At 36.8% G+C, this 122,767-nt stretch overlaps 15 protein-coding genes, 2 long non-coding RNA genes and 4 other non-coding genes across 22 annotated transcripts; 13 read left to right on the top strand and 8 right to left on the bottom strand.

Moving 5' to 3' along the window:
* Window positions 1-1,619: 1,619 nt before the first annotated feature.
* On the top strand, window positions 1,620-3,473 carry LOC132184338 (cytochrome P450 CYP82D47-like). The gene is made up of 2 exons (XM_059597933.1): window positions 1,620-2,594; window positions 2,672-3,473. Exons 1-2 carry the CDS (start codon window positions 1,674-1,676, stop codon window positions 3,302-3,304), a joined length of 1,554 nt encoding a protein of 517 aa, XP_059453916.1. The 5' UTR covers window positions 1,620-1,673; the 3' UTR covers window positions 3,305-3,473.
* Window positions 3,474-5,121: 1,648 nt separating this feature from the next.
* On the top strand, window positions 5,122-10,734 carry LOC132184273 (inactive protein kinase SELMODRAFT_444075-like). The gene is made up of 8 exons (XM_059597839.1): window positions 5,122-5,389; window positions 5,492-5,625; window positions 7,132-7,226; window positions 7,960-8,993; window positions 9,175-9,335; window positions 9,779-9,855; window positions 9,969-10,293; window positions 10,400-10,734. The coding sequence occupies exons 1-8, from the start codon at window positions 5,215-5,217 to the stop codon at window positions 10,547-10,549; spliced, it is 2,151 nt and encodes a 716-aa protein (XP_059453822.1). The 5' UTR covers window positions 5,122-5,214; the 3' UTR covers window positions 10,550-10,734.
* Window positions 10,735-11,031: 297 nt separating this feature from the next.
* On the bottom strand, window positions 11,032-13,117 carry LOC132184535 (protein JINGUBANG). Its single transcript, XM_059598206.1, has one exon. The coding sequence runs from the start codon at window positions 12,718-12,720 to the stop codon at window positions 11,335-11,337; it is 1,386 nt and encodes a 461-aa protein (XP_059454189.1). The 5' UTR covers window positions 12,721-13,117; the 3' UTR covers window positions 11,032-11,334.
* An 11,974-nt stretch (window positions 13,118-25,091) lies between these two features.
* On the top strand, window positions 25,092-30,457 carry LOC132185341 (wall-associated receptor kinase-like 14). Its single transcript, XM_059599127.1, has 3 exons — window positions 25,092-26,065; window positions 28,271-28,348; window positions 28,987-30,457. Exons 1-3 carry the CDS (start codon window positions 25,336-25,338, stop codon window positions 30,270-30,272), a joined length of 2,094 nt encoding a protein of 697 aa, XP_059455110.1. The 5' UTR covers window positions 25,092-25,335; the 3' UTR covers window positions 30,273-30,457.
* Window positions 30,458-32,764: 2,307 nt separating this feature from the next.
* LOC132183934 (uncharacterized) lies at window positions 32,765-33,670 on the top strand. The gene has a single exon (XM_059597405.1). It carries the CDS (start codon window positions 32,765-32,767, stop codon window positions 33,668-33,670), a length of 906 nt encoding a protein of 301 aa, XP_059453388.1.
* A 2,251-nt stretch (window positions 33,671-35,921) lies between these two features.
* On the bottom strand, window positions 35,922-37,725 carry LOC132185891 (allene oxide synthase 1, chloroplastic-like). The gene has a single exon (XM_059599698.1). It carries the CDS (start codon window positions 37,617-37,619, stop codon window positions 36,051-36,053), a length of 1,569 nt encoding a protein of 522 aa, XP_059455681.1. The 5' UTR covers window positions 37,620-37,725; the 3' UTR covers window positions 35,922-36,050.
* A 4,191-nt stretch (window positions 37,726-41,916) lies between these two features.
* Window positions 41,917-43,673, bottom strand: LOC132184717 (allene oxide synthase 1, chloroplastic-like). The gene has a single exon (XM_059598448.1). The coding sequence runs from the start codon at window positions 43,632-43,634 to the stop codon at window positions 42,072-42,074; it is 1,563 nt and encodes a 520-aa protein (XP_059454431.1). The 5' UTR covers window positions 43,635-43,673; the 3' UTR covers window positions 41,917-42,071.
* Window positions 43,674-48,391: 4,718 nt separating this feature from the next.
* LOC132183935 (uncharacterized) lies at window positions 48,392-49,478 on the top strand. The gene is made up of 2 exons (XM_059597406.1): window positions 48,392-49,084; window positions 49,269-49,478. The coding sequence occupies exons 1-2, from the start codon at window positions 48,392-48,394 to the stop codon at window positions 49,476-49,478; spliced, it is 903 nt and encodes a 300-aa protein (XP_059453389.1).
* Window positions 49,479-50,479: 1,001 nt separating this feature from the next.
* LOC132184554 (uncharacterized) lies at window positions 50,480-52,590 on the top strand. The gene is made up of 5 exons (XM_059598234.1): window positions 50,480-50,629; window positions 50,726-50,786; window positions 51,087-51,467; window positions 51,890-52,230; window positions 52,315-52,590. Exons 1-5 carry the CDS (start codon window positions 50,549-50,551, stop codon window positions 52,531-52,533), a joined length of 1,083 nt encoding a protein of 360 aa, XP_059454217.1. The 5' UTR covers window positions 50,480-50,548; the 3' UTR covers window positions 52,534-52,590.
* Window positions 52,591-52,910: 320 nt separating this feature from the next.
* LOC132184256 (pentatricopeptide repeat-containing protein At1g05750, chloroplastic-like) lies at window positions 52,911-54,415 on the bottom strand. Its single transcript, XM_059597817.1, has one exon. It carries the CDS (start codon window positions 54,389-54,391, stop codon window positions 52,997-52,999), a length of 1,395 nt encoding a protein of 464 aa, XP_059453800.1. The 5' UTR covers window positions 54,392-54,415; the 3' UTR covers window positions 52,911-52,996.
* A 965-nt stretch (window positions 54,416-55,380) lies between these two features.
* LOC132183936 (F-box/kelch-repeat protein At3g06240-like) lies at window positions 55,381-56,279 on the top strand. The gene is made up of 2 exons (XM_059597407.1): window positions 55,381-56,197; window positions 56,239-56,279. Exons 1-2 carry the CDS (start codon window positions 55,381-55,383, stop codon window positions 56,277-56,279), a joined length of 858 nt encoding a protein of 285 aa, XP_059453390.1.
* A 59-nt stretch (window positions 56,280-56,338) lies between these two features.
* LOC132184818 (octanoyltransferase LIP2p2, chloroplastic) lies at window positions 56,339-59,970 on the bottom strand. The gene is made up of 5 exons (XM_059598591.1): window positions 59,324-59,970; window positions 58,978-59,242; window positions 58,165-58,315; window positions 57,187-57,494; window positions 56,339-56,463 (listed from the first exon to the last, which is right to left on the bottom strand). The coding sequence occupies exons 1-5, from the start codon at window positions 59,464-59,466 to the stop codon at window positions 56,341-56,343; spliced, it is 990 nt and encodes a 329-aa protein (XP_059454574.1). The 5' UTR covers window positions 59,467-59,970; the 3' UTR covers window positions 56,339-56,340.
* A 561-nt stretch (window positions 59,971-60,531) lies between these two features.
* Window positions 60,532-63,671, top strand: LOC132184283 (uncharacterized). The gene is made up of 2 exons (XR_009440549.1): window positions 60,532-60,687; window positions 61,648-63,671. It is a non-coding gene; the product is annotated as an uncharacterized LOC132184283 (long non-coding RNA).
* LOC132185994 (small nucleolar RNA SNOR75) lies at window positions 60,763-60,852 on the top strand. Its single transcript, XR_009440678.1, has one exon. It is a non-coding gene; the product is annotated as a small nucleolar RNA SNOR75 (small nucleolar RNA).
* On the top strand, window positions 61,258-61,341 carry LOC132185991 (small nucleolar RNA SNOR75). The gene has a single exon (XR_009440675.1). It is a non-coding gene; the product is annotated as a small nucleolar RNA SNOR75 (small nucleolar RNA).
* On the top strand, window positions 61,887-61,970 carry LOC132185992 (small nucleolar RNA SNOR75). Its single transcript, XR_009440676.1, has one exon. It is a non-coding gene; the product is annotated as a small nucleolar RNA SNOR75 (small nucleolar RNA).
* Window positions 62,790-62,872, top strand: LOC132185993 (small nucleolar RNA SNOR75). Its single transcript, XR_009440677.1, has one exon. It is a non-coding gene; the product is annotated as a small nucleolar RNA SNOR75 (small nucleolar RNA).
* Window positions 63,672-65,325: 1,654 nt separating the features above from the next.
* On the top strand, window positions 65,326-67,375 carry LOC132185823 (uncharacterized). The gene is made up of 5 exons (XM_059599616.1): window positions 65,326-65,823; window positions 65,986-66,063; window positions 66,364-66,466; window positions 66,592-66,725; window positions 66,863-67,375. The coding sequence occupies exons 1-5, from the start codon at window positions 65,473-65,475 to the stop codon at window positions 67,067-67,069; spliced, it is 873 nt and encodes a 290-aa protein (XP_059455599.1). The 5' UTR covers window positions 65,326-65,472; the 3' UTR covers window positions 67,070-67,375.
* A 1,129-nt stretch (window positions 67,376-68,504) lies between these two features.
* LOC132183947 (exocyst complex component SEC3A) lies at window positions 68,505-81,579 on the bottom strand. Its single transcript, XM_059597419.1, has 25 exons — window positions 81,233-81,579; window positions 80,790-80,860; window positions 80,284-80,364; window positions 79,972-80,039; window positions 79,751-79,853; window positions 79,513-79,658; window positions 78,124-78,241; window positions 77,904-78,008; window positions 77,302-77,403; window positions 77,060-77,197; window positions 76,291-76,419; window positions 76,115-76,195; window positions 75,937-76,011; window positions 74,310-74,483; window positions 74,095-74,236; window positions 73,908-73,972; window positions 72,887-73,057; window positions 72,715-72,794; window positions 71,753-71,834; window positions 70,321-70,418; window positions 70,103-70,211; window positions 69,938-70,006; window positions 69,275-69,340; window positions 69,106-69,195; window positions 68,505-68,711 (listed from the first exon to the last, which is right to left on the bottom strand). The coding sequence occupies exons 1-25, from the start codon at window positions 81,405-81,407 to the stop codon at window positions 68,601-68,603; spliced, it is 2,649 nt and encodes an 882-aa protein (XP_059453402.1). The 5' UTR covers window positions 81,408-81,579; the 3' UTR covers window positions 68,505-68,600.
* A 1,496-nt stretch (window positions 81,580-83,075) lies between these two features.
* LOC132184450 (dirigent protein 11) lies at window positions 83,076-90,005 on the bottom strand. The gene is made up of 2 exons (XM_059598091.1): window positions 85,950-90,005; window positions 83,076-85,811 (listed from the first exon to the last, which is right to left on the bottom strand). The coding sequence occupies exon 2, from the start codon at window positions 83,842-83,844 to the stop codon at window positions 83,290-83,292; it is 555 nt and encodes a 184-aa protein (XP_059454074.1). The 5' UTR covers window positions 83,845-85,811; window positions 85,950-90,005; the 3' UTR covers window positions 83,076-83,289.
* A 10,365-nt stretch (window positions 90,006-100,370) lies between these two features.
* On the bottom strand, window positions 100,371-110,923 carry LOC132184451 (uncharacterized). 2 transcript variants are annotated; one of them, XR_009440560.1, is made up of 3 exons: window positions 102,077-109,421; window positions 101,894-101,955; window positions 100,371-101,803 (listed from the first exon to the last, which is right to left on the bottom strand). It is a non-coding gene; the product is annotated as an uncharacterized LOC132184451 (long non-coding RNA). The 2 variants fall into 2 exon arrangements; XR_009440559.1 differs by having other exon boundaries at window positions 101,592-101,955; window positions 102,077-110,923.
* Window positions 110,924-122,767: the final 11,844 nt, after the last annotated feature.

Consider the following 122,767-nt stretch of genomic DNA (forward strand, 5'->3'; position numbering starts at 1 on the left):
ATTAAATTTATGTTGTGATCTTAACAATTTTTCGTTTATTTAATATTGTTCCCTTGACAGCATAGCACTTGTGCTGTCATATTGGATATGTCAGATGAATTTTTTTTTTGTTTTAATCATGTGTCTTAATTCCTTCTCAGTACCTGTCTTAATTGGCTCGTCTATCCTAAATTCATAAACCAAGCTTAAACATATGGCTGGGCTTTGTTGTAAATTTACACTGGTTGGCCCAGACAAGACCACGTGATATTAGCAAATCTTGAAATGAAAGAGCGACGTTTAACCAACAACACGCGCGCAACTGAACCACGCCCCTTCTACCTAAACCTATATCCAGAATAAAGTATCTTCTTTCTCGAACGCATCCTCTGGAACTTTCATGGCCACTATCCTCGGCTTTCTTATCTTCCTCTTTTTTCTATTATGGATATTTTATTTTTTTAATTAAAATATCTCACTTTGAATCTTAGAACTTAGAAGGGGGCATTTCAATTCAAATAATAAATTAGGAAAACATTGTAAAAATTAAAATATTAGGAAAACATTACAAAAAGAAGCTCTTTTTTTTTTTTTTTTTTTTTTTTTATATATAAGCGTCGCTTTATACTTTGTTTCTAGTGGAGAAGATTTATTATTTTTGTGGGTTATGTGATGCAGACGTTGAACGTTGAAAAATATGTGTGGAATTATTTAAGAAGACGATCGATGCATTGGATAGAATATGTTACTAGCTATAGGTGACATTGTAAAAGAAAATATTATTGAAAAGTGTAAGAGTCCCAACTCCCAAGCCAAGCTAGTCGAAAGCACATAAAAGAGATGAACCTATCATCTTGAATATATAATTAATAAAATCAAGAAAATATCTTGAATATATAATTAATATTGTAGCTTCTAGGCTCAATCTTTAATGACATGAAGGTAAGATAGAGATATAATATAATGATGTGACATTATTCTTCTTAAAAAAATGCAACTAGACGCAGAGCGTTTGACAGGTGCTCTCCATTCTTATCCACAACATAAACTAGCTAGCTAGGTTCCTAATTACAAAACAAAAACCAAAACCCAAAAAAAAAAAAAAAAACTACAACAACAATAATCTAGAATTAAATTTAAGTTTTTCATGAGAAAAAATATGGTAGTTTTGCTAAATCCTAAATGGAGAAGTACATATTAATTGGATAGATATCTAGAACATCCTTATTTCAGTTTTCATTATCCCCTACATCTTTTTTTTTTTTTTTTAAGATTGTTATTCTTAACTAAACATTAATCTATATCTTAACTTATATGGCCAACTCTCCCAACTGGAAAAGAAGCAGTCAAACACGCCAACACTCAAAATTCCTAGCTGGTCCCACCGTTTTCATGCACCCAACATTAAAAAATATTAAAAAATATATTAAAAAAATTTAAAAAATCTGATTTGTATCATTCGTGCCATGCAAGTATCGTTTCGTCTTTGGTTGGCCCAGTAGTGAAGACCACTGACCACGTCCGCGTGGTTTTAGCAAATCTTGAAATGAAGAGTCACACCGCACAATATTTGATCTTGAATATATATATATATACATACAAGGGACTGCTCGCAACAGAACCACGCCTCTTCTCCCAAACTCAAAGGGCCAAAACCTCTATACACAAGTATCACGCATCCTCTACAACTTTTCATGGCCACTATCTTCGCCTTTTTTCTCTTCCTCTTTTTTCTGTTATGGATACTAAGAAGAGCGAAAACAACTGGTCGTAAAACAACACTTCCACCAGAAGCTGGTGGCGCGTGGCCTTTGATTGGCCACCTCCACCAACTAGGAGGGGCGAAACCAGACCATATCACATTGGGTGACATGGCCGATAAGTACGGATCAATCTTCACTATCCGGCTGGGAGTGCATCGTGCTGTGATAGTGAGCAACTGGGAGATAGCAAAAGAGTGCTTCACCACAAACGACAAAGCCTTTGCCGACCGTCCAAAAGCTATAGCTTCAGAACTCATGGGCTACAACTATGCCATGTTTGGGCTTGGCCCTTACGGTCCTTACTGGCGCGAAGTGCGTAAAATAATCACCCTTGAGGTCCTCTCAAACCACCGCCTTGAAATGCTCAAACACATCCGAGAGTCTGAGGTAAATACATCTGTGAAAGAGATATATGATCTCTGGGTGAAGAACAACAACGTGTTGGTAGATATGAAGAGATGGTTTGGTTCCATAACCTTAAATGTTGTATTTAGGATGGGTGTGGGGAAGCGATTTGATGGGAGTGTAACGTTGAAAGATGAGAATGAAGATAACGATCAGTGCCGGAAGGCATTTAGAAATTTCTTTGAGTTGAGTGGAACGTTTGTGGCAGCAGATACGCTTCCTTATCTAAGGTGGTTGGACTTGGGAGGGCACGAGAGGGCCATGAAGCAAACTGCAAAAGAATTGGATCATGTGGTTCAAGGATGGTTAGAAGAACATAAGCAAAGGAAAGTTTCCGGCGAGGCAAAGGTGCAACAAGACTTTATGGATGTCTTGTTGTCTATTGTTGCTGAAAACAAAGAGATCTCCGATTATGATGCTGATACAATCACTAAAGCTACATGTCTGGTAAGCTATTGAAATATGAGTGACTTTAGAGCTTTTTAACCTGACTATCTAATACTTTGACCTTGGTGGTTTTGTAGGTCCTTATCATAGGGGGCTCAGATACAACAACCATAACAATGATATGGGCTCTCTCTCTGCTTCTTAACAACCGAGAAGCTCTAAAGAAAGCACATCAAGAATTAGATCTCCATATTGGCAGGGAGAGACAAGTAAAGGAATCAGACATGAAAAACTTGGTATATCTCCAAGCTATTCTCAAAGAAACAATGCGTTTGTACCCTGCTGGACCGCTCTCTATCCGACGCGAGTCCAGGGAAGACTGCACTTTGGCTGGTTACCATGTTCCAGCAGGCACGCGACTCCTTGTTAATCTTTCAAAGATCCATCGAGACCAACATGTATGGTCTGATCCAAATGAATTTCGACCAGAAAGATTCCTTACGACCCATTTAGGTGTTGATGTCAAGGGCCAACATTTCGAGTTGATACCATTTGGCACTGGTAGAAGATTTTGCCCTGGAATTTCACTTGCGTTGCAAGTCATGCAACTCACACTTGCCACTTTGTTGCACGCTTTTGAACTTACAACCCCATCGGATGAGCCCGTGGATATGACAGAGAATGTCGCACTCACCAACTTGAAATCCACACCACTTGAAGTCCATCTCACTCCACGCCTTCCTGCTCAAGTATATGCATTTGATCATTAAACTGCGACCTACACCATTTAATAAATGTTAGTGTGCCAAAGGATTTAATCCTTTTTTCTGTATTTTTTTGGTGTACTTATAGTACTTATCATCTATTTCTTACTTTTTATTTGTATTTCTCGCAATGTAATTTTTGTTTTTTGTGTATGTTGTTGGGTAGCCTACTCTATTTTCAGTGTTTTAATCTATGCAACTCTTTCCTTATTTGCTTATAAAAAAAATAATTAAATAAAAAAAATAAAGTATTATCTAAATTGTTTCTGTTAGCTTGGGATTCAGATCCATTGAAATTTTTAGGGAAATTTCAGTTTCTAAAATTTCAAATCTAAGCCATTTATTTTATTTAAGAGTCATTATACTGCCACGTGTCTCACTATTAATAAAATAATAAAATAATAATAATTATTAATATCATTAAAAATTTATTATTATATTATTAGTAGTGAGACACATGGCAGAATAATGACTCTTGGATGAAAACTGATGGCTTGGATCTGAAATTTCAGAAACTAGAATTATCCTAAGAATTTCAAGGAATCCTGATCCGTTAGCCTGTTACAAAGCGCTCGTTTCGTCTTCCTGGGCCAGAGGGCCTAGAGCAAGTCTGGCGGTGCAAAAGACACATTAGGCCTCCTTTTTTTCATGTCCGTGTGACAAGTCGGCCAAAGCCCAAATGTTTGAATGTTTTTGCCATTTATAAGCCCTGATTTATATGGACCTTTTTTAATTCTTGCAACCCACAGCAGGACCATGGGTGAGCATTTGAATATTTTTTGCGTGTTATAATTGGGCAGCGGATGTGAGGGACCTGATAGAGACCGTTTTACCCTGTTAATTAATGGCGGCTCTCTATTTGAATAAGGTGTCCATGGGCCATACTCAAGTAAAGTCAGTGAACTCTTTGTTGTATGGGGAGCCCTCTCTCCTACAAAGAGACTACAATTCCTCTAAGCGTCTTAATTCTATATATGGTGAATTTCTTCTTCTTCTTCTTCTTATTATTATTATTAATGGCTGACCCCATTATTGCAGCAGCCTCACGTTGGTTCTAGGCTGGCCCAAGGCAGCTAGCTTGATGCCAACCACAGAATAACCTCTTAAGCATGACCATGAACCCAGAACATTGATTGACCCAATTCTCACCCACTCTATGCGGTACTTTTACAAGATAAATTGATACATCATTACTACGTACCCTCATATATATATCACCAACAATTCATTCGTACTAACTATGTGGTCCTTGCTTAAGGTACATATAAAGTGCCAGCGGGTACCTATGAATTCCAATTTCAGACATATCAGCAACTAAATTTACTACACAACCGACCAGCTGGGACGACGACACCGTTTTCTTGCTATTAATCTGGTCTGTTCATCATTTGTTGCATGCCCATTGCTATCAAATGCTTAGCTAATTCATCTATACTACCACCCATCATTGATTACATCGCTAATTTAATGAGCTTCTCTTTGATTTAATTTTAAAGAAAACTTGCGCGTTAATTTTTAAAATATATCAATTTAATAGATTGCGAATTTAATTTTTAAAAACACAATTAAACATTTAAAATAACAGTTTAGCCTTTACTCATTCGATTTAAAAACAAAAAAATTTTTACGTTTTAATACCCAAATTTTTTAAGAAAAATAAATCATATATATAAATATCCAACTTTACTGCTATTGGAATAATTCCGAAAAGTGATCAATGATTTAAACGATTATTTCGGTTGGAATAAAGAATGGGCCCCAAGCAGCTACTTTAAGTTCAAAATGCTTATTCTACTACCTTTGGAATTTGTCCGACTAAAATATAACGATCCCAAAGTCAGGCAACCAAAATTCCAAACGTTTCCAAAGTCTCAGGCCCCCAAAACAAAAGCTCCTGACTTCACGTACCAGTGGAAATGGAAGGGGGCGAAAGGCGAAGCAGCGACGCCAACACGTCGTCGTATAAAGTACTAGTCGCCGTGAAAGCAGATAAGGCCGTCTCCAAAACCGCATTGGCGTGGGCTCTCACTCACGTCGCTCATCCCGGCGATTGCATTACCTTGCTCGCCGTCTTTTCCACGGAGAAAACCGGTAATTAAATTTCAGGTTTCAATTTGTTTCTTTCCTATTTCTTCTGAATTGGACTTGATAATATGTTATTTGATTTGTTTGATTTGGCGATGAACGTTGCAGGTAGAAGGTTCTGGAGCTTTCCGATTTTCCCCGGAGACTGTGGGAGCAGTATGCGGGAAGAGTTGCCGGATCGGATTTATCGGATCTCCGAGTCTTGCTCTCAGATGGCTCTTCAGTTTCACAGCCACATGGAGGTGACGTTCTATTTACCATATTACCAACTGCCGCCTTTCTCATTTAACATTGTTTCTCGGTCAAAAAGATCTTTTTTTTCTTTCTCTCTCTCACTCTCTCTCTCTTGAAAACGACGTAGTTTTTGCTTGGTTTTGTTTGGACAAAAACCACGTGGTTTTGGCTTTGCCGAAACGGCTATTTTCGTTACATCCAGTAGTTTTTGCCCTGGCTGAAATTTTATTGTTTCTTTTGATTGACTCTGTCTCTGCCAAATTATCATTGAGCTGTCAGAGTTGGGAAGAGTGGGGTCTCGGTCAGTTTATGGGGACCGACACCAGACTCCCTCCATTGTTATTAGAAGATAATTGATATATAATTTGGCTATTATTACATGAATTGTTAGTAAATTATTCAAAATTCCAACCCAAATAAAAAAGCTCTGCCTATTTAGATATAGCTGCCCTGCTCGAGGAAGAGTATTGGCCCTTTCCAGTTCCTATGAATATCTCTACCCCTCCTCGTCTTTATACTAGAATAAGAGGGATCTGGATCCCTGTTTTTGGTGGCATAAAGATTTAAGTTAATGATGTGAGGGCCAGCTTGGCATGTGCTTTTAGACTGTTAGTCTAAGGTCAATAAATTGGACCGGTCCATATGACAAAGAAGGTCAAAAGAAAAATCAAATTGTAGACCCCAAGAATCTTATCTTTTCGTTATAGGTAGTTTTACCTTCTGATTTTAAGCATATTATATGGTGTCCCACAACCCCATTTGATGTATTATCTTTTTGGGCACAACCCCATTTCACTAGCATCGTTGTGCTATCTTAACAAAAAAGAATGAAAAGTACTAAAAAGCTGTGGCATGATTTCATTACAAAACGTATATTTTGGATTTTTTCTTTTCTTTTCTTTTGGTACGTTAATGTTGAGTATTTCAAATACAAAAGCCATGATTAGAATAAAGAAAGTAAGCGAGTCAAATGGAAAAAGACAGGAAAAAATAAAAAAGAGAAGTACAATGTGCATGTCCCAGAATGTACACATTGTTTTCAATTGCATGTAATTGGGGATATGGATAGTCTACAATTCATTGATTAAAATGCCGATAATTCAGACAGTTTTACAGAGGAGACAGGTACAAGACCCATTTGTCTCAGACAAATGAACTCTAAATTTTGGATTGTAGGGCTCATGAAAATGCCCAAATTACTTACAATTAAGTCAACAAATTACAGGCAATTCCAATCCTTAGGAGGGACCTATGTCAAGAATCGCAAGGTCCCAACGCTTTTATCTCTATTACAACAATAAATGAAAAAATAATTAAAAAATTAGGACTCCATTTGTTTATACTTTTCAAAAGATGCCCTTTTATTTTTAATTTTAAAAAATATTTTAATGTGACACAAATATGACTTTGAATTTTGGATTGTTGATTAATGTTTTTATTTAAATAAAAAAAACAAAAGAGAAAAAAAAAAATGTTATCAAACAAGTAATATTTGTCATGACAATTGATTGCAGGTTAGAGTGAGGATTAAGGTGGCCTCATGCTCATCTGGCGGTGCTGTGGCAGCTGAAGCAAAGAGCCACGGAGTCAGTTGGGTCATACTGGACAAGTAATTAACATTAGAAAAAAAACAAGTATTATTTCTTGTTACTGAGCTATTCATTTTTATGCTAGGCCCACCGTTTATTTTAACGTTTTTGATAGCTGGATAAGCTCCATTTGTTGTACGTGCTTTAGCATTATCCTATTTGATTTGATTAATTATAAGTTGGTAATCTGTCTCTAATAGCTTTTGCCACCTTTTTTGGAATATCTATGCAACATTATTTGGCTAATATATGTCATTTATTATACAATCAAAAAAGAGATAAATATAATAGCTTGCTACTATTTCAAACATTATGTGGCTAATATATATATGTCATTTATTCTAATTTTACTTTCATTAATAGCATTTCATAATAAGTTGTAATTTTATTTTCATCTTTCTCTGACCTCTTTACGTCTTTACTGGTTGGTGTAAATTCAGTGAATCAACTAAATGAAAACCTAAGCAAATATGTTATCTTATATGCTGCATGTATTTCACAGTGACAGCTAAAACTACTTCATGCAAAAATTGCCACTACTGAGACATTCTAATTGGTTCTGGACTAGACGTCTTTACAACTTCAAATATCTTGTTGTTTTGTGAATCAATGTACCATATAAATTCATGATTCATCAACCTGTATTGTTGTTTTCTATCTTACTATTTACCTTGAAGGCATGTCTTTCCAAATTGGTTAGAATGGTTTGAAGTAGTAGTACGTAGTTCATGACCTTCTGGATTGCGATAACAGAAAATTGAAACAAGAGGTGAAGCATTGCATGGAAGAACTACACTGCAACATTGTAGTAATGAAGGGTTCTCAACCGAAAGTCCTTAGGCTTAATTTAGGATGTTCAGATGATCTCCGAACCCCCTTCTTTTCTGCTTCTTCTTCACCGCCAATAGACGCGGGGAAGTTGCAAGGCCACAGAATGAAACCTTCTACTCCTCTGAGCAGCCCTGAAGAACCGCGTGCTTCCTACACAAGAACCACAAGGGAAGGTTCACTATCGAGTGTTGAGACAACGAGTTCTCTTTTCCTTGTTTATGGACAAAATCCTCTCTTTGAAGGACCACAAGGTGGAATTCAGAAGCCAACTGATGAGCAGAGAGACTTGAATGACGCCCTGTCAGCACATGAATTGGACGGGCAAAGGCTTGTCACTCTGTCAAATTCCCCAACATCACCCGTAGCTAGAAATCAGAAGAGCAGATTCCGGATTCCCTGGAACCACGTTGTTGATAATAAGCCCCTCATACCTCGAAACTGTGGAAATACTTCCAAAACTCTAAGTGATAAGTTTGTCGACTCTGATCAAGATATGGGGATTAATAGAGTCAGGATCGACCAAACCAATCAAAGAGACTACACCAATAACCCAAGCATCAGGGATGCTGTTTCTTTAGGTAGAAATTCCTCTACACCTCCTCCTTTATGCTCACTATGTCAACAGAAATCACCAGTTTTTGGAAAACCTCCAAGACAGTTCTCTTACAAAGAGCTTGAGGAAGCTACAGACAGGTTTTCAGATATGAATTTCTTGGCAAAATGTGATTTCAGCGTGGTTCACAGGGGTGTGTTAAGAGATGGTCAGGCTGTTGCAGTAAAGCGGTTAAGGTTTGGTGGCTCTATATCAGATGCTGATTTCTGCAGGGAAGTGCGGGTATTGAGCTGTGCACAACACCGGAATATTGTGTTGCTGATTGGGTTTTGTATTGAGGCAAAGAAGAGGGTATTGGTATATGAGTACATATGCAATGGATCCTTGGACTTCCACTTACATGGTATATATAATCTATTTTTTCTTGTCTATTTTCTTAACTTTTCCGTAGAGCATTGGTCTATGAAATATGAAATGGCTCCCTTGAGTTCCATGGACTTCATAAGCTTTCTCTACTTATAATATATGGCTTTCAATTAAGGTTCAAATCCAGATCGATTACTGATCATTTCTGTGACTGACAGGAAACAACATAAGTCCTCTAGATTGGCACTCACGGCTAAGGATAGCTATAGGGGCAGCACGAGGCTTAAGATATCTTCATGAGGACTGCAGAGTGGGTTGTATAGCACATGAAGACCTGCGAACAAACAATATCCTCCTAACTCACGAATTTGAGCCTCTGGTACTTTGAACTACAACTCTGATTTTTTAGAACCATGAGTTTTTCCACCTTTGAAGTTAAATACGTGGATTGATCAATTGACTTCAATCTGCAAAACTGTGCCTTTTCTGAATGATTGTACCATATTTTCTAAAACTTCAGTTCAAGTAGCCAAAGAAGGAAAATAGATTGTACCGTGAAATCTATCTCCAATCTCCAACAGATTTATGCCTAACACTCTACATCCATGACTTTTTCGAGTAAAGTTTTCCCACAACACACATTATCTTTACCTTTAAGGGCAAAATCAATATTAATTTCAAGTCTGTATAATTATGGGATCAAACGTGAGGGTGATGTTGTGGAACTCCTTTAGAATTGCAAGTGATGCTACAATATCTTTTATTAACTATGTTAACATTTATGGATTATTCATTTTTTTCTAATCAGTTTATTATTGTTAGGTTGCTGATTTTGGGCTTGCTAGGTGGCATTCTGAATGGGATATATGTACTGAGGATCAAGTAATTGGAACTTCAAGGTACTTGTATATTTTTCTTCTAGACATTCAAAAAGTTGTTTGAAAATCAGCACCCTCAACTCAGAAGCGTAATTAATGTGATTATCTAATGATGCTGAATGTGTTTGAACCAGGTACCTTGCACCAGAGTACATGGATGGTGGAGAAATTACACATAAAGTTGATGTGTATGCATTTGGTGTGATATTACTTCAGCTAATTACAGGTAAAAGAATCGATGAGCTGCAGTATATCAACGGAAAGCAGTTTCTCTCTGAATGGTTCCACCCTCTGGCTGCATTAGAACCAAGCCATATCATAGCAAATATCTATCAATTACATGATCCAAGCTTGGCCTGTGATCAATCCCTTGACATCCCTTATCAACTAGAGGCATTGGGCCGTGCTGCTTCCTTGTGTCTACGTCGAGATCCCGAATCCAGACCTCCAATGTCAAAGGTTGCTTAACTCACCCTCCTTCCCTAATGTTTTTTGTACATATCTTCTCCATTGAAAATTTTACCACATTGTCTGAGTTGAAAACATTTCTCTGTTATATATATAGGTCCTAAGAGTGCTAGAAGGAGGAGATCCGGTTGTTTCTCTGGGTTTAGACTTGAACACAATCGGTAGCAGAAGCGGCCATTTGGGTGGTCTCAGCTCATTCAGACAACCTGAAGTGAGAAGAAACCATTCTCGTAAGCTCTCACATTGAAAAACTGATATGCCAATTGGATCAGAGGAGTTATATTGAATGTATAGTTCTATAGCCGTTATTCACTTCAATTTATGGATCACATTTTTTTTTTTTTATAGCTGTTGCTAAATTTTTGTGTCATCTTGATTTTCATCCTCAAAAATGTCAGATGTTTTTACAATCAATTCTACTGTTCTTCACAATTCATGTTCTGTATATTTCACAATCAGTAACGAACCTTGGTACTTAAATGCTTGTGTGTTCCTGCAATGGTTGTACCAAAGCTCAAAATTCCAATCATAGAGAATAATATGCACCTTAATTTCAATCAAACTAAAGTTGACCTTATTGCTTACATTTGTCTAGGACATCATCTAGAACTTCTACTCCCGTGTTGCCTGCTAATCCTGCTGCATGTATCCTCTGTAAATTTGTATTATATATATCCTCCCAAAGAAGAGTCATTCACTAAATACTACTAACATTAATGAATTGAACAATAAGAACAACCCCATAGAAAAGGTAAAAGTATTATTTCACAAATTTAATTAATTCCATTCACAAAATCCAATCATCCATCACAGTCTACATCATTACAGCAATCTTCAAAATCCATTGAAAGTAAACCTCGACCCCTCAGTGTTCTTCCCAACATAGTTGCCTCGAAATCTAGAAACCCTTAAATATTGCCTTAAGTCCACGTTTCAACGAGTTACAAGAGCTCTTTGAAACATCGACAAGATATAACCCGAGGGTGATGCTCAGACACGTGGCAAACACCTCAGGGATCAATCTTGTTGGGATCAGTTCCTCCTCTTCAGGCTACTTCTGCCCACAGAGGAGAAACTCCCATCGGATGGGAACGAGTCCCCATCGCTAGCAAAGTGCTGCTGCTGCTGTTGCTTCATAGCCGTTTGATTCAACTCAGCCGCCAGCTCGGACACGCTCCACACCTTCACAGACTTGTCAAGACTCCCACTGTAGACGACCCACCGTTGATCCCCATTAACGGACGCTTCCCGATCCTCCTCGACCGCCAGGCACTTGACGGGACCGTTATGGCCCGCCAAGACGGAGAGGCACGTGTGGATCACGCCGTCTCTCCTCCACACGCATATGGTCTTGTCCGCTGAGCCCGTGAGCACGAGACTCCCTGCGGCCGCGAGACACAGAACCGCCATCTTGTGGCCCCTGAGCACCCCGCCGTGAGATAACATCCCGTCCCCACGTTCCCAGAAGTTGACCAGCCCATCAGAGGATCCACAGTAAACCACTGCACCGGACGAGTTCACGGCCAGCGCCGTGACGGCGCACTCCTGCTCCAGAAGCGTCTGCGCGAGAGAGTGCCGCGTGACCTTCCCGCTCACCTCTCTCCGCCACGCCTTGACGGTGCCGTCGGCCGAGCCAGTGAAGACGAGGCCGTCTGAGCCGGCCACCACGGAGTTGACGGCGTCGTCGTGGACGTTGATAGACTCGATGCACTTGGAGTCGGAGAGCCTCCACACCTTCAAGGTCCTGTCCCAAGACGCCGAGTACAAGAGGGCTTTGTCTCGGCTCAAGCTCAGGCACGACACCGCGTCGGAGTGTTTTATCCAGAGAGCGGTACGACGTCGTCGCACTTCGACGTAGTTGCTCGGTTTGATGGAGCTCTTGAAGATGTCCATCAAGGTAGGTAATGTCCCTGCGCGTTTGTGCACGCTCGGGTTCTTGGGGGAGACCTTCCACACGCGTATCTTGCCGTCTTGGTGGCCGGTGAAGATCTTCTCGCCGGAGATTATGATTGCCTTGACCAAGCCACTGTTTGATTTGAAGCCAGTGAACTCCTTGAGGTTCTTCCAGACCCGAATGTTCTTACTGTCGGAGCCAGTGTATAGGAGATCAGCGGACGCGGCCAAGGAGTAGATATGGCCCTCTTCGCGTACGAGGGAGCCGATGAGACCGTTCTTGGGGAGCTGCTCCTCGAATTGAGTCCACGGGGATTTGGTGAACGGGGAAACCTGGTTCCACGGAGACATTGTCATCGGAGAGCCCTCGCCGCTCATCCTGCTGGGGTCGAATGAGGCGCTGCTGTTACGCATGGGGAAATCTTCATCGTTGCTAGTCGCCGAAATGTTAGGATCAGAGTGCGCTAAGTTGCCGTATTTCGGCCGCGCTATGCCACTTGTGTCAGCAAACATTGTGCCTCGCATTAATTACAAATCCTCTCGCATCAAACAAAAGGGTGTTAATTAGCTACACCACCATTATTAAAACCAAATTGATGAAGATTTCGCTCGAATGATTGGAATGGTTGGGAGGAAAGTTAGGGGACGAGAAGCTCAGAATATGAAAGAGCCAAAGGCGGGAGAGGAGAGACCGGATATATATAATTATATATAAATAGCGTGGCAACGAACGGTAGAGAGGATAGGCCCCGTGGGACTGTGACACATGTTAGAACGACACGCAATCCTTGCGTGCGAGAGAGAGATTTTTGGCCCCAGACAAGCCGGGTCCCACGGTAAGAATAGCATGTTCGTTAGTGTTCAGTTGTGGGACATTGGCTGTTACAATTGTAAGGTTGTTGGTTTGCATGCTGTTTTGGAATGACCCTTTTGGATGGTTTTCATTTAGGGATTCTGGTTTTTCTTTTTCTTTTTACAAAATAATAATAATAATAATAACAACAAAATAACCAAAAACAAAACAAAATTTTCTTTCAAACCAACTTGGAAGACATGTGTTAATTAAAAATAGATGTGACTTTAGTTTAATAAACTGAATTGAAAAAAAATTCTTCAGCTTAATTTGGAAAAAAACTGTACAAAAGAACCGTGTTTTTTTTTTTAATTATTCAATCTATTGAACTGACACGTGCCTTTAGAGTCATGTGTATTTTACAAAGTTTTATGTGAGGAATTTCTTAGTAAAAATTTGTTTAACAAAAAGCGACAAAAAAATAAAACAATTATGTGCTTTATTCTGGCTATTCATAGGGTGAGCTAGCTTTGCCTTGTGTTAAAGAGGAAGAGCATGACCTGTTGGCTAAACTTAAGGAACAAGTTTCTTCCATATATGGCCATTCTAGCATGGAGCAACCTTTTTTGTCCAACAGTGGGTTGAATTCTATGAACAAATTACGTTGTAGACTTGTAGGTGCGTATGGTGTGAATAAAGACATATATGTGCTATTGACTATTCCACAAAATAATTCATTTCTTTCATTTTAGAAAAACATTAAGCCTTAACTATATATAATTAAAGTAATAAAAACTGGATCTGAAATGGAGAGAACGTCAATTTCATGATCAAAATTATATTTTACGAACATGTTATTATAATTTTTTAAATGACATAACATTATATACACCGTTAAATGCAACAAAATAAAATCTTAACGATGAAATAGTTGGAGAAACACGAAAACTTGTTTATGATCAAAATTAAGCCTACAACTATTTTAACCCTAGAGACAATAACTAGTCCTTCAATAATATTATTATTATGCACCTAATTGCTTATATATAAATGAGTAATTAACCAAATGAAAATCTATAAACCATATCTAATATATATTAAGATAAGAGGGTGCGGTGCACTCAATAGTCTTGCATGAATGAAATTCTAGATATTTTAATTTGACTTCATTTTTTTTTTTTTTGGTCATTGGCACATGATCATATACAACCTACTTGACGCTGATATTACCAGTTCTTCCACCATAATCTGATAAGTAAGAAAAATTTGAAGTTTAATGGAATATGCTCCTTCATATATAGTCCAACCATAGAATAGTCTACATTTAAACGGATAGCCAGATGATTTTGGGCGGTAAATCTGACGGTCCGAGATCAATGAGCAATTTGTGTAGATCCGATTCTTTGAATATAATGGGCTCTTGCAAAAGAACAAACACTAATGACTTTGGATCACACTCCCAAGCTTGTTGAATTCCAACGGCACCAAATATGATTTGCATATATATGAAAATAGGGACCTCTAATTAATGTCGCAACCCATTTGCCTGAGTTCTTGGGTGATGAGCCTCATCACCTTATCCACCTACGTTTCCCAACGTATAGGTTAAAAGAGCATATCATTTTGTCTCATAGGATAGTTTATATATTACTTATTACGTTATTAAAATGTTAACTGTCACATGATAGTTTATCACTAATATAACAACAATTATAGTAAGTGTAGCACTCGATCACTTTTTTTTTTTTTTACATGTCCATACAAAGGAAGGGAGAATTCGAACTAGTGACCTCCACTTCATTAAGCATGGTCCACAGTCGATTAAGCTACCCCTCGAAGACCACTCGATCACTTTCTAAAGCAAAAGAAAAGATTTCTTTTGCTTTAGAAAGTCTAGGAAACAAAGATCACTTTCTAAAGCAAAAGAAATCTTTTGTTTCCAAGACAAAAGATTTGGAAGATAGTGGAGATATTTTCATGCTTGTGGATTCCTAAACAAAGCTTCAAGTTCAAGCTCACTATCTAAAAGTTGGTCCTTACTCTTGATCGATCTTCATAAGCATGGAAACTCTTATTGGGACATCAAAATCTTTTCATTGGTTTTGAATTGAAATTAACAAATATTAAAATTGAAAATCCAGATGAGAGACATTTGTACAATATAAAAAATCATGTATTTTTCCTTCACTCCTATCATGTTTCTTTCTCTTCTTCTTTTTTTCTCAATTTCTTTCCCACTCTTGTTTTTCTTCCCCCCTTTTCCCTTCAAGAATCTCTTGTGTAGCCAAAGGTGGTGCAAATCTTCGCCAAAAATATCCAAAAATCGTCGTCGTTCATAAAACCGCCAACGAAACGGTGCCAGGTGTAAGAACAAGTCCCAAGACATGCTGCTCAGCCGCCACTTACCAGGTCCGATGATTGAGTTTTTTGTCTGGTACTTAGGACCATTCAGCAGTCGGTGTTTCACTGACACGTGCCCCGCACTGCATTAAAGTCTGTCTGCATGACGCTGCCAAGTCATGATAATTTCAATAATTATCAAAGTGCCAAAATTCTAAAATGCATATATAGATCTTTTTCTTGATTTAATATATATTTTAGGTCAGCAAATCTTTGTAGAATTGTAGCTAAATAATTTTATATATTTTCAGCATTGAGGCCACTGGTTAGCTAAATAATTTCATCAATTCATAGGTTTTCTCATAAGGAAACTCATTTGATAACATTTTGAGAGGTTTTTTTGTTAAAAAAAAAACTCAAGAAAAGAGTGCCGGAGCTAGTCTAGCTCCATGGGTGGTGCCCAACACCAACCGCCATATAGATCTGCGACAGGCCACCCAAAATGGTTATGACATCCACCATCGTGGGGTTGTCAAACATATATACAGTGGTCGATGCCACCATTGGCGGACATCCACCACACCAATAACCAATTATCACTTTTTGAAATGTAACAAGCAACATTTTCACTTGAAAAAAAAAAATAAGTTTGTGTTTAGTTATTTTTAAAAGAGTTTTGGGGTTTGTTTTAAAAAAAATGTACTAGTGGTGGGGGCACATCTTGAAATTCATCTCCATAATTGATATTTGAGAAGAATTTTCTGCATTTGATAAGCTAAAAACAATGGGTGTGATTTTATTTTGTTTTATTTTCATTTGGGTACATGACATAAGCATCTACATTGTTCATCACTGAATGACTGAAGCCAGACTACATTATAAGCAAATTACGTGTAGCTATTGTACTACTTTCAAATCTGCTTGTAATACCAACACGATAATTGTCGTGATTATATAATTGTGTGCATCTGTTCTAAGTGCGCGCGCATGCATATATGGATGCACGTTTTGTTGAATCAGGTAACTAAAAATGCTTAATTAATTTCATTAAAATCAGCTTGGGACACTTGGCTTGTTGGCCTTGCATGGTTGCATCATATCTGGGATACCCAGATCTGGAAAACTATCCATTTTTGTTATAATCTTCAATAATTGAGTCATTATTGTTGTAGTAAAAAGAAGAGAGAAAAAGGGGCCTTTCTTTTTCTCGGCAACCAAGCAGAGGATTTGAAAAAATGTCCAGCATTATATTTCCATGAAATGGACGTACGTATGTACTAAGAACTTACGATTGAATTCCCTTTCATTAGGCCACAGCCTAAAAGAAAGAGGAAAAAACAGAAACAAAAGTAATTTTGTCGAGGCAGGCACTCTTGAGTAATGTTCCAAAGCTTTTATTATATATTCTGCTTTCCTTTGAAGTGGCTAATTAATTGGATGACCTTGCAAGGGATTATTGATTATTCTGGTAATTAATTGTAAGAAAACTCTTTACAGGCGTACATATTCGAGCATATTTTAAACTATTCGAATACAGAATATCTGTTCAGACAGATGACTCATATGAGTCCTTTCATGCTTAGGTGCATCAAATCATAATTCCCTCGCAAGCTGCTAGAATTTTGGATTAATTAACGAGCAGATAATGCCCATTATGCATGTGTGATCTACTTTTTATGCTTCCATAATTTTGTCTCTTGGGCTAAAGTTGTTCATTCCCAATGCCCATCTACCCATGCCTTTTGCTAGTCTTAATATAGGCCTTGACGTCCACCAATCAAATAAACACTTGGATTTGGACCTTATATAGGCCTTGGTGCACCCGGACCAACTAAAACATGGGTTTGGAGGTCCGACTTCAAATGATGGGCTGGTGTCGCCTATAGGCCCAAAATGTGGTCCTAATTCAATTTTGCGTTGGAGAAATGTTTTTTTTTTTCTAAAAAATAATTTAAACTATGTTTATTAAACTTATAAATGTTCAAAATGCATATAATTCTTATATTTTAAAACATATATCCGTTTAATACAGTAGCTAGGAGGAAATTTCTCCGACAGTGGAAAACTTTATCCTTCTGCTTTAGACTATCTATATCTTGATTCTTACACAAAGAATCACTAATCAACACTAACGAGATTCCGCCCAAAAGGAAAACTACTTGTAAGATACGGTCAAGCCAATGCCTAAAAAATATGAGAAATATTAGGTATTATCCTAGTGTTTTTCCAACTGCTTTTAAAATTACCGTTGAATCATTACTGATTTTTAATCTATTAGTAATTTTAAAAGGCATATTATAATTGAGAGAACACTAAGAAAACACTAAGCATTTCCACAATATATATATAAGTGATGATTCACATCACGCCGAACGTACATGAACAGTCATACATGCTCGGCCAAATTTTTTTTTAATTAAAATATTAAAATAATATTAAATCAGCCACATGAACAATCACACACACCCGGCGTAATGTTTATCATTACTCTATATATATATATATATATATATATATGTGTGTGTGTGTTTTGCATTCTAATCCTCTCTCCTTTCTATCCTATATTTGTTTAATATTTTTGGTTAGGTTAGATTCAATTAATTGGAATCCAATACTTAGAAGTGGCACATGGCGCATTATTCGGGGAACCAGCATTAACAGACCACTTTAGCTTTTTTAGCGTGCACAATTTACCAGACAAAAGTATTTCAGTGTGATTTAAAAGACCAAAAAAAAAAAATTACAAATACCGACCACGTCAGAAAGTATGGATATTTGCTGCTGATTTTTTTTCATTTCCCAATGTGCTCTCCACCTCGAGTATCACCCCACCGACCTGCCCCTCAAGCCCTTCGAAATGGCCAAAACCTCGAGGGCCAGGGGGAATTGCTGTTTGCAGAGCCCTTCTGACCGGGTTTTTAGCATATCTCAATTCTCAAATGTCCAAATCCTGCGCTAGCTCTATAAATAACCTCACAAGCTCTCATATCTTTTCTTTATAAAGCACCCCACACCCACATAAAACTCTTGACCAGCTTTCAATTCCTTGCAAAAATGTCTTCCATGGTATCCAAAAGCCAACCCAGTAGTGTGGACTCAAAGGACGAGAACATGATCGCCGTCGATCAACAAGACCCGAAAACCCAAAACCCTGTCACAAGCCACCTCTACATAAAACCCATGCACCCCGCCCAAACCCTGGACAAAGAAGTGGTTCTTCGGCGCTTCCGTCAACGTAAGCGCGTGAACAAGGTGAAGGCCACTCTGAAAGCTCTGCTCGGCTCCCCGTTCTCGGAGAAACCTGAACAGGTCTCGGTCCCGGAGAAGAAGTGGGTTGACGACGCCTTTGCCGCACCTTAGCAGCTGCTTGTAGTAGGTACCACTAGATCTGATGTATATCTACAGAGCAGTGTGTATTTAAATAAAACGCTAGATGGTTATTTTGCTGTTTAATTAAGCGTTGAAATTATTCTTTTGTTTTGTTTTCTTAATGTTAATTAGTTTGACCGTTTGCTGCTCTTGAAGGCCCAATTGTGAACTTGTGTAGAGACTAGAGAGACATATGGATTGGGCTTGGGTTGGGCCAGGGTTGGCCTCGGCTTCCCCATCGGCTCGACTGTTTTCAACGTGTAAATTAAGTAGAGTGCATACAGAAAAGAAAACCCAAAAATCTGTGGTGGAAGGGTTAATTCTATCACAAGTTTTAGTTTGAAAGATGGTGACCAAAAAGCCGTGAGAAGTTACTGGATTTGCTTTATAACATTTGAGTTGAAAGAATGAAATCTTTGCCTTAAAGTGAGAATCTTCTCTTTTGACTAAGGAGACCCCTCTTCCGACTGTTTAGTTTCCTGATTTACTTGCCAAAATAATAATAATAATTAGTTATCCATTTATTTCAATTATCTTACCTCCTTTGTGTGGAATAACATCACCTAATGGGGCCCAAACAATATTGAAACTGAGAAGTTTCTACACAATCACGATTCTCCCTGATTGTGTTGTGCAATTAACGAGTTTGTCAAAGCATGTAGTTTGGCACCCGTTATATTTAGGATAATGATAATGCTATTTAGCAGATTATTGTACAACTCTATGAGAAGTTTTTACAGTCTTCCGGATGGTAAATTTAGTCAAAGCACTATATTGTCACCACCTACTCTTTGAGGGAGATTCTTTAACAACACACTTGTATAACTAGAATTTAATCAAAATTATTAAAAACCCCTCACATTATTATTGTTATTATTATTTCAATTCATATTAGAAAATAAAAAATAAAAACCTAAAAAATAGTGGGTGGCCGACCACCCCTGAAAATCAACGAAGCATCTGGGGTGGCCATAGCCATCCCGAGATGCCAGGGGGGTGGTTGGCCACCCACTTTAATTTTTATGTTTTATTTTTTAAAAGTTTAAAATAAAATATGGGTGTTTGTGTAAAATGTATTACCTTCCTTAAAGAATAGTTAGTCCTCTCATTTTTTAAAGGAATAATTATTCATGTGTATAAGGGATTAGTGATTCTCATAGGAATAAACATTCATTGTTCGAGCATCTTTAGCAACTCTGCTCTAATTAAATATTATTTTTGTTGAGGGAGAGGGAGAGAGAAAAAAGAATAAAAAAATCTTACAAGTTGTTACAATGAACTTTCATATAGCAAATTTTAGGAAAACTTTTATTTTAAAGTGTCTGCGAGAACTCCAAAAAGGGTTATACTGACTAAATTTTAACAAAACTTCTGATTTAAAGTGACTATGCTCCAATAAACCCTTACCATACAAAATAATGATTATTTTATAAGAATAGCCATTTCATTCCAAGGATTTATTCCGCGAACCAAAAACCCGCACCTTACCACAAATTGAAGAATCATCCTCATTATTTCTAATGCTTTTGGTCTTCTCAACCCTTTTGATAACTGAAGTACCACAAAAGATCGATATGAGTGCGAATCGGTGTGATCGCAATATAGCTAACTAAGTCACTATTACCAATTCAATTGACAATTTTCCAACACATTTATAGTCATTGCTAGATCTCCCACTTGATAGTGGTGAATATCTTCCTTGGTAGAGTTTGACAATTAAAAACGTGTAATTTCAGTTTTATTGTTGTTTCTAAACTCATCTATATTTTTTCAAATAATAATAATAATAATAATAATAATGTACAATTACCATACAACTACATGGCATGATAATAAAAATTAGTCATTAGATAAGCACTTATAAAAAAAAAAATTGCTGATTAAATGGTTATTTTAACCGCCACGTCATCCAGTTGTATGAGAGTTTACTAAATATAACTAATCTTATATTTAAGGATCATATTTCGATAAGGATAGGGACTGAGTGCAATGAGCTCCCTATATTATGTGAGAAAATTAAGAATTGTATGGCGCACATTTCATAAAATAGTTTTTTATTAAGAGAGATTGTAAGAAATGGCTTTTTCAATCAATATCTAAAAGGGTGACTAGACCACCTCTCAAGGCTTATGAGAGTTGGCTTACCATTCCTCGGCGGTGGTCAACCACTCCAAAAATCTTGAGTGATCCAACTATTTTTTTAAATAAAACTATTTCTTGTAATTCTTTTTGCCTCGTGACAAAATATTAACTGTTCATTTAAATGTGCATTCACACTTTTAAGAATTGCAAGTCACCCTCACCCATATTTTAACTCATAAATAGAGAAATTGGATTGCATCCAAAAAAAACAACCCTATACTTTTTTGTGTTCACACCTAACATTCAAGCCTCGTCTATTTTAGTTTGTTTGGATGTCTCTATAATCGATTGACCATACACCTTCAATAATTGATCATCAAATATATATATATATACCTCAAAGATGAACGTTTCCTATTTGTCCGATTTTTTTTGTTTTTTTGAATGGATAACAGTTGGTAGTATATCTGCATTTTTGGAAAATCCACCATTAAGTTTGTGGGGGTAGTCCTACAGATTCAGTGGTGGATTTGTATATTTTTTTTGTATGGAAATGGATAAAAGATGCATAGAAGAATAAAACCAAACATTTATATACTAAAAAATAGTTATAGATCACATCGCGTTAAGATGCATTTGAAGGAATTTACACTTATGAAACAAGCTTGTAAACACTTCTCATTTTATTGTCCTAGAGTTCTTTCTTTTATTTTTCTCAAATGATACAAGTTTTGCCTAATTTATCCCATACATCTCCACATCAACATAGAGTTAAATTTTAAACATATTATTTTATAATTGAAAATATTACCGAGTTTTAAGACCATTGATTTAAAGTCCATTTAGCCTTACGATTTCGCAGGTCAAACGTGGGCTGGCCTTCAGATAAAATTGTGAAAATTAAGTTTCTCTTTTGAGAGTGCATTTGAAAAACGGATTCGACTAAAATAACAGCATCAGCATGTATGCTGTAGTTTAATCAATGGTCAATATTGAATCTCTCAAAATCTCTCTTTATTTTCTCTCTCATATTAAAAACTTTTAAAAATAAGTCAACTTTAAGATTCAATATTAACCGTTGATTAAACTACAGCATACATGCTATTATTTTAATAACAGCATCTAAGCTGGATCCTTGAAAAACAATGTAAAAGGGGTGTGTTTGAAAAACGTGTGATTATAAAAGTTGAACTGCGATTTTATTAAAACGTTATTTTGAAGATCACATAAACAACTTATGTACCATTAAATACTATAAAATTCTTCACTTTGAAGATCCTGTTCAAAATTCGGCAGGAGGGTCAAAGTGAATACATAAAATTAATGTCCCAATGCCGTATGTCGTATGGCAGCCATCAATAATATCAAGTCCAATTATCACGGGAAATTTGTTATATTGTGCAAAAAGGTTCAGATCAAGCTGCCCCTTGTAATTTCGTAGTAATTGGTACTTGAAAACGAAAGGAATATTTAATATATTGCTTAGGAAATAAATTAAAGAAAATAATATTTGACAGCTTAGAAAAAAAATTAAAGAAAGGAAAAATTATTGACTTACTAAATTTATGGAATCATAAAATCCAAAACATAGACTTTTATTCTTCTGTGTATTTTGGAGTTTTCTTTCAACCATTCCATGTCGTTTAGGATGTGCTTTCGGTGTAAAAGATTGACAAACTTTTCTATCGGAATTTTAAATAATCAACTCTCTTTTTTATTTAATAATTTTTCTTGGGCTTGGGATAAAAATTAATCGTCTTTGACAATGGGTATTTGATTTAATATCAGAGCCTAGATATACATTGGATCCACGATGATGGTGATCTGTGAAATTGAGAGGAGTGGCTCGTTTTTCTTTTAATTCAATCTTACAAAAACCACTTAAGGACCTTCCTTTTCATTTTTATTCTTAATTAGTCAAAAAAATAATGGAACTACGTACATGAGGGAATCTGTCTTATGACAATGAAAAATGTTTGAATACTATAATTTTTACCTTTAGAAATTCTCGTGAGAGTCTACATATTTGAATAATTAAACAACAAAATTTAACAAATAAATTAAATTGTTTACTGATTGATGTGGTAATTAAGTGTTATATATTTTTAAAAGTGATGAGGGATGACCAAATAATAATGTAAGAGAATAAGGGTATGTTTGAGTTTGCGATTTTAAAAAGTACAATTTTAAAATAACGATTTTAAAATGTACAATTTGAAAAAGTAATTTTTAAAAACGCAATTAAGCATTTAGTAAAATCAACGTTTGTCCTTTAAAATTACAGTTTAGCATTTAAAAATTGTGTTTTTAAATCGCAATTTTTAAAAACGCAATCTAAAACAATTCATTTTTTGCAATTTGGTTTAAAATCACACTTTTTGTCTATAAAATCGCAATGTCAAACACACCCTAAATATTAAACGCAATTTTTTTTTTTTTTTCGAATAATTTTTTTTTAAAATGGTGCTCCCAAGCATTATTCAATTAAAATAGAGTCAAAATTGTTGGATGGTCTTGAACCTATTTCAACCCCAAAAGTTAGCTCAAGAGGTGAGGCTTTCCCTCACACTTATAAAGTGACCACTAGCCCCTACCACAACCGATGTAGAATAACTCAAACAATCTCCCCTTCACACATCGGGCCATAGGTCGGAGCAGTGACGGCCCCTTTCACAACCAATGTAGGATAACCCCAACAATCTCCCCCTCACATATTGAGCCCTAGGTCGGAGCAGCGATAATCTATTTCTCCCATGAACTATTGGGCAGAGATTTGTTGGTAAACCTGATATCAGTGTTGGGTGGTCTTGAGCCTATGTCAACCCTAAAAGCTAACTCAAGAGGTGATGCTTTTCCTCACACTAATAAACTGACTACCAGCCCCTTCCACAACCGATAAGAGATAACCCTAACAAAAATTAATGACTAAGTTTGATTTTCTTTCCTAATATTGTTTATCCCAGTTGCCATATTAGAGAGATGGAATAGGACGTCAGGGTCATCATAAACTGGTCGTAGAACTCATGAGTAATGATTACCAAAGGCGAAGCACTATGGTAGTGGGTGAAACTACGACCAAACCATAGAAAAAACCAAAATGATCTAGAAGGCCTTAATTCAGGAGCTCTCAATTGGTCTAAGAGGTATCTGTTTAATTAATTAGTCAATATTAACACCACTAATTTACCATTTTTTTTAGAGAACAAGTAATTTACTCCTAATACTTCATACCGGTAAGTATTTATCACATTATTGCATTGACATTATATTTATATTTATATCTTTTTTAAAGTAATCGACATTATAAACAACTTAAAACACGAGAAACATTTTCAGTAGACTCACCAAATTTTATTAACTAAAATAGTTAAAAATTACATTTTTTCTTTTCATTTTAACTAGAGAAATAATTTACAATATTTTTTTTTCATATTCTCATACAAATTTAATAGATCAACCATTAGATTTGTGCAGTCCACCATTGACTTATGTGAAGTCCAAAAATCTAATAGTTGATTTATAAAATGAGATGAGAAAAATAGGAGAATGCTAGAGAGCCAAACAAATGAACCCAAAAAAATTTTCAAACTAACGTGGCAAACAAGGGAGAGAGAATTGCATTTTTTTTTTAAATTTAAAAATCCTTACCATGTCAGTTTGAAAAATTTTCTGGGTTCATTTGTTTGGCTCTCTAGCATTTCTTATAAAAATATTGACCCCAATCATTTTTTTTGTAATTATAAATTTTTTTTATTGTACTCCAACCTCATCATTTTAGCTATTAACTTTCACTATTTTATTTAAATATTATTTTTCAACAAATCTTTTATTCTTTCTCTAACTTTTATATTTTTGAATGGTTAACTTTTTCTTAATGGCCATATTTTTAAATATTGGTCTTATTTTTAAAAATTTGAATTTGTTAATATTCAACTTATCCTCACAGTTATATTTTTAAATATTTGTCTTTTTGTAATATTCATATTTTTAATTTTTTTTTTTTTCCCCGGACTGTCATCCAAGAGGAAATGAACATTTGGGTTGAATGTGAAAAGAGAAAGATCGATGGAGAGAGAAAAGAAATTTTATTATTTTTATTGTTGGGATGAGTGAACCGGTAAATAGTATTTACTCACCAAATAAAAATGACCATTTTATTAAACTTAGTGGAGATAATTTTTTATTAATTAAATTTTCGGTGATTTAGCTCACCAAAACAGCTGAGGACCATTTTGACAGCATTATTCATAAACAAGGCATATATTTCGTTTCGTGAAACAACAGAAAAGTATGAAAAGGACAAAGAAAAGTGTGAAGAGACCAAACTAAATATGTCTCTCTCTCTCCTCATTGATAGACCCCTTTCATATTTATTCATCTTTCATGTTTATTCTCTTCCAAATCAAAATATCAAACCACCGCCGGTTCATGAAATTTTGCTGTAGAAGTAGAACCCACAAGCGGGGTAACCCTCTTTCTCTGAATTCCACACTCCACAGGGACCAAATCCATCTACTCGATCTCATCCCACAACCCCATTTTCTTTCTCCAATTCCATGACTAGAGAAAACCCAGTTCTGGTATTTCTCCTCGCACTCATCGGTGTCCTTTCGCTACTCGTCGCAGCACGCGCCGAGTCCTGCAACCGATCATGCGGCTCCAAGACCCTCCCGCACCCCTTCGGCTTCTCTTCCGCCTGCGGGATCCGCCTTAACTGCACAAACAGCACCGTCTTCATCAGCGAGTTCCCCGTCCAATTCGTACACCCAGACACCGTAACGCTCACCATCACCGCCAAGTGCAACCGTTCCGTTCAAACGCTCCGCAACCTCTTCACCGACAACTACGCGCCCACGTCCCGGAACGCTATTCTCTTGCAGAATTGCTCCGAGTTCATGCCGCCCTGCACGTTGCCGGCCAATATCGTCGTCCAGACCCACTTCGAGTCGAATGATTGCGAAGAGAATAACACCAACACCAATAACATAAGTTGCTACACGGAGGAGAAAAAGCGTGCTTTCATGGACTATAACAAGGTGACTAAGAGGAACTGCCGGCACTTTGTTTCGTCGATTTCGGCCGAATCGTTCAACGACTCGGCCTTGTCGCTGGAGGTTCAGGTGGTTGAGCTGGGGTGGTGGCTTGCCGGAGGGTGTGATCAGTGTTCTGACAGTGGCAATTGTACCCAACTTGTGTCCCCGACCACTGGACGGCAAAGTTTTCGGTGCCGGTGCGGTGATGGATATGAAGGCGATGGATATCGGGCCGGCACGGGTTGCCGAAAAGGTTAGTCCCGTTACTCGGAATTTTTTTTTTTTTTTTTTTTTTAAATGAATATTATTTTAATTGTTCGTTAGGGGATAAAGATTATGCCAGACCATGATTGTCATTATTGCAATAATTAGCTCCGGGAATTAAGGTACAGCTTGCTTTAGTCAACAAGTGTGTAATCTGGATTTGACTTTTCCCCATGGTCCTCTTTGCACGATCTTCTTCAATTTAATTAATTTCAAGAATTAGAAGCTTAGAATACTGAAAATAATAGAAAAACAAAATGTATTTAAGTCATTTATATTTGGAAGGATTTTTTTTTTCTCTCCAAAATGTCAATTTATTAAATTGACATATATTTTTAAAAAATATAAATCTTAATGTATTTTTAATATACACTAGCATTTATATCCTTAAATCTTGTAATTCTCACATCTATTTTGAAAAAAAAAATGCAAGATCTAAAAACATACATCAATTTAATATATTAAATTAAAATAATTTCCTCCTAACTAATTAAAAAATTGTTATGAATACTACGAATATAGTTCTTTTAGGAAAGTCATAATAAGGTTCATTTGACAAAATGTTTAGTGTTTTTCTTTTGAATAGAAATTTCCTCCAAATTAGTTTGGAATAAATATTCTCCAACCCATATAAAATAGTACCGAGTGTTTATAAATATTTAAAAGGCACATTAAATTTAGTCTAAGTTAATAAATTGCTATTAATGAGATTAAGAATTTAACGTACATTTTAAATATTTATAGACATTTAACACTATTTTACGTGTATCGGAGAAGATTTTCTCTTGATTGGTTTGAATAAAATTTTTGACCATTTTCTTTTTACTTTTTTGGCTGCGAAGTGACATAAAGGAAATAATTAGGAAATAATTATGAGTGTTTTGAATTTTTGAAATGCTCATTAATATTTTTTTGGTCAAAAGCTACCATAAAAAAAAAGGTTATCAAACGAGTCTATACATCTTTTACAACTTGCTCACCTGGCTCAACATTGCATCACTATTTCACTCTACAATCACATATTAATATATTTTTTTGTTGTCTGTATTTTTGTTTTCACATTAAAAGCTTCTAGATATTTTTTTTTAAAAATTAAATGACTATAAGTATGGTTACTGAATAATTAAAGGAAACACGTAAAGTATTGGGACTTCTTAGGGTGCCGTGATAAAATCATGAGATGCCACCTTTAGGCATAAAAAAAGGACGCGTTGCTGACCCCAGCATGACCCGAAAAAGGGTGAGTCGTGATCCATAACTTGTTGGATACTACTCAATTTCATCATTTCGGACAGTCCAGTCAACCTAATCAACTAGTCCCAGCCTCCCAGGGTCCAATTTTCCTTAATCATTTGGTCGAGGACCCAACCTTTTTTTCCTTGTAATTTTTGTCTTGTACGACCAAGGGATAGGCCTACTTATCATACAGAGAAGTGGGTAGTTTTACCTAATGCATCTCCTGATTGACTTTTGGTGTATTATTAAATTCTTCGCAATTTTATAAGATTAACTTGCTCGAATTTTATAAAAATTTAGACAGTCTAAGATAATGAATTAGAGGCTTGAGGGTTCACGTGTTTCAAACAGGTAGATACCACGTCTTATATTGTTCAAAAAAGTAGATTTTGTAACTTTCTTTTTTAAGTTATCTAAATTTCTGTACCATTGTACGTCATAGGCGAGAGAGCCGATAGACAACTCCTTTTGTGGGGTATGGATGTTTGAGACTCCGGGCATTAAGTGAGAGATAGCAAGGAAGGTTCATTTGTCAAACCTGAGATATGTATGGGTTGAAATTGTTGAACAAACAAGGAATTACTCGAGCTGAAAAAGGGTTGTGGTTAGGTAGGTTATTGTCAAACATTACGAAAATCTGGTGCTTCTTCCAATAAGCAAAACCAGTGTGTTCAACAAATAATTCATTGAACGAAAGATAAAAAATAAAAAAAAATCAATGAGATATTCTGGTTTGGTCCACCATAGCTCTCTCAAGAGTACTGTTTACAACTTTCACCAAGCGGGCAAAAATGAGAAGGTCCTATTTGTTGAACCAAGACCAAGTGGGAATAAGTTTCTCATTCAATTTAATAAAGAAATGTTGTACGTATAAGAATGTTATTATCTATCAATATATATACACAGCAAGAATTGTTAGCTCTACTAATTGAATCTATGATTTTTGCTACATAAACAGTTTCTTCGGTGTGCAACGCGGAAAGGTACATGTCTGGCAAATGTGGAGGAACGACTAGAGTGGCTACTTTAATTGGAGGTAATTGCTCTTTTCTTTAATTGAGGAACGGTTGCATAAGTTTTGTTGTTGAACTGTGTGATTTAGTGGGAAGTTAAAAGAAAATGAGAGAAAACAATACACAAAGAATTTACTTGATCTAGCGGTATTCTTACCTTCATAGGAGCCATTGGCAAATTGTTCACTATGTCCAAAAAAAAATAAAAATATTACAACTTATATATCGTGTCTCTACTCTGCTTCGTCCAGGTAACCTTTATACTAGAGATCAATGTTACTTTCTCATTCACAATATAAACTACCATCTCTAACATTTTCAAAGTTATAACACTAGAGTGATTAATCTAGCATTAGAATTACCGGGCAGAAAATGTTGCAAATTAAATAAATCTCACTTATTAAATGAAATCCAACACGTGAAATCACCTTTATATGGGAGGTGAACAACAAAGAAAATGTTCAAACACAAGACTTTTATTATAATATTATATTAAATTGTCACTTGTCTCAAAAACTTAAAAGTAATAAAAATAATTAATTTAATAATTTAATTTATATTTTTTACCATTGGGAGCATTCTTTTGCAATATAGCCTGAGATTGGCCTTCAAACGAAGAAAAAAAAAAAAGTATAATGCATTTTGAAATCTCGTTTCTCAGGCGTTGTAACGGGAGCTGTTATAATGATCGCCGTGGGTCTAGTGTGCTGTTGCATACGGCGACGCTCCAAATCGAAAGCCAGACACAGTGCAAAACGGCGTCTAACTGAAGCTACTGGCAACTGCAGCATTCCAATCTACGGCTACAAAGAAATCGAGAAAGCCACAAATAGCTTCTCTGATAAACAAAGGCTGGGAACTGGAGCTTATGGAACTGTTTATGCAGGAAAACTCCACGGTAGTGAAGATTGGGTTGCCATCAAAAGGATCAAACATAGAGATACTGAGAGCATTGAGCAAGTGATGAATGAGATCAAGCTCCTTTCATCCGTCAGCCATCCGAATCTCGTCCGCCTCTTGGGTTGCTCCATCGAATATGGTGAGCAAATTCTGGTGTATGAGTTCATGCCCAATGGAACTTTATGTCAGCATTTACAGAGAGAGAGAGGAGATGGACTTCCCTGGCAAGTTCGCCTCACCATTGCTTCTGAAACTGCTCAGGCCATAGCCCATCTCCACTCTGCTATCAACCCCCCAATATACCACAGAGACATCAAATCAAGCAACATTCTCTTGGATTATGACTTCAAATCCAAAGTTGCAGATTTTGGTCTTTCTAGGCTTGGGATGACTGAAATATCCCACATTTCAACTGCTCCCCAAGGGACTCCAGGCTACCTTGATCCTCAGTACCACCAGTGTTTTCATCTGTCTGATAAAAGTGATGTTTATAGCTTTGGTGTGGTTCTTGTTGAGATCATTACAGCATTGAAAGTGGTGGACTTTTGTCGGCCTCAAGATGAGGTGAACTTGGCTGCTCTTGCCATTGAGCGGATAGGGAAGGGGCGCCTAGATGAGATTATAGACCCTTTCCTTGAGCCGCATAGCGATGCTTGGACTCTTTCTGCAGTGCATAAGGTGGCCGAGATGGCATTCAGATGCCTTGCATTTCACAGGGACATGAGGCCTTCAATGATGGAAGTGGCTGCAGAATTAGAAAGAATCAGGACTAGTAGATGGGAACTTTCAGAAGAAAAATATAGTACAGCTTCATCAGATGTATCTTCTTGCTCTTCTTCATCCAATCTAAGCGAAAAGCCTCTAAGCATGACGGTTAAGAAGGCCGGATTGGAGAGCAGAGGGCTGCTTGTGCTGCCAGCCCCAGCCGGCAGCTTTAACTCAATGGAGATGGTGAGGAATAATTCACCAGTTTCAGTGCAGGACCCATGGTTAAGTGAACAGAGTTCACCTTCATCAAGCAGTTTGCTAAATAATGTAATTCAGTGATCTAAAACTACTATTGATTTTCTTCGAGTGTTTAGATTAATCTTAAGCCTGTTAATACCACCAATATATAGTTTTCTAGTATTACAGTTTTGTCGGTTCCCAAATGGTTCATTATACACTTACAGAAGTATATATATGCTTGTGGACAGTGCTTAAAGAGTTACAAGTGCTGTTCTTGTTTTTCATCTCTTTTTCATTATTGTTGTTTCAATGGTTGTTGCAAGGTAACACGTATCTTAGAATCACTATTTATGAAAGCATGATAAATCACCACTTATTTAAACACTACTAACTACATCGCAGAAGCCTAGCAAAAACTATGCAGACAAACGTTTAAGGCAAAACACGACGATGCCATTTGCCTCCATCTTCTTCTTCCTCGTCTGCCCGAAGTACAAATAAGACCATTTTTTAGTTAGGTTAAGGATGCTTGATTTATGGATTCCTTGCATGAGTCACACAATTTGAAAGAAGATAGATCAACTCATCTTATCCTCCTAACAAGAATTCTCCACCCCCATACAACCTCGATCATAGAATGGAATTCTCAACCCCAAACTGCAAAAATAGTCTAAACAAGCTTTGAGATAGAGCTGAAACATTAAGAAACAATTCAATTAGACTCCTTTAACAATCAATCCTTACCCATATGAAGAATTCCCAATTCTTAGACCTTAAACCTGATAAACCCCGGATTTCTTGGTCTTCCCAGCCCACCACCAAACTCTGCAAAGTAGCCTAATTCTCAATATACCCACGAAGGATTTTATTGGAAAATGACACCAACTGTCATCGACCCAGCATTGGTACCACCAATACAAGCTATCCACCAAAGGTTATCCCACAAAAAGTCTTCAAAGGGTAGCTCAATAGGCTATGAACCACGCCTCATGAAGTGTAGGTCACTAGTTTGAATACTCCCTCCCCTTCCCTTGTGTGGATATGTCCAAAAAAGGCAAAAAAAAAAAAAAAAAAATTGCCTCAGCTTTAATCTCCAATCCTTCTCAAAACCCTAATCAACACCAACTCACCACAACAATCACCCAAAGAAATACCAATTCCCCCACAAAACCACCAACGATTACACCCGAAACCCACAAATTATCACCGACCCAACATTAATTTGCACAAATTAGCCCAAGTCACGCCAGACCCACCATTAATTTGAGTCACATATTAACTACAAGCAAAGGGTTTAATGATGAAAACTTGGACCGAGGCACCAAGATAATCAACAAAAAGCGATTACGTGAAGACATTATATAACAATATTACTCATAAATTCTATTTTATAAACTTTATACCTAATATAAAAAAAAAAAAAATTAAAAATTAAAAAAAAAAGTATTAACAAACATTAATCCAAAATATAAAACACTACCACTTTCTCATATATATATATATATATATATATATATATATATATATATTAAAAAAACTATCCTCTAAAACAACATTAACAAAGGATATATTGCCAACCCACGTGTGGTGCAACTGTTTATCTGGAAGGCCTGTAACAATATATTGCCAACCGAAGAGAATCTGCTAAAATGTGGAATCACTCCTGGTGCTCTATGCCCCATTTGCCAACTGGAGAACGAATCAGTGGGCCATAGCCTTTGGAGCTGCCAAAGACGTATGGCTGGAGTGCACCCCGAAGTTACAGAAGTGCTCTAGTGTTGTTGATGAGTTCTCGAATATTTTTCAAATGCTTCTGGAGAGATTGTCCGACGATGAGCTAAGGTTGATGATGTGTGTAGCCCAATAGATTTGGTTCCGGTGCAACAGTGTAGTATTTAAGGGTGATTTCGTTTCCCCTCGAGATATACTCAGTACAGCGCGCTCCCAAATGGAACTATATGATCAAGCAGCTCAATGACAGGAAAGTATAGCACCCACTATTGAGATCAACTGTAACAGGAGGGCAGAGCGGTGGCAGGTGCCATGTCTTGGTTTTGTCAAATTAAACTGGGACGCTTCCTTGGATATCGGTGCCGAAAGAATGGGAGTTGGCATTATCGCACGGGACCATGAGGGGTGGGTTCTAGCTATGCAATGCTCAACCAGAGAATTCATTACCGATCCCCTCACAGCAGAAACAGTAGCTGCATGGCATGCGGTGGACCTGGGATTAACTCATTTGGAGCTTGAGGGTGATGCAAAAAAGGTGGTGGAGGCAATACAGCAACCAGACAACTGTTGGGGGAGGAACGGACAAATGTTGAATGATGTGAAGATGATGCACAATAATTTCGACACATGGCAGGTGACTCATGTCACAAGGGGGGCCAATGTGGCAGCCCACACTTTAGCCAAATTGGCACTGTCAGTAGGGGTAGAACAGATATGGCGTGCGAATTTTCTGTTATGTATGCAGGACATTGTCCTTGAGGAAGCACTTATTATGCATTAATAAAGGTTATAATCTCTTCTCAAAAAAAAAAAAAAAACAAAAAACAAAAAATCGAATCATATTTCTTGTTTCCAGAATTATGAAAGCCAAGTATAATTTGAGGAGTTCAATTCTTGAGGCCTCAAGTGGGAATCGACCATCTTATGCTTGGAGGAGTATACAACGGTCGTATGATCTTCTCAAAGAAGGGTTGATATGGAGAATCGGGAATGGGAGTAGTGTTAAAATCTGGGGTGAGAAGTGGATTCCAAAGCCAAACACTTACAAGGTGCAATCCCACCCCCATACACTAGATCGTGAATCGGTAGTGAGTGTCCTTATTGATCTTGACACTAGATGGTGGAACCAGCCTTTGCTCAAGGAGATATTCACACCAGAGGAGATCACCTTAATTCAGACTATACCAATTGGGGGTACCTCTCAACGCAATTTGCAAATTTGGAGAGGAACGACCTCGGGAATCTTCACGGTTAGGAGTGTATATCACCTTGTAAAAAAGATTACTACGGGCTCAAAGGCAGAGACGCCGAGCCGGGACAGTGACAGTCCTGTTTGGCAAGGATTATGGGGTTTAACAATTGCAAATGCGAGTAAGAATTTCATGTGGAGAGCTTGTCACGATTTGCTACCGACAAGAAACAATCTAGTTCGAAAGAAAATTACTATTGATCCCATGTGTCTGATATGTGGGAGAGAAGTTGAAACTACTTTCCATATAATTTGGGCATGCTCCTCTTTGATGGATGTATGGAGTGGGGGATCACGCACATTTCAGAAATTCATTCCACTATCTTCTGATTTGTTACTGTTGGCGGAAGGAATATACCAGAAATGTGAGAGAGAAGAATTCACTATTTTTGTGGAAACATTGAGGAAAATTTGGTTCCGCAGAAATAGGTGGATACACGAAGGTGTTTTTACCCCCCCAAATGAAGTGCATGGGCAGGATGGCGGTGATGGCTGTGGAGGAGTTCACGCGGTGTAATGTTTTACCAAGTGAGGACGACACCAACAGAGTGGCAACAACGCAGAAGTGGACGAGACCTCCCCATGGGTGGTATAAAATTAATTGTGATGCAGTCATTGATGCCAAAAATAGTATGATTGGGGGGGGAGGGGGTTGTTAATTATCAGAAATAATGAAGGAAAATTTGTTGCAGCAAGGAGCTTCACGTGCAGGGGCTGCTTAGATCCAACCACTGCTGAGGCAATGGTTATGGTCCATGCTGCCCATTTATGGAGAGAAATGAGACTGAACAATGTAATTCTAGAAGGCGACGCACAGACTATCATCATGGCACTACAAACTTCGGAGCAGAATGGGAGTGGGTATGGTCAACTAATAGGCAAAAATGATTTTGAATACTCTTCCCAATTGGAAACCTAATCATATACGCTGGAATCTAAATGTTGTAGCCCATGTATTAGCAAGGTTAGCCACTAGATGTGTCATAGATCAGATTTGGAGGGATGAGATACCATATTGTATCTGTAATATTGTTCAAACAGAGCAAATTGCTTCAGCTTGATTTTGACTAATGAAAAAAATGAATTCTATTAAAAAAAAAAAACTGTACGTCGCTTTTTTTTCCTAAGCAAGCAAGGAAAAGAAGGCTACATGATTAATCAAACACAAAAGGGGAGGGCACCTAGACAACAAAGTCCAAATGATAAATGCAGTACAAATACATGAACAAATTCTAGATCCAATCCAAAAGGATTAAATGGCAGACAATGGTGATTGCCAATGGTTCCAAAAGAACCATAAGCAAGCTGGCCTTTTTTAGAGCTGCACAGAGCGGTAAAAACAACAACCACGGTACAAACTATCGCTCTTTAGATCATACCATTTATGAGATGAACGATAGTAACCACTAACCACACTTTGATGTACTCCCCTTTCATTCTAATCACCGTCCATTTTTTAAAAAATAAATAAATAAATTTTATTCAAATAAAGGAAAGGGGAAAAAGGGACGTTCTAATCACCGTCCATTGAATTTAGCATGTGCTTTTTTTTTTTTTTAAGTAATTCAGCATGTGCTGGAACTTTGCACCTCAAATCTTTAGATATTATTTTATTGGGTGGGCATAGGAGGTTACCACCTTTACAGAAATGCACAAAAGGCACTGCCGCACTCTACTGCCGGTCTGCCATCTTCCAAGAGGCACGTGACTTTTTTAATAGAATTAACATCCTGTCCCTACAGATAACTCCTTCTCATTGAAATGGATAGCAGCTGGTTAAGTCAAAATTAAGAACAAAATTGTTTCAATCTTAAATGATAAGAACAACTTCATCTCAATATTACTATATATATATATATATATATATATATATATATATATATTTTTGCATAACGGAATCCTTTCAATTTCAAATGAAACAGAGAGAAGCCCATTAAGCAAAAATTGTCTCAATCTAAAATGATGAGGACACTTTTGTCCCAATATTAATACTTTTTGACCTAACAAGATCCTCACGATTTAAAGTGGGATTGAGAGTATCTTATTCCTATGAAATAGGTAGGATTGTAATTCAATGAAATGGAAAGAAGCTAGTTAAGTCAAAATTTGGGACAAAATTGTCTCAATCTAAGGACAAATTTGTCTCGATATTTATACTTTTTGGCAATAAAATTGAGAAGATCTCATTCCCATTAAAATAAAGAGGATCCTAATTTGAATTGGAATGGGAAGTTAGGCTAAACATACATTTCAATGAAATTGAGATGAGCCGGTAAAGTCAAAATTGGGGACAAAATTGTCTCATCATTTTAAATTGAGACAATTTTATCCCCAATTTTAGCTTAACGGGCTTATCTGCATTTCATTTGAAATTGAAAAGGTCCCGTTACGCCAAAAAATATTAATATTGAGATAAAATTGTCCTCATCATTTTAGATTAAGACAATTTTGCCTCCAATTTTAGCTTTACCGGCTCCTCTATTTTATTGAAATGAATAAAATAAAGAGGATCATACTTCTTGTTGCGAGGCGCTTGCAACATTCTCCAAAAATCAATTCACAACATATACTTCTTTTTACGGGAAACATTAATTGAATCTAATAACTTGCTGGTTACATAGAAATTTTGGTTGAAAAAATTTTCCATTTACAGGTAACCTAGTATCTAATAATTTGCTGGTTATACAGAAAATTTGGTTGGAATTGTTTTTCCGAAAATGATTGGAATTTTTTACTGCAAATCATTTACGTTACGAACTAATCTTGGCAAATGGCAACAACACTATATGTATTGGCAATGAATCTAAAGATTACATATACAATTTAGGCAATAAGACTATTAACCACAAGAAAATTTCTTGTACAGTTTCCAATTAAGCAAGTGATCACAATGATCATCAAAAGGTGGCTCTTTTGAGAGATGTCAGGGTAATAGAGTCCCCCAACACCGACGTACCCATCTCGATCTCGAATGAGTCGTATCGAAGAAACAATTCCACGACAAGAAGCCTCGACACCAAAACCACGAAATCCTTTCCAGCACACTGTTTGTTCCCCACCGTCGGTCTCTCGGTCTCTGGCCCATTGGACCACAACACATGCTTTAACAATCTCTCACCCTCTCCGACAAACCGGTCCGGCACAAACTCTTCGGCTTTGTCGAATATTTTGGGGTCTTTGGTCGCGAATGGCTGATACCCAAATATCATTTCGCCTTCTTTGACTTTGAAAGCTGCGTCGTGGCTCTCGATGATGAGGTCGCGCTTGGCTCTCCCGTATTGGAGCGGTACGGGCGGTTCTATCCGGAGACATTCGTACACGACGGACTTCATCAGAGGCATCTGTTCCATGGCCGCCATCGTGACTTTTCCGCCGTTGGATCTGATGGCTGATCGAATCTCCAGCGCCAACTGTGTGTGCACTTTGACCCCTGCTCGGCCGATGAGCTTGATCATGTTGGGGAAGAAAATCTTCATGCCCCCGAAGGAGTTGAAGCAAGTGGCAAAGAGAAGATTGTGGCAAGCTTCGTCTCTAGAGACGCCTAATCTCTCGGCCTCGTCAAGGACGAACCCGGATGACTGGTAGAAGAAGTCATAGAGCCTCTGGTAATCGGCTTTGACCAGAAATGAAGGGAGACGGAAGGTGTGGAGGAGGAGCTCCTCGAGAGGCACAGGGAGGCCGAGACTGAGCAGAGGGGCGAGCTGAAAGAGGACCCATTTTGCAACCAGGCTTGGCCCGTCGAGCCCGAGCTTGGTCTCTGCGGGGTTCGTGTCGAAGAGTGCACGAGCCAGGAAGTTAAAAGCGGCTTGATCACTGGCGTCTCCGAAAGCGGCTTTTCCTTTGGTTGCCAGCTCATTCTCTAGGCCCTCGAAGAGCTCCGCGTAGCTGGAATGGAAATCGGGTATGACGTGGTCTCGACGGGATTTGAGGAGGAAGAACAGGAGGCGCTTGAGCTTGCCGTGGCTCGGCTCCGATGGGTCGAGATACGAGAGGACTCTGTAACCCCCGGTGAGCTCCGTGGATGGCATGTAAGTCCCCGTGAAAAGGTCTCTCTTTTCGACCTTGGTGACGTCGAAGAGCACGGGAAAGCTCTTGCCGTCGAGTAAAACCACAACCCTTGGATCGGAGGCTATGAAAGGGCCAGGTGGCATGTTTGCTCTGTACACCGTTGACTGATACTTTTGGATGCGTGATTTAAAGAACTCTTCACGGCCTTGCTTATAAAAGTAATCAAGCCTATCCTTAATTGGACCGATAAAAGGTACGCCATAGTTTCCGGGGACTTTCCGGATTGGAAGCTTGGTGGGTTCAGGCGGCGCCACCCGTTGGACCGACACAGATGGCGTATCGGACACCGAGGCAGAGATCGGACAGACTACAATCCGACGCGTGGAGGGCTTGGATGATCTTCTGGGTGCTTGAAATTTTGGTTGCAGGGAAGGAAAAGCTAGAGAAGTGGACGCCATTGTGGATTGTGGTTGCTTTGAATTTTGGCTTTGTTGCAGAGAACTAGAGAGAGGAGAATAAATAAAAACAGAGGGTTGTAGCCTGTAGGAGGTACGGCTTCTTATCAGTCCCTTGTTCTGCGATGAAACTTGAAGTGGTTGGGTCTCTATATTTATAGCAGTGGATGGGGATGGGGCGTTGAGTGAGTCGGGGGTGGGGATGGTCTTTCTTAGAAAGGCCCAGAACGCTTGACCTCGTGGAAGGCGTGCAGTAAATGTTTACTTTTCCTTTTATTTTATTTTATTTCAATTGTTGAACTTTTCACTTTTGTTGTATAATTATTTAATTGTTTTTGTTGCTTGGATGAGCTTTCCTCTATCTTTTGTATCAAAATCCCTCGTCTTCTTTGCTGTTTCCTTTTTATAAACCTATCCATTGAGGTGTGCAAATGGAAATAGTTTCTTTACTCTTATAGAAATTTCTAATAATTTTGTTATTCGAAATGCTAATTAGTCATTAGTAAATAAAAGAGATGTTATTGGTGGACTTCATAAAAATTGTCGTACATTTATTTTGTAAATTACTAATAACCAAGTTCAAACAACAAATTATTGGAAATTCAAATCTACTTTTATACAGTAGCTAGAATTTCTTTTCTTGTTATAAGTTGTTTTGTTTGTTTCTATTATATTTTTCTACAATATTTTGAGTACATTATGCAATTTCCTTGGTAAATTTTTTTTTATGTAAATGCTTTAATAATTAGTGTCGGTTACACATAAGTTTGTAATCATAAGTAAGGCGATTGGTGCTTCTTGGATTTCTTTTTCTTTCTTTCTTTTTTTGAAAAATATGGAACTTCTATTGATGAAATTTTATGAGTATAAAGCTCTTACAGCATAGAGTATACAGCTCTAAAATATCATATCAAAAAATTATGAAGGTTACAAAGTCATGAAAATGACTTCAAACTTCCGATAACTCATGTGCAATTACATTTAAGGAATAGATCTGCTTCATGCAGATTAGATCTAAGATATATGTAGCGCAAATACAAAACAAAAATAAAAAATAAACAAGAAACTAAAAATTCGGCCGTAAGAGTTAAGCCCCCACACCGATCTACTTCATTTTCAACCCGAAGGTCAGGACAATAAATCCACTCTCAGTCCTAAAGCTAGGACAAACAAAATAAAAAACAAAAACCCCACAAGCAGTAGTGGAGGAGCACGGCATCGTAGACATCCTTTCGGAAGACACACATTGGCCGAAAAAGACGATTAGATCTAAGGTTGAAGAGGCTAGATCTGGATCTAGATCTACAAATTAGATCTAAAGCAACCCGCTAGAAACGGAGACCGGTGGAGTTTACAGAGAAGACACTGAGCACTACCATGAAAGAGAGGAGGGAAGATTTAGATCTAGAACTTCATTCATTTTTTTTTTTTGAGATATTATACTTATGATAATATACGTATAAATTTCTGATTACTAAAACTATTAATCTTAATTAGTCTTTTTTCTCTCCTTTAGTGATTTATTGTTTCGTGCATGCAATTACTGGTAATTGCTAAAAACAATGGTTGCAATGAATTTGATCACAGAGAAAAGTTCAATGTACATGCACGAATAACTTCATTTTCATTTCCTTGCCTAATTTATGATAGGATTTGGATAACCTAATTTTAGGGCCTTATCTAAGTCTACTCAAAACCATTAGATATTGAACAAAGTTTTCATGGAAAAAATTATTCTAATCCAATTTAAAAATGCTTATAAAAATCAAGTGTTCTGTTAAAAATGGCTGTAACACATATCAGTTTGTTAGACTGAATTAAAGAAAACAAATTTTCTTTAATACAAAAACGAGGGAGAATTTTGGATAGCTTGAATAATCATATAGGTTTAGGCCATTGTTTAATTATTTGTTTTTTCTGAAGAAAAACTTCATTTAAAATACCTTTTATGAATTCTTTATATTTAACTATCCAATTTTTTTTTTTCCCCTTCTTGCTTTTTCCCCCCCACGTGGTGATATATTCATAAACGTGGCAGAACAAAGCTTCATGGAATTGGACGGTATAATGCAAAATTGACTTTACAAGAGCTCCACAATCACAGCCTCAATGCAAGGCGCGTAGGAAACACATACTTGCAGTTGCTGGGCCTTCTCGCTAACGCTGCGCGTGGGTCTATAGTCAAGCCCCAATCGAGGGAGAATGTCAAAGAAGAACGAGGTCAACGGTCAAAAGGGCGTACGTTCATATTCCGACCACGCTCCTACACGTGCACGTTCTGACTACCGGCAAAGAGGAGTGATGCAATACAGTATATACATCATACCATCCGTGGGGGACATTTGGACGGCTGCCGCGAAATGAGGAATGCGAGTTTTCCTTTGTCTCTCTTTCTCTGTCAAGCTTTCATTTCTCTTTATTATTTTAGTGCATCTTGACCGTTAATCTACTACTGCATACATGCTCTTATAAGAATTTGTGGAGTTGCAACTTGCAAGAGTTGAAACTTGTGTGCTCCGATCCCCATCCAATTTTTGGTCCCATTTAGAGATGTCAATGGCGGTGGCTTTTGAACTATGTTTTAAATCTTATGGAAAACATCAAGTCAGCTATATACTTTCTCATGAGACTTGGAAAAAAAAAATGTATCCTTATCAATTATCATAATATGCTTTTATACCCAAAACAAAAGAATTGGAAAAAACAATTAGGTGCACAATAATAAGCCAGTTAACTATATGTATTGGCAATGAATCTAACAATTAAATATGAGAAATGCTAAGCATACAAATAAATTTTATAAAAAATATTTTATAGCATGATTAAAAATGAGATAAATTTAACTTTTGAGCAATCCAATCATATTGTGTTACATTATGTTGTAAGATTTTTTTTTTGTAAAATTTTGGGAAAACTTCAGTTTAGCCTCATAAACTTCTATGCGATTTGACAACCCCCATAAACTTTCAAATTTCTCACTTTGAACATCTGAATTTTCAATTTCTCTCAATTTGGACCCATCCGTTAGATTTTAAATGTTACATGATTTTTATACCTCTGACTTTTGTATAAAATTTCAACTTTACCCTTAATTCCAAAACCTTATTTTATTTTTTTTTTTTTTTTGAAAAAACGAAAATCAGGGATAATTGGGTATTTTTAACGGCTAAAATGGATGGATGGGTCCACATTGAGAGAAATTGAAAGTTCAAGAGTTCAAAGTGAGATTTGAAAGTTTGAAGGTTTTTCAAATCGCGTAAAAGTTCAAAAAACTAATTGAAGTTTCCTGTAAAATTTATTTGTAAGTTTAGTATGGTTCATTACATATACATTCTAGGCGGAATTTCATTAAACACTAAGTCAATGGTAAATAGCTGTCTCTTTTCTCTCTAGCCGCCCGGAGAGAAAAGCGATACCTTTCAGCCACACAGGGGAGGAGGGTTGGCCATTTGGCTGCCTCCCTCTTCCCCTTGTCCTCCTTGCTCCGGTACTAGTTATTTACCTGATGCTCTAACCCCGGTGCCTCCTCTCTTCCCCTTTCTTGCCGCTCCTTTCCTCCCTTGTTTTCTTCGTTTTGGCCCCTTCCCTGCCACTTTTCTTCCCCCGCCTTCATTTTCTGCAGCGAGCTCCTTGGACTTGTTTTGGCTCTTTGTGGGTTTGCTTGAGGGGGGCTTTCTTTCGCCCTTGGATTTTGTTTATGGTCGCCGCCGACCTATGTCGCCGCTTCATTGCCTGCTATTAGGGTTTTTGTTCATGCGTCCCCACTGCGTCGAGCTCCCACGCCCTTTACGTAGTGGTTTCTGGCCTGCACGGGTCCTGCTTTGCCAGTTGGGCCCTTCAATGCGTCCCCGCTGCGATGAGCTTCCAATACCTCTCCAGTTTTCAGTCCCTGGCGTGTGCGTAATTGGAGTGTGCTGTTTCTTTTCTTGTTTTATTTCTCTGTTCTGCTGCTTCTTTAAGATGTATTTGTGTTTTGGCATGTGTTTTTTTTCCTGTATTGTTTAATTTCCTTGTTTTGTTCGGCTTGTAATAAGGCTCTTTCCTCTCTCACTCGATCTATGTCGCCTTCTGGTTAATTAGTTTTGGTCCAGACCTTTGGGTTGTGGATGTGATAATTATCCTGGCATTCGGGTTGAGGAGGAAGCGTTTTGGCATGAGAGTCTTTCTGCTCTCAAGGTCGAGGAATAATTGCTATCCATGCATTTGATTGAGTTTGTCTGTCACAGATCTAGTATTAAATCTGATTTTAATTAGTCATGGGTTACCTGATTGGTCTCGAATCTTGTATTAAACCTGATAATCTTGTAGCTTTATGCTATGGTTGCTACAGAGCTATGCTCTGTGTTGTAAGAGCTTTATGCTTGTGGTATTATTGAATGAAATGTTATGTTTTTCTCAAAACATATACATTCTAGGCTATAAAACTATGAAGTGTCAAGAAGGTGATTACAATGATCAAAAGGTGGCTCTTTTGAGAGATGTTAAGGTAACGGAGGCCCCCGATGTACCGATCTCAACCTCAAAGGAGTCGTATCGAAGGAACAGTTCCACGACAAGAAGCCTCGACACCAAGACCACGAAATCCTTCCCAGCGCACTGCTTGTTCCCCACCGTTGGTGTCTCAGTCTCTGGCCCGTTGGACCATAGCACATGCTTGAGCAATCTCTCACCCTCTCCGACGAACCGGTCTGGCACAAACTCTTCGGCTTTGTCGAATATCTTGGGGTCCTTGGTTGCGAATGGCTGATACCCAAATATCATTTCGCCTTCTTTGACTTTGAAAGCCGCGTCATGGCTCTCGATGATGAGGTCACGCTTGGCTCTCCCGTATTGGAGAGGTACTGGTGGTTCTATCCGAAGTGATTCATACACGACGGACTTCATCAGAGGCATCTGTTCCATGGCAGCCACCGTGACTTTTCCACCATTGGATTTGATGACTGATCGGATCTCTTGTGCTAACTGTGTGTGGAGCTTGACCCCTGCTTGGCCGATGAGCTTGATCATGTTAGGAAAGAAGATCTTCATGCCTCCAAAGGAGTTGAAGCAAGTGGCGAATAGTAGGTTGTGACAAGCTTCATCTCTGGAGATGCCTAATCTCTCGGCCTCGTCGAGGACGAACCCAGATGACTCATAAAAGAAGTCGTAGAGCCTCTGGTAATCGGCTTTGACCAGAAATGAAGGAAGACGAAAGGTGTGGAGGAGGAGCTCCTCGAGAGGCACAGGGAGGCCGAGACTGAGCTGAGGGGCGAGCTGAAAGAGGAGCCATTTTGCAACCAGGCTTGGCCCGTCGAGCCCGAGCTTGGTCTTGGCTGGGTTCGTGCCGTAGAGTGCATGAGCTAGGAAGTTAAAAGCGGCTTGATCACTGGTGTCTCCGAAAGCGGCTTTTCCTTTGGTTACAAGCTCGTTCTCAAGGCTCTCAAAGAGCTCCACGTAGCTGGAATGGAAATCAGGTATGACATGATCGCGACGAGACTTAAGGAGGAAGAACAGGAGGTGCTTAAGCTTGCTGTGGCTTGGCTCCGACGGGTCAAGATATGAGAGGACTCGGTAACCCCCGGTGAGCTCCGTGGATGGCATGTAAGTGCCGGTGAAAAGGTCTCTCTTTTCGACCTTTGTGACATCGAAGAGCACGGGAAAGCTCTTGCCGTCAAGTAAAATCACGACCCTCGGGTCGGAGGCTATAAAAGGACCTGGTGGCATGTTGGCTCTGAACACCGTTGATTGGTACTTTTGGATGCGTGATTTAAAGAACTCTTCGCGACCTTGCTTATAAAAGTAGTCAAGCCGATCCTTGATTGGACCGATAAAAGGTATGCCATAGTTTCCGGGGACTTTTCGGATCGGAAGTGTGGTGGGTTCAGGTGGCACCACCGGTTGGACCGACACAGATGGCGTCTCGAAACCCGAGGCAGAGATCTGACGGACTACAATCTTACGCGTGAAGGGCTTTGGTGATCTTCTGGGTGATATAAATTTTGGTTGGAGGGAAGGAAAAGCCAGAGAAATGGACGCCATTGTGGTTGAATGTTGAAGTGTTTTAGGAGGTATGGTTTACTGATTGGTCACTTGGCCTTCGATGAAAGTTGAAGGGGGTGGGTCTATATATTGATAGTGGATTTGGCGTTGAGTGGAGGTTCGTGGGGTATTAGAAAAGCCCAAAAAGCTTGAGCTTGATAAGTGTGAAAGGTGTGATATAAATGTTTACTTTTCTTTTCTTTTCTTTTTAATTTGTTGAACTTTTGATGTATAATTGTTTAATTGTTTATGTTGCTTGGATGAGTTTTCCACGTCATTTGTAGCCAAACCCAACATCTTCTTTGCAGTTTCCTTTTTTTGAACATGTCCATTGAGGTGTATAAATGGAAATAGTTGTGTAGTCATTTCTTGTTCCCTTCGTTTCTATTTTTTCTGCTTCTGATTACTAATAATATCGATCCAAGTCCCTTTTTTATCTCCTTGATTAATTTATTGTTCTGTGTATGTAAATTGCTGATTAATGGTAATTGCTAAAAATATTAGTTGCAATGAATTTAATCACAAAGAAGTTTGCTTAACCACATAAAAGCCATAAGAGTTATAGTAATAATGAGAAGTTACATGAAATCTAAGTCACTTGAAGTTGAAAACTTTATGGCCTATAGTAGAGAATTGGTAAGCTCTAGAGTTTTAATAAGTGTACTTGTAACTTGTCCGAATTAATGAGTTATATGTGGTTTATTATAAATAGAAGACAATTCCTCTCTTGTTATTTGCTAAATTGCTATAGAATTGTCATTCATTTTAAAGATGTAGCTGTAAAACTTAGTCATTGGATTAATTAATACTTATTCAAAAAAAAAAAAAAAAGGTTAAATACTAAATACTCCCATGGAGTTTCGTTTTTTTATTTTTTTTTTTCCTCTATAGTTTGATTTTTATCACAGGAGGTCCATATGGTTTTGATAATAAACCAAATTAGTTTTTCCGTCAATTGACTGTTAGTTGACTAAATAGAAGTCCACATAGACCAATCAAATATTGACATGTGGCACCTACTTAATTTTTTTTTTTATTATTTCTTTAAAAAATTAAAAAAAAATGTATATATATATATATATATATATATATATATATATAATATTGGGGGTGGCCGAGCCACCTCCTTAGTGCCCAAGGGGGTGGTGGCACCAAGGGAGCCACCCCCAGTGGGTACTGGGGTACTACTGGGGGTGGCTCGGCCACCCCCATCCGGCTAGATGGGGGTGGCCTGGCAACTCCCATGGCCACCTCATAATTAGGTGCCACATGTCAATATTTAATTGGTCCACATGGACTTTCATTAAGTCAACTAACGGTCAACTGACAAAATGATTAATTTGGTCTATTATCAAAATCACAAGGACCTTCTGTTATAAAAATCAAACCCTAGGGAAGAAAAAATAAAGAAACGAAACCCCATGGGAGTATTTGGTATTTAACCCGTAAAAAAATTATACTTGATTTTTAATGACAAGTCATCTCAATTATATAACAATTATATAGCAATTCACTAAAAAATATTATTAAGGCTTTGTCTTAACCATGAGTACTAAAAAATTTTAATACCTTTCTTCTTCTTCTTCTTCTTCTTCTTTGTTTTCCCACGTGGTGATATACTATTCACAAACGTGGCAGAACAAAGCTTCATGGACGGTATAATGCAAAAGAGAAATGTTTGGCTTCATTAAAAAGTCTATTTTTTTTGCTATTTTAATCTTAGGTAACATGACCCATTTTCTAGAAATTTATTAATTTATTGTTTAAATCTATTAATTTTAAAATGGATCATGCCATCTAGGATTAAAATGATAAAAAAATAGATTTTTTAAATGAAGCCAAGTATTTCTCAATGTGAAACTAGACTTTGCAAGAGTTCCACATGCAGTCACAGCCTCAACGAAGGGCTCGTGTTAAGCTGGGCCTTCTCCCTAACGATGCGCGTGGGTCTATATATAGTCAAGCCAAAATAGAGGCTGGCTGGCGGAGGCCAAAGAACTGAAGAAGGACGATGTCAAACGTTAAAGGTCCGTGCGTTCGTATTCCGACCACGCTCCTAAGAAGAGAACGGCGTCGGATCTATTTGGACGGCTGCCGAAATTAGGAATGTGATAATCGTTTTGTGGAGTTGAACAGTTGAGTGCTTTTTCGTCCCACTTAGAAGACTCAAAAAAATAGTGGTTGATTTTTGAACTCTGTTTTAAATCTTATGGATTTATAGGAATTGTAGTACAATTTGGTTGCAAAGTGCAAACAAATAAGAAAAATTATATTTAATTTGGAGCTAAATATTAGTTGCTTTTATATATATATATATATATATATATATATATATATAAAAGAAATAAAACTAATTTTTGAAAACCAAGTCAGTCAATGTGTTACATATCTAGAAATTACACAGAGTTGCATATTCAAACAGTTGTTTGTATACAACTTCTTTTTCTTCGTCATCATTAACATCACAAAATTACAAAAAGTTAGCATATCCAAATAGTACTTGTTTGCATACGGCTTACTTTTCTTCTTTATCATCATCATCAATATCGTAGGACCACGTCTTATGAAGCGGAGATCACTAGGTCAATGTATTACATATCTAGAAATTACACAGAGTTGCATATTCAAACAGTTGTTTGTATACAACTTCTTCTTCTTCATCATCACAAAATTACAAAAAGTTAGATAGCATATTCAAACAGTACTTGTTTGTATACAGCTTACTTTTCTTCTTTATCATCATCATCAATATCGTGGGACCACGTCTTATGAAGCGGAAATCACTAGTTCGAATCTCTCTCCCCTTTTTTGTGTGGACATGTCAAAAAAAAAAAAAAAAAACTTATCACTAGAAAAAAAAAAACACACACACACAATAAATATATACAATTACATTCAATTATTAGATTATGTAATGAGGAAACATGTATGCCACTTGATATGTGAAATTTAATTTTGACCATGAAATGGAGAAGACCAAAATTGGTTAAAACCTAAACACCCCAATATACTTTGTAGTCACCCTAATATATATTTGGTTTTCCACTAGGTAATTAAGGGCTATTATGATCATGCTCCACGGTTGATCTCTCATTCTCGATCTCTCCAACCCCTTTTGGCTTAGGGAAAAAAAAAAAAAAAAAAGTCATCATACAATAATTATTTCAGTGAAGCGGACACCTTATATTTCTTAAAACATCAAAAAAAATAAAAAATAAAAAAAATAGAAGCTTATACTTGTTTTCGATCTTGGGAAAGAATGTAATCAATTGCTTGCTTCATGGTGCAAGAATATCTATACCACCTTGAAACAAGGTAAACCCCAAAATCATGACTAAAACCTTTATTTTTTTGGTTGCTATTTTGAAACAATTTTTTTTTTCTTCTCTTTCTTTGGATGGAAGAAAGGAACTTCATAAACAAAGGGTTCTAGTTCTTTAAAATATATAAGAGAGATTTGGGAGTACTTTACCAAAAGCCTATCTCTCCAAAAATGAATTTGCGGTCCGTTTACCAGGGGCCTCCCTTACTGAAAATGGGATTATCAACACACGGATCAATGTCCCATTTAAGTAAATTTCTTAAGGTAAATAATTTCTCTTACATTACTCATAAAAATAATTATTTCATTCTCACTTATTTCATTCTCAAGATTTCTTCAACTCAGATTGGATTGAGGGATCAAAGGGTGAAGTTTGGAATTGCCTTAAAATGTAAGGATATTTTTCTTCTTCTTTCATATTAATTACAATTTCATATATTATTACTTTGTAAAAATGTTTATACGCTGTCCAGGAAAAACGTGCTTAAAGAAATGAATTAAATTACAACATAGTTTTCTTTCAAATTGAGTTTGATTCTCAAATGCAATTTTTTTTTTTTGAAATGCATATAATACATATGAAAATCGCTTATTCTAAAAAAAAAAAAAAGAGTCAATTTAATAGAATGAATTTGAGGAATTTTTTCTAACTCAATTTAAAGGAAAACCTTTTTCAATGAAATGTGTTTATTTTGGCGTAAATATAGCCTGTTTTCTTTAAGTGAAGTGCACAAATTGCATTCGAAGTCTCATAAAATTATATATAATATTTTCTCATTTGTTTTGAATTAAACACTGATTTCGATTGAATTGAAAACTCTTAGAATAATTCTTACTCTTTTAATACTCTAGCGTCTATTAAATGAACTAACAAAATCTCTGGTTGATGTAAACAAATTAATTAGAAATAATAAAATATGTGAAGCACCGGCCATTTTTTAGATATAAACGTGTAGCAGCCATTGAATATATATATATATATATATAAAAGAGAATAATGCTATAAAAGTTATTATCTTATACTAATTATTGAGGGTTAAAATTATTTAGTGGAGGCCAGTCATGCACGCGACTCATGCCCGTCTAGCTAGTTGAACTCCAACATATCATTTGTTAATGAATTTAGAATTCATAGAATTTCTTTCTATATTTAAATTGTATCATTTCCTTATAGATGATATCAAAATCCGATCATTTAATCATGGGATTTTTATTCTGTATATTGCACATCTGTATATATGACCTACAAATAGACATTTTGATTGTATTATCAAACAACTTAACATAATCAAAATGTAGCTTAATTAGAACATAAGCAAGTTAACATAATAAATTGGATCGAAGGAAATTCTTGCAATGATCAGATTTTGATAATTAAGAGAAATCATGAGTGTACGTAATTTTTCCCGGCCCATTGGCTTTCTCAGCACATTTGATGCCTGGTTTGAAGAAGGGGATATTTAGAGAGCCTTCACTGCCCTGCAAAAATCAAGGAACTATTTTATGTGCTTCTGATCATCATGTGCATCATGGTGGTTCTGATGGAATATTGGAGCCTCAGCCAAGTCACGACAAATCGTGTCTCGTTCCGTTATACGGGTTGACTCACCAGTTGGTAGGAGAAGAGAGAAGGCAGGTGGCCGCAGCCTGCGGGAACCAATACAAGGGCTCGTGTCTTTGGGTCTTAGCCCCTCTCGCATTGATATTATCCTCTATTCTTCCCCGGCTTTACATTGCCCCTGCAATCAAGGCTTTCCTCAAGGACAATAATATTTATTATGCAGCAATTGGAACTTCATTGTCTCTGGAGGCCCCCTTCTACATTGGCCTTGCAATATTCCTCCTAGTGACCCAGCATGTTCAGCAGCCATATCTGCAATTCAACCCCAATATTCGATGGGGTCTCATCACAGGCTTCAGAGGCCACTTGACATCTGCTTTCCTCGCAATGGGCTTCAAGCTCATCCTCCCTCTCTTTGCTTTGCGTTTAGCCTGGGAGCTGCTTAATCCGCCAGCCCGTGTTGCACTGCTTACTCTTGTTCTTAACTGTGTTGCTCAGCTTGCCTTTGAAACAAGTCTTTACAAGCTTGGATGGTCCTGTTGGCCCTTGGTTCCTATCATTTTCGAGGTAATTAAGCTTAAGCTGACGTGTGAGCTTAAATTTCTAACACATGAAATATTCGAATTTTGGACTGTCGCTCACTCGCTCCGATACCATGTTAGATCGTGACCTCTTATCCCAAAAACTTAATCTTATAATAAATGATAAGCTTCTTTGTCATGGCTTTGATTGATTTGAATTCATTTGACAGGTCTACAGACTTTATCAGTTGACAGAAACTGTTCATCATATTGAGGTGTTGATCTTGTCAAAGCAGCAACGCTATGGATCCATAGAACATGTAATCATTATCTCTCTGCTGTTTTGTGTGACAGTGATTCTCCGAGTTCTTGCTGTGGTCTGCCTCTGGTCTTTAATCACATTTCTAATGAGGATTTTCCCTTCTAGACCTGTACCATAGAAGAACGGATATTTTGTGAACAATCTAACACTTGCCATCCTTAGTCTAGTTATTGAATCTACTCATTTCTTGAGTAGGCTTGATAGAGGTAGTTAGAAATTTATATTGCAAAAACATAAATTACAGTACCTCTCTTGCACCGAGATAAGATTTAACTAAACTTATTCCATGAGCAAGCCATTGTGGGTTCGGCTCCTTAATCAGCAACAATATCTCTTTTCTCAATTTGTTAAAATATAACCACTTAATTCTTATATATCATTTAAACAAAAACAATGCAAAGTAGCAGACTGATCAACGAATAGACAAATATTTCTATTAAAATGTTGGGCTACTTGCTTGCTTGTTGCCTAAAAGCACTCTAAATAGACGGGTGAGATTGGCTCCTAGTTTCCTTATTCGACAATAAAAGATATAGATACAGTGTTTTCTAAATCTTGATTCATAAATAATAAAAATTATTGTTCATCTCATCTTTCAACTATTTTTATATAGTGAATAAGTAAATTCACAATTGAATTTGTGTGAGACCCACATGAATTCATATTTACTAAAAAGAAATGGTTGAAAAACGATATCTAACATGTCTATAATTACGATATCTAACATGTCTATAATTGGACAATAATGCCTTTTCTATTAGTTTGCTTCTCTTTTATGTATTATACACTAATATTTCTTAAACTACACTTTCATCTCACTAGTTGAGGCGAAATTCGTGTAACTAATATTTTTTATCAAGGAATAAAGTATAAATAAGGCTCAAGCCTAATTATTATTATTATTTTAAGGTAAAGGTCGAGCCTAATTTTTAACCGTTAATTCTCATTGTCGTTATTATAGTTCACATCTTTGGAAGTCTTGAAAAGATTGGATCAACTGGTTGGATAAAGTGGTAATTTTAAGCTATTTTTATTTTTTTGTCCTATTCAAAATTTAATAGTAAAAAATAAAATAAAATAAAAAGAAAGGGAAGTTCATAAATCATAGACAGAAGAAGGGTTTAAGGCTTTAAGCCGTTGAGTCAGATAAAACGAAGCGTTCTCTGCTAAAACCCTAAACCCGTGAAAATGGAGCTGCAATCCGTTTGTCGTGGGCTTCCCGCCCCAAAGCTGGGATTGTACGCTAATCGCGTAGTCTCTCATCAATTTGTAAGTACCTTTAGCGTCTCCTTCGTTTAAGATTTCTCTTCAAAGTTGCTCTCACTTTTAATCCTTGGATTGTTTCCATTTCTTGACTCTTTTAAGGTTTCCACAAGTCAGGTTGGATTGAGGGATCAAAGAGTTCGGATTGGAATTGCGTCGAAATGTGAGTTTTTATTGGGTGCTGTTTGGTTATGGGAAAACTTTGGCTAAAGAAAGGGAAAAAGAAAAGAAAAAATAGTTTTGCTGGTGTTTTGATATTATTTGGTAGTGTTTTGGTATCATGAAATGTATACCTTGTCAAGTAATGGGCTTTGCTGAATTGGCCTCTTTCTCTGCTTAGGCCCTCGAGAATTTCCTTTCTTTTCCTTGCTTTGTTGAAAACAAAAAAGAGGTTATGCCATTTTTGTTCTACCTTCTAAAAGACTTTTTTTTTTTTTTTTTTTTTTAATCTGTTCTGTACCAGCACATTTGATGCTTGGTTTGAAGAGGGAGTTTAATAAGTCTTTGATGCCGAGCTTGAAAAGGGGAGCTATTGTATGTGCTGCTAACTCTAACCCAGATGCTAAGTTGGCATTTTCGGGGAGGGAGAGTTCTGATTCTGGAGTGCCTGTTAGTGGGTCTAACGGGGTGGAGCCATTTCGCGGTAAATCGGGTTCAATTTCATTTTATGGGTTGACTCACCAGTTGGTAGAGGAAGGGAAATTGCAGTCATCCCCTTTTAAAGAAGAGAAGGGCTCCCTTATTTGGGTTTTAGCCCCTATCGCATTGATATCATCTTTGATTCTTCCGCAATTCTTCCTTGCTAATGCAATTGAGGATATCCTGCAGGACGTGCTTCTCGTAGGTATTTGATTCTTCCGCTAATTTTTTTTTTTTTTTTTGAGTCTCTTTTAGGTGTTATGCAATGGTTGTAAATTTTTTTAGTTATGTGGTAGTGACAGTTGGATTGAAGCATCGTTAGAAATAGTGTTTTGGAAATAATCTGATAAACAAAATTGTCAGCTTTACCTTTTGTGTACTCAGGAGATAATTAATTGCGAACGAGAATTGCTGCTTGTACTGTAATGAACTAGGAGTTGCTTATAGTTGGGATAGGGGTTTGGTGTAAATGAAAGATGTTGGAATGTTGCTGATGTTGCAGTGTCCATTGCTTCAGAATTTTGCCTGGTTAGGAGATAATTAACTGCAAAGGAGAATTGCTGCTTGTGTGTTTGGAAAAGTAGGGTCAAAATTCTACTAATCATTTCCATGTCAATTGTTATGCAGAAATGGTGACTTCTCTATTATTCGAGGTCCTCTTTTACATTGGTCTTGCAATTTTCCTGCTTGTAACTGACCGTGTTCAAAGGCCATATCTGCAATTTAGCCCAAAGAGGTGGGGTCTCATCACAGGTCTCAGAGGATACTTAACATGTGCTTTCTTCACAGCGGGCTTCAAGTTCATGGCCCCTCTCTTTGCCGTGTATGTAACCTGGCCAATGATTGGCCTGCCGGGCCTGGTTTCGGTGGTTCCTTTTCTAATCAGCTGTGTTGCTCAACTTGCATTTGAGAAGCTTCTTGAAAAGCGTGGATCGTCCAGTTGGCCCTTGGTTCCTATAATTTTCGAGGTATATGATTTTGATTTCTGTTGTTTCAGATGCCTCCTTATTTAGCCAAAACAGGGTTTTGATGGATTTGAATTAATTTGGCAGGTCTATAGACTTTATCAGTTGACAAAAGCTGCTCATTTCATTGAGAGGTGCGTTTTCTCAATGAAGGGGCTTCCTGCTTCTCCAGAATTGCTAGAAAGAAGTGGTGCCCTCTTTGGCATGATAGTGACTTTCCAAATTCTAGGTGTTGTCTGCCTCTGGTCGTTGATAACATTTCTTTTAAGGCTTTTCCCTTCTAGACCTGTAGCAGAGAATTACTGATGGATGCTGTATATTTTGTACTATTTACAGTTTGGATAGAAATTTACTCCAACTTAGTTTTTAAAAGTGTTATATGTCATTTATCGCGTGGGAAACACATGTTTTTTTTAATAGTTTTTGTACTTATTCAAGTAATGTAATGACATCCTTAGTTCAGTTGTAGAATCTACTCCATCAGTTTTTAGAGTTAAATTTAGAGAAATTTTGAAGAGCTCAATACGAATAATCTTATAATGCCGAGAAATTTTGAAGACCAACCGAAACAAACCATTGCTAACGTTAACAATAATGATAACATATGACCTCATTTTTTTTTTTTAATAATAATAATGATAACATACTATCTGTAACATCTAAATCCTAATTCTAATGTTATCAATAAAGATAACTTAATATCTCTAAGTTATTCCAATCCAAAAATACCTAATAGAAATAACTTTATTGTCTCAAAGTTACTCTATTTTTATACACGTCTCTTTTTAGGGGGCCTGCAACCATTATGTGGCAGAGGGGTTACATCTCGAATGAAACTCAAGAATATACCACTTCGACGTATAGCTCTAAGTGCCGCGTCTCTTCCAAGACCAGCGCCCTTTATCATGACTTCTGCTCGCCGCAAACCTTGCTTCATTGCCCACTGAATAGCATCTCTTGCCGCAGTTTCAGCAGCAAATGGTGTTCCTCTTCTTGTATTTTTGAATCCACACAAACCAGCTGAGGACCAAGAAAACACCTTGCCCCGGAGATCAGTAACAGTTACAAAAGTATTATTGAATGTTGCACTCACATGAATGACTCCCTGTGGTATTTTATATGGAGCAGGTTTCCTTCCCTTCCTAATACGTTTGCCTTTAACTTTCCTTCTACTTTTGTGTTCTGAACTAGGAAGAGGTTTTTGTTTCCCAAGCTTTCCTTTTGTTTCAGTTGGAAAGTGTTTCTGTAGTGTTTCCCTAACAACTGAACTTGGCTCAATCGGCATATTTGCAATAAACTCCTTTGCCTCGGCTATCTTCCCTGCCCTTCCAAGAAGATCAACTATGGCCACGTAATGCTCCATGGAAGGAGTAATCCCGTAGTCCCTGCTCATTGACATAAAATGTTTTTGCCCGTTCAAGACTGTTCCTAAGCATCCACACGCCAAAATAATACCAAGAAAAGTAGACCCATCAGGCTTTACTCCTTCTTTCTTCATCCGGGAAAAGACTCCCAAAGCTTCTTCTCCTTCCCCATTTTCTGCCAAACCAATCAGCATCCTGTTCCAGGAATCCAAGTCTCTCGTAGGCATTTCCTCAAACACGTTTCTTGCAGTCCTTGTATCACCCCAATTACAGTACACCCGCACCAGCTTGTTAAATACAACAGTACCGGATAGCGACATCGTTGCATAGTCCAAGACCCTTTTCGCAGCTCCTACCAACTTCCTAGCCTCGCACACTTGCAGCAATTTCACAAGGTCAAGCGAGTCAACAAGAACCCCGTTCTTTTCCATCTCATCCATGGCTTCAAGAGCTGATTCCACTTTTCCATCTCTGCATAAACGCTTGAAATCCAAGGTTGCCCGCTTATTCCCTTGGGCACGGATGGGTTCTTGAGGAGAGACCCTCAAAACCACCATTAGATCCTTCTTCGCCTTGCCTTGAAAACCCAAGCCAGTGCCACCAAAAGCACCGAAAGACTCGCGATTGACACATACACCCACCAGTTTCTGAGGCGGGAGCCATGGAGGATTGAAGCTCAAGCTCAAGCCCTCAGCTGGACGTGTAGTCAAATTTCCAACTCTAGGGTGAGAGTAGAAGCATCCACTATATGCAGTTCTATTTACTGCAGAAAAAGACACGATTCCTTTGACGGCAGCCATAACTTTTTTTTGCCACTCACAATAGTAAATAATAAAATGTAAATAGTAATAAATATGGTAAATAATTAAGTGATAAATTATAATAAATATTGATATGGCAATTTTTTTTTAAATAGTGGAGATTTAAAGATATTTATAATCTCCTAAAAATTCTAGAGAATTCGTTATATCTCACTTATGATAAATATTGATGGCATAAAATCCGAATAATTTAATTTTAAAATAATGATAAGTATTCTACTCTAAATATATCATTAAAAATTTAGAAGATCTTAATGCTAGCTTATAGGCTCTTAAAAATAAAATAAAATAAAAACTGTAAAGAGCAAATTCAGGGATCTTTTTTTCTATATGTGATGTAGAAAAATTGAAATTGTTCAATCATATTACTAATTCTTAAAAACAATTACACTGCAATTACGTGGGGGATTACCACTCTGCCTATGCTTCAATGGCATTGGGAGGAAAATTTATTGAGTTAAGATTCCACTGTTTTTTTAAGAAATTTTTTATGTTTTTAAAATAGGTGTTATAATTTGACATAAATATGAGAATTGTTTTTGTGTTTTTAAAAGTGTTTTTGTGATTTGAATTGTTTATTAATGTATTTATCTTGAGAAAGAAAAAGATAATAATAAAAAAAAAAAAAAAAAAAAAAAAAACGGAAAAGATCCAATTAATTATATTTTGCCTTTACTTACCCAAGCACAGCCTTGGCTTGCAAGGCCAATGTGATAAAGTTTCTCCCTATATTTAACCCTAGAAAGTATCAACGCAAGGGGAGCTAAAGAAAAAGGGGAAAAAATTTGTTCTCTCTGGGAAGCTCAAAACCCAGGTGAGTAGTAAACTGTTCTTCAGGTCAAGGGTACGACTGTGAAGGGATTCTGGTTTTGCTCTGTAGGTGTTTTCTGGAGGTAGTTTGGTTTTGCTCTGTAGGTGTTTTCTGGCGGTAGTTTTGGTTGCGATATACTTGGGGATTCGTTTTTCAAATGGCGGAAGACCTTACTAGGATGTGGGGGAATTTTTCATTAACGGAAGAAGAAGGTATTGAGGTGGAGATCAATGATGGTGCTCTAGAAGGAGCTGTAACTAGATGGGGAAAACTTTGTCCGGTGGGAAAGGGAAAGCAGTTTCCGTCGGATGTACTGTACGACATCTTTTCCCGGCTACCCATCAAGACACTCTTACGCTTCAGGTGCGTCTCTCCGCTGTGGTGCACCATCATCGACGATCCAGACCTTGCTCGCACGCACCGACTCCGACGCGTTGAAGAACCCAAAATTCTACTTATGGAACCCACGTACAAACCGGACCCAGTGTTTCGAGAAGATAGGAGGGGGCTCTTAAGGTTTGTAAATTGCCAAGCGTATTCTCTTGAGGGCTGCTGCAATGGGTTGCTTTGTTTCACAAGACGTTTCTGGAATTGCAACCATAGCCCTTTGTTTTTGGTTAATCCTCAAAGGCAACAAGTTGTAGAGCTGCAACGTCCCCCTTGCAAAGGCGCCCCATGGCCTCCAGTGCATGATTCAATGTGCAGTTGTAGTTATGGTTTGGGGTTTGATTGTTCAACAAATACATACAAGATTGTTGGACTTTTTTTCAATGATAAAAATACAGGCGATGATGATGATGATTTATGTGCCCAAGTGTACACTCTTGGAAGAGGTAGAGGCTCCTCGTGGAGAGCCGTTAAAGGTCCTCCTAAAGCCACAATTAGGAGTCCTAAGGGTCATTTCTATGGAAGGCCTGTATATGCACGTGGAGCACTTCATTGGCTTGTTAGGCCTGGAGATTATCATCATAGGGGTGATCTTCAATACAAGATTGTTTATTTTGATGTTGGGAAGGAGGTATTTGGGTTGATTTATCCACCCAGATTTCAGTCTAAGTCTCAGTCCTGCCATTTAGTTGATCTCGGAGGAGACTTGGCAATGGCCGTTGTTGGTAGATCATATTATGAAATCGAGATATGTGTAATGAAGGAATATGATCAAAAGAAAGAGTGGGTCAAAGAATACACGATCTTTCCGCGTCACCAAGAGATCTTTCCGCGTCACCAAGAGATTCTGTGTCTGCAAGAGAATACAGATGAGTTACAAGTTATAGGGCTATTTGAAGATGGTGAAATACTAGTGAAAGTGAACAGCGAAAACTTTCTCTTCTATAATACAAAGATTGGCCTGCTAAGCGACAAACGCAACTATATTCCAAGACTCGATTATAACACAGAAGTCCTATTTCACATGGGTACCCTACTATCAATTGCTCTGTTTCGGGAAGAGTAATGCATATATGGTTCAAGCCTTTGTTTGTTTCTTTGATTTCCTTTTTGGTTTGGTGTTTCCCATTGTCAAAATTTTGGTCAATTGGCACCCTTTTGAATAAAACACTAGATGTTAATTTGCTTTTAAAAAAAAGATTCCATATATTAAAATTCTCACTACAACCAATTTGCACCAATAATTATTCTTTTGTGAAGGATGAAACAGATGGCATGCTTTTTCTAGATCAAACTTGATTGGGGAAGTTTTGAAATTTTCATTTAGTACTCCAAATATCCAATGAAATACAAAAAAACCATTGCTTTAACTCACTATTATTCTGACCAAAAGAGAGAAGAAAAAAATCTCTCAAATATCATCTTCAAGCATACAATGGAAAACAATGTAAGTTCAAGTATACACAAGACTGCAAAATTGATCCTGTTACTCTGTTCTGTTCTGATAATGGCAAGCAATAGATAAATTCAAACATGCTGCATTGAGTCTGTCAACTTAGTCTCTGAGATGGCTTACAGGTGTTGTTTCTGCAAAATCCAGCATGGGGATGGTTTTATAATGGATTGCAAGCTGAAAAACGTCTGAAAATTCCTCGATCAGAGAGGCGTGAGTGATATCAATTAGCTGGCGATCATGAATTTCACATCCAGTTGATGGCTGAAATTCTCCTAGCAACCCCTTAATGCTTCCAACCTGACGGTTTCGTATTCCACATGGAACTATCGAGTGAAATGGAGTTAGATCTGTGGTGACATTTAGTGCTAAGCCGTGATATGTTACCCATTGAGATACTCGTATTGCAATGGCTGCCACTTTCTTATCTCCTGAAGTAAAATGGAAAAGAAATATCAGCACAAATACAGAAATCAAAGTCAAGGTCTTCATCACAGCACAAATATAGAATTTGTGAAATATTTATGAATTTACAACGTGGTTCCTGGCATCTTTTCTCAGATAATATACTTCTAATGTGGTGCCACCATAGTCTTATACTATTAAATAAGGAGAGCCACAGACCATTTATCAAGTGGGAATTGATCTTGAACTAAATTGCATGCAATTTGCAGCATCTAAGAGTCAATTTTCACTTACGAAATAAGATTGAAACAGTACAAAAGTTCATCCGTATGCTTTCAAAGAAATCCAATTAACCACTAATAAGTTGGTAGGTGATAACATGATCATATGAAACTTAGAAACTATTTCGTCTCACATTTACTCAGTAGTTGCTTTTGATGCTCGGGTAATGGGTTAAAACAAATGAGAACCACAATCCCAATACATGTTTAGTGGAATTATGTGTTCTAAAATGGAGCACAGCAGAAAATGCTGAGGTTACTATAATTTGTTTGCGAACACAAATATACACAGATAGATCTCTAAGGTACTCAGATAATTATCAGTTGCTTAAACAACCTCAATGGTGATAACTCAATGCAGAGAACATACATTGTGCAAACCAGTACAACAAAAGGTAAGGATTAGGATACACACCAACCCAAACGCCAGTGAAGCCGTCAAGCCGAGATGCCTCGATAGAAAATGTTGAGGAAAGAACACGGATGACCACCTCCTCAAGTGCCCTGAGGTACCAATGAAGATCCATCCTGTGATTTCGGAGATTGATAATAGGGTACATAACTAGCTACAGCCCAACACACATGCACCCAAAGTTAGGTACAATACACGAAAACAAAGAGAATGCCCTATAGGGCCTATACTCATTTCAGTTGCATGCTCAATTAATAAAGTCCAAAGTTTCTTCCCCAGCCAAAAAAATAACAAATCCAAACCACACCACTAAATGCTACACATCCCAAATTTTTTTCTCAAAAGTTGATTCTCAAATGATTTGTTACCATCCCATGAGTTGGTGACACACTTTCCAAAATAATAAATCTCATGAGATGGTGACACATCATTTGAGAATTAGCTTTTGAGAAGAAAATTTGGGATGTGTAACACTTATCTTTTACAAATCTATTGATTTACATGTTGCAATATATACAGAGTTAAATGCAACAAAACACAACCTTGACTGTAAAATGAATTTTCTCTATTTCACTTCCAAATTTTGACAATGTCAAAAGCTTATCTTACAATGGTTAAGTACTTAAATTCATTATTTTGGTAGCTTAATAAATTTCATTTTACAATGGTTATGTACTGAATTCAAAATTTCACATGTTAGGATCATTCACTGAAGGAGATTCTAGACCAACACATGAGGGGAATATTAACACGAAAGTCACATAGACAAACAGATTGTAGAATTTAGTTATGTGATTAGCAATTTGGGAAGAGTACCTGGCCAGGCCCATGATACGTAACTTCACCGCCGCGTTCGGTTCGGTAAACATCGTAAGGAGCATTCTTGATGTCGAAATTCAGGTACTCTTCCGAACTACCTGTGCCCAATGTATACACTGGGTGATGCTGTAGAATGATAAGTGTGTCCGGGCAATCTTGGTTCTTCTCAATCGACGCCTTCTTGTCCATAACAATTCTTTTCTGCCAAGACCATGCCTCGCCGTACGGTACCAGGTCCTTGTACAAGTCGAAACATTCGCACCTGCAGAATTCGAAGTCAAACCCGGTGAGTTAATGGGGCGCCCGGAAGGAGTTTGCGAAAATGTCACGGAGAGAAACTCACGCTCTTGGTCGCTCATTAGATAATGACAGTTGGTTCAATTTTGACGAGGGTGTGCGAGAGTGAGACCGGTATGGTTTATTTGAGTGCTTGCGAGGTGGGCATGCCGGCATGGAAATCAAGAAGTGAGACGCCACGAGGACCATGCTTTGTTGTCTCTATGCGCCCAAAAGAAGCTGCGACATAAGGCAGAGATTGGAGAATAGGTAAGAAGAGAGACGTGTCCCTTGTATTGTGGCGGAGCAACCGAAGAACAAAAGAGACACGTTTTACAAAAAGCCCGGTGTTATGATCTTGGTAGTCCAAAGCTTTTGGCCTAACTTCACGTGTTTGAATCCGGGAGCAAACGAACTAAGAAATCGATACATTTTTGCTCAAGGAACGGAGAGAAAGGAAGAGAGAGGTTTGGGAGAAAAATTTAGAAAGAAAAACAGAGAGAAAGAGAGAAATGTCGGAGAAAACACAGAGAAGAAAGAAAGAGAGAGGGAAGAGCAGAAATTGAGAGGTAGAGAAGAGGAGTGAAGTAATGGGTGAACGGCGAGTTTGAAGGGAGGAAGAGGAAGAAGACATTGGTGGGTGAGCGTGAATCAGAGAAAATGTCAAAGAGTGAAAAAGCAAAGTGGTGAATGCTGATAGAAAAAAAAATGGTGAAAATGATGAAGTAGATTCGAGCCAAGGAAAAGAAAACGGATCCGGCTCTACAGCACCGTGCTGTTAAAACAAGTAACAACGGATGGTTGGGATTAAATAAAATTTTTTTAAAAAAAAAAATCAACGGTTGAGATTTAACAATGTTTTTTTTTTAAAAAAAAAAAAACTACATCACCATTTTAACCTAAACAAGACTAACGCTCTTGCGAAACCCATTTTCTTGTGCTGCCCCTTTGCACGTTCCTCTCAATTGCTGGAACTCCATGTCAGTCCCTTGCTCAAATTGGGGAGGAGAGAACTGATTCATAAAATCTTTCAAAGGCATCTTCGCAAAGCTGCGAACCTGGAGATCTACCCATTCTCAATTCATAAATTGCAGGTGCTGTAGTTTTGATTTTTTTTGTTTTTGTTTTTATTCGATTTAATCCCAACCGTTGATTGTTTTAATAGCACGGTGCTGTAAGAAAACAAGAGAGAGAGGGAGAGTTATTTATTTTATGTTTTTTTTTTCCGTTATACCGACGACGTCGTTTGTTGGATCCAAGGTGGGATGGGTGATCTTTGCGCGTTTCCAATAGAAACATAAGGGTTAATTTCGTAATAGGGTCACCTCGTAAACCCTAGCGGTGGATTACTTCCCTTCCCTATAAATACGATGTACGCAGGGGTTTAGGATCAAGCCGTTCGGCACATTTCACCCTTCGCGCAGTTCCCAGGTAAGTTTTCAGATTTGGAGTCATACTAATGTTTTTTATATCAGTTGTTTTGTACGTGATAGAGTGGGGTGGGTTTCTCTGTGATGATGAAAATGATTATGATGACGAGTCCGATTTATTATCCATTCAACCCTGACGACGAATCGAGGCATTTGTCTGAGAGAAACCCTATCTATTCATCCGCATTTCTCTGCTGAAATGAGCTTCGAAAGTTGCTTGTTTTCATATGGAAGAGTTTACCTGTGAAAGTGTGTTAGTTTTTTCTGGTTGTTTGCATTTGTTGTATTGCTTGCTCTGTGCTTCACCTCGCGTTATAACTGCTAGAAAATGTTGAAGAAAGACCTCTTTGCTTGAATATGTGAAGAGGAAAGTGGGGAAAAGACAAGGGAATTAGGATTTACCGATGAAATTGAGCTTGAACTGCTTGCAGTTAATCTGCATCCAACACTGCTTGAGCCTGCAATAGCCATGGAGGTCGCATTTTAGGCGTTCAAATGATGTTTAGTTGATGAGAATATGATAATATCTTTCCATGTGCATCGTACTATTAATTGTGATATTTGGGGGTTTTCTCTATGATGATTAAAACGATGACGAGTCTGATCTCTTTATCCATTCAACCCTGATGACAATCGAGGCATTTGTCTGAGAGAAACCCCAACTATTCTTCCCCATTTCTCCTTTGAAATGTGGCTACAAAAGTTGCATTTTTTCAAATAAAGAGTTTACTTGTGAAAGAGTGTTTGTTTTATAGTTGTTTGCATGTGTTGTATTGCTTGCTTTCAACATTGCATGTGTGGCTGTGCTTCACTTCACGTTATAAATTCTAGAGAATGTAGAAGAAAGAGAGTGAGTTGATACTTTTGTGGGCTGCAACTAGTCAATATTTTTTTGGTGTGAGGTCCATGGGTGCTGGTCCACCTATGTGTTCGCTGGATCTGACCTCGGTTTTGTCTACAGCGCCCCCTCTCACACCACCATTGCCATGGGATTAGAAAGATGCGATGAAAGTGGTGAAAAGGAGGGGAGTTAGAATTTAGCGGCTTGAACTGTTTGCAGTTAGTCTGCATTCAACACTGCTTGAACCCGCAATAGCCATGGAGGCCACATTTTAGACTTTCAAGTGATGTTAAATTGATGACAATATGGGAATATCTTTCAATTGGCATGGTACTATTAATTGTGATATTTTGGAGTTTTCTCTATGATGATTAAAACGATGACGAGTCTGATCTCTTTATCCATTCAACCCTGATGACAATCGAGGCATTTGTCTGAGAGAAACCCCAACTATTCATCCCCATTTCTCCTCTGAAATGTGGCTTCAAAAATTGCATTTTTTTCTAATGAAGTGTTTACTTGTCAAAGGGTGTTGGTTTTATAGTTGTTGCATGTTTGGATTTGTTGTATTGCTTGCTTTCAAGATTGCATGTGTGGCTGTGCTTCACCTCACGTTATAAATTTTAGAAAATGTTGAAGAAAGATAGTGGGTTAATTTCTTGACCTCTTTTTGCTACGGACTTTTGTGGGTTGCAAGTAGTCAAGACTTTTCTGGTGTGATTGGTCCATGAGTGCACATGGTCCACCCATGTGTTCACTGGATTTGACCTCAGTGTTGGTGAATTGAGATCCCCTCCAATTGAGGAGAAATTGGAGATTCTCCAATTGTGAATTGAGATTCCCTCCAATTGAGGAGAAATTGGAGATTCTCCAATTGTTAATTGTGGCCCTTCATTTTAAATCCAATAGTCTATAAAATGCGAGCTGCTTTTGTATAACTAAGGCATTAAATGCTGGCTTTTATTTTATCGAAATTTAAATGATTTTATAGATCATTGGATTTAAAATGAAAGATCATGATTAACAATTGAAAAATCTCTAATTTCTTCCCGATTGGAGGGGATCTAGATCTGTTGTCTGTAGATTCCCCCAATGCCTAGGGATTAGAAAGATGCGATGAATGTGGGGAAAGACAAGGGAATTAGAATTTAGTGGCTTAAACTGCTCGCAGTTAGTCTGCATTCAACATTGCTTGTACCTGCAACAGCCATGGAGTCTACAATTTAGACTTGCAAGCGATGTTAAGTTGATGAGAATATCTTTCTCTATGATGATGAAAACGATGACAAGTCTGATCTCTTTATCCATTCACCCTGATGACAATCGAGGCATTTGTCTGAGAGAAATGCTCCATTTTGTTCTGCTTGACCTTTTTGATCTCCTATATTCCGTTTATTTCTTTTGCTCTGTATAAATTGTAAGAGATTATGTGGCATTGGCTGTATGGAATTATGATTTAACTTGTGATTCTATTTTACGGAAACATTTCTTGTCCGTCTTTGGCACTATTAAGAATCTGGTTAGGATTGCGTTTGAGAAATAAAGTTTTTAAGACAAAAAGAGCTTTTGGGCAAAAGTTTCATTTTTAAGTTTGTCAAAAGTTTTTTATTTTTTTTGGCTACTTTTAGGCTTCTTGGATTCTTAAAAGTGTTTTTAATTCTAAATGAGTATTTTTTTATTTTTATTTTTTTCAAACGGACCTTTTGAATGTTAAAAGTACTTTTAGGCCCCTCAAATACAATTTTAAACAGGCCCTAAATAATCATTTGGTTTTAATATTTTGTAGTCAGGAGTAGTAGCGAATGTGGATTGTCTATTTGAGAGGGTAGTGGTGCCTTCCTTGAGCCTATAATTGGTTCAACGGAATGGGCCTTAGTGCAATTAACATCTGTTTAAATGGGAAATGGTTTGCACATTTGTGATCTATAAAGTTATAAACTGCTGAATTGCTTTAATGGTTGAAGGCTTGAAGCTGCTAAACTGGAAGTTCTCGGCTAGTTCGGTATTGGTTATGTCACTTTGCCCGCTTATGTTCTGGGTTTATGTAAATTTGCAATTTCCGTCTGTTGTGATGGTGTCATTTGTCTTGGTTCATATCGGGTGTGAAAATGAAACGACATTGAAATTTGAGAATATTATACATATGAAGCTGCTGTATTCTTTGGTAGAATGGAATCATTATAGATGTGATCATTTTTGTCTATGCATAGAAGCGATGGAAAATTCCTGAGGCTGCATCTTGTACATGCGGTTTTAAATCAGTCACCCACCAAAAGGGAACAAAAAGCTTTTTTTTTTTTGTAAATATTCTTTTTTCCCTTTCATTTTATCTTTCTTGTAAAGGAAGTGGTTCGGCCAGACTTTTGCAATGCTTTATAATTTGCTTCTTTTTGTCTTCATAATGAAGTTTGTAAACATAATGCTAGTTCAAACAAAACAAAAATGAGTAGACGAATAAATTGGGCTTCTAGAGGTAACCTCCATGTGGTATGTGTGTTGTGGAAAATATTTTACGAAAAGTGTTTTTTGTTGAGGTTTACATTTTGAAAAGTATTCTCCGTTTTCTTGGAAGAAGTTGTGGTCCAATCTGGGTTTAAGCTCTTTGGCCTACCAATTAGGGTTTTGTAAAACTTGTGTTGAAAGTCCAAACAAGTTGGGCATGAAAACGCCAAATGGAATTTAAGCAAGACCAACTTGGGCACATGTTTTACGTATAGAAAGGGTTTTGGCAAAGAATACTGTTTGAAAATATCAACGTGTACAAAATACAGTGCCAGGCTGGTTAATGCCTCTCCTTGTACTGTAAAATTGCTTTTCCAAAGCCAATGCAAAGGACAGTACGCGGATGGGTTTGCGGACAAAATTCGTTCTCCCCTGTTTGGAATGGTTGGGATGAAAATAGAAAATAGTAATCGTACTTGACTAACCTACCACTCCTTGCGGTATTTGCTGCAGCCACGTTGCACGTGTTTTAGACCGTCGGGCTGCTCTGCAGACTGCAGTTCATAGTCACTCACCTCTTCGGTTTCCACATGGTGACATATGTGCTGGTGTTGGCCGGTGTACTTTTAGTTTTAGTGGTTTAAATCCTGAAAGTTTTGCTTAGAAAAAGAATCTAACATGTTTTAGATATTTTTATGGGGAAAGTGTTTGTTCAACTCAATTTATTAAAATATAAAAAATAATTAATTATTATTTTCAAATAAAATGATAGATTGTTTTTAATTAATTTCAAAATATTAAAAAAAAATATATATGATAAATAGTAGACTACTAATAATTTAGTTTGAAAATAATAGTATTACACTTGCAAATCTTTTATAACTTGCTAACACCTTGTTTACGAGAGTTATAAGTCTAGCATTTTTTTAAAAATATATATATATATATATATATATTTTTAGAAAATTTGTTTGATAAAATATCGTAAAAATCTAAAACATCCAAATATCTGAAAAAAAAGTGCTTAATTCGCAGCCGCAAGCTTCCAGGGCTGACGACTACTATTCCATCCTTTTCTCCTGTCGAAATTAAGCCCAACATGCAACCAAAAAAAAAAAAAAGAAAAAAGAAAAATTCTAAGGGCGTGCTGGAATTCCAAGCAATCAAGCCGACGATGGAGAACAAGCCTCAGTAAAAGTCACCTCAAAAGGCACAGACAAACACGTGTTCGACTCACAACGCAAGCGGGCCCACGCGCTGAGGACGCACAAAACGGCACGTTGAGACTACGATTTTGATGTCATTCCAAGAAACTGGCAAAAATTCAAAACCAACCTCTCCAAGTAAAAGCGAAAAGCCTATGCTCCCACCCCATGCCCCGACAATCCCAGCTAATATGCCTCGAATCTTCTCCCGAACTTGTTCCTACGGTTGATGCTACTTATAAATAAGCCAAGCTGCGATACTAGCTAGGCCAAAGAATTCCTAAGACACCGTTGAACAATGGCAACCACTAGATTATTACGTACGTCTAGGCCTTTGCGTCTTGGTCTTCCTTCTTCTTCGTCGCCGTCTTCGTTGTCCGGGACCACGGTGAGGTGTGTAAGCACGGCGGCCGGGTTTAACGGAGAGAAGACGGTTTCTGGGGATAGGGAGAGGAAACCGATGGTGGCCGTGAAGGCCTCGTTAGCGGCTTCCGAGAGCTTAACAATTACCTCTAAACCGCAAGTCAATCGGGGACTACTGGATTTGGCTTCTGTACTGGCAAATGCTAGCCTGGCTGCCGTGTTTTTGCTAAGGCTGGCTGTGCAACTCAAGCCACGCAAATTTTACGTCCAAATGTTCCTTGAAAGGGTATTATAGATAGGCCACTCTTTTCAATTCCTTTACGTGCGTTAATCTTGGCTGTTCGTCTTTATTCATTTATGGCTGCTCGGACGGTTCATAATATTTTAAATTTTTTTCCTAATTTTTTTTTTAATTTTTTTTTTGTCTTTGTTGGGTTTCAATGCGCAGGCCATAATTGATTGCCGATTCTTTACATTCATTGCTGTTGCGGGATCTTTACTCGGTTCAGTGTTGTGTTTTGTTGAGGTACTAATTTGTTCTTTAATTAATTCTCCGGCAAAAGTTTAGGACTATGACTTCATATGTTTTTTTCTTTTATAAATATCTTTGATGAGCTATATTTATATATATTACCTATATATGTAGAATTTTTAAATTTAAATGAAAAAGGTAGAGTAATTAGTAATACCATAATATTATATATAATCTATCTAATCCTAAAAATTTAAATTAACAAAAATAATAATAAATTTGATTATTTAAGTATCGTTCTAATCATCTTTTTAGTAATAAAACAAATTAAACATTCTCTACGTCTCATTGCAGGGTTCCTTTATCATACTAGAGTCATATTTGCAGTATTTCTATACGACGTTGTCACAAAAGATGGACCAAGAACATATGGTGCACCTACTTATTGAAGCAATAGGTATCTCTCTCTCTCTCTCTCTCTCTCTCTCTCTCTCTCTCTCACTTTTCCGCTTGTTAATGCATGTTCTGTATACATGTGGTTCTATTAATGTTGAACTATATATATGTTTATCATTTTTGCAGACATGTTCCTGGTAGGAACCGCCATGCTCACGTTCGGGATGGGTTTGTACGTCATGTTTGTTGGAACAAGGAGTATGAAAGAAAAGGGCCCATGGCTTTCCGGGTCAAACTTGTTTGGACTCTTCTCTATGAAGGTAATTAACCTTTCATCAGAAGCTTTTTGTATTTGGACGTACACATATTTTTACAAACATAAATAATAATCGATCTCATCGATGATCGATCTCATATACTTTGTACAATTAAATGATAATCTTATACATGCATGCAGACACTTCCAACATGGGCTGAGATGCAATCAGTTTCACAAGCCAAATCGAAAATCGGGCATGCTGTGATGATGATTCTTCAAGTGGGAGTATTGGAGAAGTTAAAGAGTGTAAATTTGGTTACTGCGGTGGATCTTGCCTGTTTTGCCGGGGCTGTGCTAATATCCTCAGCCAGTATCTTTCTTCTCTCAAGACTCTCTGCCGACTGAATTACGTACAATGGAAGATATAATGATATATATATATATATATATATATATATATATATATATAGTTAGTTGATATACTCATTTATTATATACATATAGCTAGGCCTAACATATGTATGTATGGTTAATCAATATCATTCATTCTTTTATTAATTAGTACGAATTGTAGATAGAAAGCATACATAGGGGGATCGATCCCTCTGCATGTATAAGAGTTAGAATATGTGCAGAGAGGAAGAAGAAGTGGAGTCTTTAAGCCCTTTGCGGATATTGTAGTTTAATTTCCGATTATCATATATAAATGTTCCATCACTAATTACCATTAAGGTATGCCTTGTGATCAATGCGCATGATAGTATTATGTCGTACTATTTATTATTATTATTATTATTATTTGGAGAAGTAAATACATTTGTGATTTGTTGAAAAAAAAAGTGGCCGGTTCCTCCCCTTTTTCAAACATAAAATAAAGGTTATGGCTGAAAATGTGAATGCAAATGCGGTTATCATTTTAAGTATCTCCATCTACATTTGCCTCATGCAATTACCATTTACATTGCTGGGTTATTGCGGTTATTAAAAGTAGTTAATATTATTTGTTATATGCATTTGAAGTAATTGGACTTTTGGGCCTTTTCTAGGTTTCTATTGATTTTTTTTTAGCTTTGCTTTTAGGTATAAAAAAAAAAAACCCGAACATAACATAAACAACTGGCCCTTACCAAATCCAAAACGACATTATTTTGGTGAAATTATATATATATATATATATATATAAAATGAGAATGTGGATGCTGCATACCTTACCATTATCCGCATCCACATATGTAAATTGTAGTTTTTGTTAATCGTATTTGCATTTAAACTTGCGATTAGAGACCATCTTTTTACCCTCTTATCATCTTTTTATCCAATGTTAATTTTGAAAACCAAAAAACCGTCCTTAGCATTACTCCTTATTTATTCCATTATTCCTTCGTGAGTGTCATCAAGACTACTATAACTTGAATTGATGCGACATTTCACAGCACTTTTCATTGAATAAAACACTAGAGTTGTGAAGAAAATAAGGTAATAAACCACGTAACAAACTGATGCACTCGCATGCCAACCCAATCCCACTTCTAAGAATATCGAACTGATGCACTTATGTTTGAGCTTGGGCTTAATTATAGATCAAGTATATATCAAAGGCCGCCATGAACTTGATTTTTAAATAAATAAACACAAACAACCTTAATTATTGTTTATGTTCGTTGACTTAACACACGAACCATCTATTAACAACAGGAACCAACAGACGTGGGGGAAAAGCCTATTCATGCACAATATATATATACCGTGTAATTATACAAGAGTTTATTCAACCTATTTCGACTACCAAGAGATGCTCGAAAATGCTGGTACAGTAAATCAAATTATATGGAAAAATGGGTTAAAAGAATAAATAGAGCAGGCTACACCTCTTTATTCAAAAAGAAACTATTCAAAGATTATACAATACTCTCTCTCTCTCTCTCTCTCTCTCTCTCTACATGGGAGCCAGAAGCTCTCTCATTTCTGCGGCAGATGGGATGGTCTCTGAGGGGTAAATCTTGGCAACAAGTTGAGCAAAACTTTCATACTTGTCTAGGAACTCCTTCTGCCAAAATACAAAACAACCTCCATTAGCATTGTCAACAAGCACCATACTAAGCTCATTAATAGTGTATACAACATTAGGAAATAAGGGATCAAACTCAAAACAGCATATTAACTCTCAGTGACCACATGATATTAGTTTAATTTCTTAACATCCTCAAACAAATGAAGAGCAATCCAACACCAAAAACTACCTAAGGAATGTAGGATGTCTACTCAGTGATGATCTTATCCCTTCATAACTACTTTTCGTTTTACATAACTACTTCAAATAATTAGAATCAGAGTTTTGCAACATCCAGATACCAAATTTCTCACAGTGCCAAAAAACTTATAAAAGAGAGCCTTCAGATACAAAGCCCTGAACATCATTTAGAAAAACAAATCCAACTTACCTTGCACTTATCCCATAAAGAAGGCAACAGTTCCTCTGAAGTTAAATTCTTCTGCAACTTCTTATACATTGCAGCGATGGACTTGTCAACCTGTATCGAGTAAGCCACAATATTATAACCAAAGCATGTTTCAAGCTAGGGAAAGGATAATCTAGGACTAGCCACTTACCCCAGATAAACTGGATTTTAATATCTTTCGGAGATCCATTTTTGACAATCCAAGCTGAAATGGAATCTGAAATTTAAGGAGTAATGATATTATAAGGCACAACATTGAGCGGATTAATAAATGCCAAGGGAAGTTAATAAAAACAATAAAAAATGGCTATAAGAGGGATAGCAACCACTAGAACCAAACAGTTCACATTAAACATCTACATTTAAAATAAACCTAGAACTAAATTACCCTAGTACTGGAGCCAAAAGTGCTTTCTGGATATAAGTCTTAACATGGAGAATAGTACCATGAACAGTTTTTGAATTCATTAAACAGAAGACCATGGCAGAAGTGTTAAATGACAAACTTTGCTACATAATCCCCAACTTTGAGACAGCTTTACAGAGACAAATTATATGGATTTTAAGCTATTCAAGGATGTATTCGTCACCAAACTTAAAGACATTTAAAGAAAAAATAATTTTGAACTTAAAACATCTCTTATTCCAAAAAGTGAGTTGTATTCGGTACAGCAATTACTTCTCAAAAAAAAACATCAAGTGATGTTCTGCATAAATACCAATTAAAGGAATTTAAGATATTCTGAGAAGCTATCTGATTGAACATGCTTAACAAAATATGAACCTAGGATGATACAGTCATCAACATGCTAACCTCTTCTGGCGTGATTGTGTACATCAGATCCTCGATTTTTTTAGCAAACTGGAAAAGTCGCTCAAATTGCTGCAGAAAACGTAATGAGGATGTGGACATTCCCAATAAAATATCAAGATGCAACAAATGTGGAAAAACACTAGGCAATAAAGGTGGATTACTTACATAGTAAATAATCACGCTGATATGACGTGTGCAAGCTTGTTCATAAGCTTCACTTGCCTGGTGATAAAATTTGGCCAATGTAGGCACAACATTGGCCAGGTCATACAAGCTGCATGTAAGTGTTTCTAATCAGCTAAGTGAACTAGATAGAGATTATGAAGCATAACCTTTTTTCCCTTGATACAACTTATAACTAGCCGGCAAATGGGAAAAAATACCTATTCTGAAAAGCTGCATAGTTCTCTAATAGAAATATATCAGCATATTTGGGATCTGTTTGTGCAATTTTCTCCAATGTAACAAACATTATGCTAACCTGTCAAAAAAATCTTCCCAGTGTAAGGAACATATAGATATGCAACACAGTACGTAATAACCAAAACCCCTATTGCAAGAGTTTCATTAAATAAATCAAATCAACAAACATAAGATATTTATTTTTCAAAAGTAATCGACAAATATCATTAAAAGCAACAAACACAAGATATTATCCAAGATAATTAAAAAAACCAAATTAACAAGCAAAAGATATCATCAACAATAATTATCACACTGCCTGCAGCTCTAATTCTAGATTTGATAATTTGGTGGAAAAGGTTTCTCCCAAAAAAATTTAGATATCCATGGGATGTTGACATCTTGCTTACTACTCTCGTCCCAATAATGCCTGTATTTCATAATACAAAAATGGAAAGGTGGACCATCGTTTTCAACAGCAAAAATGTAGAACAAACGAGAATCGCAAAAATCACATGGCCAAATAAGGCAAAGTGAGGAGAGAGAGAGAGAAGAACCTAGGTGGAAGAGAGAAAGGAGTGGGAAGAGAAAGAGAGAATCATTTTTAATTTTTAATTTTTTTTTTTTTTTTTTTTTATAATTTGACACTGGGTATCCGAAGCTTTTGCTCCAACTAATCCCGGGGGTGTACAGGCCCTCGGAAAGGAGTTTCCCGCAAATACACCTCGGTTAATTCAAGGGACGAACCCCTAGTCCGATGGTCCCAATAAGTGTGTTGCATGGGTTTCGAACCTAAGACCATGAGGAGTATACTCAAAGTCCTAGACTGTCCAACCACTTGGCCAACCACTTTTCATAATTTATTCCATCAAAGTCTGCCTTCATTGGAATACAAGAGACACTTCAATAGACTACTGGACTAAACCCTAGGGCAACATCCATTTATGGACTTATCTAACATAATATAGAGCAACACCCATTATTGAATTACCCAAAGTAATCTAGGGCAATCACCTATTCATTGAATTACTAAAAACAGCACCATTGACTCTTAAAAAATTAAATAAAACATAAAATTATTAGGACCCAATTAACTCCTTGTACCACACTGCATCAAAAAATTCTTTCCTATCTGTATGGGTTTTTGTCTGGGTGAGCCAAGAGAAAAATTTTCTCTCAAAAGAAACCAACACCTGATAATTAATGAATTATTATTGTGATTTATTACTACTTTTGCTATTACCTTTCGTTTAGAAACCGAATGAAAGGACCTAATTAAAATTTCATTAAAAGAAAGAAAAGGGCAAGCATAACTTGTACTCCTGCCTGTGATAGAGCCATCATGTTGTTCAATGCACTGTACCACTCATTACAGCAATAGCACGAATACATGTTTAAGAAAAAAGTACTTACAAATTTTGTGTATGCTTGATCAACCAAATCCCTAGATTGTCCTTGGATGTACTGCTCCATGCGTGTTGCAAGAGTTGCAAATCTATGCAAAAGCGTGTGCAAAACAGATTGAAACAAACTTAGCCTATGGTTTTGATGGTATTCATTCCAGAAGCATAAAAACCTTTTGCTGCCAAACCATTCTAGCACAAGCAATATCTTTAGCTAATTATGTAATCACTTAAATAATGTAAATTTTCTCAATTTAGCGTTCATTACTAATCTATAACATTTGGGTAATATTTCTGAATCCAGTATGTCCAGTGTAAAATATCCAGAGGCAACACATTACTGAATTTGTTTGTTAATAAATAACCACAAAACATCTTTGACCAATAAAAACTCCTCCAAGTATCACAATCTTCAATCCACCAATACAAAGAGCATATCAACCTCAGTAAGTTTCATGCTCTCAAATCAAGTTGCAAAGCATAACAGTCCTATTAGCTCATTACTCAGCAACTTTGTGCCATATTGGCACAACCGAACTACAAATTTGTAATGTCCAATACTTTACTTGTCCCGTATAAAAGTTCATCCAATTCTACCCATGCCGTAAATGCACCATGATTTCTTTGCCCTTTAAGTGTTAATACTTAGAGAGGACAAACATGGAACATAAACATTATCTACTGTAGTTAATGTGCAATTAATTCATCTCACTGAAGACTGAGAATTGAACAAGATGGCAAATATAAAATGTAGATATTCCCTTGCTTCTACGGCTCATGTATATTTTCAGGAAATTTTGAACAAAAATAAATTAGAAACACAAGCTTCTTATTACTACCCTTTTCTGAATTCTAAATTTCGTATCAGCTAATGAAAAAGTGTAATGTCTAAATTTCAATTGCCATATATTCTCAAGAAGTCATTAATTTGCATCAGATAGAAGAAGCATAAGCCTCCAGTTTCCACTTTACCGTGGAATGTATGATAAGACACCCATCTGCCTAACATTGCGCTCATTCTTTTCAATCTGGTGACAAGCTTCATCCACAAACTGCAGTACAATTCAAAAGTTACATGGATACAAATCATGCTCTTCATAATGCACTTGGCCATGATCTGTTTCTGATTAAAGTTGAAACTTACACGGCTGAACTGCATAGAAATTCTTGACTCTAGGTCACCGAGCAAGAGTCGCACAAATCCTGCTGCGTCCGCTTTCTGACCTGAGAGATAGCGCTCCGTAATTCCATGCATTGATATGCAGCGCAAAGGATCAATCTTGTATGCCCAGTCCACCACAGCATAAAAGTCTTCCTGAAATTCATACAAATTGGCACCTTCTAACAAAACTAAATTAAGCCCTGCAAACCTCCAACCAGTGCCTAGTAAACAACTTTACAAGTAGAATATAGAAGACAGTGATGAAGAAGATGGAGCCACTTTACAACACTCTCCCATGTTATAAAACTTAAAAATTAGACAGAGATAGAAGAAAATCTTAAAATCAAGTGAATTATTAACAGGCACCAAAAAAACATAGTTAGCTTCACTCCAGTATATCTGGGTGCTCTGCATTTTTGTCACTAAAAATTAGTAATACATTGTGTAGAATATCCCCTAGTCAAACCATCATCCCCTTTATCTGTTCCTTTTATTAAGTTGACAACTTGGCTCATTCCATACAAACGACCAGGAGTTGGACCTTTGACCATTTTATAACCCCTCCTCCTCTGTACAAAGAAACCATTTATTCCCCTCCATATATAATTTTCAATATAATCTTACGAACCAACCAGGTACCACTATGTAAACTTAAATTCTTATTGACAGAACCTTGCTTGACATGAATCTCCACTTGACACCTATCAAAATGTGTATAAGGTGACAGAATGCCCTTCAAAAAAGTAACACCTGGCATTACTTCCAGTTCTAAGCTCCTTAGTAATCATCCATTGAGATCCTCATCCTGATTGGATGATCATAATAACACATATTGGGTTTGCAAGTTTTGGCCAAAGAACATGATCTGAATTCTGAAATGACATCCACAAATTTACATGTTTCTCTTTCCAAAAACTAATGGGAACTTTTTTTATAAGGAAAACATGTAAGCAAAAGCAATTGCAAATGCCAAAGGCTCATGTGAGTATAGTGTAAAGATTACTTGGATTCCATCAAGTAAGTTCTGAAGAGATTCATTTAGTGCTGCAAGCTCTGCTGAATTTTTACCTACAAAATAAAATAATTTCATTTTAATGTCACACTTCGAGAACTAAGAGTTGCATAACTTCATAACACGCATCACAGACAAACATAAAAAAGACTAATGGCTGGTTAGAGAAAAAAAATACCAGTTTTACTGTCATTGTCATCAATATCCATAATTCCCAAATCATCGTCGTCGTCATATCCATTTTTATTACCATTAACGAGACCGCCTGGAGGAACAAGGGCAGGAACTTCAAAGCACATGAAGTGCGCAAAAAAAGAACTCTGCAGTTTGCACCATATTAGTACTGAATATAACTTAATTTCTGCAACATATGTATATAATTAGGACTCTAACCTCATCTACAAGGAGTGGGATAAAAATTGTCAGCATCTTGGCATAAGCCTCAGAAACTGTAGAAGTGTCTGCAGCATTCACATTCTGACCAGTACCTGTGGAAGGTTCAAGCCAGACAGTTGGATTTCTCGATGCTTTTGTACTAGCACGAAGCTCATTTGCAAATTCACGAGCCTGTAAATAATTAAAAGAAATGTCAAACCATATTTTATAACTGACTGAAATAATCAATTGTCAGAATTTCCAACAACTAATATCAAACCCAAGATATGGATAACAAGAACAGTTAATTAACTTGTATAAAACACTGTTGCAACCCTAATGTCATCCATCCCTATTTAGAATGAAGACATAAAGAATCACCATAAAGCAAGTTTCACGTATCAACTTAGTGGATGACCCCTCTAAATAATTAATAAGAGACTGCCTAATACAAAGTGTACACAGAACAATTTCTTTAACACAAAGTAGCACCCCATGTTTCGAAGAAGTCAGTGAATAAACATTCATCAAAAAAAAAAAGTTCGGTGAATAAACTAAATTCGAAAAGATGTCAGAGAAAATTTAATGTGTAATCTTCATGCTTCCACCATAGGCAGAATGTTGAAGATAGCAAATGGACATAACAGATTTCACTTTTCTGGTAGGTGGGAGAGGGGGGAAGATGGGGTTTTCTATATGCAAACTCAGCTTCCTGAAAATGAAGTGATGTCCCAGCAAACAAAGTCAAAGTTACCAAAGAAGCCTATGAAAAGTCGTAACAGGGTGTTTGGGAGCCACAGCTGAACAAGCCAGGAGATATGTTTAGCAAATAAGGGGTCTGCATTTATGTGTAAAGTCACTAAACTTAAATTCCAACCATATGGACAGAGCATGGCAATTGGAAAGAAGTACAAAAATAAATATATACGATTGACCAGTGCAATATTAGCAGTTATAACCATATTCAAGTCAACCCTGTTTTGAAGATATCTGATGAGATCAGTTAAACTATCATGCCATGCACGCTGACCTAATCTTTTGCTAGACAAGACAATGACCCAACCTATCTACTAGAGTTTTAAGTTAAATGTTTTCGACTGCTGTGGCTCGTCTTTCAGAAAGCGTGGAGATCAAAAACAAATATATCTGTCAGATAAGACACTTCCAGTCAAGCAAAGCTAGAATAGATAAAGCCAAGCATGCAAAATTGTTCAAATATTGAAGGACAGCTATGCTGGAGCTTTGCAGTTACAGTGGCAAATTTAAAAGTTGAAATTATTCTCTATGAACAAGTAAGGCTGATGATAGCTGAAGCCAATGAACCCCCCTTGAATTACTTCAATTTTAAATTGGTACAAAATTGAATCAGCGCAAATGAGGCAGCAATTCAACCTCCTATTACCAAATGGATAGTGATCACAGATTTACTATAAAAGAATGCAGTTATTCTCCAGTTGATTGGCATGTATATGCAGAAACCTAGCCTGCCCATGATAAACCATAGGGATTAAGAGAAATCATAGCATCTAGCTCTTCACTTAAAAATAAAGTTCTACAACCTTAACATGAGATGAATATATTGACAGTATATACTAAAACTAAACTAAAATCAAGATAATGTTATAGAAGATTTGTGTTCCCTGACCTCCCGACGAAGAAGCAAGTTTAGGGAGCTACAATAAGCTTTTCTCAGTGAACCCAGGCAATTCTTATCAAGACTCTGCACATACAAACAGTTAAAATAATGAGGAAAAGAAGCACATGCGGGCATGTGTGCAGACAAATAGCTTTCAACATTTACTGCAATTTGCCTCAAAATTGACCTTTAAATGTTGTAGAAGGCGAGCGTATGTCCTGCATTTGTATCGCAAATCAGCATGATCAGGCCTCTTTAACTGTCCCCGCTGTTCAAAAAAGCAAACAAGCAATGCGTAGAGTTAAACCACAAAAATTATTATCATTCCCAAGTAAACAACATGATGACAGGGAAAAGAAGTACCTGAGAAAAGTAACTCTTGTCGGCTATCATGAAGTCCACCAGGCTGGCAAAGTAGTTTCTCAAAAACTCAGAAGCTCTCCTGACAAATGTACTTTTTAACTTTTCAAGCTCTGCTCGCTTCTCTTTAACCTATGAAATTTCGGCCACTACCATTAAAATGAGACAATTTGCAGAATATATTGTATTCTAAAAAAGTCATTCTGATATGGCTCCATGGGCCATGATTAATAAAGAACATATTAGCCAATTATAAAGTTTTTCTCTAATCTTGATTCCAATATCAACTGCCAGTATCTTGGCTACGTATTTATTTTTTTTTCTCTTCTATGTATTTATTATCAAACCATGGTCCTCATGGTATCCGCTATGGAGTGGGAACTTAAAATTTTCTGTAGCTCTACTTCATCGTTACAGCTGCCCCATCCCCTCCAACACACACACAAACACAAAAAGCCATAAAGAGTAATCACGCTTTTCATTATAGGTAAACACAACACATGCACCCATACAAGAGTGAACCTGTGACCTCACCCTCCCATCTGTGGGGGAAGGAGATGCCATTTGGCCCAAAGATCATTGACAGCTAAAGTTATCTCCAAATTCTGGAATTTTCAGATCATATGGATCGTCCCACAATATTAGTCCATTCTATAGCTTATAGAAAGAACAATGGAAAGTTCTATATTATCTAGAACAACAGCCTGCTAGACCACATAATTGATTAAAGAAGAAAAAATATGAAAAACAAAGAAAAAGGCTGAGTGCATACAGCTCGCATGTTTGCATAAGTGGGATCCAAATTAGGTACTTCAAGGCCACGCAAAGCACCAGTTAGCCACTCACATGCTTCTATATTTTGAAGCATACAAGCCTCATCAAATGAACCTCCTGTCAAACATGCTGCATACTACAACCAAGGAAATGTCATTAGAAAGACCAACAAAAGCCTAAACAACTGAACCAAACTCACACAAGTAATCCAATTTTTAAAAAGAAAGATCAACAAAGTACCTCTGAAGGGACACGCAATCGTTCTAGAAGCTTATCAAGTTCCTCAATGAGAGATTTATTATTCACAGATTGCATCTCCAACTTGTTATTGCGGGTTTCTATCTGGATATGAATCAAGAAGGTTACAGGCCAACTTAAGAAGAGTCAAGCACACAAGTTAATAACTTGCATGTCCAAAATCTTGCTAAATACATAACTTTCAAAAGCAAAAACATCATTTAGTGTGATTAGCCATGTTGGTGACATGGCATATAGAGCAATTACTCTTTAGACAAACCCTAATACAATTATGATAGCAATTCAAGTCAAATCCAGCAGGTGGCTGCAATAAAGCTGCATTTTTTTCATCAACAAAGTCCCAAGTGACCAAAACCTCAGGCAGAAGGCAGCTACATGGCCTTGAGCAGGGACACATTGATAAATATGCGCGTCTTTGTGCGTGCACGGTTTTTTTTTTTTTGTGGGGTTGGGCGGCTATATCATTTTAGTTGAGTTTAAGAATGTGGTTTGTTCCCTTACAAGCTAGGTAAACAAAAAAGTGGGCCAGCCAGGAATACAAGAGAAACATCACATGAACACAATTAGTATGTAGAAGTCCCTACCGACTCAATGTCCTCTCTCATGTGCCTAAGTTTCACATTAAAGATGCCTAACCATTCATCCATGTCGTCAACACAATTTGTTGCTGCTTCAAGCCCTTGCAATACCTGCAAGACCCACAAATCAAAAATAAATCACAATGCTAGCTGTCATCTTTAAGTGATAACCATAAACAGCAAAACCATTCATCAAGTGTTCCAGAAAAAAGAGAATAAAAATCACCTCATCTATCAAAGGTTCACTTTCCAAAATGGCATGCACATTTGCAGCTTCCAAAGCCAGAAGCTCTCTCTTCAACCTTTCAGAAAATGCCTCTGCCTCGCCGATGCCCATGACATAACTGCAAGCCACACCATTTTTGGAAAACTCAACCATATTGAGAGAGTTTTAACAAATAGAACTATAAGAGTGGTGCAAAAAAGGTGGTAATTGGCTTTCTTTTTCAGTAATAACCAGAATTAGCATTTAAGAATTTCAAAAAGTAGGAGTATAACACTACAACTCTCAAACTATTCTTCATCAATCAAGAAAAATTAGGATGCAATCAGCAATTCCTTCTTCAACAAGAACATGAAATCCAACCCAAGCCCTAGGTCTACCAAACTTCGGGACATTAACAGAATATGGAACTAAAAGAAAATAAAATAACATCCTGCAAATCCTCTATGTAAAAGCTAGACGAGAACAAAAAGGGAGTGGCCCACTTGGCATTTTCTTTAGCACAAAAGCTGTATGAAATGGATATTTCTTGGTCCACTAGTGCCTACAAAATCAGAAGACAATTGTGTACATAGCTTTTTATGGCCAGTTATGCTTGATGGAATAAAAATTGCATTGTGAAGAAACATTGAACTGCAATATTATGATTTCACTTAATTAGACGTGGCAAACATTAATTCTGTTTATTGCACTCGTGGGATAATGTAGATACACTTGATATTAACATGAGGTAAATTCAAGAATACTGGCATTGTCGCATGCACTGTATATACCAGATAATCCACCAGTAGGAGAGGTTTATTCAAGTTGAAGGCACCACAATGTCAGGATGACGCCAAAATAAACATAGGTAAAATCTTTTAAAAATGTGTGAACTACATTTAAAAGAATAAATTACTAACCTATCACAGTGTGTACTGGCATCAATGCAGATTGCAAACCCCAGCTAATTTGCATGTCTAAACTATTTATCAAAAAGCTCACATGCCTAAACCCATTTCCATTTATCTAGACCTCAAAGCATAGATTCTAAACAATTGAAGTCAAAGTATGGTCTCCACCTTTAAGCTCCTGTTTTTGATGTTTTGTTTGAAATTGAAACTCATACTGTTGAGAAAATTTCAATAGTCTTGTATTGTTAGTATCGAATGACAACAGGCACTCTTTATCAAATATCAACCATCCATCCCCAATTATTCAAACAACAGTAGAAGACACAAATAAATAGTCCAATCTCAGAACAAAGAAAGCTAACAATACAAATATTCCCAAAAGTAACATGACAACAGACAATCTTTATCAAATATCAACCATCCATCCCAAATGAATCTAACAACAGAAGGCCCAAATAAATATTTCCACCTCAGAACAATGAAAGCTAACAATACATACGTTCCCAAAAGCGCCTCCATATCCTCCTCCTCAGCCTGGGAGACAAGTTCTTTTTCAACGGTCACTTTCAAGTCACTTTCAGTCACTGCCGTTGCGACTGGCCCATCCTGTATGTTCCTTTGAGTACTCGCTACGGGTGTATTTTCCTATTCAACGGATAATGAAATGAGGTCTAAGTCTGTTAGACTGTAAAACTTCACATGAGATAATCAGAATGGAAGAAGATCATCATATACACCTTCGCCCAAAGAGCCATCTCCACAACATCTATGCCAACAACTTTGGGAAGACGACCCAGTACATCTTTGCAGATATTTAAGATACAAAACAAAAGGCGGTTCCTATAAGAAAATATATGCATAGAGAGAATCAGTAACTAAATACAATTTATTCCCTAGGCAACGTGATAACACCATAAAATAGGATATACTTAAGTGTGCATTGCTCCCATGAAATTACCTATCATCAATATTGCGCATGGTCCATTGAGGTGGAGCAACACTTTGGCTTCTGAGGTTGTCGAAACCCTATAAGAATTTCAATCAGAAGCTAAAGGAAGAAAGAGTCTGTGTTTGTATGGGTATTGTAGGTACATACACTAAGAAAATAAAAACCAATCTTCAGAGATTTCGAGTAAAAGTTTCCTCTTATTTTGGTAGAGTGCTACATGCATATTCTTTGACACAAACTGTCCTCAGGCAGTGTTTAGACAATTAGAATCCACATGTAACATAGAGTTGTATGAAAGGCACATTAGAGATTGAGCATTACCAGCGTAAATGTAAATCCACTGGGATCATTTGCTATAACCTCAACCTTCGACAGATGCTTTAACTTGTACAATTTTGCAGGCTGCAGATGCAAGCAATTTCCTCAAAAAGTTAAATTAAAAAGATGATTGAAAAGATTTACAGAATCAAAAATAGATAGGAAGTAATGCAACTCACTTTTGACACAAACTATCCACTCTTTTCAAATTTTATTTGAGTGGATAGGAAGTAACATTGCCTTCTGTCACCAATGCTTATTCTCTTTTTCCAAAGTGCATAATTTTGTTAGATCACACAAGCCTATAAATTGGCAGAGCCAGCCTCATGGATCCTAAACTTACAACCAAACAGCTGACAGGCTGTGGTCAGCAATGATCACATGCACATTGGGCTTTGGTGAGGCTTGTGTTCATATTACTATGCCTATATCCATTTTAGGATAATAGAGTTCAAAAACATTTTGAACAGTTCTGTAATGAATTAAATCAAAGTAAATTTGAAAATTACCTCAAGAACTCCTCCAGTGGAATATTTCAAGACTCGAAGAAAAGCTTTTATCCGCTGACCTTTCGATTTTGCTGCACTATCCACACACATTCATTAACTATGCCACACAAATCAAATTCCATAAATGAAACTTGCGGATCATTTTAACATGTGGTAGATTAAACATCTCTATGTGCATGTATGTGAGGGTGTATACATATATATCATTAGGAAACATCTGAATGATTAATCACCACTTCTGGGTGAACTCTATGTGGCACCAATTTAAATTTACAATGAACCGCATTTTCGCTTTCAACATTCCCCAACGACACAAGCTCAAAAGAATTGAAATTAATCGTATTCCAGTCAAACGGGACAAAATTCACATCTTAAATTGGGATAAAACTGACAGATGAGGATAATCACATAGCTCAAGAGCAAGAAATGGTAGTACTACGCACTGGAGAGAGCGAGAACCCTGGGCTTGGCCATCTGACGGCCTATCTTGCCGGACTTGCCCCAGATCCCTCGGCTCTTGGCCACGCGGATCGACATCACGATCTTCTGCTTCGTTCCCTCGATCGCGGCCTCGCATGCTCGCCTCAGCTCCTCGTCGTCTGCGCTCGATTTCGCCATTTTTTTGATTTGTGCCTTTCGACTCTTGGATTCACACAGAAAAAAAGAGAGAAATATCGGTGGGAAATGGAAGCGAAAATTGAAGAAAAAAAGTCGTGCATGTGCGAAAAAAAATAAATAAATAAAGTTCGGGTTCGTAGAATTGTTTACGGGTCAGTTATTGGGTCTTATGACAAACTGGGTCTGGGTTCGTTTCTTGCAATTGTTTTGTTTGAAAAAGTGTTCAGATTTAATATAAAAATGTGAAAAATATTTGAAAAAGTATTTTTTCAGTGCAGTTCATATTTAAAAGGACAATGCTAAATATAAAATAAGTCCTTGAATAAATGCGCATGTATAGATAACTCTTTTTTTTTTTTTCTTCTTCTTTTTTTTTTCCTTTTTTGCTTTATAAAGCCTAAGTATTTTGCAATTTTTAATTGGATCCTTCTTATGTTTTCCTGTCCAAATAATTGACATCCGTGAGTGCCACATCATAATTTTGTCATCTCAAATTAATTTTTTTTTAAATTAAAATATTTATAAAAAAAGTCACCCGGCGTCTTTTAAGGGAAGAGTGGTCGAGCAATCTATACAATCTCAAAGAAGGATCTCAATTGTTGAAGGGCAACTAAAGCTAAGTGAGGCTTGAGCGACCACCAAGTAAAGAGATAAGGGGGTGGGCGTGTATAGCCACCCCTCGCACAAATGGTGACTCACGCAGCCAACCCCACCTCAGGAAGGTAGCTTGCGTGGCTAGGGTTGGCTATACAAGCCACTCTTTTTGTATATAATTATGACTTATTACTTGGTATAGATTAAATTTAAAATTTTGCTACTTTATGTTACATAAACATGCACGTGTATAAAGAGACTATAGTCTATATATATATAGTGATACTTTCTCAATGGCTCTCTCTCCTAAATAGATATGGTATTGCAAACACCATTTGATTTTATGACATAAGAAATGATCGTCTTTCCGGCATTTAGGATATTTAACTTATGTACTTAGAATGTGTTTGGTACTACGATTTTGCCTAATCAAAATAGTAGAAAAATGTATTGTTTGAGGTGCGTTTTTAAACAATTGGAATTTGAAAATGTTAAAAATAAAATAAAAATATGTGCTTTCAAATAGTAGACAAATGGATGTCATTCAATATTTTTTAGTTTCATAGGAAGCACATTTTTAAAATCCATAATTTAAAGGCTAAATTGTAATTTGAAATGTCAAATTATAATTTTACCAAACGCTTAGCTACGTTTTTAAAAATTACATTTTCAAATCGCACGTTTTCAATTTGCAAACTCAAACAAGCCCTTACTAAATAATTCCCTATACTTTATTATTTAAATGGTATAAGAAAATAATACCGAAAGTTATTATAATTTTTATTTGAATAAGAAAGGAAAAAGTAATCCTACAACAACATTTAAAGAAATCTACTGCAAATGCTCTTTAAGTGATTTTGGTTTATTACAACGCGTGGTTCCCTTTGATGAGGAGATGTCATATGAATTAACATTCCAAAACAGTTTGCCCGACAACTAGAATTACCATGTCAAACTCATTTGAGACTGTTTTGCTTACGAGATATTGTTGTTCTCCTATGAAAATCTTATGAAATTAGGCTATATCAATAAAATTTGAGCATCCAAATTTGAAATTTCAGGAATTCCAATCTATCAACTCAAAAATAGATTAATATTGAGCCCCACTTTCATGAATGTCGCAATAGTGAGCTATAACTCATATGGTCTTAATTATATATGTCTTCAAACAGGCCTTGAGCCTCCTTTGAGATTCTTTTACATTGTGGACTTTCTCCTGTCAAGAAAGGATTATAAATATACTGCAAACAAAAAAAATAAGCAAGACAGTAACATTCCAGAATCATCATCATCCTGGGATTGTCTCTGATCGATTTGGAAATCTAAGTTGAAGTTTTACACGGTAGGATGCATCCACGGCGGATGGTTGGCGATCGGTCTGAGCAAAAACAGCAAGCCCACGTGCAAAGGCAAAAGACCCTGTCCCGCCCACCACAGTGAGTTGTTCTCTGTCCTTATGAGCAACATGCTTGGCCTCGACACTAAGGCTGCCGGAGTACTCTGACGTGTCGAAGGTCAGATATATGATATTGAATGCCGAGTGAGCAAACTCTTCGACAGGAACTATGAAGCTCTGGGCTTTTCCCACGACCCGGGAAGTGTTCTCAGGTCCCTCTGTGAGCGTGCGATGAAAGATGAATGCTTCGGCATCTGATCTTGCCACGGGCTGCGAGGTGGAGCTTACAGTGTGCGGTTGTTGGATGTAGAGGGACAGAGCCAGCCATGGCGGCCTTGTGTGGGTCTTTGATGACTTTCTGTGGGGCGTCGGCGAGAGAAAAGCCAATAGAAGGACTACCAAGATGGCCAAAGAGACCGTGGTGCAAAATATAACTCTAGCAAGCATTTTGCAGCAGGGGTCTCCTTATCAAAAATCAACATTTCTTCTGCACTTTAATACTTCAATGGGTAAAGTAAACGTTGGTGAAGTGAACTTACTCCACATTGCTAGATGTTTTGGCAACCTAATCCATTTCTTCAACCTAAACCAATCATATTAAATGCCTTCTTCCCTAAGTTGAGTGGCACTTTATGGTTAAGAGGCTAGAATTTTATAGTGTTCTGCTCCTGATGATCCAGGAAAGGCTGGAGTATGTGTCTTTACATCCCCCTTGATTGAGAAATATGAATCAGAATTGGCTGTCCTTGGCGGAATTGAATCACATGGTGTTGAAGCAATTTTTTTCAACCACTGGACTAGTTATGAGCTACCTGCAAAATAGAAAAAGTGGTTACCGAAAATCCATCGGTCCCCAGGAGGACCGTGAACACTCCGATGCTTAAGTCAGTATATTATTTGAGAATAAACTGAATGAAGAAATTTTTCGGTAGAGAGTGCGTATCTTAGCATGTGCGTTTTTTTTTTATGAGACTTCATAGAGATGCAGTTATTTTCCATGGAGCGGACTTGTGCCATTACTTTCAAGTAGTGAGTAATTATTCCCCGTATAATGCTCTATCTTAGTGGGATTGCTTGAGTGGGACAATGATATCTGTAGCTGATAGCCGTAATCCATGCTCTGACAATGAAGCGGAATAGTAACATAGTAACAGAACATATCAAGAGATTAGCTGATCCAAGGAACAGAGCTCCTGCTAGAGCTGCACAACTTAATCAATCAATGCTGGAGATTATTCCACCTACAGGTTGGTCTCGAGCTTGAGCTGATCCTAACGGGAAATACATCTTTATTTTGTCATTTGCATTGGGAAAGAACATCTTAATGCAAGGAAAGTCATGAGAGGAAGAGAGGCCAAGGCACGAGATAAAATTCGAGAACACTGGATGAAAAATTCCCAGCCAAAGTGACTAACAGATTAATTAGAAAGGGCACCTAGACTAATCAGCACAACACATAAGAAAGGGGACCTAGAGTATTCTCTTTTTGGGGATCCAAAAGCTACATTTTTTTTTTAAGCATGCGACTCTATCTTAGATAACTGCCTTATGTTTGTTGTTGGAGCCTCCCATCGAAAAATCCGTACGCATTTTTTTCCCTTTTGAGACTAATTTTTATTAGTTTGCCAAACAGACCCTATTTGCCCACTCTTGGATAAACCTGTCAAAAACCAAAAGCTAAAAAATGCAGTTGCAAGCATAAAACCACAATGACTATCCTTATTATCCCTGTAATATTAGGAAGAGAAAGTACAGCTTCTCGCCAAAGTCCCAATACACCTCCTCCCTAGTACAAAAAAGCACTAATAAAGATACTTCATGTATACATATTAACATTAACCTCTTTAAATATCATAATTTAAGGAATTGGAAACCACAAATCATAAAAATATTATATGCCCAAGCGATCCAATAACACAGGAGATAAAAACATTACTTTGGAACCCTATCCTCTTAGAGCATGCAACTCTTACACAACTGCCAAATCAATAAATCACAACACTGACTAAAGCTCCAATCTGAAATGAGTACACCAACTTGATATCCTAACAAGCTACATTAAGGTACAAAGAAGAACAGTTCCATTGAATACCAAAGACAAGCGAAACTATGCTAGATGCTACAGAGCTGCAAAAGGCCATCCCTCACCAGATTCTATAAAATAAAAGAAACAAAGAGCGGATCATGTTTATAGAACAGCATATTGTGAAACCTCTCAGCAACCATGAAATGAGAATGTGAAACTCCATTGTTTATTAGAGAGAGAGCCGCTCACTTAATTCTGCAGGCTTTACAGACAAATACGAGAAAAAGACGAGGATTCACAAAGTCAATTGCTCGAACATCAGAAAGCCCAAATCACATCCCTCATCATCAGAGCATATAGAGTCAGATGTTACTTGGAGCTCGAACATCTGTATAGAACATTGAAGGCATTCACTTGCTTCAACTAATCTCAGGCAACTGATCGACTTGGAATTTGATCAGGCAACAATCTCATACCATGCAGAGATTAAAACAAATCTAGAAACAGAGGTTAATTCCGTGCAAACCTCATTCGCTGCCCAAAGATGATTATCCACAGAAATCGGGGCTAAGTTCTAGTTGTTCAGCACCAGCAGCATTAAGAAAACCCAAATCAAAATTCAAGTAGACATATCAACATCAAATTCTTTAAATATCATAATTGCAGCAACTGCAAACCACAAATCACAAAACTGCTACATGCCTGAACCGTCCAAGAACATAGAAGACGTCCACAACTCTGAACCCTAAACCTATGCTCCATTCTGCCTTCTGCGTTAGAAGTTGCATGCAACACGAAAACAAGAAGCTAGGAAAAGTACGAGTAGATGCTGGTAGAAGCAAGAACCAGGACAAACATGCTGAGTAGTGCAGGAACACCTCGAAATGGGTTTAAATCTCGGGATGAATACACTGCTTTCATTTTTCTAACTTTTTGAGGAACTCACCAAAAATTACTGTTTCAGTTTCTCATTCAATTGCCCTTTGTACAAAATGAGCGATCCAAAACTCTTCTTGTCATACTGATCAGAAGCATAAGCAGTCTTAACATTTTATAATTCTATTCTAAGAACAGGCATTTCACTGATTCACGAGAACTAAAGAGGAGGAAAAAAGCATTTCACTAATTTCTGCAGAAATACTAACTTCAAAACCTCTTGCTCAATCACGAAAAAGCCCAAATCATATCCTTCACCTGTCAACAGATCAACGGCATATTTTCAAACAACTACCTCATCAATATCCCAAAAAACTTCATGAAATAGGAAACTACAGGTCACAAAACCATGAAACAAACATCACAGGCAAAAGAAGCTATGTTACTCGGTCATCAATTATCTGCCCAGAATTGGAAAAACGTTAGGTTGCAGACCTGGTTGACACCCGCTGACTTACTTTGTGTAATGTAATGAGCATTAATCTGAGATTACCACCGATCAGAGACAAGTCCAGCAATGTAAATTTAAGTCAACCCAAATCTCAACAAGCCTAATGTCAATCACAAGAAGATAAAGCAAAACCTGTGTTTTTACCGTCCAAAGATGATTTTGCACAAAAATTGAAGTCCAAAGGCCACACTGGTTATTCGCCCCAAGGAGTCAAACTAAAATACCAACAGAAACACGATGACAGGACAAAGGGAGCCTAACTTCATTCCAGAATTCCTGATTCCCTTGGAACATAATGTCTAAGAAAAGCGGCCACATGCCACAACATTAAAGCAAGAACAAAGAAAAATTTAACAAGCAGAAAGAATTCCTTATAAAACAAAAGGAAAAGAAAACTTATTGCCACATCAAACTCCGTTGACCAGGTACAAGAAAGCCCCAATCAAAATCTCCTCTCCCTCCAGACATATTAGCACCAAATTCTTCACACTAAGAAATACAAGAATAGTGAAACCGATAATCAAAGGACAAAATCAAACAATATAATATATTTCCAAATCCATAACTCCTCTGCATTAGGACACAAAGAAAGAAGCAAAAGTCCACCCTTTACTCTCCATGCTGAAATAAATCTTAATCTTTAACAATGGAGATTCTACCAGAGAACAATCAACACAATTTGTAGCGATCTTAGCTGTGAAAGATTAACATCATATTGAAAGAAATCATGATCATCTTGGACAAGGCACGCACTGAATTCCTTTGTGTTGTGTAATGAGCAGCAATATGAGATTACCAATTAGTTACACAAATCCAGCAATGTAACATAAATCAATCCAATTCTCAAAATGATTAACTCATGTCAAAATCCTGTGCTTTTACTGTCCAACATCAGATGGTTTTTCGCAGAAATTGAAGTCCAAAGGCAATGTTCTGGTTATTAACCCCAGGAGTCCAGGAAAATATCAACAGGAGGATGAAGTGACAGCACAAGTTCATTCTAGATTCATGATCCCCTTGGAACATAATGCCTAAGAAAAGCTATCACAGGCCACAGCATTAAAACAAGCAGAACGAATTCCTTATAAAAAGGAGGAGAAAAGATAACTTATCCCCACAACAAACTCTGTTGACCAGGCACAAGAAAGCCCCAATCAAAATCTCCTCTCCTTGTATAAATTTTAGCACCAAATTCTTCAAACATATTAACTCCCCACCATAGCATTCGGATGCATAAGAAAGAAGCAAAAGTACACTTTACTGCCTCAAATAAATTCTACTTCGACAAACAGTATCATGCAAAAGTGATCCCCACCATATTGAAAGAAAGCCTTAGTCTTTAACAAAGAAGATTCTCCCCCAAGAACGATCAACACCACCTGTAGCGATCTTAGCGGCAAATGATAAACAAAATATTGGGCAAAACAAAATTTGTTACAAGCATGATGGGAATTCTCTAACAGCAACGAATCCAAACCTAACACAAAGAAGATCTTCTCTGAAAGGGGACATCAGACGTATGGAAAGAAACACTAAATTGTGACGAAGAAAAGCCCCATGAAGCAATAATTGAATATCGAAAGAACCCCCAATCTATGACGAGTAAAATTCTCCCAGCAGGCAATCAACAAAAAAATTTCGGAATAAAACCCAAATTCGTCACAAAGATGATAGATCAAGTGGTGGTGATGCACCAAAACCTAACACGAAGATCTTCCCCGAAAGCAATCATGAAAGTCTTGACTCGATGAAGAAAACCACCTCTGAAAGCAATCACTTACATATTGAAAGAACCAGAACCCTAATCTGTGACGAAGAAAATCTACCCTGCAAGCTATCAACAAAATGTTTTTGGCAAAAAAAACCCAAAAATGATGGAATCAAGTAGCGATGCATCACCTAACACAAAGAAGAACCGCGATGAAATCAATCACCAGCATCTTCAAAAAAAACCCTTATATGAAGAAGACAACCTTTCCTAAAGCATTTGCCACCATTGAAAAAGAAGCCCTAACAACAATCAACAAAGTTACGAAGAAGACAAGGAAAAGGTACATGTCTGAGAGAACAGCATATAGCATACTTCTAAACAATAAGTGGAATAAAGAGGGAAAAAGAAAAGCATTTCACTTATTTTTGCAGAAAGTCCAAATTCACAAACTCTATTGCTCAAACACGAGAAAGCCCAAAACCCAACCTCCACCTGTGAATAGATCAACGTTCAAACATCTTCCTCATTAGTTATCCCAAAAACTTCATGAAATAGGAAACTACACTTCACAACACCAAGAAACAAACATCACCAGCAAAAGCATATGTTACTCTGTGCTTAAAAATCCTCCCAGTACTGTAAAAACGTGAGATTGCAGACTTGCTTGACATACCCACGACTTTCTGTGTAATGTAATGAGCATTAACCTGAGATTACCAATTAGTGACACCAGTCCAGCACTGTAACTTAAATCAATCCAAATCTCAAAACACCAAATGCCGATCACAAAATGATAAGGCAAAAACCTGTGTTTTTACAGTCCAAAGGTGGTTTTGTGCAGAAATAGAAGTCCAAAGGCCACATCCGGGTTATTCGCACCCAGGAGTCAACATACCAAACACAACAGGAGGACGAAGGGACAACCAAACTTCATTCTAGAATTGAGGATCCCCTTGGAACATAATGCCTAAGAAAAGCAATCACAGGCCACAACATTAAAACAAGAACAAAGAAAAAAAATAGAACAAGCAAAAAGAATTACTTAAAAATTGACAGGAAAAGAGAACTTATTGCCACATCAAACTCTATCGACCAAGAAATTGAAAGCACCAATCAATATCTTGGCCATCTTTGTAGATATATTAGCACCAAATTCTTCACACAGCTTTTCAGAATTACAAGAAAAGTTAAACCAAGAATCAGTAACACACAATCAACAAAACCATACAACAGTTTTACATGATCAAAATGATAATAAATGGCAATGCGATCAAAGCTCCAATCTACATAAAAGTCGCAACTAAATGATCAAACTGAAAATTTTAAGTTTTAAAATATGTGAAAAGTGCAATTAGATGGTGGTAGAATCAACAACCAGAACAAACATACTGTGCACCGCTGCTTTTCATAAAAAGCTGCACAAACTCAACCTGAAATACATGCAATCCACACGCACCACGTGTCAAATACCAAGCAATTGAAATTTCTAAACTTATGATAGCCAAGCCAGCAAACTATAAAGATAAAACATTTATGCTGATTTTAAAAAAAAAAACAAAAAACAAACAAACCGATACCAATACCAACAAGCCAACTTCGCAAGAACCCAAAGTTGTAAAAAGCCGATTCGCAGCAAAATCTATAAAATAAATCAAAAAATGGAATAGAGAAATGTCTGAGTGAACAGTATATAGCAGACATCTAAACAACACATGGAATAAAGAGGGGGAAAAAAGCAGTTCACTAATTTCTGCAGAAAGACCAACTTCAAAATCTCTTGCTCTATCAAGAGAAAACCCAAATACCTCCACCTATAAACAGATCAACGACATATTTTCAAACAACTTCCTCATCAGTATCCCAAAAAACTTCATGAAATAGGAAACTACACGTCACAAAACCATGAAACAGATATCACCCGCAAAAGAAGCTATGTTACTCAGTCTTCAAATATCCGCCCAGAACTGGAAAAACTTTAGATGCAGACCCGGTTGACATGTAAGGCACCCACTGGATAACTTTGTGTAATATATTAAGCATTAATCTGAGATTACTGAATAGTTTTACACAAGTTTACCAATATAACTTAAAACAATCCAAATCTCAAACTGCTAATGTCAATCACAAGATGTTAAAGCAAAAACCTGTGTTTTAACTGACCAAAGATGATTTTGCGCAGAAATTGAAGTCCAAAGGTCAAAACATCAAGACGAATTGTTAAGAAAACAAATTATACAAGCAGAAAGAGAGGTTAATTCCATGCAAACCTCAAAATGCTTAAGTTGCGCCAATCAAGAGGATACAGCAAAACCCTGTTCTTACGCTGCCCAAAGATGATTATCCACAGAAATCAGGGCTAAGTTCTAGTTGTTCAGCAACAGCAGCATTAAGAAAACCCAAATCAAAATTCATGTAGACATATCAACATCGAATTCTTTAAATATCATAATTGCAGCAACAGCAAACCACAAATCACAAAACTGCTACATGCCTGAACCGTCCAAGAACATAGAAGACGTCCACAACTCTGAACCCTAAACCTATGCTCCATTATGCCTTTTGCGTGAGAAGTTGCATGCAAACAGGAAAACAATTTAATAATTTTAAGACTAAAGAAGAAGCTAGGAAAAGTATGATTAGATGATGGTAGAAGCAAGAACCAGGACAAACATGCTGAGTGCAGGAATACCTCGAAATGGGTTTAAATCTTGGGATCCATACACCTACCGCTTTCATTTTTCTAATTTTTTGAGGAACTTACCAAAAATTACTGTTTCAGTTTCTCATTCAATTGCCCTTTATACTAAATGAGTGATCAAAAACTCCTCTTCTTGTCCTACTGATCAGAAGCATAAGCAGTGTGATATTTTATAATTCTATTCTAAGAGCAGGCATTTCACTGATTCACGAGACCTAAAGAGGGGGAAAAAAACATTTCACTAATTTCTGCAGAAAGACCAACTCCAAAAACTCTTGCTCAATCACGAGAAAGCCAAAATCATATCCTCCACCTGTGAACAGATCAACGGCATATTTTCAAACGACTACCTCATCAATATCCCAAAAAGCTTCATGAAATAGGAAACTACACGTCACAAAACCATGAAACAAACATCACAGGCAAAAGAAGCTATGTTACTCGGTCTTCAAATATCCGCCCAGAATTGGAAAACTTTAGATTGCAGACCTGATTGACACCCGCTGACTTACTTTGTGTAATGTATTAGCATTAATCTGAGATTACCACCAATTAGAGACAAGTCCGGCAATGTAACTTTAAGTCAACCCAAATCTCAAAAAGCCTAATGTCAATCACAAGAGGATAAAGCAAAACCTGTGTTCTTACTGTCCAAAGACGATTTGGCACAAAAATTGAAGTCCGAAGGCCACATACTGGTTATTCGCCCCAAGGAGTCAAAACTAAAATACCAATAGAAACACAACGACAGGACAAAGGGAGCCTAACTTCATTCCAGAATTCCTGATCCCCTTGGAACATAATGTCTAAGAAAAGAAGCCACATGCCACAACATTAAAGCAAGAACAAAGAAAGATTTAACAAGCAGAAAGAATTCCTTATAAAAAGGAAAGGAAAAGAAAACTTATTGCCACATCAAACTTGGTTGACCAGGTACAAGAAAGCCCCAATCAAAATCTCCTCTCCCTGTAGACATATTAGCACCAAATTCTTCACACTAAGAAATATAAGAATAGTGAAACCAATAATCAAAGGACAAAATCAAACAATATAATATATTCCAAATAACTATGAAACCATAACTCCTCTCCATAGCATTAGGACACATAAGAAAGAAGCAAAAGTCCACCCTTTACTCTCCATGTTGAACGAAATCATAATCTTTAACAAAGGAGATTCTGCCCGAGAACAATCAACACAATTTGTAGCGATCTTAGCTGTGAAAGATTAACATCATATTGAAAGCAATCATGATCATCTTGAACAAGGCACCCACTGAATTACTTTGTGTTGTGTAATGAGCAGCAATATGAGATTACCAATTAGTTGCACAAATCCAGCAATGTAACATAAATCAATCCAATTCTCAAAATGCCCAACTCATGTCAAAATCCTGTGCTTTTACAGTCCAACATCAGATGGTTTTGCACAATAGAAGTCCAAAGGCTCTGGTTATTTGCCCCCACAAGTTCATTCTAGATTCATGATCCCTCTTGGAAGATAATGCCTAAGAAAAGCTATCACAGGCCACAGCATTAAAACATGCATAACGAATGCCTTATAAACACGAGGGGAAAAGAGAACTTATCGCCACATCAAACTCTGTTGACCAGGTACAAGAAATCCCCAATCAAAATCTCCTTTCCTTGTAGACATATTAGCACCAAATTCTTTAAACATATTAACTCACTTACATAGCATGCAGGATGCATAAGCAAGAAGCAAAAGTAAACTTTACTGCCTCAGATAAATTCTACTTTGACAAACAGTATCACGCAAAAGTGATCACCACCACATTGAAAGAGAGTCTTAATCTTTAACAAAGAAGATTCTCCCCAAAAACGATCACAACCTGCAGCGATCTTAGCTGCAAATGATGAACAAAATATTGGGCAAAACCGAATTTGTTACAAGCATGATGGGAATTCTCTAACAGCAATGAATCGAAACCAAACACAAAGAAGATCTTCCTTGAAAGGAGACATCAAACGTGCTGAAAGAAACGCTAAATTGTGACAAAGAAAAGCCCCATGAAGCAATAATTGAATATCAAACAAATAAATGCCCCGTGAAGCAATAATTGAATATCGAAAGAACCCCCAATCTACGGCGAGTAAAATCCTCCCTGCAGGCAATCAACAAAAAAATTTCGGAATAAAACCCAAATTCGTCACAAAGATGATAGATCAAGTAGTGATGTACCAAAACCTAACACAATGATCTTCCGTGAAAGCAATCATGAAAGTCTTGACCCTATGATGAAGAAAACCACCTCTGAAAGCAATCACTTACGTATTGAAAGAACCAAAACCCTAATCTGTGACGAAGAAAATCTACCCTGCAAGCAATCAACAAATTTTTTTTGGCAGAAAAACCAAAAATGATGGGAATCAAGTAGCGATGCATCACCTAACACAAAGAAGAACCTTGATGAAATCGATTGCCAGCATCTTCAAAGAAACCCTTATATGAAGAAGAAAACCTTCCCTGAAGCATTCACCATCATATCAGAAATCCTAATAAGTAACCAAGAAAATCCTCCCAGCAAACGATTAACAAAGTATTGGAAGAAGATAAAAAACTGTAGTATATTAAATTCCACCAACAATGCATCGAAACCTATCATGAAGAAGATCTTCCCTGAAACCCAACACCATCTTGAAAGAAACCCTACTTTTGTGAAGAAGACAACCTTTCCTAAAGCATTCACCAACGTTGAAAAAGAAGCCCTAACATCAATCTAGAAAGTATTGGAAGAAACTACAAATTCGCAACAAAGATAAAGAAATCTTCCACTAGCAATGCATGGAAACCCAGCATGAAGAAAACAAGGAATAGGTACATGTCTGAGAGAACAGCATATAGCATACTTCTAAACAATAAGTGAAATAAAGAAGGAAAAAGAAAAGCATTTCACTTATTTTTGCAGAAGGTCCAAATTCACAAACTCTATGGCTCAAACACAAGAAAGCCCAAATCCCAACTTCCACCTGTGAATAGATCAACGTTCAAACATCTTCCTCATTAGTTATCCCAAAAACTACATGAAATAGGAAACTAGACTTCACAACACCAAGAAACAAACATCACCAGCAAAAGCATATGTGGTGCTTAAAAATCCGCCCAGTACCGTAAAAACTTGAGATTGCAGACCTGGTTGACGTACCCACAACTTTCTGTGTAATGTAATGAGCCTTCACCTGAGATTACCAATTAGTGACACCAGTCCAGCCATGTAACTTAAATAAATCCAAACACTTATATGAAGAAGAAAACCTTCCCTGAAGCATTCACCAACATATCAGAAGTCCTAATACGTAACCAAGAAAATCCTCCCAGCAAACAATTAACAAAGTATTGACAGAGCTAAAAAACTGTAGTATATTAAATTCCACCAACAATGCATAAACTAACATGAAGAACTTCCCTGAAACACAACACCATCTTGAAAGAAACCCTACTTTTGTGAAGAAGACAACCTTTCCTAAAGCATTCCACCAATGTTGAAAAAGAAGCCCTAACAACAATCAACAAAGTATTGGAAGAAACTGCAAATTCGTAATAAAAATAAAGAAATCTTCCACTAGCAATGCATGGAAACCCAGCACGAAGAAAACAAGGAATAGGTACATGTGTGAGAGAACACCATATAGCATACTTCTAGACAATAAGTGAAAGAAAAGAGGGAAAAAGAAAAGCATTTCACTTATTTTCACAGAAAGTCCAAATTCACAAACTCTATTGCTCAAACACCAGAAAGCCCAAATCCCAACCTCCACCGGTGAATAGATCAACGTTCAAACATCTCCCTCATTAGTTATCCCAAAAACTTCATGAAATAGGAAACTAAACTTCACAACAACACGAAACAAACATCACCTGAAAAAGCATGTGTTACTTGGTGCTTAAAAATCCACCCAGTACGGTACAAACTTGAGATTGCAGACCTGGTTGATATACCCATGACTTTCTGTGTAATGTAATGAGCACTAACCTGAGATTACCAATTAGACACCAGTCCAGCAATGTAACTTAAATCAATCCAAATCTCAAAACACCAAATGTCGATCACAAGATGATAAAGCAAAAACCTGTGTTTTTACTGTCCAATGATGGTTTTGTGCAGAAATAGAAGTCCAAAGGCCACATAGGGGTTATTCGCACCCAGGAGTCAACTAACATATCAATAGAAACACAACAAGAGGACGAAGGGACAGCCTAACTTCATTCTAGAATTGAGGATCCCCTTGGAACATAATGCCTAAGAGAAGCAGTCACAGGCCACAACATTAAAACAAGAACAAAGAAAAAATAGAACAAGCAAAAAGAATACTTAAAAATTGACAGGAACAGAAAACTTATTGCCACATCAAACTCTATCGACAAAGAAAAAGAAAGCCCCAATCAATATCTCTGCCATCTTTGTAGATAAATTAGCACCAAATTCTACACACAGCTTTTCAGAATAACAAGAATTGTTAAACCAAGAATCAATAGCACACAATCAACAAAATCATACAACTAAATCGAACTGAAAATTTTAAGCTTATAATATGTGAAAAGTGCAATTAGATGCTCGTAGAATCAACAACCAGAGCAAACATGCTGAGCACCGCTGCTTTTCATAAGAAATTGCACAAACCCAACCTGAAATACATGAGATCCAAGCATCACGTGTCAAATACCAAGCAATTGAAATTTCTAAATGTATGATAGCCAAGCCAGCAAACCATAAAGATACAACATTAATGCTAATTTAAAAAATAAAAAATAAAAACAAACCGATACCAATACCAACAAGCCAACTTTGCAAGAACCCAAAGTTGTAAAAAGCCGATTCCGCAGCAAAATCTATAAAATAAATCAAAACAAGGAATAGAGAAATGTCTGAGAGAACAGCATATAGCAGACATCTAAACAACACGTGGAATAAAGAGGGGGAAAAAAGCATTTCACTAATTTCCGCAGATAGCCCAACTTCAAAAGCTCTTGCTCAATCACGAGAAAACCCAAATCATAACCTTCACCTGTGAACAGATCAACGACATATTTTCAAACAACTTCCTCATCGGTATCCTAAAAAACTTCACGAAATAGGAAACTACGCGTCACAAAACCATGAAACAGACATCACCGGCAAAAGAAGCTATGTTACTCAGTCTTCAAATATCCGCCCAGAACTAGAAAAACTTTAAGATTGCAGACCCGGTTGACATGTAAGGCACCCACTGACTAACTTCGTGTAATATATTAAGCATTAATCTGAGATTACTGAATAGTTACACAGATCCAGCAATGTAACTTAAATCAATCCAAATCTCAAACGGCTAATGTCAATCAGAAGATGTTAAAGCAAAACCTGTGTTTTAACTGTCCAAAGATGATTTAGCGCAGAAATTGAAGTCCAAAGGGCCATGCTGGTTACTGCCCCCAGGAATCAAATAACAATAGAAACACAAGAATAGGACGTAGAAAGTACAAATTTGTATATTGGAAGATCTTTCCTGAAAGTGAACACCACCGTAACGTTCAAACAAGTATTGGAAGAACTAACCAACGTAATAGAAAGAACACCTAATTTGTAACGAAGAAAATCAAAATCTTTCCTGCAAGCGATCAACAACGTATTGGAAGAAAACCCAATTCTGTGACGAAGATGATAGGAAGAAATCTTGTATTGGCTATAGACAATTCTGTGACAAAGACGCATCAAAACAAAAAACAGAAACAAAACTTTCCCTTAAAGCCATCACCAAGGAGGTATTGCAAGAAAACCTTTCTTGGAAGCCTTTACCGGCGCAATGAAAAAATCCCTAATTTGTAACGGAGAAGAAGGTCTTCCTGGTAAGGGATCAACAACATATTTGAAGAAAACCAAATCTGTAAACAAAGATGACAGAAATCTTCTACGGGCTATGCATCAAAATCAAACGTTCCCTGAAATCGATCACAAACGTATTGAAAGAAAACCCGAAAGCGAACCCGAATTTTACCAAAGCAATCAATAGCGCACAGAAAGAATCCTAATTTCTCACAAAGAGAAATAGTCCCAGTGAACGATCTTCAATACCTACCAAGAGGAAGAAGCGAGAAATTGGATTAATGAAATATGAGGGTAGGGGTATTTATAGTCAGTTGAGGCGGTGGAAAGATATAGTCCTACCCAAAGTCGATTAGTTTTTAAGTTTTTAACGCGGGATTGTAGCTGGCTTATTGCGACACGTGTGTTGTTTCTTCTGTGACGTAAAGTCCCTGAACGCCACGTCGCCAACGAAGACTCGGTTGGCCGGTGGACCGTGAATAACGCTTTAAAATTAAACGAATAAAATTGGATAAACTAAACTTAAACCCTCAAATTAATAAAATTGGAAAAAGTCTAGTTAAATTACAACTATAATGATAACTTATCCTTTAAATTATCAATTAAACAATTTATCACTCAAACTACCAAAACAATGACAATGTAGTCTCTAATGCTAACAAAATGACGAAATTACATTTACAGAACCCTTAAATTTTTTTTAAAAAAAATAAATTTTAATATTTTTGTTTTTATTTTAGTAAGGGTAATTTCATTATTTTGTTAAAATTTGAGGTATATTGTCATTGTTTTGGTAGTTTGAGGGGTAAATTGTCACAATTAATAGTTTGGGGGTATATTATCATTGAAATGGTAGTTTGAAAGGGTTAAGTAGATTTTAACCAATAAAATAAATGGTTGAGTCGGTGGCCATCACTTTTTTGTTGGTAGGGGCAAAGCAATGACCAAAAAAAAGAAAAAATGAATAATTTCATTAAAAATTCCTGAACTTTTACTTGATTTGACACACCTTTTAAAATTTAAAATCTCTTAATTTGGACCCCTGAACTTTTAATTGCTTTCAATGTGGACCCCTCCGTCAATTTTAGCCATTAGAAATACCAAAATATCCTTGATTTTTTTTTTTAAATAAAAAAAAAAAAGTTTTGGAATTAAGGGTAAAGTTGAAATTTTATACAAAAGTCAAGGGTATAAATGTCATGTAACCTTTAAAATCTGACGAATTGTCCACATTAAGAGCAATTTAAAGTTCGGGATGTTAAATTGAGAGATTTTAAAATTTAAGAGTTTGTCAAATCAAGTGAGTTCAAGAGTCTTTAGTGAAATTACCCTAAAAAAAAATTTTGAGGATCGTGATGGGATGAAATTTTGACAATAAATTAATACGCAGAAGCTACTCACGTGGTGCTTGTGCAGAGGTTCCTGCAAGAGAAAGCCCTCAATAATCGTCAAAAAATTTAAAGGTGAAGTCACCTTGTATAATCGCTTAACCGTGAGCAATTGCAATGGAAACGAAAGACAATGGTGGTCAACCACCCTTGACGGAATTGTGCCGAAGCTTTTCTTTTGTGTACTCTTCGTTTTTCAATATATATATATATATATATATATATATATATATAAAACTCTAATCAAGATTTTGTTTGTTTTGCTCTGTATTGGTTTCGAATGTTCAAAATTATACGGGTTTTATTTGAATTAAAATATAATAAGTCTTATATTTTAATTCATTTGAATGTTTTATGCAATTTTTTTTTTTTCCTCTTGTGTGATTTACTTAGATTATCATGCATTTTTGGATTTTTTTTTCTCTTTTTAAGAGTAAAAGAAGGTAAAAATTTATTTGATTGTTGTACATAAAAGGGACATAAACTCTTTCAAAACACTAAAGACATAATGAAGCATTGAACCTAATGTGAGATTATTTATTTGATTTTGTTGAATGTTGAGTAAAATTATTTGTTTTTGTTTATTTTGCTATGTATTTTTTTTTTGTAAATGTTCAAAATTTATGGATTTTACTTATATTGAGATATAACAGGTATCATATGTACACCATGAGTTCTCGATCTCTCTCCTTGATCGATAGATATTGAGGATCAATTTTGATAATTGTTAATTTACAATTAGTTTATTTGATGAAATATGTCTTTTTTCTTTTTTAAATGTTTGGGTTACAGATAATCTCTTTAGACCTTTCAAGTAATTAAAAAAAAAGAAAAAAAGAAAAAAGAACGCTCAAAGCACGAGTTATAGGCTTGTAAAATAAATAGTTGAGTCGGTGGCCATTCACTTCTTGATTGGTGGGGGCAGACCAATGACCCAAAAAAGAAAATGAAGGAATTTGAGGATCTTCAATATTCATGATGGGATGAAATTTTAGCGATAAATTAATATGCATGAGCTACTCACATAGTGCTTGTGCGGAGGTCGCTATAAGAGAAAAGCCCACAATAATTACCAGAAAATTTAAAGTGAAAGCCGCTCAACATTGGGCTACTGCAATTAAAACGAGAGACAATGGCGGTTGAGCCACAGAGCTTCATTATCATCAACAGCCATTGACATAATCGAGTCGAAGCCTTTCTTTTGTGTACTATTCTTTTTTATTTATTTATTTTTAAATTATTCATTTTGGCTGTTTTTCATACTATAAAACTATATAATTATCAAATGACAATTAAAAGATAAACATAGTTTTCTTCCAAATTGGGTTGGAGAAATTTCCTCCAACATATTCTATAAAAATGAGTCATTTTTCATGTGAGAAATACATGTTTTTTAAATAGCATGTGAGAGGCACATGTTTTTTGAAAAAAATTTATTCCAACTTTATCTTTGTAATTAAAAAAAGTATGTGCTTCTTACATGTAAATGACATATGTCATTTTTATAAAATAGGTTGGAGAAAATTCCTCAAACCCAGTTTAGAGGAAAACTTTATCAATTAAAAGACATTGTATGCAATCAATTGACTTAAGTCTTGTTTTGATTGTTTTAGTTTATCTTAAGTTCTTTTGTTTTGGTTGTTTGATACTTTTAACTTACATGTGTTGATCATAAACTGCAACATCAATTTTGTAAGTTGTAGTATCCCTAGTCTCACCGAAAATTTTGTTGATGTTAAAAATACTATTGGATGAGTTAAGTTTTATTGGCATCATTTTAGTTGTTATGCTTTCACTTTTAATAGAGCTTTCAAGTCAAAAGCTTTGCTGCAAAAACTTTATTTTAAATTTTTTGCCAAAAGTGCGTTTTTGACCATTTACGACTAGTTTTTTTTTTTTCAAACAAGCCTTTTAAGTGTTAAATGCACCCTCAAACAAGCCGTTGGTCACAATTCTTTTATTCGATGCATATATCAACTTTTGCAAATTGCACATACACACACACACGTTAATAGAGAATTAATATATCACTTACATCCCCACGAGAAAAATAAAAAAAAACCTCCAAATATAGACACACTTTACTAGAAAAGTACTATTACACGGTGTTTAAGCATTGTTTTGGATCGCTAGGCCAACCATCGGCTACCTGCAAAATAAAGAAAATGGTTACCGAAAATCCGCCGGTCCCCAGAAAGACCGGGGACACTCCGATGCTTAAGTCAGTATATTATTTAAAAATAAATTGAATGAAAAAGTTTTTAGGTAAAGAGTACTTATCTGAACATCTCTTTTTTTTTTTTTTCTTTTTTTTTTATGGGAGACTTCGTAGGCATGCAACTATTTTCCATGGAGCGGACTTGTGCCATTAATTTCGAGCAGTGAGTAATTATTCCCTGTATAATGGTCTATCTTAGTAGGATTTCTCGAGTGGGACCATGATATCTGTAAAGAGCAGTTGAAGACGAAAGCCGCCTACAAAGTATTTACTAAGAGATCAATAAAAGGAAGGAAAAGCTGATAGCCGTAATCCATGCTCTAACAATGAAGTGGAATAGTAACATATTAACATATGGAGAGATTAGCTGATCCAAGTAACAGAGCTTCCGCTAGAGCTACACAACTGAATCAATCAATGCTCGAGATTATTCCACCTACAGGTTGGTCACGAGCTTCAGCTGATCCTAACCGGAAATACATCTTTATTTTGTCATTTGCAGTGAGGAAGAACATCTTAATGCAAGGAAAGCCATGAGAGAAAGAAAGGCCAAGGCACGAGATAAAGAAAATTCGAGAAATGAAAAATTCCGAGCTAAAGTGGCAATAACCGATTAATTAGATAATCAAAATTTTCTAATTAATTTTCTAGTCCTAGAAAGCCATAATCAAAATTCTTCCCGCAAAAGAGCGTGTTTGTGGTTGGAGCCTCTCATTGAAAAACCCGCTTGCATCTTTTTCCCTTTTGAGACTAATTTTTATAAGTTAGACAAACAGACCCTATTTGCCTACTCTCTAAAATAAACCAGTCAAAAACCAAAGGCTAAAAATGAAGTTACACGCAAAAAACCACAATGATTATCCTTATTATCCCTGTAATACTAGGAAGAGAGTATATCTACTCGCCAAAGTCCCAATACACCACCTCCCTAGTACAAAAAAGCACTAATAAAGATATTTCATTTATACATTAACATTAACCTCTTTAAATATCATAATTTAAGGAATTGGAAACCACAAATCATAAAAATACTATATGCCCAAACGATCCAATAACACAGGAGATAAAAACATTACTTTGGAACCCTATCTCTTAGAGCCTGCAACTCTTACACAACTGCCAGATCAATAAATCACAACACTGACTAAAGCTCCAATCTGCATAAGTTGCAACACGATATGAGCACACCAACTTGATATCCTAACAAGCTGCATTAAGGTACAAAGAAGAACAGTTCCATTGAATACCAAAGATGAGCGAAACCATGCTAGATGCCAAAGAGCTGCAAAAGGCCATCGCTCACCAGATTCTATACAATAAAAGAAACAAAGAGCGGATCATGTTCATAGGACAGCATATGGTGAAACCTCTCAGGAACCATGAAATGAGAATGTGAAACTCCATTGTTTATTAGAGAGAGAACCGCTCACTTAATTCTGCAGGCTTTACAGACCAAATAAGAGGAAAAGATGAGGATTCACAAAGTCAATTGCTCGAACATCAGAAAGCCCAAATCACATCCCTCATCATCAGAGCATATAGAGTCAGATGTTACTTGGAGCTCAAATATCTGTATAGAACATTGAAGGCATTAACTTGCATCAACTAACTCACACTCTTCGCCATAGAATTTGATCAGGCAACAATCTCCTACTATGCAGAGATTAAAACAAATCTAGAAACAGAGGTTAATTCCATGCAAACCTCAAAATGCTTAACTTGCGTCGTCAATGAAGAGGATAAAGCAAAACCCTGTCCTTTCACTGCCCAAAGATGCTTATCCACAGAAATCAGGGGCTAAGTTCTAGTTGTTCAGCACCAGCAGAAATAAGAAAACCCAAATCAAAATTCATCTAGACATGTCAACATCAAATTCTTTAAATATCATAATTGCAGCAACTGCAAACCACAAATCACAAAACTGCTGCATGCCTGAACCGTGTCCAAGAACATAGAAGACGTCCACAACTCTGAACCCTAAACCTAAGCTCCATTCTGTCTTCTGCGTGAGAAGTTGCTTGCAACACGAAAACAATTTAATAATTTTAAGACAAAAGAAGAAGCTAGGAAAAGTACGAGTAGATGCTGGTAGAAGCAAGAACCAGGACAAACATACTCAGTAGTGCAGGAATACCTCAAAATGGGTTTAAATCTTCAGTTTCTCATTCAATTGCCCTTTGTACAAAATGAGTGATCAAAAACTCCTCTTCTTGTCCTACTGATCAGAAGGATAAGCAGTGACATTTTATAATTCTATTCTAAGAACAGGCATTTCACTGATTCACAAGAACTAAAGAGGGGAAAAAAGCATTTCACTAATTTCTGCAGAAAGACCAACTTCAAAAACTCTTCCTCAATCACAAGAAAGCCGAAATCATATCCTCCACCTGTTAATAGATCAATGGCATGTTTTCAAACGACTACCTCATCAATATCCCAAAAAACTTCATGAAATAGGAAACTATGTCACAAGACCCTGAAAAAAACATCACAGGCAAAAGAAGCTATGTTACTCGGTCTTCAAATATCCACCCAGCATTGGAAAAACTTTAGATTGCAGACCTGGTTGACACCCGCCGACTTACTTTGTGTAATGTAATGACCATTAATATGAGAATACCACCAATTAGAGACAAGTCCGGCAATGTAACTTTAAGTCAACCCAAATCTCAAAAAGCCTAATGTCAATCACAAGAGGATAAAGCAAAACCTGTATTTTTACTGTCCAAACATGATTTTGCACAAAAATTAAAGTCCAAAGGCAACATACTGGTTATTCGCCCCAAGGAGTCAAAACTAAAATACCAATAGAAACACGACGACAGGACAATGGGAGCCTAATTTCATTCCAGAATTCCTGATCCCCTTGGAACATAATGTCTAAGAAAAGCAGCCACATACCACAACATTAAAGCAAGAACAAAGAAAGATTTAACAAGCAGAAAGAATTCCTTATAAAAAGGAAAGGAAAAGAAAACTTATTGCCACATAAAACTCGGCAGACCAGGTACAAGAAAGCCCCAATCAAAATCTCCTCTCCGTGTAGACATATTAGCACCAAATTCTTCACATTAAGAAATACAAGAATAGTGAAACCAATAATCAAAGGACAAAATCAAATAATATAATATATTTCCAAATAACTATGAAACCATAACTCCTCTCCATAGCATTACCACACATAAGAAAGAAGCAAAAGTCCACCCTTTACCCACCATGTTGAAAGAAATCTTGATCTTTAACAAAGGAGATTCTGCCCGAGAACAATCAACACAATTTGTAGCGATCTTAGCTGTGAAAGATTAACATCATATTGAAAGCAATCATGATCATCTTGAACAAGGCACCCACTGAATTACTTTGTGTTGTGTAATGAGCAGCAATATGAGATTACCAATTAGTTACACAAATCCAGCAATGTAACATAAATCAATCCAATTCTCAAAATGCCTAGCTCATGTCAAAATCCTATGCTTTTACTGTCCAACATCAGATGGTTTGGCGAAGAAATTGAAGTCCGAAGGCAATGTTCTGGTTATTAACCCCAGGAGTCAATGAAAATATCAACAGGCCACAGCATTAAAAGAAGCAGTACGAATTCCTTATAAAAAGGAGGGAAAAAGAGAACTTATCGCCACAACAAACTCTTTTGACCAGGCACAAGAAAGCCCCAATCAAAATCTCATCTCCTTGTAGAAATATTAGCACCAAATTCATCAAACATATCAACTCCCCCTCCATAGCATTCGGATGCATAAGCAAGAAGCAAAAGTACACTTTACTGCCTCAAATAAAAAAAGTATCACACAAAAGTGATCCCCACCATATTGAAAGAAAGTATTAATCTTTAACACAGAAGATTCTCCCCAAGAACGATCAACACAACCTGTAGCGATCTTAGCGACAAATGATAAACAAAATATTGGGCAAAACCAAATTTGTTACAAGCATGATGGGAATTCTCTAACGGCAACAAATCCAAACCTAACACAAAGAAGATCTTCCCTAAAAGGGAACATCAGACATACCGAAAGAAACACTAAATTGTAACAAAGAAAAGCACCATGAAGCAATAATTGATTATCGAAAGAACCCCCAATCTATGACGAGTAAAATCCTCCCTGCAGGCAATCAACATAAAAATTTCGGAATAAAACCCAAATTCGTCACAAAGATGACAGATTAAGTAATGATGTACCAAAGCCTAACACAAGATCTTCCCTGAAAGTCTTGACCATATGAAGAAAACCACATCTGAAAGCAATCACTTACGTATTGAAAGAACCCTAATCTGTGACGAAGAAAATCTACCCTGCAAGCAATCAACACAAATCTTTTGGCAGAAAAACCAAAATTGATAGAATCAAGTAGCAATGCATCACCTAACACAAAGAAGAACCTCGTTGAAATCGATCACCAGCATCTTCAAAGAGACCCTTCTATGAAGAAGAATTCCTAAAGCGTTAACCACTGTTGAAAAAGAAGCCCCAACAACAATCAACAAAGTATTGGAAGAAACTAGAAATTCACAATAAAGATAAAGAAATCTTCCACTAGCAATGCATGGAAACCCAACACAAGGAAGACAAGGAAAAGGTACATGTATGAGAGAACAGCACATGGCATACTTCTAAACAATAAGTGAAATAAAGAGGGAAGAAGAAAAGAATTTCGCTTATTTATGCAGAAGGTCCAAATTCACAAACTCAATTGCTCAAACACGAGAAAGCCCAAAACCCAGCCTCCACCTGTGAATAGATCAACGTTCAAACATCTTCCTCATTAGTTATCCCAAAAACTTCATGAAATAGGAAACTACACTTCACAACACCAAGAAACAAACATCACCAGCAAAAGCATATGTTGCTCGGTGCTTAAAAATCCGCCCAGTACTGTAAAAACTTGAGATTGCGGACATGGTCGACATACCCATGACTTTCTGTGGACTTTCTGTGTAATGTAATGAGCGTTAAACTGAGATTACCAATTAGCGACCAGTCCAGCAATGTAAAATCAATCCAAATCTCAAAACACCAAATGTTGATCACAATATGATAAAGCAAAAACCTATGCTTTTACTGTCCAAAGATGGTTTTGCGCAGATATAGAAGTCCAGAGGCCACATACTCGTTATTTGCACCCAGGAGGCAACTAATATACCAACAGAAAAACAACAGGAGGATGAAGGGACAATCTAACTTCATTCTACAATAGAATAACAACAGGAGGATGAAGGGACAATCTAACTTCATTCTAGAATTGAGGATCCCCACGGAACATAATGCCTAAGAAAAGCAGTCACAGGCCACAACATTAAAACAATAACAAAGAAAAAATAGAAGCAGCAAAAAGAATTACTTTAAAATTGACAGGAAAAGTGAACTTATTGCCACATTGAACTCTATTGACCAAGAAAAAGAAAGCCCAATCTTTGCCATATTTGTAGATATATTAGCACCAAATTCTTCATACACCTTTCAAGAACTACAAGAATAGTTAAACCAAGAATCAATAACACAATCAACAAAGTCATACAACAGTTTCACACGATCCAAATGATAATAAATGGCAATGCTGACCAAAGCTCCAATCTGTGCATAAAAGTCGCAACTAAATGATCGAACTGAAAATTTTAAGATTTAAAATATGTGAAAAGTGCAATTAGATGCTGGTAGAATGAACACCCAGAACAAACATGCTGTGCACCGCTGCTTTTCATAAAAAATTGCACAAACCCAACCTGAAATACATGCAATCCAAGCGCCACATGTCAAATACCAAGCAATTAAAATTTCTAAACTTATAATAGCCAAGCCAGCAAACCATAAAGATACAACATTAACGCTGATTTAAAAAAATAAAAAATAAAAACAAACCGATACCAATACCGACAAGTCAACTTTGCAAGAACCCAAAGTTGTAGAAAGCCGATTCGCAGCAAAATCTATAAAAGAAATCAAAACAAGGAATAGAGAAATGTCTGAGTGAACAGCCTATAGTAGACATCTAAACAACACGTGGAATAAAGAGGGAAAAAAAAGCATTTCACTAATTTCCGCAGAAAGGCCAACTTCAAAAACTCTTGCTCAATCACGAGAAAACCCAAATCATAACCTCCACCTGCCTGTGAACAGATCAACAACATATTTTCAAACAACTTCCTCATCAATATCCGAAAAAACTTCACGAAATAGGAAACTACACGTCACAAAACCATGAAACGGACATCACCGGCAAAAGAAGCTATGTTACAGAGTCTTCAAATATCCACCTAGAACTGGAAAAACTTTAGATTGCAGACCTGGTTGACATATAAGGTACCAACCGGCTAACTTTGTGCAATATAACAAACATTAATCTAAGATTACTGAATAGCTACACAAGTCCAGCAATATCACCAAGAAACAAATATCACCAGCAAAAGCATATGTTACTCGCTGCTTAAAAATCCGCCCACTACGGTAAAAGCTTGAGATTGCAGACCTGGTTGACATACCCTCGACTTTCTGTGTAATGTAATGAGCATTAACCTGAGATTACCAATTAGTGACACCAGTCCAGCAATGTAAATTAAATCAATCCAAATCTCAAAACACCAAATATCGATCACAAAATGATAAAGCAAAAACCTGTGGTTTTACTGCCCAAAGATGGTTTTGTACAGAAATAGAATTCCAAAGGCCACATACAGGTTATTCGCACCAAGGAGTCAACCTAACTTTGTTCTAGAATTGAGGATCCCCTTGGAACATAATGCCTAAGAAAAGCAGTCGCATGCCACAACATTAAAACAAGAACAAAGAAAAAATAGAACAAGCAAAAAGAATTACTTAAAAATTGACAGGAAAAGAGAACTTATTGCCACATCAAACTCTATCGACAAAGAAACAGAAACCCCAATCAATATCTCTGCCATCTTTGTAGACATATTAGCACCAAGTTCTTCACACTGCTTTTCAGAATTACAAGAATAGTTAAACCAAGAATCAATAACACAATCAACAAAATCATACAACTAAATGATAGAACTGAAAATTTTAAGTTTTAAAATATGTGAAAAGCGCAATTAGATGCTGGCAGAATCAAAAAACCAGAACAAACATGCTGAGCACCGCTGCTTTTCATAAAAGATTGCACTAACCCAACCTGAAATACATGCAATCCAAGCATCACGTGTCAAATACCAAGCAATTGAAATTTCTAAACTTATGATAGCCAAGCTAGCAAACCATAGATATACAACATTAATGCTGCTTTAAAAAATAAAAAATAAAAAATAAAAACAAGCCGATACCAATACCAATACAGCAAGCCAAATTTGGAAGAATCCAAAGTTGTAAAAAGCCAATTCGCATCAAAATCTATAAAATAAATCAAAACAACGAATAGAGAAATGTCTGAGAGAACAGAATATAGCAGGCATCTAAACAACACTTGGAATAAAGAGGGAAAAAAAAGCATTTCACTAATTTCCGCTAATTTCCGCATAAAGGCCAACTTCAAAAACTCTTGCTCAAGCACGAGAAAACCCAAATCATAACCTCCTCCTGTGAACAGATCAATGACATATTTTCAAACAACTTCCTCATCAATATCCCAAAATACTTCACGAAATAAAAAACTACACGTCACAAAACTATGAAACAGACATCACCGGCAATAGAAGCTATGTTACGCAGTCTTCAAATATCCAACCAGAACTGGAAAAACTTTAGATTGCTGACCTGGTGACATGCAAGTTACCAACCAACCAACTTTGTGCAATATATTAAGCATTAATCTGAGATTACTGAATAGACACATGTCCAGCAATATCACCAAGAAACAACCATCACCAGCAAAAGCATATGTTACTCGCTGCCTAAAAATCCACCCACCACGCTAAAAACTTGAGATTGCAAACCTGGTTGACATACCCTCGACTTTCTGTGTAATGTAATGATCATTAACCTGAGATTACCAATTAGTGACACCAGTCCAGCAATGTAACTAAAATCGATCTAAATCTCAAAACACAAATGTCGATCACAAGATGATAAAGCAAAAACCTGTGTTTTTACTGTCCAAAGATGGTTATGTGCAGAAATAGAAGTCCGAAGGCCACATAACAGTTATTCGCACCAAGGAGTCAAACTCACATACCAGTAGAAACACAACAGGAGGACGAAGGGACAGCCTAACTTCATTCTAGAATTGAGGATCCCCTTGGAACATAATGCCTAAGAAAAGCAGTCGCATGCCACAACATCAAAACAAGAACAAAAGAAAAAATAGAACAAGCAAAAAGAATTAATTAAAAATTGACAGGAAAAGAGAACTTATTGGTGTTCTCGACCAAGAAAAAGAAAGCCCCAATCAATATCTCTGCCATCTTTGTAAATAGATTAGCACCAAATTCTTCACACAGCTTTTCAGAATTACAAGAATATTTGAAACCAAGAATCAATAACACAATAAAAGAAAATCATACAACTAAATGATCAAACTGAAAATTTTAAGTTTTAAAATACGTGAAAGGAGCAATTAGATGCTGGCAGAATCAACAACCAGAACAAACCTGCAGATCACCGCTGCTTTTTGTAAAAAAATTGCACAAACACAACCTGAAATACATGCAATCCAAGCATCACGTGTCAAATACCAGGCAATTGAAATTTCTAAACTAGCAAACTATAAAGATACAACATTAATGCTGATTTAAAAAATAAAAACAAACCGATACCAATACCAATACCGCAGGCCAACTTTGCAAGAACCCAAAGTTGTAAAAAGCCGATTCGCAACAAAATCTATAAAATAAATCAAAACAAGGAATAGAGAAATGTCTGAGAGAACAGCGTATAGCAGACATCTAAACAACACGTGGAATAAAGAAGGAAAAAAAAAAAGCATTTCACTAATTTCTGCAGAAAGGCCAACTCCAAAAACTCTTGCTCACTCACGAGAAAACCCAAATCATAACCTCCACCTGTGAATAGATCAACGGCATATTTTCAAACAACTTCCTCATCAATATCCCAACAAACTTCACAAAATAGGAATCTACGTCACAAAACCATGAAACTGACATCACTGGCAAAAGAAGCTATGTTACTCAGTCTTCAAATATCCACCCAGAACTGGAAAAAATTTAGATTGCTGACCTGGTGACATGTAAGTTACCAACCGACTAACTTTGTGCAATATATTAAGCATTAATCTGAGATTATTGAATAGCTACACAAGTCCAGCAATATCACCAAGAAACAAACATCACCAGCAAAAGCATATGTTACTCGCTGCCTAAAAATCCGCCCACTACGTAAAAACTTGAGATTGCAGACCTGGTTGACATACCCTCGACTTTCTGTGTAATGTAATGAGCATTAACCTGAGATTACCAATTAGTGACACCAGTCCAGCAATGTAACTTAAATCGATCTAAATCTCAAAACACAAATGTCGATCACAAGATGATAAAGCAAAAACCTGTGTTTTTACTGTCCAAAGATGGTTAGGTGCAGAAATAGAAGTCCAAAGGCCACATACGGGTTATTCGCACCAAGGAGTCAACTAACATACCGGAAGAAACACAACAGGAGGACGAAGGGACAGCCTAACTTCATTCTAGAATTGAGGATCCCCTTGGAACGTAATGCCTAAGAAAAGCAGTCGCATGCCACAACATCAAAACAAGAACAAAAGAAAAAATAGAACAAGCAAACAGAATTACTTAAAAATTGACAGGAAAAGAGAACTTATTGGTGTTATCGACCAAGAAAAAGAAAGCCCCAATCAATATCTCTGCCATCTTTGTAGATAGATTAGCACCACATTCTTCACACAGCTTTTCAGAATTACAAGAATATTTGAAACCAAGAATCAATAACACAATAAAAAAAATCATACAACTAAATGATCGAACTGAAAATTTTAAGTTTTAAAATATGTGAAAGGTGCAATTAGATGCTGGCAGAATCAACAACCAGAACAAACATGCTGAGCACCGCTGCTTTTCATAAAAAAATTGCACAAACCCAACCTGAAATACATGCAATCCAAGCATCACGTGTCAAATACCCAGGCAATTGAAATTTCTAAACTAGCAAACTATAAAGATACAACATTAATGCTGACTTAAAAAATAAAAACAAACCGATACCAATACCAATACCACTAGTTGTAAAAAGCCGATTCCCAGCAAAATCTATAAAATAAATCAAAACAAGGAATAGAGAAATGTCTGAGAAAACAGCGTATAGCAGACATCTAAACAACACGTGGAATAAAGAAGGAAAAAAAAAAAGCATTTCACTAATTTCTGCAGAAAGGCCAACTCCAAAAACTCTTGCTCACTCACGAGAAAACCCAAATCATAACCTCCACCTGTGAATAGATCAACGGCATATTTTCAAACAACTTCCTCATCAATATCCCAACAAACTTCACAAAATAGGAATCTACGTCACAAAACCATGAAACTGACATCACTGGCAAAAGAAGCTATGTTACTCAGTCTTCAAATATCCACCCAGAACTGGAAAAAATTTAGATTGCTGACCTGGTGACATGTAAGTTACCAACCGACTAACTTTGTGCAATATATTAAGCATTAATCTGAGATTATTGAATAGCTACACAAGTCCAGCAATATCACCAAGAAACAAACATCACCAGCAAAAGCATATGTTACTCGCTGCCTAAAAATCCGCCCACTACGTAAAAACTTGAGATTGCAGACCTGGTTGACATACCCTCGACTTTCTGTGTAATGTAATGAGCATTAACCTGAGATTACCAATTAGTGACACCAGTCCAGCAATGTAACTTAAATCGATCTAAATCTCAAAACACAAATGTCGATCACAAGATGATAAAGCAAAAACCTGTGTTTTTACTGTCCAAAGATGGTTAGGTGCAGAAATAGAAGTCCAAAGGCCACATACGGGTTATTCGCACCAAGGAGTCAACTAACATACCGGAAGAAACACAACAGGAGGACGAAGGGACAGCCTAACTTCATTCTAGAATTGAGGATCCCCTTGGAACGTAATGCCTAAGAAAAGCAGTCACATGCCACAACATCAAAACAAGAACAAAAAAAAAAAATAGAACAAGCAAAAAGAATTACTTAAAAATTGACAGGAAAAGAGAACTTATTGGTGTTATCGATCAAGAAAAAGAAAGCCCCAATCAATATCTCTGCCATCTTTGTAGATAGATTAGCACCAAATTCTTCACACAGCTTTTCAGAATTACAAGAATATTTGAAACCAAGAATCAATAACACAATAAAAAAAATCATACAACTAAATGATCGAACTGAAAATTTTAAGTTTAAAAATATGTGAAAGGTAGAATTAGATGCTGGCAGAATCAACAACCAGAACAAACATGCTGAGCACCGCTGCTTTTCATAAAAAAATTGCACAAACCCAACCTGAAATACATGCAATCCAAGCATCACGTGTCAAATACCAGGCAATTGAAATTTCTAAACTAGCAAACTATAAAGATACAACATTAATGCTGACTTAAAAAATAAAAACAAACCGATACCAATACCAATACCACTAGTTGTAAAAAGCCGATTCCCAGCAAAATCTATAAAATAAATCAAAACAAGGAATAGAGAAATGTCTGAGAAAACAGCGTATAGCAGACATCTAAACAACACGTGGAATAAAGAAGGGGAAAAAAAAAAAGCATTTCACTAATTTCTGCAGAAAGGCCAACTTCAAAAACTCTTGCTCAATCACGAGAAAACCCTAATAATCATAACCTCCACCTGTGAACAGATCAACGGCATATTTTCAAACAACTTCCTCATCAATATTCCAAAAAACTTCACGAAATAGGAAACTACGTCACAAAACCATGAAACAGACATCACCGGCAAAAGAAGCTATGTTACCCAGTCTTCAAATATCCACCCAGAACTGGAAAAATTTTAGATTGCTGACCTGGTGACATGTAAGTTACCAACAGACTAACTTTGTGCAATATATTAAGCATTAATCTGAGATTACTGAATAGCTACACAAGTCCAGCAATATCACCAAGAAACAAACATCACCAGCAAAAGCATATGTTACTCGCTGCCTAAAAATCCGCCCACTACGGTAAAAACTTGAGATTGCAGAACTGGTTGACATACCCTCGACCTTCTGTGTAATGGAATGAGCATTAACCTGAGATAATCAATTAGTGACACCAGTCCTGCAATGTAACTTAAATCGATCTAAATCTCAAAACACAAATGTCGATCACAAGATGATAAAGCAAAAACCTGTGTTTTTACTGTCCAAAGATGGTTAGGTAAAGAAATAGAAGTCCAAAGGCCACATACGGGTTATTCGCACCAAGGAGTCAACTAACATACCGGAAGAAACACAACAGGAGGACGAAGGGACAGCCTAACTTCATTCTAGAATTGAGGATCCCCTTGGAACGTAATGCCTAAGAAAAGCAGTCGCATGCCACAACATCAAAACAAGAACAAAAGAAAAAATACAAGAAGCAAAAAGAATTACTTAAAAATTGACAGGAAAAGAGAACTTATTGGTGTTATCGACCAAGAAAAAGAAAGCCCCAATCAATATCTCTGCCATCTTTGTAGATAGATTAGCACCACATTCTTCACACAGCTTTTCAGAATTACAAGAATATTTGAAACCAAGAATCAATAACACAATAAAAAAAATCATACAACTAAATGATCGAACTGAAAATTTTAAGTTTTAAAATATGTGAAAGGTGCAATTAGATGCTGGCAGAATCAACAACCAGAACAAACATGCTGAGCACCGCTGCTTTTCATAAAAAAATTGCACAAACCCAACCTGAAATACATGCAATCCAAGCATCACGTGTCAAATACCAGGCAACTGAAATTTCTAAACTAGCAAAGTATAAAGATACAACATTAATGCTGATTTAAAAAATAAAAACAAACCGATACCAATACCAATACCACTAGTTGTAAAAAGCCGATTCCCAGCAAAATCTATAAAATAAATCAAAACAAGGAATAGAGAAATGTCTGAGAAAACAGCGTATAGCAGACATCTAAACAACACGTGGAATAAAGAAGGAAAAAAAAAAGCATTTCACTAATTTCTGCAGAAAGGCCAACTTCAAAAACACTTGCTCAATCACGAGAAAACCCTAATAATCATAACCTCCACCTGTGAACAGATCAACGGCATATTTTCAAACAACTTCCTCATCAATATTCCAAAAAACTTCACGAAATAGGAAACTAAGTCACAAAACCATGAAACAGACATCACCGGCAAAAGAAGCTATGTTACTCAGTCTTCAAATATCCACCCAGAACTGGAAAAATTTTAGATTGCTGACCTGGTGACATGTAAGTTACCAACAGACTAACTTTGTGCAATATATTAAGCATTAATCTGAGATTACTGAATAGCTACACAAGTCCAGCAATATCACCAAGAAACAAACATCACCAGCAAAAGCATATGTTACTCGCTGCCTAAAAATCCGCCCACTACGGTAAAAACTTGAGATTGCAGACCTGGTTGACATACCCTCGACCTTCTGTGTAATGGAATGAGCATTAACCTGAGATTACCAATTAGTGACACCAGTCCAGCAATGTAACTTAAATCGATCTAAATCTCAAAACACAAATGTCGATCACAAGATGATAAAGCAAAAACCTGTGTTTTTACTGTCCAAAGATGGTTATGTGCAGAAATAGAAGTCCGAAGGCCACATAACAGTTATTCGCACCAAGGAGTCAACTAACATACCTATAGAAACACAACAGGAGGACGAAGGGACAGCCTAACTTCATTCTAGAATTGAGGATCCCCTTGGAACATAATGCCTAAGAAAAGCAGTCGCATGCCACAACATCAAAACAAGAACAAAAGAAAAAATAGAACAAGCAAAAAGAATCACTTAAAAATTGACAGGAAAAGAGAACTTATTGGTGTTATCGACCAAGAAAAAGAAAGCCCCAATCAATATCTCTGCCATCTTTGTAGATAGATTAGCACCACATTCTTCACACAGCTTTTCAGAATTACAAGAATATTTGAAACCAAGAATCAATAACACAATAAAAAAAATCATACAACTAAATGATCGAACTGAAAATTTTAAGTTTAAAAATATGTGAAAGGTAGAATTAGATGCTGGCAGAATCAACAACCAGAACAAACATGCTGAGCACCGCTGCTTTTCATAAAAAAATTGCACAAACCCAACCTGAAATACATGCAATCCAAGCATCACGTGTCAAATACCAGGCAACTGAAATTTCTAAACTAGCAAAGTATAAAGATACAACATTAATGCTGATTTAAAAAATAAAAACAAACCGATTCCAATACCAATACCACTAGTTGTAAAAAGCCGATTCCCAGCTAAATCTATAAAATAAATCAAAACAAGGAATAGAGAAATGTCTGAGAAAACAGCGTATAGCAGACATCTAAACAACACGTGGAATAACGAAGGAAAAAAAAAGCATTTCACTAATTTCTGCAGAAAGGCCAACTTCAAAAACTCTTGCTCAATCACGAGAAAACCCAAATCATAACCTCCACCTGCGAACAGATCAACGGCATATTTTCAAACAACTTCCTCATCAATATTCCAAAAAACTTCACGAAATAGGAAACTACGTCACAAAACCATGAAACAGACATCACCGGCAAAAGAAGCTATGTTACTCAGTCTTCAAATATCCACCCAGAACTGGAAAAACTTTAGATTGCTGACCTGGTGACATGCAAGTTACCAACCAACCAACTTTGTGCAATATATTAAGCATTAATCTGAGATTACTGAATAGACACATGTCCAGCAATATCACCAAGAAACAAACATCACCAGCAAAAGCATATGTTACTCGCTGCCTAAAAATCCGCCCACTATGGTAAAAACTTGAGATTGCAGACCTGGTTGACATACCCTCGACTTTCTGTGTAATGTAATGAGCATTAACCTGAGATTACCAATTAGTGACACAAGTCCAGCAATGTAACTTAAATCGATCTAAATCTCAAAACACAAATGTCGATCACAAGATGATAAAGCAAAAACCTGTGTTTTTACTGTCCAAAGATGGTTATGTGCAGAAATAGAAGTCCGAAGGCCACATAACAGTTATTCGCACCAAGGAGTCAACTAACATACCTATAGAAACACAACAGGAGGACGAAGGGACAGCCTAACTTCATTCTAGAATTGAGGATCCCCTTGGAACATAATGCCTAAGAAAAGCAGTCGCATGCCGCAACATCAAAACAAGAACAAAAGAAAAAAAAGAACAAGCAAAAAGAATTACTTAAAAATTGACAGGAAAAGAGAACTTATTGGTGTTATCCACCAAGAAAAAGAAAGCCCCAATCAATATCTCTGCCATCTTTGTAGATAGATTAGCACCAAATTCTTCATACAGCTTTTCAGAATTACAAGAATATTTGAAACCAAGAATCAATAACACAACAAAAAAAATCATACAACTAAATGATCGAATTGAAAATTTTAAGTTTTAAAATATGTGAAAGGTGCAATTAGATGCTGGCAGAATCAACAACCAGAACAAACATGCTGAGCACCGCTGCTTTTCGTAAAAAAATTGCACAAACCCAACCTGAAATACATGCAATCCAAGCATCACGTGTCAAATACCAGGCAATTGAAATTTCTAAACTAGCAAACTATAAAGATACAACATTAATGCTGATTTAAAAACTAAAAACAAACCGATAAAAATACCAATACCAATACCGCAGGCCAACTTTGCAAGAACCCAAAGTTGTAAAAAGCCGATTCGCAGCAAAATCTATAAAATAAATCAAAACAAGGAATAGAGAAATGTCTGAGAGAACAGCGTATAGCAGACATCTAAACAACACGTGGAATAAAGAAGGAAAAAAAAGAAGCATTTCACTAATTTCTGCAGAAAGGCCAACGTCAAAAACTCTTGCTCAATCACGAGAAAACCCAAATCATAACCTCCACCTGTGAACAGATTGACGACAAATCATAACTTCCTCATCAATATCCCAAAAAACTTCACGAAATAGGAAACTACATGTCAGAAAACCATGAAACAGACATCACCAGCAAACGAAGCTATGTTACTCGGTCTTCAAATATCCACCCAGAACTGGAAAAACTTTAGATTGCAGACCTGGTTGACATGTAAGGTACCCACCAACTAACTTTGTGCAATATATTAAGCATTAATCTGAGATTACTGAATAGCTACACAAGTCCAGCAATATCACCAAGAAACAAATATCTCCAGCAAAAGCATATGTTACTCGCTGCTTAAAAATCAGCCCAGTACGGTAAAAACTTGAGATTGCAGACCTGGTTGACATGCCCAGTACTTTCTGTGTAATGTAATGAGCATTAACCTGAGATTACCAATTAGTGACACCAGTCCAGCAATGTTACTTAAATCAATCCAAATCTCAAAACATCAAATGTCGATCACAAGATGATAAAGCAAAAACCTGTGTTTTTACTGTCCAAAGATGGTTTTGTGCAGAAATAGAAGTCCAAAGGCCACATACAGGTTATTCGCACCCAGGAGTCGACTAATATACCAATAGAAACACAACAGGAGGACGAAGGAACAGCCTAACTTCATTCTAGAATTGAGGATCCCCTTGGAACATAATGCCTAAGAAAAGCAGTCACAGCCACAACATTGAAACAAGAACACAGAAAAAATAGAACAAGCAAAAAGAATTACTTAAAAATTGACAGAAAGAGAAAACTTATTGTCACATCGACCAAGAAAAAGAAAGCCCCAATCAATATCTCTGCCATCTTTGTAGATATATTACCACCAAATTCTTCACACAGCTTTTCAGAATTACAAGAATAGTTAAACCAAGAATCAATAACACACAATCAACGAAATCATACAACTAAATGATCGAACTGAAAATTTTAAGTTATAAAATATGTGGAAAGTGCAATTAGATGCTGGCAGAATCAACAACCAGAACAAACATGCTGAGCACCGCTGCTTTTCATAAAAAATTGCACAAACCCAACCTGAAATACATGCAATCCAAGCATCACGTGTCAAATAACAAGCAATTAAAATTCTAAACTTATGATAGCCAAGCTAGCAAACAATAAAGATACAACATTAATGCTGATTTAAAAAAGAAAAAAGAAAAACAAACCGATACCATTACCAATACCGCAAGCCAACTTTGCAAGAACCCAAAGTTGTAAAAAGCCGATTCGCAGCAAAATCTATAAAATAAATCAAAACAAGGAATAGAGAAATGTCTAAGAGAACAGCATATAGCGGACATCTAAACAACACGTGGATAAAGAGGGGAAAGAAAGCATTTCACTAATTTTTGCAGAAAGGCCAACTTCAAAAACTCTTGCTCAGTCACGAGAAAACCCAAATCATAACCTCCACCTGTGAACAGATCGACGACATATTTTCAAACAACTTTCTCATAAATATCCCAAAAAACTTCACGAAATAGGAAACTACACGTCACAAAACCATGAAACAGACATCACCAGCAAAAGAAGCTATGTTACTCAGTCTTCAAATATCCACCCAGAACTGGAAAAACTTTAGATTGCAGACCTGGTTGACAAGTAAGGTACCCACCAACTAACTTTTTGCAATATATTAAGCATTAATCTGAGATTACTGAATAGCTACACAAGTCCAGCAATATCACCAAGAAACAAATATCTCCAGCAAAAGCATATGTTACTTGCTGCTTAAAAATCCGCCCAGTACGGTAAAAACTTGAGATTGCAGACCTGGTTGACATGCCCAGTACTTTCTGTGTAATGTAATGAGCATTAACCTGAGATTACCAATTAGTGACACCAGTCCAGCAATGTAACTTAAATCAATCCAAATCTCAAAACATCAAATGTCGATCACAAGATGATAAAGCAAAAACCTGTGTTTTTACTGTCCAAAGATGGTTTTGTGCAGAAATAGAAGTCCAAAGGCCACATACAGGTTATTCGCACCCTCGCACCCAGGAGTCGACTAATATACCAATAGAAACACACCAGGAGGACGAAGGAACAGCCTAACTTCATTCTAGAATTGAGGATCCCTTTGGAACATAGTGCCTAAGAAAAGCAGTCACAGGCCACAACATTGACACAAGAACACAGAAAAAATAGAACAAGCAAAAAGAATTACTTAAAAATTGACAGGAAAAGAGAACTTATTGTCACATCGACCAAGAGAAAGAAAGCCCCCAATCAATATCTCTGCCATCTTTGTAGATATATTACCACCAAATTCTTCACACAGCTTTTCAGAATTACAAGAATAGTTAAACCAAGAATCAATAACACACAATCAACAAAATCATACAACTAAATGATCGAACTGAAAATTTTAAGTTATAAAATATGTGGAAGGTGCAATTAGATGCTAGCAGAATCAACAAACAGAACAAACATGCTGAGCACCGCTGCTTATCATAAAAAATTGCACAAACCCAACCTGAAATACATGCAATCCAAGCATCAAGTGTCAAATAACAAGCAATTAAAATTCTAAACTTATGATAGCCAAGCTAGCAAACCATAAAGATACAACATTAATGCTGTTTTAAAAAATAAAAAAGAAAAACAAACCGATACCATTACCAATACTGCAAGCCAACTTTGAAAGAACCCAAAGTTGTAAAAAGCTGATTCGCAGCAAAATCTATAAAATAAATCAAAACAAGGAATAGAGAAATGTCTGAGAGAACAGCATATAGCGGACATCTAAACAACACGTGGATAAAGAGGGGAAAAAAAGCATTTCACTAATTTTCGCAGAAAGGCCAACTTCAAAAACTCTTGCTCAATCACGAGAAAACCCAAATCAGAACCTCCACCTGTGAACAGATCAACGACATATTTTCAAACAAGTTCCTCATCAGTATCCCAAAAAACTTCACGGAAACTACACGTCACAAAACCATGAAACAGACATCACCGGCAAAAGAAGCTACGTTACTCAGTCTTCAAATATCCGCCCAGAACTGGAATAACTTTAGATTGCAGACCCGGTTGACATGTAAGGCACCCACTGAAACTTTGTGTAATATATTAAGCATTAATCTGAGATTACTGAATAGTTACACAAGTCCAGCAATATAACTTAAATCAATCCAAACCTCAAACGGCTAATGTCAATCACAAGAAGTTAAAGCAAAAACCTGTGCTTTAACTGACCAAAGATGATTTTGCGCAGAAATTGAAGTCCAAAGGGCCCATGCTGGTTACTGCCCCAGGAATCAAATAACAATAGAAACACAAGAATAGGACGAAGGGACGGTCTACCTTCATTGTAGAATTCGATCCCTTGGAACATAATGCCTAAGAAAAGCAGTCACACGCAGCCGCATTAAAACAAGAACAAAGAAAAATTAAAAGAAGCAAAAAGACTTCCTAAAAAAATGACAGGAAAAGAAAACTTATCGCCACATTAAACTCTGTCCACCAAGAAAACAAGAAAGCCCCAATCAATATTGACGCCCTCCTTTTAGATATATTAGCACCAAATCCTTCACAGACCTTTTCGGACTTACAAGAATAGTCAGACCAGACATAATCAAACAATCTATAGCATATTTCCAAATAACTATGAAACCCTAACTTTTCTCCATACCATTAAGACGCATAAGCAAGAAACAAAAGTCGATCCTTTTACCATCTGACATCAATTCTCCCTCGAAAAACCGTGGAAGACCCAAATTGGCAACATAGATAATAGTTCAAGAAGCGATGCATCAAAACCTAGCACGAAGAAGATCTTTCCTGAAAGTGATCACCAAGGTCTCGAAAGAAAACCCAATGAAGCAAACCTCCCCTGAAAGCAATCACTATCCTAATCTGTCTCGAAGAAAATCAACAAATTTTTTTTGGAAGAAAAACCAAAGATGATAAGAAGCAAGTACCTATGCATCACCTAACATAAAGAAGATCCTCCCAAAAACCGATCACCATCGTCTTCAAAACCCTAAGTTGTGTAGAAGACAACCTTCCCTGAAGCATTCACCAACGTATTAATAAAGCCCTAATATGTAACCAAGAAAATCTTCCCTGCAAACAATTAACGAAGTATTGGAAGAAACTACAAATTTGTATATCTAAACCTAACACAAAAACGATCTTCCCTGAAAGTGAAAGATCACCGTAACGTTCAGCCAAGTATTGGAAGAACTCACCAACGTAGTAGAAAGAAAACCTAATTTGTAACGAAGAAAATCAAAATCTTTCCTGCAAACGATCAAGGGAAGAAAACCCAATTCTGTGACAAAGATGATAGGAAGGAATCTTCTATTGGCTATAGATAATTCTGTGACAAAGATGCATCAAAACCAAAAACAGAAACAAAACTTTCCCTTAAAACCATCTCCAAGGAGGTATTGCAAGAAAACCTTTCTTGAAATCCTTTACCAGCGGAATGAAAGAATCCCTAATTCGTAACGAAGAAGGTCTCCCCTGTAAGCGATCAACAATATATTTGAAGAAAACCAAATCTGTAAACAAAGATGACAGAAATCTTCTACGGGCTATGCATCAAAATCAAACGTTCCCTGAAATCGATCACAAACGTATTGAAAGAAAACCCGAAAGCGATCCCAAATTTTACCAAAGCAATCAATAGCGCACAGAAAGAAATCCTAATTTCTCACAAAGAGAAATATTCCTTGTGAGCGATCTTCAATCCCTACCACGAGGATGAAATAGGAGGGCGGGGGTATTTATAGTCCGTTGGGGGCGGTGGAAAGATCTAGTCCTACCCAAAGTCGATTAGTTTTAACGCGGGATTCTAGCTGGCTTAAGCCCAAAGCAAGTTGCCATTATTGTGACACGTGTGTTGTTTCCTCTGTGACGTAAAGTCCACGAACGCCAACGAAGACTCGGTTGGCGGGTGGACCGTGAATAATGGCCAACTATTTTGCCTAACTTTAGGCTAATTTTTGCCTTATTTTTATTTAAAAAAACAAAAAAACAAAAAAACAAAATGTGAGAAGCAATAATTTTTTTTTTTGTCCTTCTTTTATTCAGTATTTTTTAAAAAATAAAAAATGGTATTTTTCTACATAAAAAAATGACATTATTATGAAAAAAAAAAAAAGACATTTTTTTTTTTAAATACCAAATAAAAGAAGGACCAAAAAAAAATATTATTGCTTCACACTTTTTTTTTTTCATTTTTTATTTATTTTTAAAAATTAAAAAATAAGGTTAAAGTTGGTCCAAAATTGGACAAAATAGTTGGGTCCATATAATCCCTCCAACGAAAAACGCTTAAAATTAAACGAATAAAATAAATCATTAAGTCAACGACCATCCACTTTTTGGTTGGTGGGGGCAGACGAATGATCAAATAAAATAAAAAAGAAGGAATTTGAGGATCTTCAATATTCATGATCGGGTGAAATTTTGGCAACAAATTGATACATAGGAGCTACTCCCATGATGCAATATGCATGTGTAAAGGTCACCGTAAGAGAAAGCCCCCAATAATCACTATAAAAATTAAAATGAAGGATAAAGTCCACTTAACCTCCTCAAACTATTACTTCAATGACAATCTACTCCCTAAACTATCAATTGTGACAATTTACTCCCCAAACTACCAAAACAATGACAATGTAACCCAAATTTTAACAAAATGACAAAATTACCCTTATTAAAATAAAAACAAAAATACTAAATTTTTTTTTTTTTCAAATTTTGAGGGTATTTTTGTCTTATTAAAAATTTTAGAAGGGTAATTTTGTCATTTTGCTAGTATTTGGGGAGTGCATTGTTATTGTTTTGGTAGTTGGGGGTGGTAAGTTGTTGATAATTTGGAGAGTAAATTATCATTGAAATTGTAGTTTGAAGAGGTTAAGTGACTTTAATCTAAAATGAAAGCTGGCCTTTATAACTGCTCAACCTTGGGCAACTACAACGAGAGACAATGGCTGTAGAGCCCCAAAGATTCGGACGGAATCCTGCTATTTTTTATGGGTTGGAGGCAGTTCAAGAAAAGATACAAAATTTTGGGGTGAAGATAAGAAGTTTCCTCCAGGTTGGGTGGAAGAATTGCAGTAAAACCGAAGCTTTTCTTTTGTGTACTATTCTTTTTTCATTTT

Source organism: Corylus avellana, chromosome ca6, assembly GCF_901000735.1.
Source record: "Corylus avellana chromosome ca6, CavTom2PMs-1.0".
In the NCBI taxonomy this organism is placed as follows: domain Eukaryota; kingdom Viridiplantae; phylum Streptophyta; class Magnoliopsida; order Fagales; family Betulaceae; genus Corylus; species Corylus avellana.

What these genes read in the sequence shown, in the direction of transcription:
- LOC132184338 (XM_059597933.1), top strand. Translation starts at nt 1,674, where the DNA reads ATGGCCACTATCTTCGCCTTTTTTCTCTTCCTCTTTTTTCTGTTATGG. An exon ending in TCACTAAAGCTACATGTCTG is followed by an intron (nt 2,595 to 2,671) that starts GTAAGCTATTGA and finishes GTGGTTTTGTAG; the next exon opens with GTCCTTATCATAGGGGGCTC.
- LOC132184273 (XM_059597839.1), top strand. Translation starts at nt 5,215, where the DNA reads ATGGAAGGGGGCGAAAGGCGAAGCAGCGACGCCAACACGTCGTCGTAT. An exon ending in CTTTTCCACGGAGAAAACCG is followed by an intron (nt 5,390 to 5,491) that starts GTAATTAAATTT and finishes TGAACGTTGCAG; the next exon opens with GTAGAAGGTTCTGGAGCTTT. An exon ending in CTCACGAATTTGAGCCTCTG is followed by an intron (nt 9,336 to 9,778) that starts GTACTTTGAACT and finishes TATTATTGTTAG; the next exon opens with GTTGCTGATTTTGGGCTTGC.
- LOC132184535 (XM_059598206.1), bottom strand. Translation starts at nt 12,720, where the DNA reads ATGCGAGGCACAATGTTTGCTGACACAAGTGGCATAGCGCGGCCGAAA.
- LOC132185341 (XM_059599127.1), top strand. Translation starts at nt 25,336, where the DNA reads ATGACTAGAGAAAACCCAGTTCTGGTATTTCTCCTCGCACTCATCGGT. An exon ending in CGGCACGGGTTGCCGAAAAG is followed by an intron (nt 26,066 to 28,270) that starts GTTAGTCCCGTT and finishes CTACATAAACAG; the next exon opens with TTTCTTCGGTGTGCAACGCG. An exon ending in AGTGGCTACTTTAATTGGAG is followed by an intron (nt 28,349 to 28,986) that starts GTAATTGCTCTT and finishes CTCGTTTCTCAG; the next exon opens with GCGTTGTAACGGGAGCTGTT.
- LOC132183934 (XM_059597405.1), top strand. Translation starts at nt 32,765, where the DNA reads ATGAAAGCCAAGTATAATTTGAGGAGTTCAATTCTTGAGGCCTCAAGT.
- LOC132185891 (XM_059599698.1), bottom strand. Translation starts at nt 37,619, where the DNA reads ATGGCGTCCACTTCTCTAGCTTTTCCTTCCCTGCAACCAAAATTTCAA.
- LOC132184717 (XM_059598448.1), bottom strand. Translation starts at nt 43,634, where the DNA reads ATGGCGTCCATTTCTCTGGCTTTTCCTTCCCTCCAACCAAAATTTATA.
- LOC132183935 (XM_059597406.1), top strand. Translation starts at nt 48,392, where the DNA reads ATGCCTGGTTTGAAGAAGGGGATATTTAGAGAGCCTTCACTGCCCTGC. An exon ending in TGGTTCCTATCATTTTCGAG is followed by an intron (nt 49,085 to 49,268) that starts GTAATTAAGCTT and finishes TTCATTTGACAG; the next exon opens with GTCTACAGACTTTATCAGTT.
- LOC132184554 (XM_059598234.1), top strand. Translation starts at nt 50,549, where the DNA reads ATGGAGCTGCAATCCGTTTGTCGTGGGCTTCCCGCCCCAAAGCTGGGA. An exon ending in GCGTAGTCTCTCATCAATTT is followed by an intron (nt 50,630 to 50,725) that starts GTAAGTACCTTT and finishes GACTCTTTTAAG; the next exon opens with GTTTCCACAAGTCAGGTTGG. An exon ending in TGGTTCCTATAATTTTCGAG is followed by an intron (nt 52,231 to 52,314) that starts GTATATGATTTT and finishes TTAATTTGGCAG; the next exon opens with GTCTATAGACTTTATCAGTT.
- LOC132184256 (XM_059597817.1), bottom strand. Translation starts at nt 54,391, where the DNA reads ATGGCTGCCGTCAAAGGAATCGTGTCTTTTTCTGCAGTAAATAGAACT.
- LOC132183936 (XM_059597407.1), top strand. Translation starts at nt 55,381, where the DNA reads ATGGCGGAAGACCTTACTAGGATGTGGGGGAATTTTTCATTAACGGAA. An exon ending in TGGAGATTATCATCATAGGG is followed by an intron (nt 56,198 to 56,238) that starts GTGATCTTCAAT and finishes GATGTTGGGAAG; the next exon opens with GAGGTATTTGGGTTGATTTA.
- LOC132184818 (XM_059598591.1), bottom strand. Translation starts at nt 59,466, where the DNA reads ATGGTCCTCGTGGCGTCTCACTTCTTGATTTCCATGCCGGCATGCCCA. An exon ending in TCTAATGAGCGACCAAGAGC is followed by an intron (nt 59,243 to 59,323) that starts GTGAGTTTCTCT and finishes CGAATTCTGCAG; the next exon opens with GTGCGAATGTTTCGACTTGT. An exon ending in ATTTTGCAGAAACAACACCT is followed by an intron (nt 56,464 to 57,186) that starts GTAAGCCATCTC and finishes ATTCTCTTGCAG; the next exon opens with ACACAGAATCTCTTGGTGAC.
- LOC132185823 (XM_059599616.1), top strand. Translation starts at nt 65,473, where the DNA reads ATGGCAACCACTAGATTATTACGTACGTCTAGGCCTTTGCGTCTTGGT. An exon ending in TCCAAATGTTCCTTGAAAGG is followed by an intron (nt 65,824 to 65,985) that starts GTATTATAGATA and finishes TTCAATGCGCAG; the next exon opens with GCCATAATTGATTGCCGATT. An exon ending in TTGGACTCTTCTCTATGAAG is followed by an intron (nt 66,726 to 66,862) that starts GTAATTAACCTT and finishes ACATGCATGCAG; the next exon opens with ACACTTCCAACATGGGCTGA.
- LOC132183947 (XM_059597419.1), bottom strand. Translation starts at nt 81,407, where the DNA reads ATGGCGAAATCGAGCGCAGACGACGAGGAGCTGAGGCGAGCATGCGAG. An exon ending in GTGGATTTACATTTACGCTG is followed by an intron (nt 80,040 to 80,283) that starts GTAATGCTCAAT and finishes AAATTCTTATAG; the next exon opens with GGTTTCGACAACCTCAGAAG. An exon ending in ACAAGAGTTACTTTTCTCAG is followed by an intron (nt 76,196 to 76,290) that starts GTACTTCTTTTC and finishes TTTTTTGAACAG; the next exon opens with CGGGGACAGTTAAAGAGGCC.
- LOC132184450 (XM_059598091.1), bottom strand. Translation starts at nt 83,844, where the DNA reads ATGCTTGCTAGAGTTATATTTTGCACCACGGTCTCTTTGGCCATCTTG.